The sequence below is a fragment of the Schistocerca gregaria genome, chromosome 6 (genome assembly GCF_023897955.1).
Source record: "Schistocerca gregaria isolate iqSchGreg1 chromosome 6, iqSchGreg1.2, whole genome shotgun sequence".
In the NCBI taxonomy this organism is placed as follows: Eukaryota; Metazoa; Arthropoda; class Insecta; order Orthoptera; family Acrididae; genus Schistocerca; species Schistocerca gregaria.
The window spans coordinates 459,972,007-460,116,185 of NC_064925.1; positions in this window are offsets into that span (position 1 = coordinate 459,972,007).

Below are 144,179 nucleotides of genomic sequence, written 5' to 3' on the forward strand. Positions count from 1 at the left end.
TACTCAATGGATTATTCCTACTTCCCTTTTTGGGTATTGGTATGACTTAAGCAATTTTCCAGTCTTTAGGTATGGATCTTTCTGTGAGTGAGCGGTTGTATATGATTGCTAAATATGGAGCTATTGTATCAGCATACTATGAGAGGAACCTGACTGGTATACAATTTGGACCGGAAGCCTTGCCTTTATTAAGTGATTTAAGCTGTTTTGTGACACCGAAGATATCTATTTCTATGTTTCTCATCTTGGCAGTTGTTCTTGATTGGAATCCAGGAATATTTACTTCATCTTCTTTGGAGAAGGAGTTTCAGAAAATCATGTTGAATAACTCTGCTTTTATGGCACTATCATCAGTGACTTCAACGTTGTTATCACGCAGTGAAGGTATTGATTGTGGGTTGCCACTGGTGTGCTTTATGCATGACCAGAATTTCTTTGGGTTTTCTGCCAGATTTCATTGAGGAAATTATTGAAAGCTTCTCGCATTGAAGTATGTCCTATATTTTGAACTTCTGCAAAACTTTGCTGGTTTTGGGGATTTTGCGTTCTTTTAAATTTGGCATGCTTTTTTCGCTGCTTCTGCAACAGCAATCTGACCCTGTTTTGTGTACCATGGGGGATCAGTACCATCACTTATTAATTTATGTGGTATATCTCTCAACTGCTGTCAATACTATCTCTTTGAAATCATTCCACATCTTTTCTATGATTCCATGATCAGATCGGAAGGAGTGCAGACTGTCTCTTAAAATGGTGTTAAGAGAATTTTTATCAGATTTTTAAATTAGATATAACTTGCATTTCTTTTTGATGGTTGTAGGAGTTATGGTATTCAGCCTAGCAGCTACTGCCTTGTGGTCGCTAATCTCTGTATTCATCAGGATACTCACTATTTGTCCAGGATTATTTGTTGCTGAGAGGTCAAGTATGCTTTCGCAACCATTTACGCTTCAAGTGGACTCATGAACTAATTGTTCAAAATAAAGCATTCAGTTCAATTTCAGATGTTGTTTTATTCCTGCCACCGGATTTAAACATATAATATTTCCAGCATATTGAGGGTAGATTAAAGTCACCATTGACTATAATTGTATGAGTGGGATACCTATTTGAAATGAGACTCAAGTTTTCTTTTAACTGTTCAGCAACTATATTTTCTGAGTTGGGGGGTTGGTAAAAGAACCAATTAATAGTATAGTACAACTGTCAAGTATAGCTTCTACCCATACTATTTCGCAAGAACTTACTTCAAGTTCACTACAAGGCAAACTTCTTATGACAGCAATAAATATTCCACCATAAATTGTATTTAATCTATCCTTTCTGAACACTGTTAGATCGTTTAAAAAACTTTCTGCAGAACTTATTTCCGGCTTTAGCCACCTTTCAGTACCTATAGCTATTTGAGCTTCAGTACTTTCTATTAGGGCTTGGAGCTCCGGCTCTCTGCCAACACAGTTATGACAATTTACAACTATAATATCAATTGTTTCTACAACTAACTTAATGTGTTTTACATGCCCGCTTTTAGACGGATGCCCTTTCTGAGGTTCCCCGAGGCCCTCTAACCTAAAAAACCGCCCAGTCCCTTCCACACAGCCCCAGCTACCCATGTAGCCACTTCCGTGTGTACTGGACTCCTGACCTATTAAGCGGAACCCGGAAACCCACCATCCGATGGCACAAGTCAAGAACTCTGCAGCCTACACAGTCACAGAACCGCCTGAGCCTCTGATTCAGACCTTCTATTCAGCTCTGAACCAAAGGACCACAGTTAGTTCTATTGACAATGCTGCAGATGGTGAGCTCCACCTTAATCTCGCAAGCAAGACTAGCAGTCTTCACCATTTCCACTAGCTGCCCAAAACCAGAGAGAATCTCCTCCGATCCAAACCGACATGCGTTATTGGAACTGACATGAGCCACCACCTGCAGTTGTCTGTACCCTGTACTGTTCATGGCATTCAAAAGCAGCCTTTCCACATACGTAATGACTCTCCCTGGTATGCGCACCGAGGACACACTGGCTTCTGTCCCCTTCTTGGCAGCCAAGTTCCTAAGGGGCCCTACTACGTGCCTGACATTGGAGGTCCCAACTACCAGCAAACCCATTTCTGTGAATGCCCAGACCTTGCGGGCCAAGAAGCATCCTCTGGAACAGGGTGGACGACTGCATCTGGCTCAGAGACATCGTCAGCTACAGATAATGTCCGAAACCTGTTCATCAAACGAACTGCAGAGGCCCTATGAACGGCCGCTCAGAAAGTTTTTCGCTGCCTGACAAACTTTGGAATGATCTTCCACTCGACCACGGGTGAGAAGTGAACCTCAGTGCAAGCAGTACCCGGAGCGGCCACAGCAGAAGACCAAACGGGGGACACGTGGGATGCGCTCAACGTCTCTTGCATCTCCATCACAGTGATGCCCCTTGTCAGCAGCCTCAAGCTGTGTGATGGGTGAGTGAAGGGTTGCCAACGCAGCTCACATCTATATACAGCAATCACAGTTCCTAACCATTACTGCAGTCACTCCCGTTCGAAGCTCATGAAAATATGCAACAAATGAATGGTGTACTTGGTTTGTTAGTAGCAGGAATTCGAACTGCTCTCTCACTAACGGTTTAAATGACACTGAGATACACTAACCAAAACAAACAAAAGTCTGTAGGTTATGAGGGTCGATAGCAATGGCGGTATGGTATGCTACACTGTTATTAAAATAAAAGCTTGTGCCTAGTAAGCACTCAAACAAGCAAGAATTTACAAAAATAATCTGGTAACTACACAGGTATCTGTAAATAAATAAGTTGCTCCTATTGACAGCTCGTAAAAATATACAACAAATGGGTGGTGTACTCATTTTATTAGCAGCAGGAACACGAGGTGCTGTCTCACCGACAGTCATTTGGGAAAATCCTACTGCATTACTACCTCAGAAATGCTGTGTCCCGTCGCTCATTGGCCAATTGTAACATCATGTTCAAACTCACTTAAATATTAATAACCTACTATTTTAGCAACAGTAATTGATCTGACAACTGTGCCAGACTCTTGTTGTCTTATACAGGCACTGTTGACCGCAACGCCATATCCTGCCTCTTTACATATCTGTGTATTTGAGTATGCATGCGTGTACCAGTTTCTTTGGCACTTCAGTGTAGCTGGTGGTGACTTCAATTTACCCTTGACATGGTGGTGAAAATGGATGTTTAAATCCAGAGATATGCATAAAACACCATCTGAAACTGTGCTATATGCAGTCTCTGAAAAACAGATCATGAGCCCACTCAAATGGAAAACAGTTGTGAAAGCAGACTTGCCCTCTTAGCAATAAATAATCCTGACCTAAAAAAGAGCATCAAAATGGACACCCAGATTAGTGAACTCACAGTTGTCATAGTGAGACTGAGTACCGTACCTCCCAAATCCTCCAAAAATAAACAAAAACTAAACCAATTTAAAAAAGCAGGTAGAAAGTCACTTGACACCTTCTTAAGACACAGTTTCCACTCTTTCAAAATTAACAATATAAGTGTAGACCAGGTGTGGCTTGAATTCAAAGAAATAGCATCAACAGCAATTGAGAGACTTATGCCAAAGAAATTAACAAACAACTGAGCTGATGCCCCTTGGCACACAAAACAGTTCAAAACACTATTGCAGGGTACACAAAACAGCTCAAAACACTATTGCAGAAACAAAAAAAAGTATGCCAAATTGAAATGAACACAAAATCCCCAATATTGCAATCTTTTACAGAAGCTCGAAATTTAGTGCTGATACTTATAATAAGGTCCGCAGCTCGTGGTCTCGCGGTAGCGTTCTCGCTTCCCGAGCACGGGGTCCCGGGTTCGATTCCCGGCGGGGTCAGGGATTTTTCACCTGCCTCGTGATGACTGGGTGTTTGTGTCGTCTTCATCATCATCATCAATCATCCCCATTACGGTCGGAGGAAGGCAATGGCAAACCACCTCCACTAGGACCTTGCCTAGTATGGCGGCGCGGGTCTCCCGCGTCGCTCCCCTACGCTCGGTAAACGGAGTATGGGACTCATCATCATCACTTATAATAAGTTTCCACAATGAAAATTTGTCTCCAAATCTGGCACAAAATCCAAAAAGATTATTTTTGTATGTAATTTACGCTAGTGGCAAGACACAATCAATGCCTTCTCTGTGCAATAGCAATGTAAATACTACCAATGACAATACTGCTAAAGCAGAGTTATTAAACACAGCCTTCTGAAATTCCTTCACCAAAGACGGCGAAGCAAAAATTTCAGAATTCAAATCAAGAACAGCTGTCAACTTGAGTAACTTAGAAGCAGCTATCCTCGGAGAAGTGAAGCAACTTAAATCACATAATAAAAGCAAGTCTTCAGGTCCAGTCTGTACACCAATTAGGTTCCTTTCAGAGTTGTTGTTGTTGTTGTCTTCAGTCCTGAGACTGGTTTGATGCAGCTCTCCATGCTACTCTATCCTGTGCAAGCTGCTTCATCTCCCAGTACCTACTGCAACCTACATCCTTCTGAATCTGCTTAGTGTACTCATCTCTAGGTCTCCCTCTACGATTTTTACCCTCCACGCTGCCCTCCAATGCTAAATTTGTGATCCCTTGATGCCTCAAAACATGTCCTACCAACCGATCCCTTCTTCTAGTCAAGTTGTGCCACAAACTTCTCTTCTACCCAATCCTATTCAATACCTCCTCATTAGTTACGTGATCTATCCACCTTATCTTCAGTATTCTTCTGTAGCACCACATTTCGAAAGCTTCTATTCTCTTCTTGTCCAAACTAGTTATTGTCCATGTTTCACTTCCATACATGGCTACACTCCAAACAAATACTTTCAGAAACAACTTCCTGATACATAAATCTATATTCGATGTTAACAAATTTCTCTTCTTCAGAAACGCTTTCCTTGCCATTGCCAGTCTACATTTTATATCCTCTCTACTTCGACCATCATCAGTTATTTTACTTCCTAAATAGCAAAACTCCTTTACTACTTTAAGTGTCTCATTTCCTAATCTAATTCCCTCAGCATCACCCGATTTAATTTGATTACATTCCATTATCCTCGTTTTGCTTTTGTTAATGTTCATCTTATATCCTCCTTTCAAGACACTGTCCATTCCGTTCAACTGCTCTTCCAAGTCCTTTGCCGTCTCTGACAGAATTACAATGTCATCGGCGAACCTCAAAGTTTTTACTTCGTCTCCATGAATTTTAATACCTACTCCAAATTTTTCTTTTGTTTCCTTTACTGCTTGCTCAATATACAGATTGAATAACATCGGGGAGAGGCTACAACCCTGTCTCACTCCTTTCCCAACCACTGCTTCCCTTTCATGCCCCTCGACTCTTATGACTGCCATCTGGTTTCTGTACAAATTATAAATAGCCTTTCGCTCCCTGTATTTTACCCCTGCCCCCTTTAGAATTTGAAAGAGAGTATTCCAGTCAACATTGTCAAAAGCTTTCTCTACAAATGCTAGAAAAGTAGGTTTGCCTTTACTTAATCTCTCTTCTAAGATAAGTCGTAAGGTCAGTATTGCCTCACGTGTTCCAACATTTCGACGGAATCCAAACTGATCCTCCCCGAGGTCTGCATCTACCAGTTTTTCCATTCGTCTGTAAAGAATTCGCGTTAGTATTTTGCAGCCGTGGCTTATTAAACTGATAGTTCGGTAATTTTCACATCTGTCAGCACCTGCTTTCTTTGGGATTGGAATTATTATATTCTTCTTGAAGTCTGAGGGTATTTCGCCTGTCTCATACATCTTGCTCACCAGCTGGTAGAGTTTTCTCAGGACTGGTTGTCCCAAGGCCGTCAGTAGTTCTAATGGAATGTTGTCTACTCCGGGGGCCTTGTTTCGACTCAGGTCTTTCAGTGCTCTGTCAAACTCTTCACGCAGTATCGTATCTCCCATTTCGTCTTCATCTACATCCTCTTCCATTTCCATAATATTGTCCTCAAGTACATCGCCCTTGTATAAACCTTCTATATACTCCTTCCACCTTTCTGCCTTCCCTTCTTTGCTTAGAACTGGGCTGCCATCTGAGCTCTTGATATTCATACACTTGGTTCTCTTCTCTCCAAAGGTCTCTTTAATTTTCCTGTAGGCAGTATCTATCTTACCCCTAGTGAGATAAGCTTCTACATCCTTACATTTGTCCTCTAGCCATCCCTGTTTAGCCATTTTGCACTTCCTGTCGATCTCATTTTTGAGACGTTTGTATTCCTTTTTGCCTGCTTCATTTACTGCATTTTTATATTTTCTCCTTTCATCAATTAAATTCAATATTTCTTCTGTTACCCAAGGATTTCTAGCAGCCCACGTCTTTGTACCTACTTTATCCTCTGCTGCCTTCACTACTACATCCCTCAGAGCTACCCATTCTTCTTCTACTGTATTTCTTTCCCCTATTCCTGTCAATTGTTCCCTTATGCTCTCCCTGAAACTCTGTACAACCTCTGGTTCTTTCAGTTTATCCAGGTCCCATCTCCTTAATTTCCCACATCTACAGTTCAAAACCAACAGATTGTGGTCAGAGTCCACATCTGCCCCTGGAAATGACTAACAATTTAAAACCTGGTTCCTAAATCTCTGTCTTACCATTATATAATCTATCTGAAACCTTATAGTACCTCCAGGGTTCTTCCGTGTATACAACCTTCTTTCATGATTCTTGAACCAAGTGTTAGCTATGAACAAGTTATGCTCTAAGCAAAATTCTACCAGACGGCTTCCTCTTTCATTTCTTAGCCCCAATCCATATTCACCTAATATGTTTCCTTCTCTCCCTTTTCATACACTCGAATTCCAGTCACCCATTACTATTAAATTTTCGTCTCCCTTCACTATCTGAACAATTTCATTTATTTCATCGTACATTTCTTCAATTTCTTCATCATCTGCAGAGCTAGTTGGCATATAAACTTGTACTACTGTAGTAGGTGTGAGCTTCGTATCTATCTTGGCCACAATAATGCGTTCACTATGCTGTTTGTAGTAGCTTACCCGCATTTCTGTTTTCCTATTCATTATTAAACCTACTCCTGCATTACCCCTATTTGATTTTGTGTTTATAACCCTGTAGTCACCTGACCAGAAGTCTTGTTCCTCCTGCCACCGAACTTCACTAATTCCCACTATATCTAACTTTAACCTATCCATTTCCCTTTTTAAATTTTCTAACCTACCTGCCCGATTAAGGGATCTGACATTCCACGCTCCGATCCGTAGAACGCCAGTTTTCTTTCTCCTGATAACGACATCCTCCTGAGTAGTCCCCGCCCGGAGATCCGAATGGGGGACTATTTTACCTCCGGAATATTTTACCCAAGAGGATGCCATCATCATTTAATCATACAGTAAAGCTGCATGTCCTCGGGAAAAATTACGGCTGTAGTTTCCCCTTGCTTTCAGCCGTTCGCAGTACCAGCACAGCAAGGCCGTTTTGGTTAATGTTGCAAGGCCAGATCAGTCAATCATCCAGACTGTTGCCCCTGCAACTACTGAAAAGGCTGCTGCCCCTTTTCAGGAACCACACGTTTATCTGGCCTCTCAACAGATACCCCTCCGTTGTGGTTGCACCTACGGTACGGCCATCTGTATCGCTGAGGCACGCAAGCCTCCCCACCAACGGCAAGGTCCATGGTTCATGGGGGGGCCTTTCAGAGTACGCTGATGCAATAGCTCTATACTTAACAACCATATAAAACTGCTCACTCAATGAAACATCTCTACCCAAAGCTGGCAAGTTGCACACCAATATTCAAGAAAGGAAACAGGAATAATCCACTCAATTACAGGCCCATATCATTAATGATGATATGCAGCAGGATTTTGGAATACATATTGTGTTACAACACTATGAATTAGAGAAAGGTCTATTGACGTACAGATTTAGAAAACATCATTCTTGTGAACACAACTATCTCTTTACTCTCAGGAAATGTTGAGTGCTATCAACAAGGAATTTCAAATTGGTTCTGTACTTCTAGATTTCTTTTGAAACTGTAGTTCACAAGTGGTTTGTAATCAAATTGCGTGCTTATGGAACATCATCTCAGTTATGTGACTGGATACATGATTTCCTGTCAGAGAGGTCACAATTCGCACTAACTGATGGAAAGTCATCGAGTAAAATAGAACTGATTTCTGGCATTCCCCAAGGTAGTGTTGTAGGCCCTCTACTGTTCCTTATCTACATAAACAATTTTAAAAAAAGAAAAAAATTGCACAATGATTTAGAAAAGATGTCTGTATGGTGTGAAAATTGGTGAGTGATCCTAACTAAAGAAAAGTGTGAGGTGATCCACATGAGTGCTAAAAGGAATCTGTTAAACTGCAGTTACTTGATAAAGCAATCAAATCTAAAGGCCGTAAATTCAGCTAGATACCCAGAACTTACAATTATGAACAACATAAATTTGAAAGAACACATAGAAAATGTTACGGGGAAGGCGAACCAAAGCCTGCATTTTGTTGGGAAAACACTTCAAAGCTGCAATATATCTACTAAAGAGACTGCCAACACTATGCTTGTCAGCTCTCTTCTGGAGTACTGCTGCTTGGTGTGGGATCCTTACCAGACAGGGTTAATAGTGTACATCAAGAAAGTTCAAAGAAGGGCAGCATGTTTTGTATTATCGAGGAATACGAGTGAGGGTGTCACAGACGTGATACAGAATTTGTGGTAGGAATAATTAAAACAAAGGCATTTCTCATTGCGGTGAGATCTTCTACACTGAATGCCAAAATATTTTGTTGACACCGATCTAAATAGGGAGAAACAATTGTCGTAATAAAATAAGGCAAAAGAGAGCTCACATTGGAAGATATAGGTGTTTGTTTTTTCCGCACAATGTTCAGAGTGGAATAACAGAGAATTATTGTGAAGGTGGTTTGATGAACCCTCTGCCAAGCACTTAAATGCGATTTGCAGCATATATATGTTGATGTAGCTGTAGATGTGACATTCACATTGGTCCTTCAGCGTGCGCGCACGCGTGCCCTCACACACACACACACACACACACACACACACAAAAGGTCAATATTACCATATACATAACTTCCACACATGGCCTCTGTCATCTCCACTTGCTAAGGCCTGACTGCAGCTTCTTCTATAGTAAACAGTGATCTTTTCTGGGGGGGAGGGAGGGGGGGGAGGGGGAGTGGGCATACAGAGGAGGCAGGGGGAGGGGTAGAGGATAGCAGGGTAAGGGAAAGGGGTGGGGGAAATGCCAGTGCTGCCTTTGTGCAGGGACATATGACAGGGTGGTGGGGAGGATAGTGGGCTGCCACATGCAATATTGGGAGGCTTTTCTGGGAAGGGCAGAAGGGAGGGGAGATAAATTGGAGAGGCAGATGCACTGGTGGGATAGAATGTGGGTGTGTAGGGCAGGAACGAGATCAAAGAAGGGGACAGGTAGGTAGAGCACAGGGACTTGCAAAGGTTGTAGACAAGGGGGTTATAAGAATGAAGTATATGGCACAGGGAAATTCCCACATGTGCAGTTCAGAAAACTTGATGTCGGTGTGAAGAATTCACAGTATGCTCAGCAAGTGTGGAGTAGTTTAGCTGTTTCTTGCCCCCACACTGACAGTGGCCACTAATGCACACAGACTTGGCTAAAAATCCTAAGAAATTTTGGTCTTATGTCAAAGCAGTAGGTGGATCAAAACAAAATGTCCAGACACTCTGTGAGCAAAATGGTACTGAAACAGAGGATGACAGACTAAAGGCTGAAAGACTCAATGTCTTCTTCCAAAGCTGTTTCACAGAGGAAGGCTGCATTGTAGTTCCTTCTCTAGATTGTCGATGACAAAATGGTAGATATCAAAATAGATGACAGAGGGATAGAAAAACAATTAAAATCGCTCAAAAGAGGAAAGGCCGCTGGACCTGATGGGATACCAGTTCCATTTTACACAGAGTACGCGAAGGAACTTGCCCCCCTTCTTGCAGCGGTGTACCGTAGGTCTCTAGAAGAGCGTAGCATTCCAAAGGATTGGAAAAGGGCACAGGTCATCCCCATTTTCAAGAAGGGATGTCGAACAGATGTGCAGAACTATAGACCTATATCTCTAATGTCGATCAGTTGTAGAATTTTGGAACACGTATTATGTTCGAGTATAATGACTTTTCTGGAGACTAGACATCTAGTCCGTAGGAACCAGCATGGGTTTTGAAAAAGACGGTCGTGTGAAACCCAGCTCGCGCTATTCGTCCACAAGACTCAGACAGGTTCACAGGTAGATGCCGTGTTTCTCGATTTCCGCAAGGCGTTCGATACAGTTCCCCACAGTCATTTAATGAATAAAGTAAGAGCATATGGACTATCAGGAGGAGTTCCTAGATAACAGAACGCAGCATGTCATTCTCAATGGAGAGAAGTCTTCCGAAGTAAGAATGATTTCAGGTGTGCCGCAGGGGAGTGTCAAAGGACCGTTGCTATTCACAATATACATAAATGACCTGGTGGATGACATCGGAAGTTCACTGAGGCGTTTCGCGCATGATGCTGTGGTGAATCAAGAGGTTGTAACAATAGAAAATTGTACTGAAATGCAGGAGGATCTGCAGCGAATTGACGCATGGTGCACGGAATGGCAATTGAATCTCAATGTAGACAAGTGTAATGTGCTGCGAATACATAGAAAGATAGATCCCTTATCATTTCGCTACAAAATAGCTGGTCAGCAACTGGAAGCAGTTAATTCCATAAATTATCTGGGAGTAGGCATTAGGAGTGATTTAAAATGGAATGATCATATAAAGTTGATCGTCGGTAAAGCAGATGCCAGACTGAGATTCATTGGAAGAATCCTAAGGATGTGCAATTGGAAAACAAAGGAAGTAGGTTACAGTACGCTTGTTCACCCACTGCTTGAATACTGCTCAGCAGTGTGGGATCCGTACCAGATAGGGTTGATAGAAGAGATAGAGAAGATCCAACGGAGAGCAGCATGCTTCGTTACAGGATCATTTAGTAATTGCGAAAGCGTTACGGAGATGATAGATAAACTCCAGTGAAAGACTCTGCAGGAGAAACGCTCAGTACCTCGGTAAGGACTTTTGTTAAAGTTTCAGGAACATACCTTCACCGAAGAGTCAAGCAGTATATTGCTCCCTCCTACAAACATCTCGCGAAGAGACCATGAGGATAAAATCAAAGAGATTAGAGCCCACACAGAATTATACCGACAATCCTTCTTTCCACAAACAATACGAGACTGGAATAGAAGGGAGAACCAATAGAGGTACTCAGGGTACCCTCCGCCACGCACCGTCAGATGGCTTGCGCATTATGGATGTAGATGTAGATGTAGACAGCTTACTTGTGGATGTTCCATGTAGAATGGGGCACAGAGGTTACAGCTAAGCTGCTAGATCACTTGGATGCTTTCTCAGGTATGTCTACCTTTGATGGCATAGGAGATGTCTCTGACAGGACTGGAGTAGATGGTAGACACGTCTTGCATCTCAGTCTACTGCAGTGATACGAGCCATGGAGCAATGGGGTAGAAGCAGGGGTGGAACAGGAAGGCACAAGAACACTGAGTAGGCTGGGTTGATGGTAATATTTCACTGTGGAAGGGGTTTGGAGGATATTCCTCATTTAAGAGGATGACAAGAGATATTCAAAACTCTGGTGTTTAAATTGATTCAGTTCCTCTAGTCCTGGTTGGCACAGAGACATGAGGGGGTGCTACTTTGAGGCTGGACAGTGGTTGCTATGTGGGGGGATGGTTGGCAGCTGGTGGGATAACGCACGAGAGATTTTTTACTAGAAAGCGTCACAGTGGGAATGACCAGCAACAAACTGTCCATTCGCATGAATGGACACAGGCAGACAGTGTTTGGTGGTAATGAGGATCACCCTGTGGCTAAACATGCTTGGTGCACAGCCACCACATCTTGGTACAGTGTTACACCGTCCGAGTTATCTGGATACTTCCCACCAACACCAACCTATCCGAACTCCGGAGATGGGAACTTGCCCTTCAATATATCCCCTCTTCTCGTTATCCACCAGACCTCAATCTCCGCTACTTTCAAGTTGCCGCCACTCATACCTCACCTGTCATTCAACATCATCTTTGCCTCCACACTTCCGCCTTGACTTATGTCTCTGCCCATACTCTTTGCCTTTAAATATGTCTGCTTGTGTCTGTGTATGTATGGATGGATATGCGTGTGTGTGTGTGTGTGTGTGTGTGTGTGTGTGTGCGCGCGCGCGCGCGCGCGTGTGAGTATATACCTATCCTTTTTTCCCCCTAAGGTAAGTCTTTCCGCTCCCGGGATTGGAATGACTCCTTACCCTCTCCCTTAAAACCCACATCCTTTCATCTTTCCTTTTCCTTCCCTCTTTCCTGACGAAGCAGCCGCCGGTTCCGAAAGCTCGAAATTCTGTGTGTGTGTCTGGGTGTTTTATTCATTGTGCCTATCTACCGGCGCTTTCCCGCTTGGTAAGTCTTGGAATCTTTGTTTTTAAGATATTTTTCCCATGTGGAAGTTTCTTTCTATTTTATTTACATCTCTTTATTTAATGTAAGATCTCAAAGGAAATACCAGAAAAGCAGTTTGACATCAGTTCCCGAAATCAGACTTCCAAATTGTTTGTTGCAGTAACAACAGTTTTATAATGTCATTTATCAAATTAAGATTCTAGGAACATAGCAATAAAAATCATTATGTTATTACAACAGAAAGTATAAATTTTCTTACTTCAGTATTTCACACTTGTTTACTAAATTTTGTATTAAACATATTTGTACAGAAATCTGATTTATATGAAACATGTCAATACTTTCTTATGAACAACAATTTGTATCCAAATTCTTACAGAGTTGTGACCATTAATTTATTGTAAATACATTTATTCAGTCATGTCCCTCCCGACCATGAACCATGGAACTTGCCGTTGGTGGGGAGGTTTGCGTGCCTCAACGATACAGATAGCCATACTGTAGGTGCAACCTCAACAGACGAGTACCTGTTGAGAGGCCAGACAAATGTGTGGTTCCTGAAGACGGGCAACAGCCTTTTCAGTAGTTGCAGGGGCAACAGTCTGGATGATTGACTGATCTGGTCTTGTAACACTAACGAAAACGGACTTAATGTTGTGGTACTAAGAACAGCTGAAAGTGAGGGGAAACTTCAGTTGTAATTTTTCCCGAGGGCATGCAGCTTTAAAGCATGATTAAACGATGATGGCGTCCTCTTGGGTAAAATATTCCGGAGGTAAAATAGTCCCCCATTCGGATCTCCGTGCGGGGACTACTCAAGAGGATGTCATCAGGTCAGGTGGATACAGGGTTATAAATACAAAATCAAATAGGGGTAATGCAGGAGTAGGTTTAATAATGAATAAAAGAAATAGGAGTGCAATTAAGCTACTACAAACGGCATAGTGAACGTATTATAGTGGCCAAGATAGACACGAATCCCATGCCTACTACAGTAGTACAAGTTTATATGCCAACTAGCTCTGCAGATGACGAAGAAACTGAAGAAATGTATAATGAGATAAAAGAAATTATTCAGGTAGTGAAGGGAGACGAAAATTTAATAGTCATGAGTGACTGGAATTCGACAGTAGGAAAAGGGAGAGAAGGAAACATAGTGGGTGAATATGGATTGGGGCTAAGAAATGAAAGAGGAAGCCGTCTGTTAGAATTTTGCACAGAGCATAACTTGATCATAGCTAACACTTGGTTCAAGAATTATAAAAGAACGTTGTATACATGGAAGAATCGTGGAGATACTAAAAGGTATCAGATAGATTATATAATGGTAAGACAGAGATTTAGAAACCAGGTTTTAAATTGTAGGACATTTCCAGGGGCAGATGTGGACTCTGACCACAATCTATTGGTTATGAACTGTAAATTAAAACTGAAGAAATTGCAAAAAGGTGGGAATTTAAGGAGGTGGGAGCTGGATAAACTGACTAAACCAGAGGTTGTACAGAGTTTCAGTGACAGCATAAGGGAACAATTGACAGGAATGGGGAAAAGAAATACAGTAGAAGAAGAGTGGGTAGCTCTGAGGGATGAAGTAGTGAAGGCAGCAGAGGATCAAGTAGGTAAAAAGACGAAGGCTAGTAGAAATCCATGGGTAACAGAAGAAATACTGAATTTAATTGATGAAACGAGAAAATATAAAAATGCAGTAAATGAAGCAGGCAAAAAGGAATACAAATGTCTCAAAAATGAGATCGACAGGGAAGTGCAAAATGGCTAAGCAGGGATGGCTAGGGGACAAATGTAAGGATGTAGAGGCTTCATCTCATTAGGGGTAAGATAGAGACTGCCTACAGGAACATTAAAGAGACCTTTGGAGAAAAGAGAATCACCTGTAGGAATATCAAGAGCTCAGATGGAAACCCAGTTCTAAGCAAAGAGGGGAAAGCAGAAAGGTGGAAGGAGTATATAGAGGATCTATACAAGGGCGATGTACTTGAGGACAATATTATGGAAATGGAAGAGGATGTAGATGAAGATGAAATGGGAGATACGATACTGCGTGAAGAGTTTGATAGAGCACTGAAAGACCTGAGTCGAAAAAATGCCCCGGCAGTAGACAACATTCCATTAGAACTACTGATGGCCTTGGGAGAGCCAGTCCTGACAAGACTTAACCATCTGGTGAGCAAGATGTGCGAGACAGGTGAAATACCCTCAGACCTCAAGAAGAATATAATAATTCAAATCCCAAAGAAAGCAGGTGTTGACAGATGTGAAAATTACCGTACTATCAGTTTAATAAGTCACAGCTGCAAAATACTAATGCGAATTATTTACAGACGAAGGGAAAAACTGGTAGAAGCCGACCTCGGGGAAGATCAGTTTGGATTCCGTAGAAATGTTGGAACACGTGAGGCAATACTGACCTTACGACTTATCTTAGAAGAGAGATTAAGTAAAGGCAAACCTACTTTTCTAGCATTTGTAGAGAAAGCTTTTGACAATGTTGACTGGAATACTCTCTTTCAAAATCTAAAGGTGGCAGGGGTAAAATACAGGAGCGAAAGGCTATTTATAATTTGTACAGAAACCAGATGGCAGTTATAAAAGTCAAGGGGAATGAAAGGGATGCAGCAGTTGGGGAAGGGAGTGAGACAGAGTTGTAGCCTGTCCCTGATGTTATTCAATCTGTATATTGAGCAAGCAGTAAAGGAAACAAAAGAATAATTTAGAATAGGTATTAAAATCCATGGAGAAGATATAAAAGCTTTGAGGTTTGCCGGTGACATTGTAATTCTGTCAGAGACAGCAAAGGACTTGGAAGAGCAGTTGAACGGAATGGACAGTGTCTTGAAAGGAAGGTATAAGATGAACATCAACAAAAGCAAAATGAGGATAATGGAATGTAGTCAAATTAAGTCGGGTGATGCTGAGGGAATTAGATTAGGCAATGAGACACTTAAAGTAGCAAAGGAGTTTTGCTATCTGGGGAGCAAAATAACTGATGATGATCGAAGTAGAGAGGATATAAAATGTAGACTGGCAATGGCAAGGAAAGCGTTTCTGAAGAAGAGAAATTTGTTAACATCGAGTATAGATTTAAATGTCGGGACGTCGTTCCTGAAAGTATTGATATGGAGTGTAGCCATGTTTGGAAGTGAAACATGGACAATAAATAGTTTGGACCAGAAGAGAATAGAAGCCTTCGAAATGTGGTGCTACAGAAGAATGTTGAAGATTAGGTGGGTAGATCACGTAACTAATGAGGAGGTATTGAATAGGATTGGGGAGAAGAGAAGTTTGTGGCACAACCTGACTAGAAGAAGGGATCGGTTGGTAGGACATATCCTGAGGCATTAAGGGATCACAAATTTAGCATTGGAGGGCAGTGTGGAAGGTAAAAATCGTAGAGGGAGACCAAGAGATGAATACACTAAGCAGATTCAGAAGGATGTAGGTTGCAGTAAGTACTGGGAGATGAAGGAGCTTACACAGGATAGATTAGCATGGAGAGCTGCATCAAACCAGTATCAGGACTGAAGACCACAACAACAACAGTCATGTCAGCAATGTTACATAAAATTATCACTGTTGTCTTTTATATGCAGATGGGGATCTTAGCACATGTGCTCAGGTTCAGCTTTGGTGGTGCGGTTTTTGGTTCAGTCTATTACACAGTATATCGCAGATGCAGTTAGTTTTTTATGTGTCAGAATTAATGTATTTTATGAAGATTTATAATACAGGATGAAGAATGATCAACATCTGGTACATTATTTAATTAGAGTCCATAAGTGAGGCACTATGTGCATACAGATCCAAAAATGAATTTGAAATGCAGTGAAGCAAGGTTTTTAGCAATCACCATGACCATTATAAAGGAGATAATTTGAAGTAACACAACATTCTGCTACAAATTATACCAGTATTTTGTAAAATGTTTTGTGAATCATTTAGAAGCCAACTACAAAATCAGTTTTTAGCATCCAAATTTCAAACACTTTTAATAGCAGAATATTACAACCTTAAGAGATCTGTGAGTAAGTCTAATTTCTCATTCAAAACATAGTTCATTAAGAAAAGTCTTAGTGTGACAAATCCAAAGATGCTTAGGCTTTGGTCCCAAATTAAATTACATAAAGTTGACTGGATTACATCCTTTTGTAAGTGGTTGTCAGAGCACTAATTATAGAATCAATAGTTTCTGTAGAGCTAAACTGAAAGCAGATTTTATGTTCTCTTAGGTTTTCAGTGTTAAAAAATAGTTATGGAATGTCCATGCTTTTAAGGAATGTAGTTACTGCTGAGGGAATACTGCTTGCATCGTTTGATATCACCAATCTCTGTATCATTATTATGAAAGGGATAGGCTGCTACTCACCATCCAGAGGAGATGTTGAATCACAGGGACTTGTCCCTAAAATTGAAACTCTTTTTCACCACTGACTCTAGCAATTAGACTCAACCCAAAATCAATACGGAACCCTGTCATCAATTCACTACTCCATCCAACTATGATTCACAGCAACTGCCTCCTAATCATGCCCTATTAACATCTCAGAATTTCTTAATCTCAAACGTTTGCCTCACCATCCCCCCCCCCCCTTCCTCTCCTCCCAACTACACGTGGAAACGAAACTTACATCTCTAAAAATGCAATCCATCACCTAAAAAACTGCTTCTAACCTCATAATCCCACCTGATGACAAAGACTCAACCAATGTGGTTTTCAACCACAGGGATTACCTGGGGATTCATCCCCCTATGAACCCAGTCAAAGTGAGCCTTCAAGAAATCCAACAGGATCTCCAGTACCTCCCCAATTTCTTAGGCCCATTCCGGAACCTCTCCCCCGAGTCTTTCTCTCTCCCTACACTCCCCCCCCCCCCCCCCCCCACCCCCACCCACCCATCCACACACACACACACATACACACACACACACACACACACACACACACACACACACACACACACATACACACACTCCTGCATTCTATATGCTTGTTAAATCCTAAACCCAGCCACCCAGAATGCCCCATTGTGGCAGGTTACTGTCCCCACCCCCAATGAGAGAATCTCTGCTCTTTTGGACCAGTCTCTTCAGCCTACTAGATGCAACCTACCCTTCTATATAAAAGCCACCAACTACAGTATTTTCTCCATCAAGTTTCTACAGTTCATGTACCTTTACTACATGGTGCCCTGATCATTACTGTCAATGTCACCTCCCTACACAATGTCATGGCCTTGCCGCTATTGAACACTATCTTTCACAACACCTGACTGACTATAAACCTACAACCTCCTTCCTGGTCACCATGACCAACTACATCCTCAGCTACAATTAGTTCTCCATTGAAGGCTTAAACTACAAACAAATCCATGGTACAGAAATGGGCATTCACATGCATCCTATGCTAACATATTCATGGGCTATCTAGAAGAACCCTTCCTAACTGCCCAGTATCCTCAACCCTTCATTTGTTTCAGATTCAATGATGACATCTTGTCATCTGGACTGAGGATGAAGATACTCTATCCACATTCCTCTAGAACCTCAACACCTTTCCCCTCATTTGCTCCACCTGGTCCTCCTCAGTTCAACAAGCCAACTTCCTCAGTGCTGACCTCCATCTCAAGGATGGCTACATAAATACCTCCATCCTTATTACATAGGATAGATTTAGTGTTTAGGCTGTGCGGCGGAAAGACACTCTTGGTGGAGTGGGGAGGATCTCATGAAGGATGGATCTCATTTCAGGGCAGGATTTTAGGAAGTCGTATCCCTGCTGGAGAGCCACATTCAGAGTCTGATCCAGTCCCGGGAAGTATCCTGTCACAAGTGGGGCACTTTTAGGGTTCTTCTGTGATAGGTTCTGGGTTTGAGGGGATGAGGAAGTGGCTCTGGTTATTTGCTTCTGTACCAGGTCGGGAGGGTAGTTGCGGGATGCGAAAGCTGTTTTCAGGTTGTGGGTGTAATGGTTGAGGGATTCAGGACTGGAGCAGTTTCGTTTGCCACGAAGGCCTAGGCTGTAGGTAAGGGACCGTTTGATATGCAATGGGTGGCAGCTGTCATAATGGAAGTACTGTTGCTTGTTGGTGGGTTTGATGTGGACGGATGTGTGAAGCTGGCCATTGGACAGATGGAGGTCAATGTCAAGGAAAGTGGCATGGGATTTGGAATAGGACCAGGTGAATCTGATGGAACCAAAGGAGTTGAGGTTGGAGAGGAAATTCAGGAGTTGTTCTTCACTGTGAGTCCAGATCATGAAGATGTCGTCAATAAATCTGTACCAAACTTTGGGTTGGCAGGCTTGGGTAACCAAGAAGGCTTCCTCTAAGCGACCCATAAATAGGTTGGCATACGAGGGGGCCATCCTGGTACCCATGGCTGCTCCCTTTAATTGTTGGTGTGTCTGGCCTTCAAAAGTGAAGAAGTTGTGGGTCAGGATGAAGCTGGCTAAGGTTGCTTCATCGGGAGGGAGGGAGGGAGGAGGACGAAGGGATGTGGGTCTTGGGGGGCTGAGTGTGGGGAGTCGTTCTGGTCCTGGGAGCGGAGGGACTTGCCTCCGCAGGTGTGCGAGCGCATGTGCATGTGCGTGCACGTGCGAGTCTGCATGTGCGGGCACAGGCAGACATTTTCTACTTTAAAGACCTGTTAATGTTAGGAATATTTGAGACATATGTTGTCATGGAGGCATCTCTGGTCCCCTCCCAATAAGAAGTTAAAACAAATGGTAGCAACAAATAGCATGTTGTTGTTGTTGTTGTTGTTGTTGTCTTCAGTACTGAGACTGGTTTGATGGAGCTCTCCATGCTACTCTATCCTGTGCAAGCTTCTTCATCTCCCAGTACCTACTGCAACCTACATCCTTCTGAATCTGCTTAGTGTATTCATCTCTTGGTCTCCCTCCATGATTTTTTCCCTCCACGCTGTCCTCCAATACTAAATTTGTGATCCCTTGATGCCTCAAGACATGTCCTACCAACCGATCCCTTCTTCTAGTCAAGTTGTTCCCAATCCTATTCAATACCTCCTCATTAGTTACGTGGTCTATCCACCTTATCTTAAGCATTCTTCTGTAGCACCACATTTCGAAAGCTTCTGTTCTCTTCTTGTCCAAACTAGTTATCGTCCATGTTTCACTTCCATACATGGCTACACTCCATACAAATACTTTCAGAAAAGACTTCCTGATACATAAATCTATATTCAATGTTAACAAATTTCACTTCTTCAGAAACGCTTTCCTTGCCATTGCCAGTCTACATTTTATATCCTCTCTACTTCGATCATCATCAGTTATTTTACTTCCTAAATAGCAAAACCCCTTTACTACTTTAAGTGTCTCATTTCCTAATCTAATTCCCTCAGCATCACCCGATTTAATTTGACTACAGTCCATTATCCTCATTTTGCTTTTGTTGATGTTCATCTTATATCCTCCTTTCAAGACACTGTCCATTCCGTTCAACTGCTCTTCCAGGTCCTTTGTTGTCTCTGACATAATTACAATGTCATCGGTGAACCTCAAAGTTTTTACTTCTTCTCCATGAATTTTAATACCTACTCTAAATTTTTCTTTTGTCTCCTTTACTGCTTGCTCAATATACAGATTGAATAACATCGGGGAGAGGCTACAACCCTGTCTCACTCCTTGCCCAACCACTGCTTCCCTTTCATGCCCCTCGATTCTTATGACTGCCATCTGGTTTCTGTACAAATTGTAAATAGCCTTACGCTCCCTGTATTTTACCCCTGCCACCTTCAGAATTTGAAAGAGAGTATTCCAGTCAACATTGTCAAAAGCCTTCTCCAAGTCTATAAATGCTAGAAAGGTAGGTTTGCCTTTTCTTAATCTTCCTTCTAAGATAAGTCTTAAGGTCAGTATTGCCTCATGTGTTCCATCATTTCTACGGAATCCAAACTGATCCTCCCCGAGGTCTGCATCTACTAGTTTTTCCATTCGTCTGTAAAGAATTCGTGTTAGTATTTTGCAGCTGTGACTTATTAAACTGATAGTACGGTAATTTTCACATCTATCAGCACATACATTCTTTGGGATTGGAATTATTATATTCTTCTTGAAGTCTGAGGGTATTTTGCCTGGTAAGTCTTGGAATCTGTGTGTGTGTGTGTGTGTGTGTGTGTGTGTGTGTGTGTGTGTTGTCTAGTTTGGAAGAAGGTTTTTTGGCTGAAAGCTTACTTGTTAACAGCCTTTTTGTTGTGCCCATCTATAATTTACTTATGTTTCATTTTTGCAAAACATCCACTTTGTGTTCTCTATGTAATCCTTTATTATATATCATGAATCACTTAACATGTATGTTTAACATATTTTTAAAACTTTCTTGGTAATTTCTTTGATTTTCCATGGTAGAACATGTTGTTTTGTATTTATTCCTTCATGTTAAATGTGATGTTAGTGTAGATCGTGTTCCAAGGTCATGACAAAAACTGTTTACGCAGAAATTATCAAACTTTTTTCTGCTTTACTGGTTGGCATATGTACTCAGATATTGCAGTTACAGTTCTGAAGACATCTTTTAATGAGCCCAGTTACTATTCTTTGTTATTATTTTTATGGTCTGTTTCTGTAGTCTGAAAACTGTATTCACATTTTGTACATTTATTTCTAAGAAAAGAACTGCAGAGGTAAAAAATGAAGAGTAGGTGTGAACAGTATGTGAAAGGAAGGCACAGGCAGTTACAAACTGATGATATGTCTTTAAGGTATAACATTCTAAGGACACTGTTTGCAATGATCTTTATGTTCATAACATTTTAACATAAAATGAATACTTGTCCCTAGAAATGGTTTTGTGTAATTTATAGAGTTATCATCTGCATTTAACTAAACAATGTAATTTTCCATCTTGAAGCTGAAATACATGGCATTTGTTTTCTTTACATACCATGTAAGTTTACTATATACCGATCAAATGTAAACCTCCATTGAGCTTAATTTGTTTACTTTTCAAGTAACTTATTAATCTGTCTTTCACAACAGAGTCTACTTTTTTGTGAGTGGTGGCAGCTGGAAAAACAGGCTGTTCTTTTGTATTTTGTCTGAATTACCTTTCTTTGGTACAGGAATAACTCTTGCCTGTTTTAAATACTCTTTGCAGCTCCCTGGTGTGAATACGTTATTTATTTTGTACGCTCTATAAGCACTGCCAACAGCATTGCTGCAGTGGTAACACTGGTTCCCATCACATCACCAAAGTTAAGCACTGTCACGCTTGGGTAGCACGCGAATGGGTAACCGTCTGTGTCTACCAAGTATTGTTGGCAAATGGAATGCACTCAGCACTTGTGAGACAAGTTGAGGAGTTACTCATTTGAGAAGTGGCAGCTCTGATTACGAACCCTGACAATAGCCAGGAGAGCAGTGTGCTGACCACATTCTCCTCCATAACTGCATTCAGTTAGCTACTGAGGATGACACGGAGGTCAGTCTGCACAAATGAGCCTTCTGAGGTCTGTTAGACAGAGTTCTAAAAGCATTGTTTTAACACTAAGACTGGTACTTTATTTTTTAGGTTTTGTAAGTTGTACTGACTGTGTTCTGTGATTGGCAGTGCATAAATATGTGCAGGTATTAATTCTGTTTATATTTTTGCTGCAAATTCTATACAATACTTGAAAAATGCACAGTCACAAAAATTGCTACCTTGTGTGGATGATTTATTACCTTATCCCTGTCTGTTATTGGCAGGCTATTATGCTTCTGTTTGACTTTATCAGTTCATGGATTGCCTTGTTTTTATTCTCTGCATCATCATCATCATCATTATTATTATTATTATTATTGTTGTTGTTGTTGTTGTTGTTGTTGTTGTTAATATTATTATTTGCTTCAAGACCCTGTAAGAACATGCAAAGCATTCTGCCTCATTTGAGCATCTTTATGCTCTTCCATGATTCTCTTATTTTTTCTCAACGGAGTCTCTTTCAATCTTCAGTCCACTTTGCCCCTGGTTTCTTCGAGACTTCATTTTCAAACCTAACATTCCACTTGGGTATTTTGTCTGTGTATATGTTTCTGTCTTCTGTTTCTATTGGATCAATTTGTGATTTTGGTAGGTCAAGTTTCACTTGTGTGGTCCATGGTACTGCTGACCTGAACTTTTGTGTTTATGTCAGAATTCTGTTGGTGGGTACTGTTGGTGGTAGCCTACTGATATGCTCATATAACTTTAACCTTCTTTTTCTGACATTTGCTGCTAGGTTTGACATCTTCTCCGTGATTTTCCTAGAGTGTAATCTGTATCCCACTTCTGTTAGCTGTGTGCCAAAAATCTTTCTCAGATTTTGCATTCTTCCTTCACTACTGTCATCTCTCGTCATACACCATCTTAACATAACACCATGATGTGTATTGCTGTCAAATTGTATGATCTACAGGACCAATAATAACTCAAGCCAGTATGCTTTTCATTACACTTTTTGTAAGGAGTGTTAGTGTCCCTCTTGCATACAGTATTTGAGGCTGATTACTGTGTTGTAATGTCTGATCTTTGTTTGATGGGATATTATATATGTCTTGTGTTGCACTCTCTCTTCATTTTTGGTAGGCAAGTCTCTCGTGTGATCTTTTCACCTCCTGTAGATACAAGGATTTCACCTAGATATTTTAAATGTGTAAGTCCATTTATCTTGCTTCATGTCATGTCTAACTTTTGCATGTTTAATTTTAAGCAGAAGAATTCAAACTTTTTGAAAGAAATTTGCAGGAAAACTTTTTCTGCATGTTGTTTTAGTACTTTTAGTACTTCTATCTGCCTAGTTCCTGTTGCACTGAAATTTTGTAGGTGACTTGCAGCAGGCAGATTTCTCTGTAGTTGTTTACATGCGCCCCACTTCTTTTCTTGTGCAGCAAAAGGATAAGTGCACATTTCAAGTCATCAGGAAGTTTTTCTGTTTGCCAGATAGTCGTGATTATTTGTGGAAGTTCCTGTAAAGACCTTGGCCCAAGGTGCTTTAGTAGTTCTCCAATGATACCACGTTCACCAGATGTCCTGTTGTTTTTTAATTTAAGTATATGTTTGCACATCTCTTCACATGTTGTTTGGTAGTGATTCAGGATGAGTGGAGCTGCAGTACTGTGTTGGGAACCTTGCTTCTGGTACAGGGTAGTTACGGAGATCAGAGAAATAAAATGACAGTTCCTGACAGTTCTCTTGAGTAGTTAATGCAGGATTTCTACCTTGTTTTCTGAACCATAAGTTCTGGAGTGTGTACCCACAGACCTTCTTTGCAAAAGTCCTGTAGAATTCTTTCATATTGTGGTAGTGGAAGTTTTCCTCTATAGCATCCACTTATTCGTTCATGTACTTTCTCTTCATTTGACTAATGAGTTTTGCAGCGTATTTTCTGGACTCGTTAAAATGATGTAGGGTTTCAGGGGATTTTTTTACTGCTGTATTCCTGAAGGCTTGTTTGCATCTTTCTAGTGCATTTTCACATTCTTGGTCCCACCATGGGTGTTTAGTGTTATTTTTCCATGGTATCAATTCTTTTGTTTTTTGTGTAATCTTTCTATGGAATTCTTCTCATGTGTTTACTTGTAGTGGTCTGAATCAACATTCACACTGCTGCAAACCTGAATGTCATGAATCTCTTTGTGGACTGGGTAGGGAATCACTACAAGGTCTACTTGTAATTTTCCCATCTGTTGTATAGGTGACATCCATGTTTTCTGTTTTCGTGGGGATTTCCTGGGGCTTGTTGACATAATCTACAGGTTGTTCTGCTGGCTGAGTTCAATGAATTTTATGCATTTTTGCAGGTGTATGTGTGTGCAGGAAACTTTCCACAGTTTTTGGTGACTTTCTACTCTGCTGCCTATTTGTGCTCTGAAGCCACCTAGCTAAATTTTTATGTTGTCTTTGGGGATCTTGGCCATCAAAGTCCCTAGAGCTGCCCTGAATTTCTCTGTTGATCCATTTTATATTATTTTAAAATAGGGGGGCACAATTTCTGGCAAGTACTTATCTGCAAGAGGCAAAACATTTAGTACTCCGGATTGAAACATACAATAGTATGTGACACTATCCTAGGTTAGTACTGTCTTTGTTCTCCCACTCTCTTTATTGTTCCCGCTTTCTTTATTGTTTCTTCTAATTCTAACACCTGGTGAGTGTCTCTCATACTGGGGTCTGAGTGATTGCCTTCCCTTTAAATCTCCCTCAAACTACTCCTCTCTAACCCTTAAGGAAATAACTAACAATTCAGAAACCTATGATAAGTCATATAATTATATATGTGTCTATATGCAGTGCTAAATATTACCAGCAAGCAATTCTGTTGAATAATTTTGTAATTTTCACTAGTGAATTAACCTTTTGCTACAATTATATATTATTTTATTATTACATGGCTTTTTTTAAAGCAGCCAGTAGTCTTGTCAAATCACAGAGTTATAGTTGTAATAGAAGAAATGTAAGTAATCAATAAAATGAAGTACACTTTACTGTGGATTAAACAGGCCAACAAAGGAAAAACTATTTTGCTGAAAATACTTTATTCTTATGTTTTTTTAGGATGGGAAATCCAAATATGATACTTAAAAAACTGTATTGCCTATCATTTCTTTACATTTTACAGTTAAATTTATTAAATTAAGCGATTTTTTTAAAGAATTTTACAGCTTTTATATAGTTAAAATAACTTAAAAAGAAGATGTAATGAATGTAGATGACATTGGTAACACTGCTGAAAAACATTTGCTGGCAAAAAAGGTCGATTCTATTTTTATGTTAACAGGTGGTGTTTTGTCTACTGTCAACGTAACCTCACTTTCCTGTTTCCTGTACATGTGCTCAGTACAATGTCTAACCATGGTTGTAAAAACTCTGCTGACTGTTTTTGTTATATTTGTGGTGGATTTGTTATTAAACAGCCAAAAAAGCCAAGAAATCATTCGGATGATTGCTACTTTTGCAGTGTTGATATTACTGGTCATAATTCAAAAAACAAGAAGGTAATAAGCTACACTAACCTTCCGTCCGCCATCCGACCAGTAGGTCATGGTGTAGATCTGACAGTTCCTGAACCACCAGATGATTCTATTCCAACAGAAGTATTTTCTGATATACAGTATGACTCAAATGAACCATATGATGATGAATTCCATTGTAATACAGAAAGTCTAGAGCCCAAATTGTTTACTCAAATCGAGCTTAATGATTTGGTTAGGGATCTGGTCTTAACGAAAGAAGAAGGTTAATTTCTTGGCTCTAGATTAAAAGAAAAGAACTTACTGGCAGTTTGAACCAGCATATACATGTATAGAAAGAGGGAGCAGCATTTTCCAAATTTTTTCAACAAGACATTCTCAGTCTGATGAATGAGTTTGGTACTGAATACAAAAAGGAAGAATGGAGGCTGTTTATTGATGCATCCAAAACTAGTATAAAAGCTGTTTTATTATACAATGGTAACATGTATGCATCTATACCTGTTGGACATTCTGTACATATGAAAGAAAGCTATGAAAATCTAGAAATAGTGCTAAATAAAATAGGCTATTCTGCTCATGGTTGGATGATATGTCACAAACTAAAAGAACATGCATGTTCCTTGGTCAGCAAGGTGGCTTTCCCAAATTTCCATGTTCCTTCTGTGAATGGGCCAGTAGGGCTATGGAACAACACTGGTGTAGAAAGAACTGGCCTGTGAGGGCGTCTTTAAAACCTGGTGAGAAGAACATTCTATGCAAAAACCTTGTAGATCCAAAAAACGTACTCCAACCACCTATACATATAAAGTTGGGAGTAATGAAACAGTTTGCAAAGACTATGCCTACAGATGGACAATGTTTTAAGTACATCTGCCAAAAGTTTCCACACCTTTCAGAAGCTAAACTAAAAGAAGATATCTTTGTCGGAACTGACATTAGAAAATTGATATTTGATGTTAACTTTGAATCCACAATGACCTTAATTGAGAAAGAAGCATAAGTATCATTCAAGCAAGTTGTTACAATGTTCTTAGGACATGAAAAAGACCCAGAATATGTTTCTATTATACACTCCTGGAAATGGAAAAAAGAACACATTGACACCGCTGTGTCAGACCCACCATACTTGCTCCGAACACTGCGAGAGGGCTGTACAAGCAATGATCACATGCACGGCACAGCGGACACACCAGGAACCACGGTGTTGGCCGTCGAATGGCGCTAGCTGCGCAGCATTTGTGCACCGCCGCCGTCAGTGTCAGCCAGTTTGCCGTGGCATACGGAGCTCCATCGCAGTCTTTAACACTGGTAGCATGCCGCGACAGCGTGGATGTGAACCGTATGTGCAGTTGACAGACTTTGAGCGATGGCGTATAGTGGGCATGCGGGAGGCCGGGTGGACGTACTGCCGAATTGCTCAACACGTGGGGGGTGAGGTCTCCACAGTACATCGATGTTGTCGCCAATGGTCGGCGGAAGGTGCACGTGCCTGTCGACCTGGGACCGGACCGCAGCGACGCACGGATGCACGCCAAGGCCGTAGGATCCTACACAGCGCCGTAGGGGACCGCACCGCCACTTCCCAGCAAATTAGGGACACTGTTGCTCCTGGGGTATCGGCGAGGACCATTCGCAACCGCCTCCATGAAGCTGGGCTACAGTCTCGCACACCGTTAGGCCGTCTTCCGCTCACGCCCCAACATCGTGCAGCCCGCCTCCAGTGGTGTCGCGACAGGCGTGAATGGAGGGACGAATGGAGACGTGTCGTCTTCAGCGATGAGAGTCGCTTCTGCCTTGGTGCCAATGATGGTTGTATGCGTGTTTGGCGCCGTGCAGGTGAGCGCCACAATCAGGACTGCATACGACCAAGGCACACAGGGCCAACACCCGGCATCATGGTGTGGGGAGCGATCTCCTACACTGGCCATACACCTCTGGTGATTGTCGAGGGGACACTGAATAGTGCACGGTACATCCAAACCGTCATCGAACCCATCGTTCTACCATTCCTAGACCGGCAAGGGAACTTGCTGTTCCAACAGGACAATGCACATCCGCATGTATCCCGTGCCACCCAACGTGCTCTAGAAGGTGTAAGTCAACTACCCTGGCCAGCAAGATCTACGGATCTGTCCCCCATTGAGCATGTTTGGGACTGGATGAAGCGTCGTCTCACGCGGTCTGCACGTCCAGCATGAACGCTGATCCAACTGAGGCGCCAGGTGGAAATGGCATGGCAAGCTGTTCCACAGGACTACATCCAGCATCTCTACGATCGTCTCCATGGGAGAATAGCAGCCTGCATTGCTGCGAAAGGTGGATATACACTGTACTAGTGCCGACATTGTGCATGCTCTGTTGCCTGTGTCTATGTGCCTGTGGTTTTGTCAGTGTGATCATGTGATGTATCTGACCCCAGGAATGTGTCAATAAAGTTTCCCCTTCCTGGGACAATGAATTCACGGTGTTCTTATTTCAATTTCCAGGAGTATATTTCATTTGTCACCAAACCATATTGTCTTCTGATTTCATTCTTGCAGAGTGTGATTGCTCTTTGACAGTCAAGCCACCACCAAGCCGCAATGCTGAAACATAAAATGAGCTGTCCTTATCATGTGAAGCCATTTATTTTTCACCACCTCTTGCTGTTTTCTCATATTCAACACCTCCTGTTTAATGTCTGCACATAGTGTGTGTGTGTGTGTGTGTGTGTGTGTGTGTGTGTGTGTGTGTGTCATGTTGTGTCGTGTCAACTTACTCATGGTTTTATTTATTTTTTTATTTATTTATTCAACAATGCATTGTCAACTCGAGAGGGTCTTGTATATATACAAAATTAGTTGTCTTTTACTCTTTCTCATGTTATTACTACCTGAGGATTTACTTATGGGTCATATGCCTACCGTTTGGTCTCTAGAGCCAACTCTCAGTACAGTCTTTTGCCAACAGTCATGGAACATTCTTCGTCCAACCATTTTCGTCTCTATTATCAGGTAAGTCTATTCGATTACAGAACTAGTTTGGAGAAAACTTGCATATTGTGACCACTAGTCATCATACACCTTCATACTTCTTTATTCACTGCACTTACACTCCTTCTGAGGGCATTCACTGTGTCAAACCACTATATCATTGTAGATGTGTGCGAACCATTATTTATCTTCTTCTTCTTTTTATTTTTTTTTTTTTTCAAGATACTGTTCATTCCCTCAATGGATAACCCTGACCAAAGTATAGACCATCCCTTCTATGGGTCTGTCTGAACTTACCTCTCTCCTACCTACATTAAATGGTACAGATCATTCCTCCCATGCATTCACCTGAGCAAGATGTAGGGAATTCTTCCTATGGATCTGCCTACCCTTTTCATCTCCTACACCCCTTTTTGCTATCTTTTCACACTCTAAATGATAAGTTTGTACCATATCTGCTTTATGCCGACATTACCTGATTTTTGTCTACATATATATGTGGGTGGTTTGAAAAGTTCTCGGAACGGAATGGAAAAAAGGTACTTATGTCACTAAAACTTTTTTTCTTTTTCAATGTAGTCTCCTTGTAGATTAATCCACTTGGTCCAATGATGTTCCAGTGCCTTGATCCCATCTCAAAAATGAGTTTCCTCCAGGTCTGCAGAATAGTTGTCAACTCTGGCTATCAGTTCTTTGTTTGAGGTGAATCTTCGCCCACCAAGAAATATTTTCTGTTTAGGGAAGAGATGGAAGTCTGGAACGAACCATATCAAGTGAATAGGACAGGTTTGACAACAATTCATACCTTAGTTCATATAATTTTGCCAGGGTGACAGTACGTGTGTGCAGCGTGCATGGTCTTAATGGAAGATGGCTTTCTTCCTTGCTGAACCTGGCCTTTTTTCTGTATCTTTTGTAGCAATTTGTCCAGGAGGTTAGCATAGTATTCTCCAGTAACTGTATGCCCAGTGGAGAGATAATCTACAAACAGAATCCCCTTCGCATCCCAGAACACTGATGCCATGACCTTTCCCCTGAAGGAATCGTCTTGGCTTTCTTTGATGGCAGAGAATCAGCATGTTTCCACTGCTTTTACTGTTTTTTTGTCTCTGGGTTATAGTAGTGCATCCAAGTTTCATCTGTGGTCACAAACTGGCCCATAAAATCTTGTTCGTTTCTTCTAAAAAGGCCAAACATTGTTCTGACATGTCCATTCTCATGTGTTTTTGATCCAGTGTCAAGAGTCACGGCACCCATCTTGCAGATAATTTTTTCATTTCTAATTCTTCAGTTAAAATGTGATATACCATTTCAGATGACATCTGGCAAGTGTGAGCAATTTCACACACTTTCAATCAGCGATCCTCCATGACCAATTTGTGCAATTTTGCAGTGATTTCTGGAGTAGTGACACATCTTGGCCAACCACTGCGTGGATCATCATCTAAGCTCTCCCAGCCAGGTTTAAATTCATTTGTCCACTTGGCAACAGTTGAATAGCAAGGAGCAGAGTCCCCCAGTGTATTCTGGAAATTGGCTTGAATTTTTTTGCTTTCATAGCTTTCTATACGAAGTGCTTAATCACTGCTCAAATCTCAATTTTTCCATCTTTGCAAATCACTATGTGGGAACAACAACAGAGACATATCACCACCACAGCTGTCTTTCAAGACCACCGATGTGGCATGTGTTTACAGGCAACAGTCCAATGAATATCATGTGAACACCTCATTGTGCTAGTGCTGACCTCTTGTGGTGATTTCAATAACTTTTCAAACCACCCTTGAATCTTAAATCCTCTCCTCTAACTTCTTTTTTTTTCTTACTCTTGTTTATAACATATAGAATATCACTATGTACACATACTTCTCACACTTATGTACGACTGGTGCTGCCATCTGGAAAGTAGTAGTAGTAGATCTTTGCACCACTGATGAGTCAGAGTGCCGAGTGGCATTCAGCTGGGAGGACATGTTGCGAGTCCACAGTGATTTCCGTAATACTCTGTGTTTGGTGTGTGGTGATTTTACGATGGATCTGCGAACAGAGCAGTGCGTGTGTATCAAACTGCGTCTGATGATCCGACTTTCAGTTATGACCCAGAGACAAAGCAACAATTGTCCCTGTGGAAGAGCCCGGGCTCTCCAGGACCCAAAAAAGTGAGACAGGTGAAGAGCAAAGTGAAGAGCATGATCGTCGTTCTTTGATACCAAGGGAATTGTGCACAAAGAATTCATCCCACCCAACCAAACAATGAATTCCGCGTACTACTGTGACATTTTGTGACAGATCTGTGAAGTGCGGCGATGACAGCCTGAACTTTGGCATCAAGGGAACTCACTGCTGCATCACAACAATGCATCCTGTCACACGTCCTTGCTCACCAGATTTGGCACCGTGCGACTTCGCGCTATTCCCAAAACTGAAACTCAAGTTGAAAGGCCATTGGTTTGACACTCTAGAGTGGATTCAAGAAGCATCACTGGCGCTGATAAACACCCTCAAAGAACAGGACTTGCAGAAAACATTTGACGAGTGGCAGAAGTGCTAGGACTGGTGTGTACGTGCGGATGGGATCTACTTCGAGGGTGATGGTGACCATTAGTCCAAAGGTAAGGTTTTCAACAGATGGCAGCACCCGTCCTGAAAATTTTGGATAGCACCTCGTGTGTTGCTTCTGCTTACTGATACATAATGCTTATTTTTACTTTCTTTTAATTACTAGATTTAGACAATGCAAAAGATTACTAGGTATCAAACCTTCTCATTCTCTTGTTAACTTTTAAGATCTTGTTTTTTATTTGGCCATGCTTGTCAGCATGCCATCAGTTTGTTTTGTGTTCCATCTCCTACACGGATTCTTCTCCCCTACAACATGTGGCATGACTAACATCTGTGTCTCCCTTGAGTTGTTAATTTATAGTCAAGTTTATTATTTAAGCTCACGGCTATCTTCGTGAACATACCAGTGCAATTATTACTGAATAAACACTAGATGCTATGCATACAGGTGTTAAAGTCGTATTTTTAGTTCTATTTCTGGAAGAAATGGTACTAGGAGGGATAATATTAATAAAAGATAATACAATAGTCAAAGAAGATAGAAACTGTCCTTGAGAAATCTACAGTAGAAAAATGGAAACAATGTAACTCAGATGGCCAGTGGTGGTCAATCCACCGAATTTGCGAAGGGTGCAAACTCTCCTGGGACATTGAAGATTATAATATATTTCATTTGTCACAAAACCATCTTATCTTTTGTTTTCATTCTTGGAGATTGTGGCTGGTCTTTGATGGCCAAGCCGTGTCACCAAAACATAAAAGGCACTACCCACAGCCAGTGAATCCATTTATTTGTTGACACATCTTGCTATTTTCTCTTATTCTACACCTCCCATTTAGTGTCTGCACATACGAAAACAAGCACCTGCGCACAGCATGTTCCACAACTTACTCTCTGCTTAATATTATTCTGTCATGATCATCTTTCCTTTTACTCTAGAAGGAGTGTGAAATGTCGTTTACCTAATTGGCATGTAAAACTTCGCAATGCACAAAATTATAATGCATTCTGTAGATGACTTACATGCAGGAGTCAAACTTTGCTCTTAAAAGCAAAGGTTGTGGTTGGTAGACATTTACAATACAGACTACTTTTGTCTGCATTATAAATTTGGTCTGGTGCGAAAGTCTCTTCCTCCACAAATTTTTGGAGCTCTATGCAGAAGGAATCCGCTGCCACAACATTTTAACTAAAGTTGCTGTCTTTGCACAGTAAGTTTACCAGTCCTGTGATGTTGTTTGAATGTGGTTAGCCATCCAGATGAGGCATTTAATTCCCCCTCTAACCCTGGAGCTTCATGAAAAAAAATTAACTTTTTTGGTACACATCGCACCTGAAACAATAACACCTTCTGATTATTCTTGTCTGAACCATTGCAAAAGAGCAACATCTAATTCATCAAATGTCAACCTCTTCATTATTTTTTGTGCAGTTAGTGTAGAACTAGACTCTTGTTTCCTGACAAAACCTGTATTTTCTGCTTATTCTTTTAAATGTCTGGAACAATCTGCAGTCAAATGGCCACTGTGGCCGAGTGGTTCTGGGCGCTTGAGTCCGGAACCACACTGCTGCTACAGTCGCAGGTTCGAATCCTTCCTTGGGCATGGATGTGTGTGATGTCCTTAGGTTAGTTATGTATAGGTAGTTCTAACTCTAGGGGACTGATAACCTCAGATGTTAAGTCCCATAGTGCTTAGAGCCATTTTTTCCAGTCAAATGCCATAAGCAGCACATATTTTAGCAGCAGTTTTCTCCTTCTCAAATCTTTCAATTAATTACAATTTTTGTTTTGATGTCAAGACACGTTTCTTTCATTTTTCCATCATCTCTTTTAAAAATTTCTTTTAACTTGAGTCAGTGACACTTACACATTTATTGACATCAGAAAACTGAGCAGGACTTCTTTTTATACAGAACAGGCTGGCCGATAGCAGTGGAAATGGTACTCTGTTGTCATGCAGCAGTTGTTTAAACAATCAAAATGGCACTTTTTGTCATGCGGCGGGTTGTTAATTGCTGTTTGCTAGAGAAAAATATTGTACACCCTCGTTTTTTAGTTGCACAAATAGCACTGGCCACCAAAAAAGTTTTTTGAAGAACTTATTTTACTTTGATAGTTGATCTTTATAGATTTTTATGAGCTGAATCCAAATCTAGCCTTAGTTTTTTGTATCACCCATAGTTTTCAAGCAATATGCTTTTTATTACATAGTATAAAAATTCTATGCTGTACGGTAAATGGGGAAATTAATGAAATGCTTTGTTACAACATTGGCATGATTTGTATCTACAATAAGCTATTTAAAACAATGATATGTGTTAATAGAGGTTTCACTTGTCAGCTGGAATTAGTTTGTATTTTCTTTCTCTTTTTTCTTTGAAGCTTGTTGTGTAGCTTTTTCTACGATGAGTCACTTGCTGAACTTTTCCGTGAAGAGACCAACAGTAGTCCCCCATCATGTTGGGGTCCCAGCGGCCTAGTTAGCGTTTTTCCATCACATAAATGTCCTGGTGAAAACACTCTCCTTGCTCCTCACTAACATCTCCCATATTGTCTGGGAAGTAATCAAGGTGACTATTCAGAAAGTGGACTTCCAGGCTCATTAAACATCCTAAAGTTTCAAACTTCTTTAACATTGTAGCTACACTCCTGGAAATTGAAATAAGAACACCGTGAATTCATTGTCCTGTTGGAACAGCAAGTTCCCTTGCCGGTCTAGGAATGGTAGAACGATGGGTTCGATGACGGTTTGGATGTACCGTGCACTATTCAGTGTCCCCTCGACGATCACCAGAGGTGTACGGCCAGTGTAGGAGATCGCTCCCCACACCATGATGCCGGGTGTTGGCCCTGTGTGCCTTGGTCGTATGCAGTCCTGATTGTGGCGCTCACCTGCACGGCGCCAAACACGCATACAACCATCATTGGCACCAAGGCAGAAGCGACTCTCATCGCTGAAGACGACACGTCTCCATTCGTCCCTCCATTCACGCCTGTCGCGACACCACTGGAGGCGGGCTGCACGATGTTGGGGCGTGAGCGGAAGACGGCCTAACGGTGTGTGGGACCGTAGCCCAGCTTCATGAAGACGGTTGCGAATGGTCCTCGCCGATACCCCAGGAGCAACAGTGTCCCTAATTTGCTGGGAAGTGGCGGTGCGGTCCCCTACGGCACTGCGTAGGAACCTACGGTCTTGGTGTGCATCTGTGCGTCGTTGCAGTCCGGTCCCAGGTCGACGGGCACGTGCACCTTCCGCCGACCACTGGCGACAACATCGATGTACTGTGTCGAGACCTCACGCCCCACGTGTTGAGCAATTTGGCGGTACGTCCACCCGCCCTCCCGCATGCCCACTATACGCCCTCGCTCAAAGTCCGTCAACTGCACATACGGTTCACGTCCACGCTTTCGCGGCGTGCTACCAGTGTTAAAGACTGCGATGGAACTCCGTATGCCACAGCAAACTGGCTGACACTGACGGCGGCGGTGCACAAATGCTGCGCAGCTAGCGCCATTCGACGGCCAACACCGCGGTTCCTGGTGTGTCCGCTGTGCCATGCGTGTGATCATTGCTTGTACAGCCCTCTCACAGTGTCCGGAGCAAGTATGGTGAGTCTGGCACACCGGTGTCAATGTGTTCTTTTTTCCATTTCCAGGAGTGTATATCGTAGTCTGGATTCTCATGTTGAACCTTCAAGGCATTTGTCTACAGAAAAGGTGTTTTCTACTCTAACTCAAGAGTCACACTAATGATTTGCACACTCATTCAAGGATATATATGTTTGTAAAAAGGAAAGTAGTGGACATGCAGTTTCTTGATATGAGTAGAAATTATCTTCTTTTGGCCCAGTATCAGCTGTAGAACACGAAGAAGATGAAGGCTTTCCTCAATTAAATACAGGATTTTGGAGGCACTCATCAGCAAGACATCTACTTCAAAAGAATGAAATACGGAGACCGGATTGAAAGAAAAAGGTAAATAAGTGATATAATTCATTGCGTGACAGATCTCATGAAATTTTCTGACTCAGCTTCAACTAGAAGGAGCAAGCCAGCAGCTATATAAAACCTTATGTCAACAAGAAAAACACTTCATTTGGCTCCCAGCATACAGAATGTGGATAAAAGAAAGACCTACAATTTTACAAAATCTTGAAATTCAGCGAGTGATACATTACAGCATCGCTAAGAGTAACAAGGGCTAAACAAAAGGAGAAACTATAAGTGAATGGATGTAAAACTCAGTGACGATCCATTAAGAAGAAAGTGGAAAGAAATATCACGACAATTCATGGAAACTGAAGACAAACGATACTTCTATAACTGTGGTACAAATATTATGGGAACTACAGATAGCAGGTGTGGAGGTGAAGAATGTTTCGGTGGGTTCAGAGAAGAAGATTTCAAATCTTGACATGAACAAGGACGCAGTAATAGCTGAGCAACGCTGCAGGGGTGCTGCTGTATGACACAGTGCGGTAGTCCAACTATCGCAGTATTAGAGACATTAGCTGTACCAGGTGGTGCAAATAATGTAGAGTTGCCACGTACATGCAGTTGCATTCGCTACACAGCGAGAGAGTGCAGTGCATCAGAAAGGGTTAGCTATTCAGAAAATAAAGGAATCCACTTTGAAAAGTGAGGGTACAAAATACAAAATATTTGTGTTGTATGCTAGTCATTACTAGAAGAATGGCCACTGAGATTCCAGAATGGGTTACAGGATTTTTGCAACAAATGTCTGATGAAATGAATTCTCATTTTAAGGAATTATCTGAAAAAGCAGACTCCAATATTAAAGAACTAGAGTACAGTCTAAAAGTAATGAACTATCTGTAAAGGTAAAAACTATGAAACAAGAACTAAAATTAGAGATAACAGAACATGTCCAACAGGGAATATATGCTAAATTAACTAGCACTGCAAGTACTTTGATGCAGTTGCCTAGGGTGTTGAAGGATGAGATCAATAACCAATGTAATTTAATTCATGAAGAAGTAAAAGAGCAAATCTCAGATGCAAACAAGCATGTAACTGCTTCAGAAAAACAGAAATAATTAACAATCCTCAAGAACTATCTAATTTGGAGGAACAATTGCACAAATTTGAAAATTCTGCCATAAAAGAGAAAGCAGAATCGCTTAATACTAACACTCGCCCTAATTAAGGTGCTGAATGTTGCTCAAAGTATGTTAAACTTCATACTATTAAACATGCATGTACCAATACAGTAATGCATTGTTTGCACAAATATTTTGAAGATGTGGATAAACAACGGCATCTATTAATTGATAATGGTCCTCAATTTATTACCTGGACCCAACTAGCACCAGTATTTCATGTAATGCATAATGAATGAGCTCCTGTAGAAATAAAACCTTTGTAGGAGAGCTCTCGTTGTAGTTGTTTACATGGCCAAAATCACTGGCGATTGACTTGGAAAAGTTGAAAGAGAAAGTACAAGATAATCTGATTACACAAGAACAAAAAAAGAGTCAGAACTTTTAATGATAAGGCTACTGTACCAAACTTTCAAATAAATGATTTGGTATTAGTATGAATTTCAAGAAGGAAACATGCCATTTTTTTCTGCGTTACAGTGTACCTTTTAAGTTCAGGACATACTGCATCCCAAAGTATTATATGTAATAGATCCTGATAAAGTCCAAGATAATGGACTATACAATAGAAATATGATTAAATTATTTAAGGCCCAAGAAGAGTCTGCACCCTTTGCAAATTTGGTGGGGTGGCGACCACTGGCTGTCTGAGTTAAATTGTTTTCATATTTGTATCTTAATTATCTCAGGGGGAATTTCTGCCTTCTTTGACTATTCTGTTAACTTTTATGAATCTTTTACCTTCTACTAACCCTTTTTCTAGAAACAGAATCAAAAATACGACCCTAACACCTGTATGTGTAGTATCTACAGTTTATTCAGTAATAACTGCATTGGTAAGTATACAAAGATAGGCATGAGCTTAGTTAATAAGCTTAACTATAAATTAATATTTCAAAGATGTGACATATGTTTGTCACACTACATATTGTAAGGGAGAAGAGATGGAACGCAAGACAAACTGATGGTGATTTAACATTCATAGCCAAATAAGAAGCAATATCTTAAGTGTTAACAAGAGAACTAGAAGGTTTGATAACTAGTAATCTTTTGCAGTGTCTGAATCTAATAATTAAAAGAAAGTAAAAGATAAGCTATATGCATCAGTAAGCAGAAGCAAGATACATAAGCATAAGAAGTACGTGTATGTGGTAATGTTTTATGTGTTATAACCAAGAGTAAGAAAAAGAAAAGGAAGTTAGAAGCGAGGAGTTAAGACATATAGATAGAGAGCAATCAGGTAATGTCAGCAGAAAGCAATTATGGGAAAAACTTATCATTTAAAGTATGAAAAGATAGCAAAAGGAGGCTAGCAACTGTGTTTACTGATGAATTTAACATGGGGCATACCCAAATCGCGGATGAGGTATAGGAGAGAAAAAGGGTAGGCGGATCTGTAAGATGAATGGTTTATACCTTGATCAGGTGAATCTGTGGGAGCAATGATCAGTACCATTTAATGTAGGTAGGAGAAAGGTAAGTTTAGATGGACCCATATAAGGTGTGGTCTATACCTTGGTCAGTGGAATCCACTGAAGGAATGACCTGTATCATATTTCGTTTAGGGAAATAAGGGTACACCCACATCTGTAACGGTATAGATGTTTGGCACAGTCAATTCCCTTTGAAGGAGTGTAAGTGTAGTGAATACAGAAGTATGAAGCTGTATAATGACTAGTGGTCACAATATGAAAGTTTCCCCATAAACTGTTCTATAATTGAATTGACTTACCTGATAGTAGAGACAAAAATGGTTGGAGCAGGAATGTTCCACACTTGTTGACTATAAAGCTTGTACTAAGATTTGACTCTAGAGACCAAATACTAGGTATATCCCCAATGAGCAACTCCTTAGGTAATAATAAACTGAGAAAGGGTACAAAAATGAAGTTTTATTCCTGTTTAATGAAGGAAATAATACCAAGTATTTTTAAGTAATTATATTGTTTATACTTATAAGTCAATAAGAAACCAAATTATTATTATTATTGTTATTGAAATTGTGAGAGGTCCTAACACCTTTCCTTTAAGTGGGGGAATATGAAGTGTTACATGCTGTTTAGGCAAACGACATTTCACACTCCTTGTGTAGTACAAAGAAAGATGATCGTAACAGAATAATATTACATAAAAAATACATCAAAGTATATATACTGTGTGTGTGAGTGTTGGTTTTTGTGTGTACAGACATTAAACAGAAGGTGTGGAATATGAGAAAACAGCAAGAGGTGGTGAAAAATAAACAGCTTCATCTGCTGTCAGAGGTCATTTTACATTTCGGTGTCACAGCTTGACTGTTGAAGAGCAACAGCATCCTCCAAGCATGAAAACAAAACACAAGATGATTTTGTAACAAATGAAATGTATTGAAATTTGGAATGTCTTGTTGAGCCTTTAAGGCATATGTCATATAAATGAATTGTGTTCTACTCACATTCACGAGTCATGAGTCACTCTAATGATCTGTACACCTATTCAACAAAATTTATATTTGTAAAGGGATAGTAGTGGAAGAGCTTTCTCATGATATGGTTAGAAGTTATCTTCTTTTGCTCCAATAGCAGCTGCAGAATATGAAGAAGTAAAACTTTTCCTTGGCTACACACCAGACAACAGGGCATTCATTAGCAGTACCTCAACTATGGCAACCAGATTAAAAGAAAAAGGTAAATACACTTCATATTATGTTGGGTGACAGATTTCATGAAGTGTTCTGACTCACTTCAACTACTAGGAGGAAACCAGCAGCTAACTAAAACCTTAAACCAACAAGCAAATAATTTGAACAGCTAATGCTTTTACAAACAACAAAGTGATACTACTAGTGATTGGAAGAAAAAAACTGAACATTCAAGGATATTGCAGATAAGGATCTCCCTGTGCAGTAATTACAACCAAAAAGGAGCCTGAACGGATATTTAAATTTTCAAAAACTGGTTCCAGGACATTTAGAAGAGGAAGGATTGCCACAGAAGACTGTTCTACTATTTGATAACATACCTTCACATTCCAATGAGAGGATTCTCATATCTGACGATGGACTCTCATTGTACCTGAGTTTTTAAATCCTAATGTGACTGCCATTATATAGCCAATGGACCAAGGTGTAATTGCATACGTAAAACTACATACTGAGCTGGCCAACTGAGAACCCTAGCGGATGAGGGCAATTTAGTAGCATTCTGGAAGAAGTTGACAAATCTAAAAGCCATATACGGCATTTCTGATGCCAGGCAGGAAGTCGAGCCACATACTCCACTTCAATCATGGAGGAAAATTCTTCCATAAATATAGAAGAAGTGATTTTCAAGGTTCCAGTGATGAAGAAATAACAACTGCACAAATAATGAATGTGGCAATGGGTTTAAATAGTTTTGAGGAAGTCGATGAAGGAAACTTGAACGAGTGGCTGAAGATCGACACCTGTAAACTCAGCTTCCAGTGCATGAATGACACCGGAACTATGAATGATACCAGAACTGTGACTGCTATTTCACTCCAAAACAAAGAAGAGAACAGTGAATGTGAAAGTGGGGGTGACAACAGTAGCCTTGTCAGTCATACCACACTGCAATGTGTTGATACTCTTCTAGATTATACTGCCTACACGTGGTTTCAGTACAATGACAAGAAATAAACAGGCCTACAGTACCTATGCACAGAACTTCGATAAACTTTTGAATAAAGAATACATGTTTAAAAAAAAATCTCGATTATTCGTGTTTTTCAATTATTCATCCATATTCTCCGCCACATTACCCCACATAATTGGGAGCATACTGTATATACAATGATTCACAGATAATATCTTAACTGTAAGATTGATTATGGTGTGGCAGATTTAACTGAGGAAGAAGAGATAATAGTGTTAATGTATTATTTCATTAAGTAAACTGTAAAGAGAGAAGTTATGATATTAATTTACTACTTTAAACTTTAGATAAACTGTCATTCAATTAAGAATTATGTGAATTAACAAAATTAAAATCACAATATTTGTCAAGAGGTACAGTTGTGCCAAATGACAACAAATGCAGAAGCAAGTGGAAAGCTGAAACTTAAACAATTAGAGCTAAAACATGAGAATAAATTACTGAGAGTTTTATATGTGGTAAGCTGGCATTTACATAGAATGTGTGTGGAAAGGAAGGCCGCAAAATACCTAAATGATCATGATAAATTGAAGAGCCAACTGGTACACCTGTATAATATTATGTAGAGCCCCCATGAGAACGCAGAAGTGTTGCAACACAACATGGCATGGACTCGACTAATGTCTGAAGTAGTGCTGGAGGAAACTGACGCCATGAATCCTACATGGCTGTCCATAAATCCATAGGAGTATGAGGCGGTGGAGATCTCTTCTGAAAGTGCGTTGCAAGGCATCCCAGATATGCTCAATAATATAAGAGAGCTCCTGGAGCCACTCTGTAGAACTTCTGGATGTGTCAGGTCCTTATGGTATTGCCCAAGTCTGCTGGAATGAACAATGGACGTGAATGGATGCAGATGATAAGACGGGGTGCTTGTCAGAGTTGTATCTAGATGTACCAGGGGCCCCATATCACTCCAACTGCACATGCACCACACCAATTACAAAGCCTCCACTGGCTTGAACAGTCCCCTATTGACATGCACGGTCCATGGATTCATGAGGTTGTTTCCATACCTGTACATGTCCATCCGCTCAATACAATTTGAAATGAGACTGACCAGGCAACATGTTTTCAGTCATCAATAGTCCAATGTCAGTGTTGACTGGCCCAGGCAAGGTGTAAAGCTTTGTGTCATGCAGTTGTCAAGGGTACACAAGTGGGCCTTCAGCCCCAAAAGCACATACTGATGATGTTTCGTTGAATGGCTCACACCCTGACATTTGTTGATGGCCCAGCATTGAAATATGCAGCAATTTGCGGAAGGGTTACAGTTCTATCACACTAAACTATTCTCTTCAGTCATTGTTGGTCCCATTTTCCAGGATCTTTTTCTGGCAGCAGCAATGTCAGAGATTTGATATCTTATCGGATTCCTGATATTTATAGTACACACATGAAACTGTTGTATGGAAAAATTCCCACTTCATCGCTACCTTGGAGATGCTGTGTCCCATCAGTCACATGCCGACTACAGCGCCACGATCAGACTCACTTAAATCTTGATAACCTGCTATTGCAGCAGCAGTAAGTGATCTAACAACTGTGCCAGAGACTTGTTGTCTTATACAGGCACTGCAGACCGCAGTGCCGTATTCTGCCTGTTGACATATCTGTGTATTTGAATTCACATGCATATATCAGTTTCTTTGGCGCTTCAGTGTAGATGCCATAAGTACTTCAAAGTTGATTAATGTCATCAATGTTGGTCACAATGTAAGTATATCAAACTCATTTATACATTCATTCATCCATCCAGCCATCCATCCATCCATCTGTCCATCCATTATGTAGAGCCTATCAAGAAGGAGAATCTTCACAGAAGTGCAGTGAGTCACAGTATACAGTAATAAAGGAGAAACAATTCTTGGAAACTTAATCTGTTGAGTGCATTTACAAAAAACTATCACGTACTTCTTTATTGCAGTTATGGACCACTTAAAACGGTTTTTCTGCATCAGGTGATTAATTTCAGTCCCTAATAGTCGTCTGACCTTGATACAAACTATCTGCTACTAACATAAAGTGGAAATGTAAAAATGGTATGGCAATTGTTCAGATATGTACAAAAACATAAATACCTTCTTGGATCACTGTCAAAACTTTGCTGCAACCATGTTGCAACTTGTAATAAAGGGAAACATTCTCTCCAAAAAAGAAACTAAAGAAAATGACTATGAATTTATGAAGATAACCTTCTACAAGCGCTCATCAAAGTTTTAATTGTCAACACTGTCTTATTATAAGATTGTAGTGTAACTTCTTAACATCTGCAACTATTAATTGCAGGCAAATCATAACATTAAAGCATTTGAAATATGATGCTAACTTTAAGCCACTAATTAGCATTAAGGTATCTTCTAATTGAGAAATATAGAATTTGGCATATGCCTTTTTACAGAAACAGATGTCATGCTGAAATGGAAATAATATAAAAAGAATATGTTCAGGTCAATAAACTGTTCTAGAAGTGGCCTACAGATGTCAGGCATGTTTTCCAAAACAGCTGTCATACTTAAACAAGTGGTTAAAGTACTCTTACACATAATGGAATGATTAATTTAGAAGGACAAAAATAAAAGATCTTTTACTTGAAACAAGCAGTTAAAAAACAATTTGGGAATGTCTAGAAATGAATGACTATAAGAAATAAATACTAACAAAGAGATAGAGGGGCTGGCCAGTACTTACCTCAGCTCAGTACAGCCGATAGATACACTATACTAATATATACTAATATTCATATATACTAATATTCATATACTAATATTCATTACACTATAAGAAATCACATATCTGGACAAAGGTTGTTGAATAGTTGGGTCTGCAAAAGAGCAGAGGAGGAGGAGTTACCTAGGAATATGATATACATAATTTCAAGCTGACTGCAACAAAATTATTTTGATAGTAAATGTAATCAAAAACATGTTTATGTGGGAATAACTTTGTTAGTGTACAAAACACTTGGAACAAAAAAACTTACCTGTTTTCCCTTGTTCTTGTGATAAAGCTATTATGGAGTGTCTGTACTTCACTGTTTCCCTGCTCCTCTTGGAAACAATTTTTTCTTTATGGCAGTATGTTTCTGTATCCTTCCGTTTCTGTACAACACTCCATTTATTCGATTTACTCCTTTTCAATGGAATTAAAACGTCTGAATTCAGATGGCACTCAGTGGAAACTACAAAAATGATTTTAAAAATGGTGTAAAAACAAATGCAAAAAGATATAATGGAATTTATGCTCTTAAGCATAGTCAACATATAAGTCAAAAGTTAGGACTTATTTATCCATTTCTTTACCTTCACTGGTCACTCTCGATGAAAGTGAAGACAAAGATGCAGAATACAGCTCACATTCTTCCACTGAATGATTATTTGACACTTCCGTTTCATTATTGGCCCCATGTACTGCAGAGTTTATAGATTTTTTGTCTTTCTCTCCTACAGTAAGTTTCGTTTCACTGCCTATATGTCTTATTCCAATACAGCTTCGTTTCTCTTCCTGGTCATATTCTGGTACCAGAGGTAGTTCATATCTGTGGTTCTTAGTCAAATGTTTTGGAGGAGGCAGTGATTTTTCTATACACTGGCTGTTTTTTGATTCTATTTCTTCCAGGGGATATTCATTACTATCAGCTGTTAAGCATGTTTCTTGACATTTGGTCTGTGGTTCTGTTTCTTTTTTAGAATAGCTTTCTATTTCTTTACACCTTTTTTCATCAACAGCATCAGACATTTTACTTCTCGTCACACTGGGTAATTTGAGACCACTATTTTCCATGTTATTTTTACTGAAACCATGTTTCATCTGATAACTGACTGTTCCAACTGGTTTGTCCAAAGAATTCTCAATGTCATATTTATCTCTGTTTTTTCTGAATGTGGAATAATTTTTCACACTTTCTATAGGGGAAATTCCAGTTTTACTACTGAAACACACAGAGCCTGGGATACTATAAGGAGTTGAAGTAGTACGGCAGTTTACTTTACTGGAAGATACAACAAGTTTTGTATTGTCTACATCATGTGTATGGCTTGCATGTATATTGGTACTGTTCGCTGTGTTTGTGCTTGAAACAGGTTTTTTAACTTCACAGATGGTATGAAGTTTTGCAGATATACTGGATTCCACAGTGCTTTGTACAGGATCATAATTTCTTGTATTTGTAATGAATGTTCCATTAGAAGGACTACATGTAGTTGAAACTTTCATAATAGAATTATAAGAAGTTTTTGTCTCACAGAGATTGTTCCTGCTTTGATTGTTATATGATTTTGTATTAAGATTATGAGGGATACACTGTCTACCAAAATCACTTGAGCTTTTCCTCTCGGGAATTTGTTTACAAGAGACTTTATTTCTCATAGACACAGGTGGAGAACTATTGCCTTTAATTAAGTCTTGATTTTCATTCTTTTTGAGAATTTGATTATTTGACTTTTTCCTTTTGTATGTATTGCAATGTGCTTTATTGCAATTCTCTTTCCATAAACGCTGCAGTAGTGGTTGGTTACGATGATGATTCTCGTTCTCATCACTTGAATGGGAAATAACCACTCTTCTTTTGGATGTCAAATCTTCACCTTCCAAACTGACATTCGAGTTATTTGAAAAAGCATTATCCGATTCATTATTCCAACTTTTAGTAACATCAAGTTTTGTTCTCGTTGAACAATCATTAACATTGTTAGCTACAGGACACATTTCTCCAAAAGTGTCTTTTGTTTGAGTATCACCAAAATATTTATATGGATCAGTACCTAGTTTCTGTTCTTTTTCCACAACAAGTGACGGAAAATCTTCAAATGAACTTTTATCTTCTTTCTTACCAAAAAACATCTCAGATGCCTCTTTCATTATATCTTTAGAACTGAAGAGATTGTCTTCATCTTCAGAAGAATTGCCTCTCATCCTTTCAGTGTGAATTACCTGCTGTGGCAATAAATACCACTCTGTAACCATGTTATTATTCATCATGTTATTTTGAGAATTTACTGCAGAATCTGTTTTCTGTTTTCGTTCTAGTATTTCAGTGTTAGACTTTGTCAGCTTTTGGTGTTTTGACATTCTGACTTCTGGTGTAGAGATATATTTGAATCTCTTTTTGGAATTAGGGGGAAATATATTTTGCCAACTTGCATCCATATCTGAAAGTTCAGGCACTACTTTATTCTTTCTCCCTCTATTAAAGTTGTGATTATTAGAATTATCTGCTGTTATCTTCTTATTCTTATAAGTCTTATTATTACTTTTGTTCTTGGAGTTGGATTTTGTTTTGTTATTTGCTGGAAATATTTTGTGCCAACTGGAATCAGATTCTGAAATCTCAAAATTCTCGTTACTATTTCGTGAGCTTCTACTACTGAACCCATTTTTACAGATCACATCATGTTTCACAGGTCTTTTTGTTGCTCTATTTGTCTTCTTTGTGGATACAGTTCTTGAGAGCTTTTTTTCTGGTCCTTGTTCATATTTCTTGCTACTAAATAGTACATTTATTATTTCAATGCCACCCTCTGATGAGAAAAGCCTTCGTCGTCCAGAAATCCTATGTTCAGTCTTCCCATTATTTTTTTTGCTTATCTTTTCAAGTGTTACTTTAGTCTCAACACTTTTGGAATTTTTATCAATGTTAAAATACTTGTTCCTAGTTGGTTCTCCAAAACTTACATGTGAATCCCTTTTAATGGGTTGGAAAAGAGGACTAGAATTTGATGAACTTAGAGACATATCATTGCTTTGTATATCTTGCCCAAAAGCATTAGCACACTTATCTTTTAGTCCTAGCATTTCCTTTTGTGATAACTTAATTGTATAACTTCCTAATATGCCTTGACTTTCTTGTACACATCTTTCTGTCATTTGTCCTGCACTAATTCCTGTATTATCACACAACTTTTCACCTGTTGTTTTAGTGTTCAGAGCATCATTATTTGTTTTTATCTTCTCTTTCTTGTTACACTTAGCTGATCCTGGTGGTCCAGCGGCCCCACTAACAGGAATTTTAAAATTGGTGTCCTCTGCATTGTTAAATGGTTCTTCCACAGGTTTTACATAAATATCTTGCACATTTTCAGGCAGAACCTGTTGTACAAGTACATCCTTACATCTTACAGCTGCAGTTTCTCTTTGTGCCACCACAGAAATGTTTCTAATTCCTTCACTTTCTAAATTTTCTTGGGATTTCTGACATGCATTTTTATTGTCTTCTTGGATTTCACGATAAGGGCAGATCAAAGTTATATCTTGTCTTTTTCCAGAGCTATTTGTCACTTTAGCAACATCATCTTCAAGAAATAATTCAGGTTTTGAGTGTGTCTCATTTTCCAATCTGCTACTTTTGATACATTTCTCAGTAACACTTGTTTGACGCCTGATACTAAGTTTACCTCTCTTCAAAGAAGTGCCAACCTTTTTACTTTGTTGTTTTAGTGGTTTGTAGCCTTTCTTAGGTATTGTACTTTTAATATTAGCAGTGTTACCATTATCTCCTGTTGTTTCCTGATTACTGTTTATTTCTACCTTCCCTTGTTTTACAGATGTACACTTCAGCTTGTTCTCATTGTCTATGTCATTGGTACTCATTTCACAAGTTACTGTTTCAGGAAGCATTTTATTGCTTTTGACATCTGCGTCCTGAAGTCTCACATTGTCCAAAATGGGCTCATCTTGTTCTGAAGATATACTGCGAAATGCCAAATGCCCATTTTCACTGCCTTTGACAAATTTGGGAACATCAGAGCCCTTGTTCATAATGTCAGCTTTAAAACTCACAGGAAAAGAATCACAGTCATTCTGAGATGATGCTGGTGTTTCATGTATCTGAGACTTCAAGCCATTTGAGAATACATTGCCTGGACACTCTTTAGTCTCCTGAACACTACCTACAGCCTCTGTCTCCTGAACACTACCTACAGCAACCAGATCTCCAGAACTCTCAAGGCAAAAATTACTTTCTTTATGCAATGACCTCTTTTGTTTATCAGCTACTGCCTGATTTTCTTTACTATTGGTATAATTCTCAACATATTCTGATGTAGACTGTTCATTTACAGTTACAGTCTCTTGCACAGCAGGTAAGGAGACAGAAATTGACTTTTGTGTAAGGCTTTGTTTCCCATTGGATAAAGCCTCACAGATTTGACTTAAGTCTGGCTTTTTAGCACATGGAGACACAGCTGAATATTTTACAAATTTGTGAGCTGCCAATTTGTTATACAGTTCCTGAAATTAAAATACATATTGAGTGCTAATAATTAATATGATGAACAATAAAATTAATAATTGAATACAAAACCAGGCAAGGATTACCTACAAAGTAATGTCTAAATAACAGTATGATACATAGTATACACTGGAGATACAAGAACCTGATAGAAATTGCAATGTGAGGAGGTGTTCACAAAAATACACACACTTGTTTCAGTTTACACTTATACAGTAAAATAATGCACTAAGAACAAGATCAAATGATCAAGCTATATGCATTATGAACAGCATAGCTCTTCCTGAGCCAAGTGATGTCAGCTGCTGTTTACAGGCCTCTACGTAGCCTTTCCACAACTGCAGTTTTCAGAGAAACACATTCGTGTTGCTTCTGCACATTATCAAATGTCATTTACCAATTTGATTAATTGGGGTGAGGGGGGAATATTGTGTTGTCAGTAGAGAAGCTGTAACAGCAGAATTGTTTGGTCAGGGGAGCTCAGCAACTTTGAACATGTAGTAGTCATTGGATGTCACCTTAATAAAAAAATCCATCAGGATTTAAATCCTTCTAAAGCTGGTCAAGTCAGTTGTTGGTGATGTGACTGTAAAGTGGAAATGTGAAGGAAAACCCACTGGGCAGATCTCACATATGATGGACATAGACCATTCAGCATTGCAGATAGTGATTGTAAAACATCATATTAAATCAGTAGAAGGAATGACTCACAAGTTCCAAATGCTACTATCAGTCCAGCTACAATGACTGTGCACGTGGAGTTAGAAAGAATGGGGTATAATGGTCAAGCAGCTCCTCATAAGCCACACATTACATTACCCAGTTCTAAACAATGCTCGAGGTGGTGTAAAGAGGGATGCCACTGGACAGTGGATGACTGGACATGAGTGTGTTGAAGTGATGGATAATGCTATACCCTGTAGCAAAACAGTCAAAGAGACTGGGGTTGAGATGGCTAGAGCACATTAGCTGCCATCATGTGTAGTGCCAACAGAGAGTTTACGAGAGATGATGTTATGGTATGGGGGTGTTTTCGTGGTTAGGGTATGGTCTCTTTATTTGTGCTTAAAACAATGCTACCTGTGGAAGAATATGAACAAATTTTACAGCACTGTGTACCATGTACAGTAGAACAACAGTTCAAAGACGAGGATTGTTTGTATCAGCAAGAGAGTTGTACCTATCGTAAAGCAGCCTCTCTAAGGCAATGGTTTGTGGATAATAACATTCCTGAAATGCACTGACCTATTCAGAGTCCTGACATGAACAAAATGAAACACCTTTGCGATGAGTCTGAACATAGTCTTCACTTCAGACTCCAGCATCCAACACTTCTACTTTCTTTGGTTTTGGTTCTACAGAAAGAATGGGCTTTTATTCATCCACAGACATTTAGACACCTCACTGAGAGGGTTTCCAGCAGAGTTAGAGCTGTCAAAAATCCAAAGGGTGGACACATCCCATATTGGTATCCACTAATACATGTCCAAATACTTTTGACCACTTAGTGTTCATGGCAGTGCAATGTAGTGCAGTGAGCATTTGTCTGAAACCACTGTATATTCTCATCTCTATTAATTAATTTTGCATTACTGTTCTCTCACTAATATAACATTGTGTGTGTGTGTGTGTGTGTGTGTGTGTGTGTGTGTGTGTGTGTGTGTGCGCGCGCGCTTGGAACACTCAAGGGTAAAGTTATTACCTTCTTTGTTAATACCATAAAGGTAAATCTCATTAAAAACCTCTCTGACTATCTTATTTTCACTAAAATATGCTGGAATAATCAGACATAGTCACTTAAGATGATCAATAACACAAAATCTGAATGAGTTGATGTATCTGACAACACATTAAAGACGCCTCTAAATTATTTGGGAAGCAGACAGAAAATTTTATAAATCTTATGAGTAGTACCTATTTGTCTCTTATTCAGCTAAAATAAAAGGCACATTGGTTGGTAAACGAGCCTCTGCCTCCTTTATCTGAATATAAAAGACAATCAGCTAAAATGTGACAAACTAAAATTTGTGTACCACAAACAGTATGCACTAAGACCTTATACATCACCTTACTGAAAAAGAAACCTAAGTGTTAAGGCGAGCATCCAAGCTAGATAGAATTATACTATTAATGAATTTATTACATTTTAGTGGCAGGAAACACTTATGTAATGGCTGTGTGGTTGGCCCCATCAGCTGCACCTTCTTGTTCCCCAACTTAGGAAAATCTTCATTGTTACAATACATAGGTCTGTGTTTCAACGATTAGGTCATCGAATGTAGGGGAGCTTTGTGTCACAGCTGGAAATGTGCTGGCTTCCTTAACTGTTACATTCATTAATACACTGTCACAAATGCTCTCATTTCCTGGTGACCATCAGAAATCACCTCCTATCCTAGATGTAGAAGTCAAAGGATCGTATCCTAGAAGTAGTGGGATGCTTTCTCTTCTGAGAAACTCCAATGGATGGCTTGTAATAAACTGAGGAATGACTGTCTCCATAACACTTTACAATTTATTAAATGAACCTCTAATAAAATGTCTTGCTCTTCCTTGGACCTTCCCAGTTTCCTGCATCTAATCCTATCTTGTACCATTGAATCTCAGTGTGGCGTCAGCATTACCTGTAATTAGTTTTATGTGGTTGTTCCATTTTAAATTGCTCCATTACGCATACATCTAGTTATTTAATAGCAGTGACTGCTTCCCGTGATTGTTCTGCAATCATATAATCATATAAAATGGAGCAGTGACTGCTTCCCGTGATTGTTCTGCAATCATATAATCATATAAAATGGGTCTTCTTGCCTATTTATGTGCAGTATGCTACATGTGTTTACAATGGGTGTCAACAGCTAATCCAATGCACCAAGCATTGATACTTGCACGTCTTTCTGCAAATCGAAGATAACAAATATTGTAGCTCAAATATGTCCCATTTGTTCCACTACCCTCAAGATAGTTTGCATCTCTGCATCAATGATACCAAATGCATTTGGTAAGTGTATCTTCCAGACACAATTAGGACAATGGATATACTAGACTTGTCCTGCACCTAAGTATGACAGGAAAAAACAGGCTGGGAATGCCGCTGATCTTACAAGCACATGTGTTATCATGGTAGATAGCCTCCCTGATAAGTAGGCATGTAGGTCTTATTGATCTGCACATATGGCTTCCATATTCCAGTCAGAACTACCCAAAAGCCTTTTAAAACCAAAACATACATTCTCTATGTAGTACCACATCACCACTGATGGGAACAGAACTCTTTTCATTCACTTTCATGGAGTTAACAAACTATTTTTCACTCTCTGAATGTCTGATCTACAATAAGTTCTGCTTATTATGGGCAGAGATCTTTGCTAAGACATACACATTTATTTGTCAAGATATGTAGATAAAGGAGAAAATTTGAGTCTCATTTCAAGCAGGTACCCACTCATACAATTTTAGTTGGTGGTGACTTCAATGTGCCCTGGATATGTTGGGGAAATACATGTTTAAAGCTGGTGGTAGGCATAAAACATTATCTGAAATTGTAGTGAATGGTTTCTCAAAAAAATATTTTGAACAATTAGTTCAGGAACACACTCAAAGTGTAAATGGTTGCAAAAATGTACTTGACCTATTAGCAACAAATAAAACTGAGCAAATAGAGAGCATCATGATGGATACAGGGATTAGTGACCATTAGGTGGTTGTACCGAGACTGAATACTGGAACATCCAAACCTACCAAATATAAACACAAAGTACATCTATTTAAAAAAGCAGATAAAAATTCGCTAGACGCCTATCTACGAGACAGTCTCCACTCCTCCTGATCTGCCTATGTAAGCACAGACCAGATGTGGTTTCAATTCAAAGAAATTGTATCGGTGGCAATTGAGAGATATATACCACATAAATTAATAATGGATGGTTCTGATACCACCTTGTACACTATACAGGTCAGAACAGTGTTGCAGAAGCAACCAAAAAAAAGCAACTCAAATTTAAAAGCATGCACAATTCACTAGTAAGGCGAAATTTTACAAAAAGTTGAAATTTAGTATGAACTTGAATGCAAGACACTTTTAATATTTTCCAATATGAAACCCTGTCTCAAAAGTGCCTCCTAATAAAATTGTGTGCCTATGGAATGTCGTCTCAGTTGTGCAACAGGATTCATGAGCTCCTGTCAGGTAGGTCACAGTTCATAGTAACTGACAGAAAGTCATTGAGTAAAACACAAGAAACATCTGGCATTTCCCAGAGAAGTTTTATAGGCCTTCAGCTGTTCCTGATCTGCATAAACAACATAGGAGACAATCCAAGCTGCCCTCTTAGATTGTTTGCAGATGATGCTGTCATTTACCATCATGTTAAATCATCAGATAATCAAAACCAACTGCATAGTACAAAAAAATGGCAATTGACTCTAAATGATTAAACGTATGAAGATTCCATGTGAGTACTAAAAGAAAACTGCTAAATATTCATTACATGATAAATTACACAACTCTAAAGGCTGTAAATTCAACTAAATACTTAGGGATAACTATTATGACTAGCTTGAATACAATTACAAATAACTTGATTCTAAATCACGAGAAGTTTGAAGTTTCCACATGAGTACCAAAAGAAAACCGCTTAATTTTGGTCACACAATAAATCACGCAAATCTAAAGGCTATAAATTCAACTAAATACTTAGAGATAACAATTACAAATAACTTCAATTGGAACAATCATGTAGATGATGTTGTCGGTAAAGCAAACCAAAGACTGCTATTTATTGGTAGAATACTTAGAAAATGCTACAGATTGATTAAAGAGACTGCGTACACCATATTTGTCTGCCCTCTTCTGGAGTATCACTGTGCAGAGTGGGATCTGCATCAGATGGGGTTGACTGAGGTCATTGAAAAAGTTCAAAGAAGGGTAGCTTGTTTGGTATTATCGTGAAGTACAGGAGAATGTGGAGCGGACATGATGTGTGAATTAGGATGACAGTAATTAAAACAAAGGCATATTTCATTGCAGCAGAATCTTCTCATGAAATTTCAATCAGCAACTTTCTCCTCTCTGACTTTGAAAATATTCTGTTGACTCCCACTTACGTAGCGAGAAACAATCATCACGATAAAATAAGAGAAATCAGAGCTCGGACAGAAAGATTTAAGTGGTCATTTTTCCTGCAGACTGTAAGTGTGTGGAACCGCAGAGAAATAGCTTGAAAGTGGTTCGGTGAATCCTCTGCCACATGCTTAACTGTGAATTGCAGAATAATCATGTAGCTGTAGATAAACAAAAAATTGGACTATTTGAGTCCAAACGTGATGCAGTTCGAACATACACGGAGTCATACCAAAAATATTTAAAAAATTATTGTAAGTGATTATAAAGACTGTGGACTGAAAAAAACACCTGTCTGCTCCTCAAGACATTTTATGATGAATAATCTCTTCAGGAATTGTATTTTTAAGCATGCTTAACATAGCAGTTTGCAATCGAATTTGAGGTCCACCATTAAAGCAATAATAATGATTTTGAAACTAAAAAAATATGAATTTCTAAAGAAATAAATTAGGTTTCTAGGTCACAGTATTTCCAGGGGGGAGGGAAAGGGGGGGGGGGGGAACCCTAGAAACATTTAGAATGGATCCAACTAAAACTACAGCTATTAAAAATTGCTTCTAAAGTTAAATAAATTTTTGCATATATGTGGATGTTCTATAGAGACAGACACTTAATGATCCGAATACAAAAAAAAACCTGTTCAAAAAGAATAATTATTCATATGGATGAAAGCATGCCAATTCATGCTTGAAAAACTTAAAGGATGGCTATCACCGTCCACCGTTTGTGACTGGGACAGGGTTGGGTTAGGTTGGGTTGTTTGGGGAAGGAGACCAGACAGCGAGGTCATCGGTCTCATTGGATTAGGGAAGGACGGGGAAGAAAGTTGGCCATGTGCTTTGAAAGGAACCACTCTGGCATTCGCCTGGAGCGATTTAGGGAAATCACGGGAAACCTAAATCAGGATGGCCGGACGCGGGATTGAACCGTCGTCCTCGCGAATGCGAGAAATGATGGCTATCAACCAAAAACATTTTGTGCCACCCAAATTTACATAAACCTTTTCACAACAGGAGATTATTGCATTTGTAAATAGAACATTAATGAAATATTAGAAGCAGCATGCTATTTCAGAGAAAGAAACTTGGGGCTCAAATTATTTGTGGGAACACAGAACAATACTATGTACTAACCATTGTGCACTAATGTTTTTGAGAGATTGTAGAGTGCTTCATGGACATATAACAATATGGCCATTATTTTTGCAAAAATCTAATTTTGAAACTGAATTTGTAAATAGATCTGACAATTGTGTTGCTGGCCATCTCTGACTACTAATCCTGCCTTCCCAGTGCTCATCACTGGTGAGTCTCCTCAAGCATCATGCAGCAGCTGCCAGATGCCTGCACAGGACATCAGCCATCCACTCTACTGTGTCCCTGATGGCAACAAGATGCTACACGCCACCATTTGCAGTGGTGAGGCTCGTATTTCTTACAAGAACTCCAGTTTCCTTCCATCCACACCACTAGCTCCTCACACAGACAGTGAAACATTTTGTGTCTGTTGATACTGGGGGCTGCAGCTCAACACAGTCGAGGGAAGGGAACAGCAACTTCTCACCGCACGCTACCGAACTATCCACTCCAACGTAAGAAAAGTGTAGTCACTGAGCAACAAGCGCCACATCTGTAGTTCCATGAGTTACAATAAAATGCGTTAATCTTTGCACTTGCTTATTTGAGCTGCGAACAACTCACTGCCTCATCACATCTGTCACCACTACCCAGTTCAGCAATGAAGTGGGCCCTGCAATCCGGTCCACTTCACAGTAACGATAGGTCGTGGCAGAAGTATGTTTCAAAGTGTGGAGACATAATGAATGTATTTAACTATGAAAGTACTGGATTTACACTGGCAGAAATATTGTTCTGCAAAAAGATTAAAAATTTAATGAAAGCAACATTTTATTTTCCACCTAGAAAGGGGTGTATTTTAGACAAAAATCAGGCAATTTTAAAAGAAAAAACTCACAAGCAAGCAGAAGCACGAATCCTAAGACCTGATAAAAATTTTGAGTTACTAAATTTAAAACAGGAAATATATAAAGTTGTGAAGACACATGAAAAGTCAAGTGAAATTAATTATAATATACGTAAGTTCAAATTTATTTACAATGGTCCTTTCAGAATTAACAGTGTACCTCGTTCAAGTGCTTATTTTTTGGGATAACCAAAATCTGGTAAACGACTTGGATTAAGAAATATCTGTGAACCAAAGGAATACATTACTAGAATTGACAAAGAAAATGTATAATTCAAAAACTGTATTATTTTCACTCATTTATAAATTGTGGATGACTTTTCACATCAGTGCTACCTGTAACTAAAAATTATGCAATATTAAATGAAATTAATGTTTTCACTTGATGAACTACCTGAGGGCTTTTGTGTATAAACATGTTGTACTCTAAATATATGTGAATACCTAGCAAGTTAATACTAGTTTTCCAGTTTCAGGTAAAGTAGATAACATAAAATGTTTTGTTACTAATCCTGAGCAGAAATCCTGTTCTTCCTACCACTGCACTTCATTAACTCTTACTATACCTAATTTCAACCTATCCATTACTTTTTTAAATTCTCTAACCTACCTACCAACCTGATTAAGGGATCTAGCGTTCCACACACTGACCCATTTAACAGTGGCATATGTGGACTTCTACAATAATTTATTGGTTAGGAACTGCAGACTAAAACTAAGGAAATTATAAAAGATAGTAAACTAAGGACGTGGAACCTGAATAAATTGTAAGAATCAGAGGTGGTTGAGGGTTTCTGAGAGACCAATAGGCAGCTTTGGAATGAGAAGCGGGAAATGAATATAATATGAGACAAGTGGATAGAGTTAAGAGATGGAATTGGGAAGGCAGCAGAGGAGCAGATAGGCAAAAACAAGGCCTAGTAGAAATCCTTGAATAACTCAGAAGACATTGAATTTATCTGATGAAAAGAGAAAATATAAAAATAGTGAGGGGGAGGGTGAAAAGGAATACAGATGTTTAAAAAGTGTGATTGACACTAAGTACAGAATGGATAAGCAGGAATGGCTAGAGGACAAATACGAGGCCTCAGAAGCATGCATAAATAGGGGAAAAACAAATTACATCTACAGAAAAATTAAAGAGACCTTTCGAAGAATGAGAAGCAACAGTACGAATATCACGAGCTCTGAAGGCAGGCCATACTAACCAAAGAAGGGAAAGCTTAAAGGTGGAAGGAATGGTGTCTATAAGAGGGACTAACACGAGGACAATATTACAGAAAGAAAAGAGGACATGGGTAAAGATATAATAATGCTAGACTCAAGGGGAAATGAGAGCCTGGGAATATACAACATTCCCTCAGAGATATCCTTGGGAGAGTCAGCCTTGATAACATTATTCCATCTGATGTGGAAGCTACATGAGACAAGCAAAATACTGCCACACTTTAGGAAGAATGCAATAACTCCAATGCCAAAGAATGTAGGTGCTGACATGTGTGAATACTACTGAACCATCAGTTTAATAAGTCATGGGTGCAAAAAATTGGCATGTCTTACTTACAAAAGAATGGAAAAGCTGGTAGAAGCCAACCTTGGGGAAGATCAGTTTGAATTCCAGAAAAATATAGAAACACACGAGGCAATACTGACCCTAGGACTTACCTTAGAAGAAAGGTTGAATAAAGGGAAAATTATGTTTACAGCGTTTGTAGATTTAGAGAAAGCTTTTGACAGTCTGGAGTGAACTAAAACTATAAAATTCCGAAAGCAGCTGGGATAAAATGCAGGGAGCAAACTGTCACTTACAATTTTTAGAGAAACATTACTGCAGTTATAGGAGTTGAATTACATGAAAGGGAATCAGTGGTTGAGGGAGTGAGACTGAGTTATAGCCTTTCCTTGGTGTTATTCACTCTGTACATTGTCCAAGCAGTTCAGTAAACTAAAGAAAAATTTCAAGATGAAATTAAAATTTCAGGGAGAAGAAATAAAATTTCGAGATTTGCTGATGAAATTGTAATCTTGTCAGAGACGTATAAGGACTTGGAAGAACAGTTGAATGGAATAAAAAGTGTCCTGAAAACAGATTATAAGATGAACATCAATAAAAGTAAAACAAGGTAATGGAATATAATCAATTAAATCAAATGACGGCATTAGATTAGGAAACGAAACACTAAATTTAGTAGAGGAGTTTTGCAACTTCAAGAATGGAAAGCGAATCTAAAAATAAAATTACTGACCATTTTCATTACCAAAAACTGACTTTACTGATTTAGGCATAAAAAAATGGACTAAATATTGACACAAATTTTTCATTATGAAACAACAGACAGAAGCAATTTATTCATTTATTTTATCTGGCCACCTCATAGTCAACTGACTCATACCTATTTGTCATTTTCACTGTAATCAACATATAAAACTACTACCAATTTACATATAATAATAATAAAAAAATATAATAATAATAATAATAATAATAATAATAATAATAATAAATAATCAGGAAAAATCACTGCACTTTATTGTTATTGATATTTATTTTATGTTCTTCATTGGACAACTCCTCCCCCATGAACCATGGACCTTGCCGTTGGTGGGGAGGCTTGCGTGCCTCAGCGATACAGATGGCCGTACCGTAGGTGCAACCACAATGGAGGGGTATCTGTTGAGAGGCCAGACAAACGTGTGGTCCCTGAAGAGGGGCAGCAGCCTTTTCAGTAGTTGCAGGGGCAACAGTCTGGATGATTGACTGATCTGGCCTTGTAACATTAACCAAAACAGCCTTGCTGTGCTGGTACTGCGAACGGCTGAAAGCAAGGGGAAACTACAGCTGTAATCTTTCCCGAGGGCATGCAGCTTTACTGTATGATTAAATGATGATGTCGTCCTCTTGGGTAAAATATTCCGGAGGTAAAATAGTCCCCCATTCGGATCTCCGGGCAGGGACTACCCAAGAGGACGTCGTTATCAGGAAAAAGAAAACTGGCATTCTACGGATCGGGGCGTGGAATGTCAGATCCCTTAATCGGGCAGGTAGGCTAGAAAATTTAAAAAGTGAAATGGATAGGTTAAAGTTAGATATAGTGGGAATTAGTGAAGTTCGGTAGCAGGAGGAACAAGACTTTTGGTCAGGTGAATACAGGGTTATAAATACAAAATCAAATAGGGGTCATGCAGGAGTAGGTTTAATAATGAATAAACAAATAGGAGTGCGGGTAAGCTACTACAAACAGCATAGTGAACGCATTATTGTGGCCAAGATAGACACAAAGCCCACGCCTACTACAGTAGTACAAGTTTATATGCCAACTAGCTCTGCAGACGATGAAGAAATTGAGGAAATCTATGATGAGATAAAAGAAATTATTCAGGTAGTGAAGGCAGACGAAAATTTAATAGTCGTGGGTGACTGGAATTCGTCGGTAGGAAAAGGGAGAGAAGGAAACACAGTAGGTGAATATGGATTGGGGGCAAGAAATGAAAGAGGAAGCCGTTTGGTAGAATTTTGCACAGAGCATAACTTAATCATAGCTAATACTTGGTTGAAGAATCATAAAAGAAGGTTGTATACATGGAAGAATCCTGGAGATACTAAAAGGTATCAGATAGATTATATAATGGTAAGACAGAGATTTAGGAATCAGGTTTTAAATTGTAAGACATTTCCAGGGGCAGATGTGGACTCTGACCACAATCTATTGGTTATGAACTGTAGATTAAAACTGAAGAAACTACAAAAAGGTGCTAACTGAAGGAGATGGGACCTGGATAAACAGAAAGAACCAGAGGTTGTAGAGAGTTTCAGGGAGAGCATAAGGGAACAACTGACAGGAATGGAGGAAAGAAATACAGTAGAAGAAGAATGGATAGCTCTGAGGGATGAAGTAGTGAAGGCAGCAGAAAATCAAGTAGGTAAAAAGACAAGGGCTAATAGAAATCCTTGGCTAACAGAAGAAATATTGAATTTAATTGATGAAAGGAGAAAATATAAAAATGCAGTAAATGAAGCAGGCAAAAAGGAATATAAACATCTAAAAAATGAGATCGACAGGAACTGAAAAATGGCTAAGCAGGGTTGGCTAGGGGACAAATGTAAGGATGTAGAGGCTTATCTCACTAGGGGTAAGATAGATACTGCCTACAGGAAAATTAAAGAGACCTTTGGAGAAAAGAGAGCCACTTGTATGAATATCAAGAGCTCAGATGGAAACCCAGCTTTAAGCAAAGAAGGGAAGGCGGAAGGGTGGAAGGAGTACATAGAAGGTTTATACAAGGGCGATGTACTGGAAATGGAAGAGGATGCAGATGAAGATGAAATGGGAGATACAATATTGCGGGAAGAGTTTGACAGAGCACTGAAAGACCTGAGTCGAAACAAGGCCCTGGGAGTAGACAACATTCCATTAGAACTACTGACGGCCTTGGGAGAGCCAGTCATGACAAAACTCTACCATCTGGTGAGCAAGATTTATGAGACAGGCGAAATACCCTCAAACTTCAAGAAGAATATAATAATTCCAATCCCAAGAAACCAGGTGTTGACAGATGTGAAAAATACCAAACTATCAGTTTAATAAGTCACAGCTGCAAAATACTAACACGAATACTTAACAGACGAATGGAAAAACTGGTAGAAGCAGACCTTGCTGAAGATCAGTTTGGATTCCGCAGAAATGTTGGAACACGTGAGGCAATACTAACCTTACGACTTATCTTAGAAGAAAGATTAAGAAAAGGCAAACCTACGTTTCTAGCATTTGTAGACTTAGAGAAAGCTTTTGACAATGTTGACTGGAATACTCTCTTTCAAATTCTAAAGGTGGCAGGGGTAAAATACAGGGAGCGTAAGGCTATTTACAGTTTGTACAGAAACCAGATGGCAGTTATAAGAGTCAAGGGACATGAAAGGGAAGCAGTGGTTAGGAAGGGAGTGAGATGTTATTCAATCTGTATATTGAGCAAGCAGTAAAGGAAACAAAAGAAAAATTTGGAGTAGGTATTAAAATTCACGAAGAAGAAATAAAAACTTTGAGGTTCGCCGATGACATTGTAATTCTGTCAGAGACAGCAAAGGACTTGGAAGAGCAGTTGAACAGAATGGACAGTGTCTTAAAAGGAGGATATAAGATGAACATCAACAAAAGCAAAACGAGGATAATGGGATGTAGTCAAATTAAATCGGGTGATGCTGAGGGAATTAGATTAGGAAATGACACACTTAAAGTAGTAAAGGAATTTTGCTATTTAGGGAGTAAAATAACTGATGATGGTCGAAGTAGAGAGGATATAAAATGTAGACTGGCAATGGCAAGGAAAACATTTCTGAAGAAGAGAAATTTGTTAACATCGAGTATAGATTTAATGGTCAGGAAGTCGTTTCTGAAAGTATTTGTATGGAGTGTAGCCATGTATGGAAGTGAAACATGGACAATAACTAGTTTGGAGAAGAAGAGAATAGAAGCTTTCGAAATGTGGTGCTACAGAAGAATGCTGAAGATCAGATGGGTAGATCACATAACTAATGAGGGGGTATTGAATAGAATTGGGGAGAAGAGGAGTTTGTGGCACAACTTGACAAAAAGAAGGGACCGGTTGGTAGGACATGTTTTGAGGCATCAAGGGATCACAAATTTAGCATTGGAGGGCAGCGTGGAGGGTAAAAATTGTAGAGGGAGACCAAGAGATGAATACACTAAGCAGATTCTGAAGGATGTAGGTTGCAGCAAGTACTGGGAGATGAAGAAGCTTGCACAGGATAGAGTAGCATGGAGAGCTGCATCAAACCAGTCTCAGGACTGAAGACCACAACAACAACAACAACATTGGACAACTCTAGTCAGATATACAAAGATTTATACAAGATGTTGTCATTCAAACAATACAATTCAGTTCAATAATAATTCAATAAGACAATTCAATAATATAGCAGTTAGACAAAGATTATTATAATTTATTATTATACGAAGCATGTTTTGCTCTTCTGTCTGCTCAATACTTCTTCATTTTTTCAGATATTTTCTTTCTTTCATCTGAGATCACTCTTCCTGTAGTCCCATTAATGACCTTTATTTGCAGTCTGGTTTGTGTCTTGCAGTATTCTGCAGAATGATACTTGTTTATTTTTGATCATGCTAAATTACTGGTTCTATTTTCTTGTTTATTATTTCATTTGAAGCTATTCTCCAATGCCCACTTAATTAATATTGTTTATTTATCCATATCCTAATTCCGCTTTCTAACTTTAGTATTTTGTCAATTATCAGTTGTTTTGAAGATGGTTTGAGCTGCATATGTTATTTCTGGATGTATAAATGTTTTATGTTTTAATTTTGAGGCTATAGGTATGCTTTTCTTCTTGTATGTGTTTCTGATAGTGCAGTTTGCTTTTTCAGTAAGTTTATTCTATTTTGCTATATTGGTTTCTTATTTAGATAGCATGTTGTGGTTTCACCTAAATATTTAAATCTATAACAATGATATGAGAAGAAAAGCTGCTACTAACCATGTAGCGAAGATGCCGAGTCGCAGATAGGCACAGCAAAAAGACTTTCACACTTGAAGCTTTCAGCCAATGGCCTTCGTCAACAATAGACACAATAGACACATGTAAGCACGCACGCACGCAAGTGCGCGCGCGCGCCCTCACACACACACACACACACACACACACACACACACACACACACACACACACACGCGCGCACGCGCGCACGCGCGCGACTGCAGTCTCAGGCAACTGAAACCACACTGTGAGCAGCAGCACCAGTGCATGATGGGAGCAATGACTGGGTGGGGTTAAGGATGAGGCTGAGACAGAGAGGTGGAGGTATAGTATGGTGGGGATGGTGGACAGTGAAGTGCTTCAGGTTAGGCGGAGGGCGGGGAAGAGGTGGGGAGGTGGGGGATAGTGGAAAAGAATAGAAATAAATTACAAAATAAATAAAAATAAACAGACTGGGTGTGGTGGTGGAATGACGGCTGTGTAGTGCTGGAATGGGAGCATGGAAGGAACTAGATGGGTGCGGACGGCGATTAACGAAGACTGGGCCCAGGAGGGTTACGGGAACATAGGATGTATTGCAGGGAAAGTTCCCACCTGCACAATTCAGAAAAACTGGTGTTGGTGGGAAGGATCCATATGGCAGAGGGTGTGAAGCAGTCATTGAAATGAAGGGTATCGTGTTTGGCAGCATGTTCAGCAACAGGGTGGTCCACTTGTTTCTTCACAACAGTTTGTCAGTGGCCATTCATGCGGACAGACAGCTTGATGGTTTTCATGCCTACATAGAATGCAACACAGTGATTGCAGCATAACTTATAGACCACATGACTGGTTTTACAGGTAGCCATGCCCTTGATGGGATAGGTAATGTTTGTGACCAGACTGGAGTGGGTGGCGGTGGGAGGATGTATGGGACAGGTCTTACATCTAGGTCTTTTACAGGGGTATGAGCCATAAGGTAAGGGATTGAGAGCAGGGGTTGTGTAAGGATGGACGAATATATAGTGTAGGTTCGGGTGACAGCAGAATACCACTGTGGAAGGGTGAGAAGGATAGTGGGTTCTTATTTCAGAGCGTGACAAGAGGTAACAAAAACCCTGGCAGCGTATGCAATTGAGTTGCTCCAGTCCTGGGTGGTACTGAGTTATGAGGGGACTTCTCCTCTGTAGCTGCACAGTGGGACTTTGGGAGGTGGTGGGAGAGAGAAGTAATTGTGGGTGAGGATATATTTGGTAATTGTGACTAGGAAGGAGGTTGTTGGTTTGGAATGTGTTGGTCGTTGAGATGGGTATGTTCAGTAGCTTTTATGCCATGGACATTAGGAATATTAGTGTACAGGGAGGTGGCATCAATAGTGAAAGGCAAGGCATTGTGTGGTAAAGGGACAGGAACTGTGGAGAGTCAGTGTAAGAAATGGTTGAGCAGAGATTCTCTCAGTGCAGGCACAGTAACCGGCCACAATGGGGCGTCCTGGGTGGTTAGGTTTATGAACTTTAGAAAGAATTTATAAGGTAGGAGTGTGGGGAATGGCAGGAGTGAGTAAAGAGTTGGACTCTGAAGAGAGGTTCTGGGATGGGCCTAAGGATTTGAGCAGTGACTGGAGATCCTGCTAGATTACTGGAATGGGGTCACTGCAGAAAAGTTTGTAGGTGGAAGTATCTGACAGCTGGCAGAGTCCTTCCACCAGGTAATCCTTGCAGTTCAGAACAACAGTGGTGGAGCCTTTGTCCACAGGTAGGATTATAAAGTCAGGATCAGTTTTTAGATGGTGGACTGTGGTTCTTTCTGTGGATGTAAAGTTGGTCTGCATGTTGAAGGATTTAGGAAATTATGGTAAGACAAGGTTTGAGGTTAAGAAATTCTAAAAAATGATCAAGCAGTGGTTTCGGGGAAGTGGGGGTGGATCACGGTAGGATGGAGGAGTGAACTGAGTTAGACGAAGTTCAATATTCGTCTTAGGTTGAGTCTGATTGGTAGGGTTCATGGTGAAAAAGTATTTCCACTGTAGGGACCAGGAGAAGGAGAGAAGGTCTTTAACAAGTCTTGCATGAGTGAATTTGGGAGTGGGGCAAAAGGTGTGGCTTTTGGAAATGAGGGAATGAGGGGATGTGGGGAAGGTTTGGAGGTTGTTGTAAAGGTGGTGGACAGTGGTAATCCAAGGCGCGAGTAGGAAGTAAGCGGGATGGAGAGCTTTATGAAGTGGTGTTGTGCATGTTGTTCAAGTTCCTGCACGGCAAGAGTTTCGATATTTTCCACTATCCCTCCCACAGTAATATTCTGCTGTCACCGGAACCTACACAATATACTCGACCATCCTTACACAACCCCTGCTCCCAATTCCCATACCTCATGGCTCATACCCCTTTAATAGATCTAGGTGCAAGACCTGTCCCATACATCCTCCCACCACCACCTACTCCACTCGGTCACTAACATCAGCTATCCCATCAAGGGCAGGGCTACCTGTGAAACCAGTCATGTGGTCTACAAACTAAGCTGCAACCACTGTGCTGCATGTAGGCATGACAACCAACAAGCTGTCTCTCCATGTGAATGGCCAACAACAAACTGTGGCCAAAAAACAAGTGGCCCACCCTGTTGCTGAACACACTGCCAAACATGGCATCCCTCATCTCAATGACTGCTTCACAGCGTGTGCCATATGGATCCTTCCCACCAACACCAGCTTTTCTGAATTGTGTAGGTGGGAACTTTCCCTGCAATACATCCTACATTCCTGTAACCCTCCTGGCCTCAACTTTTGTTAGTCACTGTCCTCACCCTTCCAGCCCCCTCCCTGTTCCCATTCCAGCACCACACAGCCATCATTTCACCGCCACACCCAGTCTTAATTCCTTTTATTTCTCTCCTTTCCACTACTTGCCCCCCCCCCCCCCCCCCCACCTTCTCTTCTGCCCTCCATATAAACTTCAACACTTCACTGTCTGCCACTCCCACCATACTATCCCTCCCTCTCCCCACCCCAGCCTCCACCTTACCCCCCACCCAGTCGCCACTCCCATTATGCACTGGTGCTGTTGCTCGCACTGTAGTTTCAGCTCTCTGAGGCTGCAGACACGCGCGTGTGTGTGTGTGTGTGTGTGTGTGTGTGTGTGTGTGTGTGTGTGTGAGAGAGTGAGTGAGAGTGAGAGTGAGAGTGAGAGTGAGAGTGAGAGTGAGAGTGAGAGAGAGAGAGAGAGAGACTACTGCTGACAACGGCCTTAAAGGCCAAAAGCTTTGACTGTGTGAATCTTTTTGTTGTGCCTATTGCGACTCAGCATCTGTGAAAGAGTAGCAACTTTCCTTCTCTGGTATTGTTGCATTCCATCCTGCATTTACCATTGTTTGATTTTTGAATTTGAACTACATCTGGTTGACAGTTACACAAAGTGTTCAAATGAAGAGGTACTAAATGTTGTCATCACATATCCCCCCCCCCCCCCAAAAAAAAAAAAAAACACGAAGCTTTGACCTTGGTAGGTAAGAAGATGCTCACCATCTTTTTCGACATGCTAGGTACGATACTCATGGAATTCCTCAAGCACACAAAAGCCATTAACAGTGACATGGACTGTGAAACAGTCCACTGCCTATTTAGGTCCATCAAGAGCAAATGGACTGGGCTGTTTACATAGGCAGTAATTCTGCTCCATGATAACGCACATCCACACATCTCCAAGGTCAAAGTAACAGTAATGGCCAGGTTCAAATTGGGACTCAGTTATCTGTCTGAGTGTAAAAGCTGATCAACAGTTGCTTTGTTCCTTGTGAAATCACACTGATAGTCTCCTATAATTCAATCTGCAACTGGAATCACCCTCTTCAGTAGACATGCTTACATTACAGAGTGCACCCTCACATACCAGATGAACATTCTGTTTTAGTATAGCACAGACTATGGCTATTTTCCAGTTGTCATGCAATCTCTCATATTCCTAAACATTTTTTAGTAATTTTGTAATTATTTTAACCAGTACCAGTCATCCATTCTTTATTATCTCTCCGGTAATTTGACCTACTCTGAAAGCTTTCTTTTATATTTTTGATTATTTCCTCTATTTCTTCTTCATTAGGGGTCTCTACTTCACTGTGTGGTGTCACACAGAAAAGACTGAATATGGCCACCACAGTTTAGAAATTCTTTGAAGTACTCTGCCCACTGTCATTCTACTTCAGTGTCAATCATGAGGATCTTCCCCCGTGTGGCTTTAACAAATGTTTCCTTTTCCTTATATTTCTATGTTACTTTCTTTACTACTCTTCGGCTAGCTCCTTGTAATATTTCCAATTCTCCTAACTTAGTATAGTTGCACTTTCCTTTCTTATTAGGGTCACCTGCCTTTTGAGTCCTGATATGTTTTCTAACCACCACTTCCTAGCCAAGCTTATACCTTCTTTTTTTCTGACACACTTGATTGAAGCACACTTTATCCAGACTCTTGTGTGCCCAGAACTTACGATGCTACCTTATTTACTGTTTCCTTAATTTAAGACCAGCTGTGGTTGATATCAGCGTCTCTCATTTTTCCGTCACATTTATGTAGGTTTTCTGCTAGTGTTTAACCTCTTTATATCGTAACTAGCTGAGAAACATTGTGTTACCCAGGTATTTATCTATTAATCCATCTCCTTCTCCCTTCTGTCTCTTCCCATCCACTTCTTCCCTTTCCCTTTGTCCATGTCGTCTTGCCCGTTCTTCCTATACACCTCCTCCTCCTACCTCATTCTACTTGACCTGTCTGTCTCTCTATCCATCTCTCCTCCTTCCTCTCTTCATCCATCACCCTTGCCCCATTTCACATCATCTTCACTGCTCCCTCCCTCTATCCATCACCATTGTCCATCACCTCCAACCCTCCCTCACTATCCATCACCCCTATCTATCCAACCCCCCCCCCCACCCCACCCCACTGCTGCCATCTATCACCTCCACTCCTCCCTCTCTCTATCCACTTCCTCTACCCTCCCATTCTCTGTCCTCCTCTTCCTGCTTATCTGCTCTACCCCTCTCTGGCCATCTCCTGCTCATCCCTCTCACTGACCACCACCTCCTCTTCCTTTCCTCTGTTCATTTCACTCTCCACCGCTGTCTGTTCATTTCCTTCTCCCTCATCTTTCTGCCTGTCTCTATCTGCTCCTCTTCCCTCTCTTGTCCCATTACCCCCCACCCACTATCTCTGTCTATCTCCTCCTCCTATTTGTGTCTATCTCCTCTTTCCCCATCACTGTCTGTCCATCTGCTTGTCCTCCCTTCTCTCTCTCCATATTCTATCACTCAACACAATAGGAAGATGGTGGTTCTTACCCCTACAGTATTTCTTTCCATACTGTATATAATGTGTGTAGCAAATTTGATTGAAATAATTCCAGGAGTTTAGGCTGAGCTTTTTACCTGCGGCTTTGCTTGTATATATACATATCACATATATATCACACACATATTTAACACACTTCATGTGTACTTTCACAAATATTTCACCTGTCTAGCAAATTTTGCCCTGGAGTTTCATTTTCAGGTATCTTAATGTTTAGCATGTCATATCTCCTGAACTATGAGCTGTACATTCTTATAATTTTGCAGGTACATCTAGTGGTGTAAAATTTGTTGTGAATAGAATGACATTTTTTCTCGCATTTCAGTAAGTGATGTAACGTCTCCTGAACTATGTGTAATACAATGACATATTTTTGTAGGTAAATTCAGCATCAAATGTGGATAATCCTGCAAAAAGGACTGCAAATAGATTTAATAACACTGAAGTAATAAATTTAACAGCTTGCATGATGCAGTAGTTATTCACACATTGAGTGTCTATGATGACGTATCTCCTGAACTGTCAAACAGTGATGTTATCTTTTTGGTACATTCAGAAGTATGTGTGAATACTGTCTGCATGATCTGTCATGATTACAGTTAGTAGTAAAGAAGTAATAAATTACATCATGCATCATGTGCACAGTTTTACACAAGAACAGCAAAAATGTAATAAATGACAACCTTTTTCCGTTCATCATTTTGTGGGGTTGGTCAGCTAGAAAACATTTTTTTTAAACTTTGAAATTATGTGTGGAGTTTGCAGCAAGTTTCTAAGTGCCCTCATTCTCAAGTGGAGATTCATTGGAAGAATCCTAAGGAAATGCAGTCTGTAAACAAAGGAAGTAGGTTACAGTACTCTTGTTCACCCACCGCTTGTATACTGCTCACCAGTGTGGGATCCATACAAGATAGGGCTGATAGAAGAGATACAGAAGATCCAACTGAGAGCAGCACGCTTCATTACAGGATCATTTAGTAATCGTGAAAGTGCTACGGAGATGACAGATAAACTCCAGTGGAAGCCTCTGCAAGAGAAACACTCAGTAGCTTGTTATGGGCTTTTGTTGAAGTTTCAAGAACATACCTTTACCAAGGAGTCAAGCAGTATATTGCTCCCTCCTACATATATCTCGCAAAGAGACCATTAGGATAAAAGCAGAGAGATTAGAGCCCACACAGAAGCATACTGACAATCTTTCTTTCCATGAACAATACGAGACTGGAATAGAAGGGAGAACCGATAGAGGTACTCAAGGTACCCTCCACCAAACCCCGTCAGATGACTTGCGGAGTATGGAATGTAGATGTAGATGTAGGACCACCCTGTTGCTGAACATGCTGCCAAACACGATATCTTTCATTTCAATGACTGCTTCATGGCCTGTGCCATATGGATACTTCCCACCAACACCAGCTTTTCTGAATTGTACAGGTGGGAAATTTCCCTGCAATATACCCTACGTTCCCGTAACCCTTGTGGCCTCAACCTTTGTTAGTCACTGTCCTCGCCCATCCAGCCCCTTCCCTGCTCACATTCCAGCACTATACAGCCGTTACTCCACCAACACGCCCAGTATTTTTATTTTGATTTATTCATTTTTTAATTTATTTCTCTCCTTTTCCGCTACTTCCTCCCACCCTCGCCTTCTCCCCACCTCTCACCTGTGCTCCACCTAACCTGCAGCACTTCACTGTCCACCATCCTTACCATACTATCCCTCTCCCTCCCTGCCCCAGCCTTCTCCTTCCCCCACCCAGTCACCACTCCCATTTTGCACTGGTGGTGCTGCTGCTCGCTGTGTGGTTTCAGTTGTCTGAGACTGCAGTTGTGTGCGTGTGTGTGTGTGTGTGTGTGTGTGTGTGTGTGTGTCTGTGTGTGTGTGTGTGTGTGTGTGTGTGTGTGTGTGTGTGTGTGTGTGTTGTTGAAGGCCATTGGCTGAAAGCTTTAAGTGTGAAAGTCTTTGTGTTGTGCCTACCTGCAACTCAGCATCTCTGCTCTACATGGTGAGTAGCAACTTTCCTTCTAATAACATTGCTACATCCCATCCTGAATTTTCCATTGTTTGTTATTTAAACTCATAAACAATTTTTCTTCCCTTCTCTGCTCTTGTAATTGTGTTTGCAAGTGGTGAGTCAGTGTGCAGCAGTTCTCTTATTTCAAATGACTTTCTAAGGCCATTTTTCTGTGTTATTTCTTGTAGTTTCTTGAACACTATTGGCAAGAAGAGCAAGATCAGCAGCAAATCCCAAGCAGTTCAAAATTAAATAATTTTTTACGCTCCAATTATTATGTTCTTTGGATTATCCTTGTACCATTATCTCATCACGTATTACGGTACTCAGTGTACACAGAATTTTTTACTTCTTGGAAAGTGGGAGGGTATATTTTTTTAGGTTTAGTTTTTATTGGAGTGTTTACATTGATTTATACAAGTTATTTGGGTTCAACTGTGATTCAAAAGTTTATTACATGCTTTTGCAGTGATTTCAGGATTTTCTTTGTTACTGTGTGCCATTCTTCCACCTTAATCTCTCAGTATTAGCATAGGGGGGCTCATAATGTTGTCGTTGTTTATTATAATAATACTAACATTCTCCTATTCAGGACAAATATATCTAAAACTAGAAAAACAGCAATATGGAAAGCTTAGATTGCCGCTCACCACAGAGGAGGCATTGAGTCGCAGACAGGCACTATGCACACGTCTGCTAAAATATTTAAGCTTTTGGACAAAGTCCAAAGAATTACAGAAGACAACTCATTCATACAAGCACCAGTCACATACACGTAGCCACTGTCTCCGGGAACTGGGCCCACCTGAGACTGTGTCTGACATGAACAGCAATCTGCCCGAGTGAGTGGCGAGGTAAGAAGGAGGCATGGGACAGAGAGAGGAGGCACATCTGGGGAGTGGTGGGGGAAGGTGCTGTGCTGCCTAGACTAGAAAGTGCGTTGGTGGGATAGAAGGCATAGTGTAGTGCTGGAGCGGGAGCTGGGAAGGGGTAGGTAAGTGGCAAATAGGAACTAGTACGGGTTGAGACTGGTGGGCTTACAGTGACAAACAAATCCTGAGACATGTAGAGAAGATCTGGTTTTTGATTAAATGTACAGAAAGCAGTTGATAAGCAAAAAATCCATATTATTACAACATTTTATCAAAGAAGCCAAGGCAAAGTGAGACTTGTAACCTACTTTTGTAAAGAAAGCTAGATGATTTTCCACATTAAATTTAAAACTTGAAAAATAGCAATTTTTTTTAATTACTCTGAAAATGGTACTATACAGCTGCACTTTAAAGCTTTTTCTAGTTTTAAGCTATGGAATGTCCAGGACAGAACAACAATATAGAGAGGATAATTGATACTCAATAAATAGAGGAGGTGTTGAGCAGCAGACAGGTACAATTAAACAGACTGCTAAATTATTTAAGATTTCAGACAAAGGCCTTTTTCAGAAAGCACCCACACATTCAAACAAGCAGAACTCATACACAAATGACCACTGTCTCCAGGTGCTGGGCCAGGCTATGACTGCATATGACATGAGTAGCAATATGCTTAGGTGTGTGAAGTTTCAATTTGTCAGCATGCTGCTTCACATATACCTTGTAAAAGTTGTGATACAAATGCATGTTGAACACAGTAAAATCGGCTTTATATGTGTGTAGTAGAATATGAAGACTGACTTAGTACTGCACAGTCTTCAACCTGAAGCCTTTGATATGTTTTGCTATAGGCAGATGCTTTTGTGTGCACCATATTTTGTTGCAGTAAATGGTGCATTTTCTTTGCAACTAAAGTCTTATTTCGGTGTTATTCTCCCTGTTATGTTTTACTGCTGCAGTATTGTTCTGCAGTAATGGGCTAAAGTAAAATTCTTTCTTAAAATATTGGTTCTTACCAGCCAAAATTATAAACTGTTAACTGAGAACTAAACCAATGAAAAAGTACCAGAATTCTAAATAATTCACAGGTTTTTCTTGGATGAAAAAATTTCCATGTTTTTCCTGTACTCCCAGGTGTCCCAGAGCATATACACCCTGTTCATTACTCTACAAAGAAATCTTCATCATCATTTAAAAACTCCATGAGTGAATAACAACAACATTTTTGCACTAAGATGACTTGTAATTCTGTCTTCAGTAAACCTAGTTTCATACTGCAAAGGTTTTTCATTTTTAATTTATTATAAATTTTCATAGCCTTGGACTGAACAGTCAGGAAGTAGAGTTTGTCTATGATACGTCATCATAAATGAAAAAAAATTCTACGAATTGGAGCATGGAATGTTAGCTCCCTTAACTGGGCAGGTAGGTTAAGAAATTTGAAAAGGGAGATGAATAGGTGGAAGATAGATACAGTGGGAATTAGTGGAGTTTGATGGCAGCATGAACAAGACTTCTGGTCAGGTGCATTCAGGATTACAAATACAAAATCAAATATGGCAAAGGTAGGAGTAGCTTTTAGTAATGATTAACTGATTGATTAATTGAGAGGGGTTATGGGACCAAAGGGTGAGGTCAACAGTCCCGCGATTCGGAAGTGAGGCACAGATGAAAGAGGGTTTGCTAAAAGTGGACAAACCCAGTCAAGAGAGTGAAATTATAAAATAATGTTCATTATAACACTCACAGCAAAGGCACAAATGGTGAGACCAAATCTAAAAAACTGGTAAAAAGGGGGACAATCTTGGGGTCACAGACCGAGAAGACGTAAAAGAAGTCCCAACCACAACCAACCTGCCGCTGCTCGAAGGCTAAAGTAAAACCTTTTATCTGAAAATAAAAACCACTTTCACAAAGGAAACTGAGGACCAGTTCAACCATCCATGGATTGTCTGCTAATATTAAATTTAAGGAATCAGGAAGCCTATACTTACCATGAAGGGGACATTTCACCAATATGTGAGATACCGTCAGTCTAGCTCCACAATCACATTGTGGGGTGAGTCATTGCATAGGTGGAAACAATGGGTGAGCCGAGTATGACCAATGTGTGAACGACACAAAAAGTAGAATCCTTCCAAGAGGAGCAGAAGGAAGAGCACCAAACTGCAGTTGAATGTGTGGAGTTTATTACTATGAGAAGTAGTGCTCCAGATGGCATTCCACTTTTGGGCAAAGAGAGATTTGACATATATCTGCAGCTGGAATTATGGAAGGAAATGGAAGGGGGGGGGGGGGGGTAAGTATCATCTGCTTCTCTAGCCAAACCATCAGCCAGTTCATTCCCTGGGATGCCCACATGACTTGGGACCCTGAGGAAGACGACTGAACAGGCTACAAGCTCAAGGGCACAGAGAAGGTCACGCATAGTAGAAACCAAAGGGTGATGAGAGTAGCATCAGTCGATATCCTGCAGGCAGCTCATGGAGTCTGAACAAATTAAAACACTGTGGAGGGATGCCTGAAAAACAAAAAGGAGGGCTCTGTGAATGGCTAGAAGCTCTGCTGTAAACACACTACATGATCCTGGCAATAAATGGTGTTCGAAGCCAGTAGGAGACCCCCCTTATCGATTGTCTTAAAGCCATCAGTGCAAAATATGATGGCACCCTGGAACTCTGCAAGGATGGCACATACAAGATACCGGTAAACCACAGGAGCGACAGAGAACTTAGGACCCTGAAATAGATCAGTCCTAATCTGTGGTCTAGGCACCATCAAGGCGGGGCGGGGGAGGGAGAGGGGGGGTTATGGGAGGAAAGACACGGAGGTGCAGTCCAGAGAGAGGAGGTGGAGATCCCAACACAGGAAAGTGAGATACATGCCAACCAGAAATCCCACCCATGGGCAGGTGTTACGAGGGAGACATCCCTTATCGGCAAAGAGCACAAAGTACACAGGATAGTGAGGGAAGTGGCGAAAGGCAATTGCATAAGAAACAAGGAGTTGGCTCTGTCGCATGTGTAGATGGGGAATCCCCACTTCTGTGAGGAGACTATCAACAGGACTGGTGCAAAAGGCACCAATAGCCAGATGCACCCCACAGTGATGGACAGGATCAAGAAATTTCAAACCATAAACCTGACTACCATAATCTAGTCTGGCCAAGACCAGAGCACAGTAAAGATGGAGAAGAGTAGAATGGTCTGCACCCTAAGATGTGTGGACCAGGAGGCAGGGAGCATTAATCTTCTGCATACATGTAGTTTTGAGGTGGCAAATGTTGGGCAGCCATGTCAACTTGTTATCAAAAATAAGGCCCCAGGAATGGGACTGTGCTACAACATCGAGGAGCTGGTTGCCTAAATAAAGTTCTGGGTCAGGGTGTACTGTGGGTCAATGACAAAAATGCATAACCTGTGTTTTGGAGGGAGAAAACTGGAAGCTATGGGCGGTGGCCCATGCAGAGGCCCATTGGATGGCACCTTCGAGCTGGCACTTAGCAGATGCTACCGAGTGGGAGCTGAACCAGGTGCAAAAATTGTTGATGTACAATGTCGGGGTAACCAGATGCCCAACAAAGGTCACAAGCCCACTGATGGCATTGAGGAAGTGTGTGAAACTTTGCACAGAACCCTGCTTAATACTACTCTCCTGAATCTGAGGAATGCTGAGAGAAGTGCCAACTCGAACCTGGAAGAGCTGGTGAGATAAAAACTCATGGATAAAAATCAGAAGGGGATCATGGAAGCCCCAGTCATGGAGAGTAACTCAAATGTGATGGCGACAAGCTTGTCATAAGCCTTATGTAGGTCAAAGAAGACCATGACAAGGTGCTGGCGGTGAATAAAAGATTGTCGGATGGCTGATTCCGATCGGAGTAACCAGTCAGTTGGAGATCACCCTGCCCGGAAGCCACAGTGATACGGGGACAAAAGGCCTCGAGATTCGAGAACTCAACATAATCTGAAGCTTTCGAGCAGTTTACAAAGTACATGTGTCAGGCATATTGGGCGATAGCTATCTAGAGACATTTGTTTTTTCCCACACTTAAGGGGATAAATATGTTGTTTCTCCATTGTGAGACAAAAGCAACCATGAGCCAAATGAGGTTGAAGACCCTGAGGAGCTGTTGCCTCTGGGGAACATCCAAAATCTGGATCATCTGGTTGTGGATGAAATAATCCCGGCCTGGGGCTGTGTCTCGTGAAGAGCTAAGAGCCTGCATCAATTCCCATTCACTGAATGGCGCATTGTAGGGCTCAACGTGGTGCAGGCTGAAACAGAGGGTGATTGGGGGGGGGGGGGGGGGGGGGGGTTTGTTCAACTCTGTGTTTCTACCGGAGCAATGTAACAGGGTAGGAAGAGGATGACGATGCCATCGCAAAGTGTATTGCAAGATGTTCTGCAAGGACCAATGGATCAGTGCACAGAGCACCTTGGAGGTTCAGACCATGGACAGTTGACTGTTGCTGGCAGCCCAGAAGGCTATGGAGCTTGGACCAAACCTGCAATGAATAGGCATACATCCCCAGGGAGGAAACATAGCACTCTCAGCATTCCTTTTTATTCTGCTTAGTAAGATAACGAACCTTAGTACAGAGAAGCTTAAAAGTGAGGAGGTTGGTCTGTGAAGGGTGAGGAGGTTGGTCTGTGAAGGGTGTCACTTAAATTGCTGCAGCACCCATTAGCGGTCCTGGACAGCGATTACGACATCCTTGGTCCACCATGGTACTGGCTGATGAATAGGGGGAGCTGTGGATAGGAGGGGAGCAGTGCCAGGATAATGAAGAATAGTGGCAGAGATGCCTCGCATGACTACATCAATGGAATTCAAGAGGGAGGTGCCAAAGTTCACAGCAGATGTATACAAAGGCCATTTGGCCTTTTGGCCAGATGCCCAACGAGGGGGCCTGTCTGCCTGGCAGCAGCAGGGGATCGAGACAATTATGGGGAAGTGGTCACTGTCACAAAGGTCATCATGGGGTGACTAATGTAGGGAAGCCAGGAGGGTAGGGGAGGAGATCGTGAGATCAATAGCAGAGAAGATGCCTTGAGTGATACTGAAGTGGATTGAGGAGACACAAATCGAAGTCTGTGATAATTTGGTCAATTAGGATACCCCTACCCACTGAAGTGACACTCCCCCACAATGGATGGTGGGCCCTCACGTCCCCAAGGAGGAGAAACGGGTATGGGAGTTGCTGGATTAAGGTAGACAGTTAAACGCAAGGAAGTGGCCTACCTGGAGGGAGGTCGAGATTGCAAATGGTGATTGCTGGAGTCGTTTGCACTTGAATCACTATCACTTACAAGTTGGTATGTAGGGGGATCCAGTCAATATTGACATCGGAGCGAACCAAGGTGCAGACCCCACCAGATGTTACCCCAGGGCCAGCACAGTTCCCACAGAATGCCTGATAAGCACGAAATATTGGAGAATGGTCATCACGGAAATGCGTTTCTTGAAGAACAAGACAGAACTTAGAATAGGAGGAGACAATTCATTGCATTTCCAGTAGGTGACGATTGTATCCATTGTAATTCTACTGGATGATCAAGTGGCGAGATTCAAAGGTAAACATGAAGAAGCTGATGAGGAGGTCAGGTCACTTGGTCAGTAGTCGTCATTGACAAGGATGGGGTGACATCCATAAATAAGATGTCAGACTCAGATTGCGAGGGATGAGATGGTATCTCCAAGGGCACCAGGGGTGCCTTGTCATGAGATTTATGTTTCTTCTTCTTCTTCTTCTTCTTCTTCTCTTTCTGAGGTGGAGGAGGGCAGGGCACAGGGGGATTACAGGCTTCTGCAAGATCTGGAACCGAAAGAGAGTGGGCGACCTTGGGGCGCACAGATGGTACATCTCATGGCCGAATGGTGGTAACAGTCTACTGGCCTGAGAGAAGCTGAGGAGAGGAGTCTTGGGAAGGAGCCCGATCAGCGGCAGATGCCAAAGAAGGGGGGCCCTTCTTTGGCCGGGAAGGGAGGGTGGCTCCCTGATGGGTGGTCATGGGAACTGTAGGGGAAGAAGAGGGGAGAGAGGGTCAAGGCTGGCGCAAGGACGAGCGAGGAGGAGGAGTAAATGAAGTAACAGATAAAAAATTTGAAGATAGTGACACTGGATGGAGTCTCTCATATTTCTGGCGAGCCTCAGCATAAGACAGGTGATCCACGTGATTCTTGGATCTTGTTTTCTCTCAAAAGCCGGGCAATCCGGCGGTCAGAAAAATTGACACACGCAGGTGGCAGAACACAGGAGCTTCCCTCATGGAGTGGGTGGTCACAGTCACCACATAAAGGGTCCACCATACAGTGGAATGACATATGCCCAAAACGCAAGCACCAAAATCACCACATAGATGGAGGGACGTACGGCTTCGGAGGGACATATGGCTTCACGTCACATCTGTGTGACCTTGTCCTTCTCTAGGAGGGTATCCCACTCAAAAGCCAGAATGAAGGCGCCAGTATTGGTGCCATTCTCTTTGCGACCCTTCTGCATCCATCGAACAAAATGAACTCCACACCGCTCCAGATTAGCCCAGAGCTCCTCACCAGTTTGCATGATAAGGTCCCTATGAAAAATTACTCCTTGGACCATATTCAGAGATTGGTGAGAAGTGATAGACATCAGGACATCACCAAGACAATCATAGGCATAAAGAGCTGCAGATTGGGTGGCAGAAGAAGCTTTGATAAACAGGGAGCCCAGCCGCATCTTACTAAGATAATCCACTTCACCTGACTTGCCCTCGATATTTTCAACAAAAAACAACGGCTTTAGGTGGTGAACGTATCCCCATCTGTCCTAGTACAGATGAGACAATGGGGAAAAGGTTTTATCCCAAGAAGGCGAGCCTGGCCCTTCTCCAATGGTGTAGCCAGGGAAGGGAAGGTTGCAGGGTCATACAAAGCAGCATTCAATGATCCTTGACCATTCGAAGAGACAGTAGCTTGAGAACAGCCAGATTTTTGGAGCTTGATATGCTTCATGCACCAAGCATCTGGCCTGATACCACCCACTGCAACCCATGGGCACCCCCCAGCCACAGCAAGTGCCATCTGTCTCGACAGCCGTTGCTGAGAGTTCCAATGCTGAAAGAAGATAACGAACCATTCCTTGGCATACATGGGGAGGGAACAGTGGTTTGCAGAGCATAGATGTAGATGCCTATGCTGAAAGCCAGATACATTTCAATTTGTCCACAAGTTGACCAGTATCATTGCCAGCATTGATCTATATGCATCTACATCTACAGATAATCGATTGTAAGTGACAGAATGCATTTTGATGATGATAATTTATCATGAAAATGTCATACAATTTTGGCTATATGTTCCTGTAATATAGTTTAAGTGAGTCTGTTAGTCTCTTGGCAGCGGTTGTTCCGATTCTGTAGTTTTAGGTGGAATTACTTTTAAAACTACATCTTTTCCTCCAGATGCTTTTGGTAGCACTTATTCCTCCTTGTGTCCAGAACAGAAGTCACAAAGAGCTAGTGACTTTATTGGCGTATGTGGATTCAGAACTGACAGAAAAATCCTTCAGATGTTTTTTCATCAGACACACTTGCATCTATGAAGACATTTGGAGGGCACTGTTTTTCTATTTCCTTTGACATACAGGCTCTGAATTTTCCATTTGGTCTTGGATGCATACACAGAGTTTGTCTGTTGATCATCCATCCACATGTAGTGTTAGCCCTGTTAAGAAACTGTGGTCAGTGAAGTCGAGTCATAAGCTCTATGCATCAAGAAAGTAGAGACAAATTACTAAAGGTATGGATGAATAAACTACAGCAAAGCTGACCACACTCTTCAAATCAGAAATTCCATCTTCAGAAGGAAATGAACCATGCTGAATATTGAGCATCATACAGTGAAAAGGTGCAAGTTTTAAGCCGGCCGCGGTGGTCTAGAGGTTCTAGGCACTCAGTTCGGAACCGAGCGACTGCTACGGTCGCAGGTTCGAATCCTGCCTCGGGCATGGATGTGTGTGATGTCCTTAGGTTAGTTAGGTTTAAGTAGTTCTAAGTTCTAGGGGACTGATGACCACAGATGTTAAGTCCCATAGTGCTCAGAGCCATTTTCTTGCAAGTTTTAACTATTATCCCAGAGACATTTTCAAAGAAAACAATTTTGAACTATGTTCCAGCAGCATCAAAGTACATGGTAGACAAATCAAGAAATGTGAGATGTGTAAAAGGAGTTTTTGGAAAACCAGATCCCTATTATGGTCATCCTATGGAAGCAGCTCAAGTTCAAATAGTGCAGTCATTTTATCTGGAAGATAAATGGAACTGTTCTCACCAGAGTACCAACAGAAAAAAACACAATAACTAAAGAAACTTTTGCAATTTATATGAGCAACTATACAACTTCACATATCGGAAGATCAAAACTTTATGCACTACAACCTAACTGGGTAGTTCCACACACACCTAGAACTAGCTTTTTATGTGTGTACTGTGCGAATTTTGAATTTGGTGTGGTAACTTTGAAGAACTTACTGGAGCACGGATCGGAGCATAGAATGTCAGATCCCTTAATCGAGCAGGTAGGTTAGAAAATTTAAAAAGGGAAATGGATAGGTTAAAGTTAGATATAGTGGGAATTAGTGAAGTTCGGTGGCAGGAGGAACAAGACTTTTGGTCAGGTGAATACAGGGTTATAAATACAAAATCAAATAGGGGTAATGAATAAAAAAAATAGGAGTGTGGGTAAGCTACTACAAACAGCATAGTGAAAGCATTATTGTGGCCAAGATAGACACAAAGTCCATGCCTACTACAATAGTACAAGTTTATATGCCAACTAGCTCTGCAGATGATGAAGAAATTGAAGAAGTGTATGATGAGATAAAACAAATTATTCAGGTAGTGAAGGCAGATGAAAATTTAATAGTCATGGGTGACTGGAATTTGTCAGTAGGAAAAGGGAGAGAAGGAAACATAGTAGGTGAATATGGATTGGGGGGAAGAAATGAAAGAGGAAGCCTTCTGGTAGAATTTTGCACAGAGCTTAACTTAATCATAGCTAATACTTGGTTCAAGAATCATAAAAGAAGGTTGTATACATGGAAGAATGCTGGAGATACTAAAAGGTATCAGATAGATTATATAATGGTAAGACAGTGATTTAGGAATCAAGTTTTAAATTGTAAGACATTACCAGGGGCAGATGTGGACTCTGACCACAATCTATTGGTTATGAACTGTAGATTAAAACTGAAGAAACTACAAAAAGGTGCTAACTGAAGGAGATGGGACCTGGATAAACAGAAAGAACCAGAGGTTGTAGAGAGTTTCAGGGAGAGCATAAGGGAACAACTGACAGGAATGGAGGAAAGAAATACAGTAGAAGAAGAATGGATAGCTCTGAGGGATGAAGTAGTGAAGGCAGCAGAAAATCAAGTAGGTAAAAAGACAAGGGCTAATAGAAATCCTTGGCTAACAGAAGAAATATTGAATTTAATTGATGAAAGGAGAAAATATAAAAATGCAGTAAATGAAGCAGGCAAAAAGGAATATAAACATCTAAAAAATGAGATCGACAGGAACTGCAAAATGGCTAAGCAGGGATGGCTAGAGGACAAATGTAAGGATGTAGAGGCTTATCTCACTAGGGGTAAGATAGATACTGCCTACAGGAAAATTAAAGAGACCTTTGGAGAAAAGAGAGCCACTTGTATGAATATCAAGAGCTCAGATGGAAACCCAGCTCTAAGCAAAGAAGGGAAGGCGGAAAGGTGGAAGGAGTATATAGAGGGTTTATACAAGGGCGATGTACTTGAGGACAATATTATGGAAATGGAAGGCCCCGGGAGTAGACAACATTCCATTAGAACTACTGACGGCCTTGGGAGAGCCAGTCATGACAAAACTCTACCATCTGGTGAGCAAGATGTATGAGACAAGCGAAATACCCTCAAACTTCAAGACGAATATAATAATTCCAATCCCAAAGAAAGCAGGTGTTGACAGATGTGAAAATTACCGAACTATCAGTTTAATAAGTCACAGCTGCAAAATACTAACACGAATTCTTTACAGACGAATGGAAAAACTGATAGAAGGGGACCTTGGGGAAGATCAGTTTGGATTCTGCAGAAATGTTGGAACACGTGAGGCAATACTAACCTTACGACTTATCTTAGAAGAAAGATTAAGGAAAGGCAAACCTACATTTCTAGCATTTGTAGACTTAGAGAAAGCTTTTGACAATGTTAACTGGAATACTCTCTTTCAAATTCTGAAGGTGGCAGGGCTACAATACAGGGAGTGTAAGGCTATTTACAATTTGTACAGAAACCAGATGGCAGTTATAAGAATCGAGGGGCATGAAAGGGAAGCAGTAGTTGGGAAGGGAGTGAGACAGGGTTTGTAGCCTCTCTCCAATGTTATTCAATCTGTATATTCAGCAAGCAGTAAAGGAAACAAAAGAAAAATTCAGAGTAGGTATTAAAATTCATGGAGAAGAAATAAAAACTTTGAGGTTCGCCGATGACATTGTAATTCTGTCAGGGACAGCAAAGGACTTGGAAGAGCAATTGAACGGAATGGACAGTATCTTGAAAGGAGGATATAAGATGAACATCAACAAAAGCAAAACAAGGATAATGGAATGTAGTCAAATTAAATCGGGTAATGCTGAGGGAATTAGATTAGGAAAAGATACACTTAAAGTAGCAAAGGAGTTTTGCTATTTGGGGAGTAAAATAACTGATGATGATCGAAGTAGAGAGCATATAAAATGTAGACTGGCAGTAGCAAGGAAAACATTTCTGAAGAAGAGAAATTTGTTAACATCGAGCGTAGATTTAAGTGTCAGGAAGTCGTTTCTGAAAGTATTTGTATGAAGTGTAGCCATGTATGGAAGTGAATTATGGATGATAAATAGTTTGGACAAGAAGAGAATAGAAGCTTTTGAAATGTGGTGATACAGAAGATTGCTGAAGATTAGATGGGTAGATCACATAACTAATGAGGAGGTATTGAATAGAATTGGGGAGAAGAGGAGTTTGTGGCACAACTTGACAAAAAGAAGGGATCGGTTGGTAGGACATGTTTTGAGGCATCAAGGGATCACAAATTTAGCATTGGAGGGCAGCGTGGAGGGTAAAAATCGTAGAGGGAGACCAAGAGATGAATACGCTAAGCAGATTCAGAAGGATGTAAGTTGCAGTAAGTACTGGGAGATGAAGAAGCTTGCACAGGATAGAGTAGCATGGAGAGCTGCATCAAACCAGTCTCAGGACTGAAGACCACAACAACAACAACAACTGGAGCATGTGACATATGACACCTTGGCTGGGAGTGTGTGATGTAAAGTGAGAGACTTGTTTGTTTCAAGAATGTGGTGACTGCCCTGGAAAGAGAGGACTGTCTTTACAGACACTTGGCCTGGAAGATGTAGGAGATAACTCTGCAGAAATTGCATAAGTGACATGGGAGGAAAATAAACTAATTAAGAAAACTCTTGCCTTTGACAGTTTCATTGATGGATTTGGTAAACGGTCAGTGAAAGGAGTGCCACACCAGCATCTGAAGAAATTGCAACAACAACACATTGCAGATGTGAAAGGATGTGTACAGGCTCAAGAACTATGTTTAGTGCTTCACTGTGATTTTGCTGGGAACTGGTCTCTAAATCTCCAACAAGATGCACAAGGGTATCATTGGAGTAATGACAAGGTTTCATTTTTTACAGGAGTGACGTATTTTCAAAACAAGACCGCAAGTGTTGCAGTTATAAGTGATGACACACGGACAAGACTCAGCACATGCTTTGCTAGCAATGTGCAAAATTTTTCAACTGCAAACAGAGGCAGAGAAGATCATCATTATTTCTGATGGTGCTCCTAGTCATTTTAAAAATAGTTACCAGCTGTTTAAATTGAGTAGGTCGTACCAATTGGCTGGGTACACAGTGCTACTGGTCATGGAAAGGAGTCTGGTGATTGTGCAGGAGACCTGCTGAAGCACCATGCTACAAAACATATTCGTTCCAGACCAGATACAGCTGTGATTCAGAATGCTGAGGATTTTACAAGAGTCATGAAATCTTATGATCCACAGCCCTCATTCTTTTGTCCAAAGAGGAAATTGAAGAATTCCGTGAGCAGAGGAAAGAAGAATGGTCCAAAAAAACTACTCCTATGAAAGGGATTCAGAAGACACATGTTTTGGACTCAAAGTGATGGGCGGACTCGTATTACACGCACTTTAAAGAAAAAGAAAGAAGAAATTTTGTTCATTCAGCCAACACCTCAGAAAATGCAGGATAATATTCAGATTCACAACCTGTGACTGATGGACAGCAGAGATTACAGACACCAGTTATGAGTTAAACGAAATTGTAGTGAACTTTATGCTACCACTTGGACCAGCTGCTGGATATAGGTTTCCAGCTGAAGGACAGCAACAACAACACCAGTGCTCACTTCCTGTTCACAATGTTTTGAAGGTTGTAACTGCTCCAGTTCCTATTGGTTGAACAGGAAGGGGTCACTCTATATCAAAGTAAGATACTGGAACAGTGAAACACATTTTTAGTTCACTGATTGGTTAATTTCAGTACAAAACAGAGTGCACAAAGCTGTATAAATTGAAACCTTTAAATCTTTGGACTTTCACATACATTTTGGAACCATTTAAAATGCTTGAAAAAATGAGTCGCTTACTCATATTTCAAAACTAAAATTATGTTAAATAAGGCTAGGTTTTGATTTATATGAGCCTATTATGTGACAATAAAACAGGTTTTATCTATGGCAAAAATTTCAATTGTTTATAAAACCTGTTCAACCTAAAAGGGAAAGCTCTCCTTTTCAGGAAATGTGGAACTATATGGTGCTGATCAACAGGGGGGAAAAAAAAAAAAAAAAAAAAAAAAAAAAAAAAAAAAAAAAAAAAAAAAAAAAAAAAAAAAAGACTGGCATAAAAAAAACTTAAATCATAAAAACATTCAGAATGTTATATTAAAAGAACTTTGACAGTTTAGTCCAAATGGAGGATTTCTTTGAAGTCATAAAGCAATTATCTTTCTACTAAAAAAAAAAAACAACAAAATCTCTAGAACTGTTCCAGAGATTTTAAAATTTTTCCAAAATTTGCATCTTCAAATTGGTATTTGCAGTATCATCTTTGGAAGGCTGTATCTCAGAGCAGAAATTTTTTGGAGGGAAAAAAAATCACATGTCCTTCCTTATTCCTCCATTTTACCATATGCTAAATTCAATAACATCCGAAGTCTGCCGGATCATTAATATACAACACGAACAGCAAGGCCCCCAACACACTTCCCTGGAGTAAGTAACTGGATGTTACTTCTACGTCTGAAGATGACCCTCCCTCCAGGATAACATGCTGTGTCCTCTCTACCAACAAGTCTTCATTAGAGTCACAAATTTCACTTTATACCCCACATTATCATAGTTTTGACAATAAATTCTTTTCAGAAATCAAGAAATAGTGCACTTACCTGACTACCTCAATCTAAAAAATGCAAAGCTTTCAGTTTTTGTTTTCACCTGGTTTTTTTTTTGGGGGGGGGGGGGGGGGGGGGGTAGGGGTAGGGGGGTCATGACAGCTGGCATTGAGGAGGTCATTCTCTTCAAGATACCTCATTATGTTTGAGCTCCGAAAATGTTCTAAGATTCTACAACTAATCGATATCAAGAATATTGGATGCTTGGATGCTAGTTTGGTGAATCACTTCTATTCTTCCTGTAGACTGGTGTGATCCATGCTTTTTTCCAAGAAATGGGCATGGTTTTTTGTCTGAGAGATCTACAATAGGTTATAATCAGAAGAAGGGCTAACTCAGCTACAAACTCAGTAGAGAATCTGACAGCGATTCCATGGAGCTTTGTACAGATTTAACAATTTCAGCTGTTTCTCAACACCACTTATCTCACTCATCTTTTCAGTGGTATGAGGATTAAATTGAGGCAATTCTCCTGGGGTTTCCTTTGTAAAGGAACATTTGAAAATGGAGTTAAGCATTTCAGCTTTTGCTTTGCTACCCTCAATTCACTATAGACTGGACACTAACTTTGGTGCCACTAACAGCCTTTACGTAAGTCCACAATTTTTTTGGATTTTGTGAAATGTCATTTGACGATATTCTGCTACAGTATTTATTGAAAGCATCATGCATTGCTCTCTTGACAGCTAAACATGTTTCATTCAGCATCTCTCTATTCACGGCCCATTTTGTTTTACACCTATTATGCACTACTCTCTGCTTCTTTAGAAGTTACTTTAGAGTGACTGTATACCATGGAGGTCCCTTCCCACTACGAACTGTTCTACTGGGTACATATCTATCCAGTATGCGGTCAACTATTCTTTTAAACTTGAGCCACAGTTCCTCTACATGTTCCTGACCTGTGATGAAAGTTTTAAATTCCTCATTGAGATACGACACTACTGAGCTTTTTGTCTATGTTACTGAACATATATGTATTTCCGCTTGTTTTGGTTGTCCTGTTTACTTTGGTAATCATTATTGCCACAACTGCATGATGGTCACTGATACTAGTTTTGATGTGGGCATCCTCAAAGCCATCAAGTCTATTTGTTGCCATTAGATCCAATATATTTTCATCATGAGTGGGGTTCCAAACTATCTGTTCTAGACAGTTTTCAGAGAACACATTTAGTAATGTTTTACAGGATGTCTTATCACATCCACCACTAACAAAACTGTATTTTTTTTTTTTTAAATTAATTGTTGCGTGATTGAAGTCTACGGTGAGGATTACTGTCGGATTTGGAAACTTACTTGCAAGGGAATTGAGGTTCTCTCTAAAGTTTCTTGTTACATCAGGCATCTGGAGGGCAATAGAAGGATCCAATTATCATTTTATGCCCAACCCTGATTGTGAGTCTTACTCAAACAATCTTCCATAAAATTTCAATTTCTATCTTGGAGGATTTGAGTTTCCTGTCTACTGCAACAAACACAACACCACCTTTTCCAGTTTTTCTATCCTTTTGATATTCACTTAAATATTCCCTCAAAATCTCACTGCTATCAATTTCAGGTTTCAACCAGCTTTCTGTACCCAGTATTATGTGAGGTTCACTGCTTTTCATTAATGCTTCGAACTCTGGTACTTTGTTGTGAATGCTTCGGCAGTTTATCAGTATGATTTTAATACTCTCGCCTATGGGAGGATTTCGATCTTACAGTGATACTTCTGGGATGCCTAAAGTTATCATTATCTGGATTGGAAGACGAGTTGCATAATCTAAAAAGCCCTTGTATGCACCCCACATACAGTCAGATACTTGAGTAGCAGCCTCTGATGTGTAGAGCATACCTGACGTATTTAGGGAGACCATGATGTTATAGCCTGAAGATCCAAAGAAACTGGTACACCTGCCTAATAATATGTAGGTTCCCCATGAGCATGCATAAGCGCCACAATACGACATGGTATGGACTCGAAAATGGCTGAAGTATTGTTGGTGGGAATTGACACCATGAGTCCTGCAGGGCTGTCCATAAATCTGTAAGAGTACGAAGGGATAGAGACCCGTCCTGAAGAGCACGTAGCAATGCATCCCAGATATGCTCAATAATGTTGATGTCTGAGGAGTTTGGTGCCTAGAGGAAGTGTTTAACCTCAGAAGAGTGTTCCTGGAGCCACTCTGTAGCAATTCTTGATGTGTGAGGTGTCGAACTGTCCTGCTCAAATTGCCCAACGCGAGCAGAATGCACAATGGACATGAATGGATGCAAGTGATGAGACAAGATGCTTATGTACGTGTCACCTGTCACAGCCATATCTACATGTATCAGGGGTCCCATATCACTCCAACTGCACATGCCCCACACTATTACAGAGCCTCCATCAACTTGAATAGTCCCTTGCTGACAGCAGAGTGTATGGATTCATAAGGTTGTCTTCAAATCCTTACATATCCATCCACTCCACACAGTTTGAAACTAGACTCGTCTGACCAGGCAAAATGTTTTCAGTCATCCAGTGTTTATGGGGGCCACGCGAGGCATAAAGCTGTGTTATGTAGTCATCAAGGGTACATGAGTGGCCTTTCAGTTCCGAAAGTCCATACTGATGATGTTTTGTTAAATGGTTTACGCTCTGACACTTCTTGATGGCCCAGCATTGAAATCTACAGAAATTTGTGGAAGGGTTGCACTCCTGTCACATTGAATGATTCTCTTCAGTTGCTGTTGGCCCCATTCTCGCAGGATCTTTTTCAGGCGATGTCAGAGATTTGATGTTTTACCGGATTCCTGATATTCACAGTACACTTGTGAAATGGTTGTATGGGAAAATCCCCATTTCTTTACTACCTTGGATATGCTGTGTCCCATCGCTTGTGTGCTGACTATAACACCATGTTCCACCTCAATTAAATCCTGATAACCTGCCCTCGTAGCAAAAGTAACCAATTTAACAACGGTGCCTGACACCTGTTGTCTTATATAGGTTATGCCGACTACAGTGCCGTATTCTGCCTGTTTACATATCTCTGTATTTGAATATGCATGCCTGTACCAGTTTCTTTGGCACTTCAGTGTAGAATGTACAGAATGACACATGATCAGTTTGCTTTTCTTCTCTGTGTGTTTTGTGGTCATTCATATTGACTTGAGCATTTTACTGGATGTCCTCACTTACATTTATAGTTAAGATATTTGAGCAATAGCACACAGAACATGTTTGCAGAGTCTTACAGAAAAAGACACTCACTAGCACACTCAAGGGTATTAATGGTCCTGTAACTAAAATTTCTTACAGATATGTTCGTTCAAATGCAAGTATTTTCCTTGTTAAGTAAGATTCCAGATCAAGATCTGGTGCATTTGATTGTTAACAAAGTATAGCTCAGAGCGTTCTAAGTGGAATTTTTTAATTTTTCAATCCATTTGCCACATAAAACATTACTTTACCCGCTACAAACTTTTTTATATAGCATAAATCTTTTTTAAAACAAACTTTGATACAGAATTGTCTTAACAGACCTCAACTGCGAAATAAAGACTAAAACTAACCAACATGAAAAAAGACTGATTTTTTACTGATTTTACTGACCACTCTCCAGTCCTGGTATTTGGACAGTAAAATAATTGATGAAGCAAAGTAGGCATGATATAAAATGCAGCTGGCAACAGCAAGAAAAGCACTTCTGAAAAAGAGGAATTTTTTAACACCTCACATAAATCTAAATTTTAGGAGGTATTTGTCTGGAGTGTAGCCTTTGGAAGTGAAATGTGAACAACCAGCAATTCAGACAAGAAGAGTACAGAAGCTTTTGAAATGTAATGGTGCTGAAGAATGCTGAAGATTAGATGGGGAGGTAGAATAACAAATGAGGAGGTGCTGATTCAAATTGAGGAAAAATGAAATGTATGGCATAACTTGGTTTAAAGAAAGTGTTAACTGCCAGGACACATTCTGGGGCATCAAGGTATTGTCAGTTTGGTGATCAAATGAAATGTGTTATGTGTGTGGGGAGGGGAGGGGAGGGGGGGGGGGGGGGAGCAAGTTGTAGAGAGAGGCCACAGCTTGAATGAAGTAAGCAGATTCAATGGCATGTAGGCTGCACTAGTTCTGCAGAGGTGAAGAGGCTTTCACAAGATAGACTAGCCTGGAGAGCTGCATCAGAACAGTCTTCAGACTTAAGAGCCAAATAACAATAAAATGTTCTGAATAAAAGTGGACATGCGAAGATAAAGCCAGTGTTACACTGAATAATCCCAACTTATTTGATGTAAAAACTGAAAAGAGCATGCATGAATACTAAGAGGGTTAATTACAGACAGCAAAATAACTCAAAATTTTCCATAAACAAGGCACACTTGAATGGCTTCCATGTTCTGTATGTTACAGTGCTAATGGCAATAGAAAAGACCAAGATACTTAGGACTCTTTCTTTTTGGCTACAGTTTTCCTGTTTAAACTGATCTGGTATGACTGTCCTGATTTGGTGTACAAAATGGCTGTATCAAGATGTTCCCAACAGTCTCAACTAGGATATTAGATTTCTGACAGGTATCAAACGCCTCCTCAAGATTAAAAACAATGCACACTAGGAAGGAAAGGAGTGGTGGAGGAGACTGAGACTTAATGTCTCATGATGACATGGTCATTATAGACTGAGCAGGTCATTACAGACTGAGCATAGGTTTGGTACGGCAAGGACACAGCTTCTCAAGACCACGTGCCTTGTCAAAGGCTGTACAAAGTGCTGAATCAAGCATTCCCATGTAGAAGCGGAAGTTACAAATTTCTTCAGTGCTGGAACTTTCAACCACAATACTGTGATAGTAGAAGGCAGGGACCTATATGGCATTTGTATATTGACTGCTATAAAATGCTCTGTCCTGTCTGAGGAATGTCTTTTGATCTTGTCTGCACACTGTACTTGTAATCAGGCATCTCACGACTTATCCCGTAATACTGTGACAATCACTTATACTAATGTTGACTTTATGGATTCACTGATAGTACTCAAAAATTCATGCAGTCATCTGTCTTCTCCTCCTTACAATTTGGAAGCACTTTTGCCCAGCCTGCCTGAAAGACTGTGAAGTTCTACGCTTTCAGGCAAAAAACTAATTTTAAAATTTATCTTTTCAGTAGCCTCTTGATGACAGCTTATGAATGTATTTAGTCTTGAGCAAACAGTTTCAAAAGTATGAGTACAACAGGTTGTCTTTTGGTGTGGCTAGTGCCTAGCCCCTAGCCATATTCCAGAGGTATTTTGAATAGCTTATTACAGGGATTTCATACTGTGTGAATTATATCAATGATCTTCTGGTCACACAACTGAAGAACATGTGGTTTTTGCAGCCCTTTCTCAAAGAGGTCTTAAGTGTAACTTTTCAAATTTCTAGGAAAACTGATATACTGTGCTCTATTTATTCCACAAGCAGCATTCATAGCCCAGCTGCTAAACTGTCTCCATAGAAAAAGCATCCTCTTTCAGTGGTCAGAAGAACACCATCTGCCTTTTCATAAGTTAAAACTGGCCCTCCTATCATCCATTGGTGCTGCCAACAGAAGCATCCCCACACAGCACCAGGGCTGTTCTCTGTCACAAGTAATGGGTGGTACAGAGAGCTCAATGTGTTTATGTGAAAGACACTTATTCCAGCTCAATAACATTATTAAAAGATTGAAAAGCAACCACTAGCCATCATCTCTAGTGCTGTGTTGTTGTTGCTGATGTGTTCCCCCCCCCTCCCTCCCAAATCTCATCTTATCAATCATAAAGTTTGTTAGTTGCTTTTTGGACATAAGGTGAGATTGACTAGGTGTACAGCACATTGCCCTCAATTTCACAATATGTCAGTACTCCTTTCTCTATCACACTAGTGCTGATCACTCTAATGTGGATGCACTTTCTCACTTTCAGGCAGTTCCAGATCCTGAATTTGTCCATCAGGGGATAGTTTGTTTTTAGTTAGACAGCCAAGTGAAGCAATCACTTGACTAGTTAGTTCCCTATGAATTCCTGGGACATTGCTACAGTGTCTAAGCATGACCCACTTCTTCAACATGTCTTCCAATTTGTCCTGTCAGGTTGGTCTACCAAGCACTCCAGTGCAGATCCACCTGGCCTTCATTGCTTTTTTCATTAGTGGCTCCAACCTCAGGTACAGAAAAGTGTGGTGCTTCTTAAAGAAGGTGACTACGGGCTCCAGGTTATGATGCCATTCTCCCTGAAACATAAGGTGCTCCAACTACTGCATCAGTTTCACTGAGGCATTTCCAGCATGAAGCAAACTGGTACACTGCTGTATCTACTGGCCACGTACGAACAACGAAGTTGCATGGGTGGTTTGACAGTGTGTTGTCTGCAAGGCACACTGGCTGGCTCAACCCCAGTTGTTCTTACTGTGGCCCAGCATCAATAAAGCTGTGGACCCGAGTCCACGCTGACTTAGCAGTTCCTTTCTTGGGATCCATGTGGTTAATAATCATGGCATCATGGACTCATTCTGCTACTTCCATGTGTCATCTGATTCCAGAGGACAACAGTGCCAACCATGATGAGAGCCTAGGAACAGATCTTCACAGTAAATGTTGTAATCCACACGGTGGTGACCTGCAAAGGTCCCCAATTCACAGTGACCAATTTCAGAACATTTTGCACCTGCAGTGAAATTAATCAGCTTACCACACACCCTCTTTCCATCCAGCCTCAATTGGATCGGCAGAATAGTTTGTTCATAAATTCAAAGTTCAAATGCTAAAACCTTTAGGGTCTCTCTACATCTATTCCAGTACAAAATGTCTTCCTGTCTTCTCACAAGTCCACATCTTACAGCATCATTGCCACTGGAAGTCCGATACATCTCTTAGGAGCCTTCCATCATAACAATGCCCAGCACTCAGCCTCCTCCACCATGTACTTCTTCCTCACACCAATTGGGGAGGAGGGGTGGGGGGCATTTGGTAATCGAGCCAGACGTGCAAATGAAAGATACAGATTTATCAATGTCCTTAACATCGTCCATGTTCAGCAAGGGCATGTGCAGTGGAAACATCACCAATATTTCTGGGCAGTTATGTGAACTTTTGTAGCAAGCAAGTATAAGGTCACCCAGTGGTGGACTCCCTCTCAGTTGCTATTATCCACGTCATCACTATCAGTGAACTACGAGTGCCTCTGCTGTTTACCTGGACTGCTTTAGACTAGTGCTATACACTGCTCAATTATGACCACTGCTCATCATGATGTTGGATGCCGCCTCATGGCATTACGGGCAACTGATATGGCAACAAAGTGATGTAATTGGAGCAGACATAAATGGGGGATCACTCTAGTGAAGATATGAGCTGCAAATGGGGAAATCTATTGAGATAAGTGACTCTGACTAAGGGCAGATTACAATTACGCACAGCCTGTGAACAAGTATCTTAAAAACAACAATGCTGGTCAAGTGTTCACATGCTACTGTCATGATCATTAACTGAAAGAAGTAAAACAACAATGAAACTACCGCTAAGTGCTAAATGGTTGGATGTCCACGACTCACAGAACATGGGGTACGGAGGATTGTCTGCTCTGTACAGTAGGATAGACAGTGATCTGTAGCATCTCTGCCAAAAGAGCACAAGGCTGGTGCACACATTCCTTGTACATTGTTGAACATGGAACTCCACAGCAAACCATCCCTACGTTTTCACATGTCAACCCAACAACATCATCAATTACAACTGCGGTGGGTTCAGGACAATCAGGATTCAACTGTTGATCAATGGAAATATGTTGGCTCTTTGAGTGAATCACATTTTTGCTAAACTAGATCAATGGTCATCTCAACAAATGCCATCAACTGAGGTGAATAACAGCTTGAAACATGCAGCACACCACAGTCACAGACTTGTGAGAGAACTGTTATGATATGGGAGACATTCTCCTGCACTTGCATGGGACCTGTGGTAGTAATCGAAGACATGCTGACAGCTGCAAACCACCTGTATCCCTTTATGCTTGATATCTTCCCTGACAGTGGTATCACCTTTCAGGAGAATAACTGTCTCTGTCTTGGAGCCAGAATCATGCTACAGAGATTTGAGGAGCATTGCAGTGAACTCACATTGATGTCTCAGGGGCCAAATTCACCTGATGTAAATTCTATGTAACCCATCTAGGTTTGCTTAACAAAGTAGTGCTGTTTTGAATTATATCCATTTCAATCAATCAGGAGCAACTGTATAATGGTTTCTATATGAAACTATGGCTGATATTAATTGTTATCAAGGGCTATTACTGTTTGGTTTCCGGGACTAATAGACAATATTAATACACTGTTACAGAATGTGTATTATATCATAAGACACAAACAACAGTACGGCCACAATGAACCGAAGTTTATTCTTTTTCCACATACAAGCGAACAACAGTCAAGAAGGTAGACACAGACATAGAAACAGCCCAGGTACTGATACAAGCAGTTGCTGACAATAAGAATGAACACAACACTAATGTGAGTGTTGTTGCATGCCACTTATAAAGAGGAGAGCTCTGGTAGACAGTGCGGCAGACACCACACCATGTGCAAAAGTCATGTGGCCCATCACAGTTTACCTCTGGTGGCCAGCCACAGATGCCACTGGTGGAATATTCAGAGGGTAGCATGTCAGCAGCCTGATACCATGGTGCATACCCAAGAATTACATGCAGGTTGTACTTGCGAGTGCCACTGTTGGGGAGAGTTAAGCATTTTTGATGCATAAGCTGTTGGACATTCTGAACTATTTGTGTATCGATGTGCGAAAACATCCCCAAGTCCACATGGAGCGGCATCCTCAGTCAAAACCAGGTGGTAGCCAGGATGGAAAGTAGCCAAACAAGGAGCAGAATGTAATTTAGATTTCAAAAGCGTGAAAATGTGCTCACAGACCCGTGTCCAAGACCTATGTCCACTGAATAGGAAAATTCATGCGGAGTAGCTCGTGGAGGGGATGAGCCAATACAGTTGCAACCAAAATAAATTTGTGATACTAAGTAAGTTTAGCTAAAAATGCTCGGAGTTCTGACATTTGTAGGGGGAGGGAGAGTGGTGGCCACAGCAATTTGATGACGTACGGGCTTACCACCATCAAGAGAAACCCCAAACCCCAAATACACAATAGATGGCTGAAAAAAGTAGGGCTTGGCCAATTTGCATTTCAACACCGCAGTGTGTAAGACAGTGAACAAGGTGCATCAGGTACGTAAATGCGCTTCATTGGATGCACCCGACAATGTGATCGAGATAGTTGATGCACCTCACAACAGACGTAATCAATTGTTCCAAAAATGTTGACACATTGCTGGAGCACTAGCCACACTGAACAGGAAGTGCTGATACTGATATAACCTAAAAGGTGTGTTAAACACGATTAGCTGTTTAGGATCCTCATCCAACAGAACCTGTAAATAGGCTTCAGATAAATCAACTTTGGAGAAAGATTGACCCCTGTCAAGTTTAGCCAATAACTCGTATGAACAGAGCAAATGATAGGTGTCAATAATTGATTGAGCATTAACTGAAACACTCAAGACACTACTGAGGGAAATCTGAGCAGTCGGTTTTTTAACAATCACGAGGGAGGTAGAGTACTCCCCAGTACAATAGGCAGTATGACCCCCAACAACATGAACCTGTCCAATTCTAATTCCAGTCTATCACACAAAGCCACACGAATATGGTGCGCATGGAAAAAAAAGTGATAGTGCTGTAGGTTTCAGGGTAATGTGGGCCACAAAATTAATGGCACAAACTAACCCATCCAAGAAAATAGACGATAATGCAGAACACCGAGAATCTAACTGCTGGTCAGAAGTAAGGTGCACTATATCTGAAATGGAAAAATGAAAAGCACTGAAAGCATCCAGACTGAACAAATTTGCAGTGCCAGCATCATCCACTGACACAAAAGTCAAAGAACAAACCACAAATTTATAAACAGTGAGAGCCATAAATTTTCCCAAAATTGGAATATGCTGCTTGTTGTAACTCATCAAATGCTGAATAACTGGAGACAATGACAGAGCTCCACATAAGTCTGCGCATTCTGTAAAGTCACAGCTTCACCTATGTCTATTTGTAGTCTAAGCATTTTGTCCATTGCTCGCATATCAATAAACAGTTTGTTACGATTTGTAAGCACTGGACACAAGTAATTAACATCCATGTCCATGTCTGCAGGAGAGGGCTGGGAACGAAATATAGACACTATATGTCCTTTATTCCTACAGCTGTTGCAAGTCATCCAGCAATTATCGCATGTGGCACTGTGCTGTCATGTTCCACGAAACAGTGTGGACAGGATGGGAGTGCAGAGTGCTGTCATTGCTGTGGTTGTTTTTCACATCATTGTACAGTACAGAAACAACATTTGTACTGCTGCTACATCATCCTACCCTAGAGAACTGACTGATTTCCAACAACCCGGAACAGGAGCTACCATAGCGATGTCACGTTGAGCCTCAATCTAATCACTGGTGTTGACAAACAAAGCTCCAGGGCCCAATTCAATTCCTATTGGATTATATACTGATTTTGCGACTTCTAACTACAATCTGTTGCAGATTCCTCAAACAAAAACAAAACCATCCCCAGATCTTGCAAAAAGGCACAGGTCACGCCCATCTAGAAGAGGAGTAGTAGAAGTGTTCCACAAAACTACTGTCCAATATCGTTGACAACAATTTGTTGTATAATCTTAGAAAATATCCTGAGCTTAAACATAATGAGGTATCTTGAACAGAATGATCACCTCAATGCCAACCAGCACGGATTTCAAAAACATCACTCATGTGAAATACAACTCACACTTTTCTCTCATGACATACTGAAAGCTTTGGAGCAAGGCAGCCAGGTATATGCAGTGTTTCTTGACTTCCGAAAAGCATTTGACTTGGTACTGCACTTATGCTTATGGTCAAAGTGTAATCATATGGCGTATCTAATGAAATTTGTGATTGGATTGAGTACTTTTTGGCAGGGAGGACACAGTATGTTATCTTGGCTGGAGAGTCAACATCAGATGTAGAAGAAACTTTGGGTGTGCCCCAGGGAAGTGTGTTGGGATCCTTCTATTTATATTGTATATTAATGACCCTGCAGACAATATTAACAGTAAAATCAGCCTTTTCGTAGATGATGCAGTTATCCATAATGAAGTACTATCTGTGAGAAGCTGTATAAATATTCAGTCAGATCTTGATAGGATTTCAAAATGGTGCAGAGATTGGAAACTTGCTCTAAATATTTGAAATTTAAAATTCTGCACTTCATGAAATGAAAAAAATGTAGTATCCTATGAGCATAATATCAATCAGTCACTGTAGGAATCGGCCAATTCATACAAATGGCTAAGTGTAACACTTTGTAGGGATGTGAAATGGAATGATCACATAGGTTCAGTCATGGATAAAGCAGGTGGTAGAATTTGATTTATTTGTAGCATACTGGGGAAGTGCAATCAAAGGTTGCACTCATGTGACCCATCCTAGAATCTTGCTCAAGTGTGTGAGACCAGTACCAGATAGAACTAACAGGGGATACATTCAGAAGGGCACCACAAATAGTCATATGTTTGTTTAATCCAAGGGAGCGTGTCATACAGATACTGAAGGAACTAAACTGGCAGACTCTTGAAGACAGAAGTAAACTATCTATTAACAAAGTTTCAGGAACTGTTTTTAAATGATTACTCTGGGGATATGCTACAACCCCCTGTGTTTTGCTCACACAGGAATCATGAGGACAAGATTAGAATAATTACTGCATGTACAGAGGCATTCAAACAATCATTCTTCCCGTGCTCCATATGTGACTGGAACAGGAAGAAACCCTAATAACTGGTACAACGGGATGTACCCTCTGCCATGCACCTCATGCTTGTTTGCAGTGGGTAGATGTGCTGCAATTTCTTTTCTGTTACTCTTGCTAATCAACCATGTTTTTTGTATCTTTCTTAACATTCATTGTAACACATTTAGTCACTGATATTAAAACCATCTTATAGTCAATTATTCCTTCTTCAGTTAATTGTTTTGAAGTTTATGGTGCTAGCTACTAGAAGGTCTCACGAGTCAGATCTCTAACTGCTCAAAGTTTCTTAGAAAATATTTTTCATACTTTTTTGTTTGCTTTGAAGCTCATCTAAATAGATGGTATTAATCAACATAAAGTGCACTGGAAAATCAATATCTGAAATCTAATGACATTCTTAGAACCTTTTCCTGTACAAAACTCTACAAAAATCTACAAAGAACTCACTACAGATTGCTTATTTTCGTCTAACAGGTGAACAGCAAAGAATGAAGGTGCCCGACAACAGCTGAATGCATAACAAATATAAAAAGAACAGCATGTGCTTCTATGTGACAGTCTTTGCCAAATTCATTAGCTTCAATTTTTATAAATTGTAATCTGTGTTTATTTAACTGAATAGATTAAAAAATCAACTAACCAAGCAGCGTCAGAACACACACAGCGTCAGAACACACACATAAAAGGCTGTTTTGATTGGCAAGTTTTCAGAACCAGTGGCTCCTTCTTCAGGCATAAGGGTTGAAGGGGAAGGAAAAAGGGTGAAGGAAAAGAAATGGAGAGGTCTAGGAAAAGGGGTAGATTTTGGAAAAGTCACCCACACCTGTGGGTCAGGGGAGACTTACCATCTAAATTTATATCGAGTAGCATTATGTCAGGCTTTCAATACAGGTGAATATTTATATCGAGCAGTTAATAAGTGTTAGTTAATTTCCACATGATGAGTCTGCAGAATTCAGTCACAATTACCTAATGAAATTTTATGAATATTTTAACCAAACACTTCTTGAAGAGGCTCCAATAATATCTTACTGAAGAATACCGCTGAACAATTATTGCTACCTTTGGATGTCAGATCAGGCCTTTCTTTTTGTTTAAAAAACCGAATGAATACAAAGGGAATAAGACAATCTTCTAGGACCCACTAGACACACTGTTTGTGTGTGTGTGTGTGTGTGTGTGTGTGTGTGTGTGTGTGTGTGGTGGTGGGGGGGGGGGGGGGGGGGCACTCTGGCACGCACATTTCTTTTCAAGCAGTCTCCGCAATTTCTAAATCTTAATATAATAAAACATACAAAAACAGGCAATTGTCAAATAACAAAAAGAACTGCAATGAACATACTCAGTGGCCAGAGACAGTGGTCATGTGCGTACCAGTTGTGCCTGTGTCTGTGTTTTCTACTTTAGAAGAATGCATTTTGGCCAAAAATCCAAAGATATTTTTGTTGTGCCTGTCTGCAACTCAGTGTCTCCTCTACATGATTAGTAGACTATCATTTTCATAGCATTGTTATTATTCCATCCTGGATTCTCTACTGTTTGATTAAAAAAATCCTAGATTGATACATTTGCTTGAAGTGGGTCACTACAGTAGGGCCACAGCCACAGAACTCATTTTGCAGAGGAAGGAAACCCATGAAGCAGACAATTTTTAAGAAATTTATTAACAGACCAGTTTCAAAGCTTATAGCTATCCATTTTCAATGCTGCACAAGTGAAAGAAAATAAGTTATGTCAAATCTAAAACAAAAAAATATATAAATTAAATGATTTAAAACAATATTTTCTTTACAGTTTTGTAGTAAGATAAATGATACAGTATATATCTTCCAATACTACAAATCTTCCAAAATCTTTTTTATTATCATTTTTATTCATTACATTTTATCTGCATGGAGCCATCACAACAATACCAGAAATAATAGTACAACAATAATTACACAAACAAAATGGGTTATATATTGGAGTTGTTGCATCTTATATCTATTTTATACATTTATTACATTACAGATGATGTTCTATTGGTTCATATTCCAATTAGTTTCCTAGAATTTACTGAATGGATACAAACAGTTTCCGTTCAGAAAAAGACTTAATTTAAGTCGTTTGCCGTACACATTCTTAGAAACTTTGGTAGTACATCAAACCAAATCAAACTGCTGATGTATAGACTTCTATCTGTCATTTTTGATGTTACTCTTTTCTGGAAATAATTAAATCTTTGTCCTAATGTGATCATGTACATTACTGCACTTGAAAACTTTTGTTAGTTGACTCGTAAAGAATGTAATCAATTTAAATTAAGTATAAAAAATATATTTTCAAGTATTTGTGCTGCACACACAAACACACTTCATGATATGAATCTTTATGGCCTATCTCATGCAGAGGTCTTATTGCTGTTTTAGGTAACAGAAGTATTCTTTTTAAGTGGATATCAACTGCACAGTCCCATAGTCCAATCCCATAATTAAGAAAGGAGCCAATTGTTCCATAATATACTATTTTCAGTGTTTGGCTAGGATTTACCTTTACAAACTGTATTTTACTCATACAAAATTAATGTGGTTTCTCCACCGTAAATTTTCATTAACATTGACACCCAAAACCTTGCACCTCCCACTTTCTGTTGCTGAGATGTTACATACATTAGTTACATTTTTGTGGTGACAATTTCCCACTTTAAATGATAGTAATTGAGATCTGATGACATTCACTTCGAGGACCTGATCACTGAAGTACTTCATTACGCACGTTACATGACTATAGTCGAGACGATATAGGAAGAACTCCGACAGCTCGCATAACTGTTGCCAGCTTTCAACTGCAAAGTGCAAATGGCTGCAGGCTGAAACAACAGCTACCTATAGAACTGTGACAGCACTGTGGTACTGCCACAGGGATGTTTACCGAATCACGTTACAGTACTGATCATAATAGGCATGTGAAACTGCCACACACACACCATTGCAGCTGTCAGGGTTCAACTTATGTTGACTCAACCATAGTAGCAAATGATTCTAAAGGCTTACATTCTCTACCACAGAAAAAGGTTGTAGTGTCATTTGCTAAGCTTGGTATATGGGAGTGATTGGGTTTGTAACGTCATTAATATGATGAATAGTAAAGAACCATGGACTGAACCCTGAGGCACACCTTGTATTACTGTTTCACTTGTGTAGCACATGTTTATAACTTCATCATCTAGTCTGTATGCCACTTTGGTGGACTGCTTATAAGTTAACAGGTATGTGGCTAACCTCCGCCACACACCGTCAGGTGGCTTGCGGAGTATGGATGTAGATGTAGATGGTTGACTGTGTCAAGTGCGGTCTGCATCCTCTGGTCCAACAGACAGTAAACGGCATGGAAGAACTGTATAACTGCTGTGGTTGTGCTTAGCTCTTTTCTGGAGCCATGATGAGAATCTGCAAGCAGTTTATGTCTTGTGAAAAAGGTACTCAGTTGGGACAGGATAATACTTGCAAGTATCTTGCCAAAGGTGGGAATTAATGATACAGGTCTATAGTTGGAGGTATCTTCTTTTCTTCCTTCCTTTTCCATGCACTAGTTTCACAAAACTCATTTTTAGAACAGTTGGGTATCTATTTTGTCTAATGCTTCAATCAATCAAATAGGTAAAAGGTTTTTGAGATTTATTTTAAGCACTCCTTAGTAGTTGCACTGGATATGCAATCCCATCCAGATGAATATTTCTTCTTTAGCATCCATATAGTCTTCCATTCTTCCTGCTCATTCACTTCCACAAATTCAGTACAATGAGTGAGATGATCTGGGGTCTCTACCTGTGCATGTATAATATGGGTTGCTTGGTCAATATAAGTGAAATAGTTGTTAAAAATATCACCTATGATATTTGGGTTTTTCGCAGTCTTAAAGTCATGTCTAATGCTGAATGGTTTTAAAGTCATGTCTAACGCTGAATGATTCCCTGTCCACCTTCTTGGGACCTTTATAGTAGTTAATAATTATCGTCCAACATGTTCTGTCATGTTGTCAAAGTGTCCTATTGCTTTACTGTTAATTTGCTTCCTTGCATTAGAAATTTCATACCTAAAAGATTTCTTTACCTGATTGCATCTGTCCTTAAAATATGCAAGGCAGCGACTTAATGAAGCAGATTTAGGTTGTGTATACTCTGCCTAAGCCTTGTCAGATTTGGTGGGAGTTTCAGTTTAGGATTACCTATATTTTGCAAAAGTTTAACTACTTTCTGGAGTTTTATGAATGGGCATCAATAATCAACAGAGCTGAATAGAACTCATTCCATTTGTCATCATACCCTTTCACCTCATACACAGAATCCCATTCCTCACTTGCTAGTTTGTTTTTAAGGGCATTAATGTTTGATATATTCATAGTTTGTTTCTGCAGAAAACTTTTGTTATTTTTGACACAACTGAATTTATATGCTCTATCAGCTGACAAATACGATCAGAATAATGAAATTCTACGCTACTGTAATTTACCTGATTATTGTGTTGTTGCATTGTTTTGATGAAGTTTAAGTCTTAATTGTATCTGCATAGTAATTTGCTAACCAAAATGTACTGATCTTGCCTAAGACACAATTATAAATAAATAAGAGGTGAAACAAGTTACATATTAATGTGTATTAGATGTATACTATCAGTATGGTGAAGGACATTGCAGAATTTGCAAGAAACATTGAAAAACAAATTACTACGAGAAAAAGAATCTAGGACCACCTGTTGAAAAACTCAAGTAGTGTCCCATCCTAAGGTAGGTCGATGGATCTACATTACACTTTGGAATAAGTTTCATATAGTTGAAAGTGTAGCAGTATAGTGCACCAGTTTCATTTATTTGTGACTGCATCATAGTAAAAACAGCAATATATTCTAATATGTACATATACAAACTTGAACACAGAAATACTTCAATATCACACAGAGCTTTTCAGAGCACCTGTATTATGGGAAATTATATATTATTACTTTTATCGTACTGTAAAAAATTAAACAAAATATTCTTGTAAATCATTTACCAAAGGCTTACTATAGTTTATTATTACACTCCTATTAAAATTACTTCCAACTGTAGTTCTTTCTCTAGTGCCACAATCTCACTGTGTTTCCTGTTTAGTAGATATGTGCAGCATCTATGAAGCATGGCTGGCTGTGTCTCAGTAACACTGCCCCCAACACTGCATTTCTAAATCACAAACTAATTAAACAATGGAAAATCCAAGATGGGATGAAACAATATTAGAGAAGGAAATTTGTTAGTCACCATGCAGCAGAGATGCTGAGCCACGGTAGGCACAACAAAAAGATTCATACAATTATAGCTTTCGGCCATTAAGGCATTTGTCAGCAATACACACACACACACACACACACACACACACACACACACACACACACACACACACACTCGCAAACGCAATTGCACACAGGTCTGCAGTCTCAGACAACTGGAACCACATTGCAAGCAGCAGCACCAGTGCATGATGGGAGTAGCGGGTGGGTGGGGCTAAGGAGAAGGCTAGGGCGGGAAGGGGGAAGGATAGTATGGTGGAGATGGCAGACAGTCAAGTGCTGCAGTTTAGATGGAGGGCAGGAGAGCAGGTGAGGGCACCCAATTCACATTCCTCCAGAACCTCAACAACTTCTCCCCCATTTGCTTCACCTGGTCCTACTAAACCCAACAAGCCACCTTCCAAGATGTTGATCTCCACCTCAGAGATGGCTACAACAATACCTCCGTCCATATCAAACCTACTAACCACCACCAATACCTCCACTTTGACAGCTGCCACCCATTCCATACCAAGAAGCCCCTTCCATACAGGCTAGCCACCCAGGGTCGTTGCACCTGCAGTGATGAGCAGTCCCTCTCGAAATATACCTAGGGTGTCACTGAAACCTTCACTGACCGTAATTATCCTTCCAACCTTGTACAAAAACAAATCTCCCGTGCCTTTCCAGTCTCCCACCATCTCCCGAAGTCCCACACTCCAGCCAACTGAATTACATCCTCTGCCAAGAATTTGACTAGCCCTCGTTGTGCCCTTAAATGAGGAATGTCCTACCCACTATCCTTCCCACTCCTCCTACAGTGGTATAGTGGTATTCTGCCGCCCACCAAATCTACACAATATACTTGTCCATCCTTGCATAACCCCTTTTCCCAATCCCTTACCTAATGGCTAGTACCCCTGTAATAGAACTAGATGCAAGACCTATCCCATATATCCTCCTACCACCACCTACTCCAGTCCACTCACTAACATCACCTATCCCACCAAAGGCAGGGCCACCTGTGAAACCAGTCATGTGATTTACAAGCTAAGCTGCAAACACTGTGCTGCATTCTATGCTGGCATGACAACCAACAAGCTGTCTGTCCGTATGAATGGCCACTGACAAACAGTGGCCAAAAAACAAGTGGACCATTCTGTTGCTGAACACACTGCCAAACATGATATCCCTCATCTCAATGAATGCTTCACAGCCTGTGCCATATGGATCCTTCCCACCAACACCAGCTTTTCTGAATTGTGCAGGTGGAAAATTTCCCTGCAATACATCCTAAGTTCCCATAACACTCCTGGCCTCAACCTTCGTTAGTCACTGTCCTCACCCATCCTGCTCCCTCCCTGTTCCCATTCCAGCACTACAAAGCCGTCATTTCACCACCACACCCAGTCTTTTAATTTCTTTTTATTTCTCTCCTTCCCCTACCCACCTTCTCTCCTGCCCTCCGTCTAAACTGCAGCACTTCACTGTACGCCTTCCTCACCATACTATCCCTCCCCCTCCCCGTCCCAGCCTCCTCCTTACCCTCACCCAGCAACACTCTCGCTGGTGCTGCTGCTCGCAGTGTGGTTTCAGTTGGCTGAGAGTGCAGACGTGTGTGAAAGTTGCGTTTGTGTGAGTGTGTGACTTTGCATGTGTGTATGTGTGTCTATTGCTGACAAAGGCCTTAATGGAAGAAAGCTATAATAGTGTGAATCATTTTGTTGTGCCTATCGCGACTGAGCATCTCCGCTATATGGTGAGTAGCAGCTTTCCTTCTCTAATATTGTCACAAAGTAATTATATATAAAGGGATTTTCCCCTTCTGTCTGCCCAATACTGTATTTCTTCATTCTTTCAGATTTTTTCCTTTCTTTGTTCGATATCATCCTTCCTGTACTCCTTTTTTCTATCTTCAATTGTGTCCGATTCATGTGTCTTGCAATATTTTGTGTTTCCTGTTTTGTTTTTTGAGTCACCTACTATAGTTGGTGTTCTCTTATATCTTACTTAATTTCAGTAAGTCATTTAATGTTGCTCTTACCATTCTACACTTTTTCAACTATCCTCTCACTAATTCCGTTTTCTGCTGCTCTGATCAGATGCCCAAGGAACGAGATGCATTTCTTCTTGATTGTGCTCATTACTAGTTCTATATTATTGTTTACTGTTTCATTTGAAGCTGACCTCCATCATCAGTTTACTTAATGTTATTTACTTATGCATGGCCTCTTTATTATTCTTTCCATCTTGATTATTCTGTCAATTATTTCTGTATTCATAGTTTCCAAGATGGTTTCATCTGCATATGTTATTTCTGGCTGTGTATCTGTTTCATAATGTGTTTGGTTTTGCAGCAGTCAATAGGATTTTAGGATGTAGGCATTTCTGGTAACGCAGTTTGCTTTGTTCATCTTTTTTATTCTATTTTGTCATGCTGGTTTCTCATTTTGGTTGTAAGTTATGACTTCCCCTAAGTAATTTATCAACAATTTTGATTTCCTGTTTTTCTATTTAATTTTGTTTTCAAATGGTGGATAATTAGCACAATATCTGTGGTTGTACTGCCCCCCCCCCCCCCCCCCCCCTCCCTCCAAATGACACTCCAAGATTGACTTTCAGCTACATTTCTTGTAGCAGTTTAACTTGTTGTCTGGTGTCTTGAACATTGTTGGCTAGGAGAACAAGATCATCAGCAAATACCAAGCAATATCTTTTTGCACTTCCAATTCGTATGTTCTTCAGGTTACCCTTGTAGCATTTCCTCACTCTATATTCCAGTGCACAACTGAATAGTAATGGTGGTAGGCAATCATCTGGTCTTAAGCCTATTTTCGTGACTAACAGTTCAAAAATTTCTCCACTAAACTCACCTTTTTATTTAGTTGATTAGAGTGAGTTCTATTAGTTTAATTAGCTTTGGATTAACTCCTACAGTCCTTAGAATTTGTAACAGTTAAGATCTATGGAGACAATCATATGCCTTGTTAAAGTCTATAAATGATACTGCCAGAGATTTGTTCCATTTCCTTCAGTATGCCTTAAGTCATTTTCAACTAATGATCAGCTCTGCACACTTCTCCATGGTCTGAGACCTCTCTGGTATTCCTGTAACTCCTGTTCTAATTTATACTCGAGTCTTCCATAAAAGATCTTTAAAACCTTGTGTGTGCAGTGTAAGAGAGAGATTCCCCTGCAGTTGTATTTGTTGCTCTTATCTCCTTTCTTGAGTATTGCGTGGATGATGGCTGCAAATCAACACTCAGGGAACTGTTCAGTTATCCAAATTTTTGGCCGAACTTATGTGTAAGAGACTTTTACTGGGTTACTTGAATATTCCCATATTTGTACAATAACCTGATCTTCTCCACATGCCTTTTTTTGTCCTTTGACTGCTTTTTCAACTTCTTGGAAATTTGGAGGGCCTAATTTGTTGGATTTGGCTTTTATTTGGATATTTATGTTGAGTTTTAAGAATTCTTTGGGTTCATAGCAATTTAAAAGTTTATTAAATTCTTTAGCCATGATTTCATTTTCTTTGTTATTGTATGTCATTCTTCCATCTTCATCTTTCAGTGTTAGTGTAGTAGATTCAATCATATTGTTGTAGTTGCTTCACAAAAGTTTTGTAGTAGTTCCCTCAATTGGTTACGTGACAATTATATTCTACAGAGTTTATTATGTCCTTATGAAATCTTATTTCTCATAATATTTTGGGTGATTTTTTTTTTCCTTTTGCTTTTGAGATTCATGTCATTTTCTTCTGTTTTGTAAGTTTCAAATTGTTCACGGAATCTGTCCCATTCTAGTATCCACCATACATTTTCTTCATTGATTCATGAGAGACAGATTCTTGTTTCTTGAGACAGGGTATCAGTATTATCTGTTAATTTGATGGTTTTTGTTATTTTTTGATATTTGTAAATTTTAATTAGCTGATATAGATCATAGATCCAATTTGTGACACTGATTTTGCCATTGTTTTTCTTTAACAGAATGAATGTGATTTTAATTTTAACTATGTTTTGGTCTGAGCCTATGGCTACTCCTCTCAATACTTAGCACTGAAAATTTACTTACGAAAATTTTTATCTATACAGACATTGTCTAGGTGCCACTCTCCATTCACCAGTCTGAGTGTTTCCATGTTTTAGGCTTATTTGGCTTCCTCTTGAAGAATGTTAATTTAGATACAAGGTTGCATTCCCTGCAACTGGAAGTCTTTGAGCATCCTTGTCTGTAAAATCATGTAAACTCCATCTTCCTATTGGATATAGCACTATATAAAAACAAGTCATCGTTTAAAGTTGTTACAAAAAATCTCAAAACGTTCTTGACCAATTTTCTTCAAATTACTATAGATACTCTACTAAACATTTGGACTGACATAGATTATATATAGCTTATTATTTATAATGTACAAATACATATATGTAACAGGGAAACATTAGCAAAAAATCTCAAAATGCTCTTCATGCAACTTATCCCACATATTTAGCAAGTACAAAGCATTGCCAGTTTCACTAGTATCTCTATATTTCCTTTCTTTTCCAAACTGGGCATTGAAGTCTTCCAGTATGGGCATTCTGGCCAGAGTGGCTGAAGATAGCAGTCTTGTGTGCACTGAGGTGTGCTTGGTGTTAATGGGAGTGAGTGTGTGTGTGTGTGTGTGTGTGTGTGTGTGTGTGTGTTTTCTTTTCTTTTCTGAAGAAGGCTATGGCTGAAAGCACAATGTGTAAGTGTCTTTTCAGTGAGCTTGACAACAATTCAGTGTGTCATCTTTATGGTGAATAGCAATCTGTCCTTTTCATAATATTGTCTATATTTCTTTTATTTATTCTGATCACACTTTATTTGAGTAGGTTCCAAAATTTATCTACTTGCTTCTTTGTTTTTATTAGAAAATTATGTTTTGTCTATATGAGAATTAGCATTTATTATTATGTAAGTCTTATTCACTGTTTTAAAAGTTAGAGTTGCATACTTGATGATATTTCTTGAAAATCAATTGCTGAAATTATTATTTTTATATTTACTACATATCCAGTGGAGATGCGCCATGTAGGATTATCACCTCTCTTCCTGCTCTAGAGTACAATCAATGCTAACTTACATCTATATTACATGTATTGTTTTTACAATTAATTTTTAATATATCAAATTATTTTCTTTGACTTGTGGAACACTGATATTGGAGCTATAAGCTTTGAAATTGCTCTGGTAATTAATTTCATAAAAATTACAATTAGTCCATGGATTTCCTACAAATTAAAAATATAAAAATATAAATGATTTAAACTGGTTGCTACACATTTACAAGAATGTCCTAATGAGTCAATCTTCAGGCAAAAAAAGATCATACATTTTGGATACTTTTACGTCATGCTTTGTATTATGGAAGGATACATGCCACAAAAATTAATGTTTTATATGATTGTGGCAGGGGAATGGGGTCCAAAATGTCGTTTCTGGCTGAACCAATACAAGTGACTGATTATTTTGTAAAGTGCTACGATTGTGTTTTGGCATAATAAAGGAATATAATAAATCAATCACAATCTCTGAAGAAAGAATGTGCTTTTTTTCCAATATAAGATAACCGGTCAGTGTCCACTGAAGTGGCAGAACATCTCCTGATTCATCACACGCACTACGTTAGGGGCAGTTAAGTATGGTATTCTCCAATTTTCACTATCAATCACTTCAGTGTTGCTTAAGAGTATGTTTGCTTTAGTTTCTGAAATTAAAAGTATCAAAGGGTTCCTTGCTCAGTACATAAAATGACTAAAATATTTCAGAACACGTATTAACTTAGGATGAATCTTCCGGGTTGTATGGTTACAGCTTTTTAATGTGATCCAATTGAAAGAATCTCAGCTCTTATTGACCAACAGATCCAACCAGTTTCCCATACCCTCTGCCATCCCATATCTAACACACAAAGCACTTCCTTCGCCAATTATGAATATCCCCACACCTTTATCACCTGAATCACTGTTTGTGACTATTTACGCAGCCTCCCGATACACTAAAATCCCTCATGTCACAACACTTTTCCTGTCGAGCACTACCTGTTGCTGTGTACAAACGGACCACATCATTCCTTAGACATCTAACAAACAAAATTTTTCTTTGAAGAAAAGGTACACACACAAATATGTGGCACAGCCACATTCCACTGCCCTATACCAGCCTGTTCATGGGATGTATAGAGAAATCGAACCTAGCCACCCAAACTCCAAATCTGGTTCAGGTTCACTGTTATGGATCAGCTACATGATCTGGATCTTGGGCCATGATACTCTGTCCTCGTTCCTCCACAGCCTCAACACTGCCTCCCCACTTGTTTCACCAGGTTTCTCTCCCAGCCCAAAATGTCCCCTTCATGGATACAGATCTTCACCTCTCTGATGAGTCCACCCAAACTTCTGCCCATATCAAGACCAGTAGCTATCAACAGTACCTGCATTTAAATAGTTGTCATCACTGGCTGTTGATATACTTTTCGGGATGTGAGGTCGTGGTCCAAGAACTTTTCTGCTCCTTACGTTTCGCCCAGAACTGCGCTGGACTTCCTCAGAGGTGCCTCTGAGGAAGTCCAGCGCAGTCCTGGACGAAACGTAAGGAGCAGAAAAGTTCTTGGACCACGACCTCACATCCCGAAAAGTATATCAACAGCCATGTCACCCAGTCGTGAAAGCCTTCATTCTACAGTTGTCATCACTATCACACCAAAACGTCTCTTTCGTGTAATCTGGCCACACACAGACATCACATCTCCAGTTTTGAGCAATTGCTTGCTCAGTGCTCATCAGCCAACACCATAATGAAATGCACCATATCCTTCACCAGGGCCCTGACTATTGACCACTGTGCCTGGAAATGGGCAACATCCTATCCACATTCCCTCTCCCAAAATGATAGTCTGCAGCCTATCAAATCTACGCAATATTCTAGCCCAGCCTTATGCCACATCTACTCCCAACTCCTCACCACATGGGCCATACTGTTGTGGATGATCTGAGTACAATACCTGTCTAGCACACCCACTCATCACAACCTACTGCAGTCACATCACTCATCACAACCTATTGCAGTCCCATCAAAGGTTTATCCTATTACAAGCTGCAGTGTAATAATGCTGTATACAAGTTCTGCAGTAATTTCTGCACATGTTGATATTACCACCAACCAGCTTTTCACCCAAATGAATGGCTACCACCAATCTGTGGCCAGGAACAGAGTTGACCATCCTGTGGGGGAATATGCTCGTGAGTACAACATGCTTGATTTTAATGGCTTCACAACCAGTGCCAACTGGGTCTCTCACCTTAACACCAGTTCCTCTGAGTTACATAGATGGGAGTTCTCCTCGCAACACATCCTTCAATATGATAATCCTCCTGGCTTCAATACCTGCTAGCCTCTGCCCCATACGCACCACACTCTTGCCCCAGGATTCTCATTTAACCCTTCCTGCACCCACACCATCTTTCCTGGAGTCATCCCTTCCTCTGTCCTATCTCCCCCTCTACATCCACACCTCCAGGTCACTGTGCGTGTACAGACGTCTTCCTACTCGCAAGTACTCCACCCTACACAGCCCCTTACCCTGGTCGAGATTCACTGATAGTCATACAGGCGTGTGTGTGTGTGTGTGTGTGTGTGTGTGTGTGTGTGTGTGTGTGTGTGTGGATGTGGGGGGGGGGGGGGGGGGGGAGAGAGAGAGAGAGAGAGAGAGAGAGAGAGAGAGATAAGTGTACTCTGTGGCTCTAAAAAATGAGTCAGCTAAAAGCAAGCAAAGTTCTCAGTCTTGTTCATGTGCCTTTTAATAACACAAAGCCTCTCCTATTTGGTGAGCTTTCCTTCCTAAACTTTTTATATTCCATCAGGAGTTTCCATTACCATGTTATGAAATGCTTATTTATGTTGTTGCATTAATAATGGTGTATTTTATAATGTTAGTGGGATGTTAACTACTGGTGTTAATAAAAATTATGAAAACCAAAATATTTTCATCCTCTGAGGATGGAATTCTTAGCATTATATAACGAGTCACCTCAGAAAGCAACATGCCATATGGAAACCCAATGGCTATAGTACTAATATCACATGCATGCCAAGGAAGAATCATGACCTGTATCATCACTTCAACGAACACACAGGACACTGGATAATTTTCAGGGATAATGCAACAAATGTCACATAGGAATCCATTCTGCAAAAAATTACAATAATAATAATATATGGAGTTGTTTATACCTAGCAGATGCTTCTTCAAAGAACTTTGCAGTGATATTCTCACTATGCAGTATATTGTATCTTTAATAATATTCAAGGTTTGTTGCAAAAGATGACTTCAGAGAAACTGTAATATACACTGGTGTAATACAACAGGCAGATTTTTCTAACAATCTTGAGTTTAGTTCTGTATCATGGTACAAAATATTTAACACACTACCTAAAGATTAAAGGCTGAGCACCGGGTATCACCAGAGCTCAACTACAAGAATTTTGTATCTGCCACTGCTACAAACAATTTTTAATAGCAAGGTCCTGTGACTGTCAATTCTTGTTGGTTCTGTAGCAGCTAAAGTCAGAAAAATAAGTGTCCACTTTTACAGTATTGGCTAACTGATGAACTGAACTACACATCAATTCCAAAGCTTCACCTTTTCTGTTAATTAATACATTTATCGGAAACTATTTAACAGCTACAAATTATATTTTTTACTATTATATATGAATACAGTTTGTACTAATGTACTTTTGAATAGTCTCATTCCCTTGAGGTTTTTCAAATTTGTATATGGGATAAATGATCACATTGTTTTACTTTCCATGTAACAAGTTGACAGGCCATTTCGATTTATTGAGAATTGTCAAATTTGGATGCTGTATACAACTGCTACTTTCAGTTCCTGCTATGATCCTCCAGTCTCTTAATCAATAGTTGTCAATTAGCATTTATTTTCTTTGCTATATTTACCATCCGATACTGACTACTTCTTTTGGACTGTGATGAATGATTTTACAGTCGGAAAATACTGACATAAGTCATGCATGAAGGAAACAGTTATTGGTCCTGCTCCATTTTCAGTTATCACAGTAAAAACGTTTCTTTTAGTTTCCAAGTGACATTAATAAATTATACAAACAAACAAATTATTTGGGTGAAAACTTTTGTGCAGTGGTACACATATACATACAATTATGTTATGAATGCATTTGTAGAAACTGGTACGAACCTTCAAAGAACCATCTGGAGAATTTGTTATTTGAGTATGCTTAATTCCTTCCATTTTACTCTCCTGCATAATTTCTTTGAGTAGTTCAGCATGTAGACTTTCCAGTTGTTTTTCAGGATCATCTGAAATCAAGAATGATACGGATAATTTCTCCCATCGCTCAGGCGGCAGCTTTTCAGTGGTGTGCAGCAGCATTTTTGTTATACTCGTATTCTTAATTTTAAGGACAGAATGTTGTAATGAGAAATTAGAGAAACTGTTAAGTATACATAATATTACTGAATTTACAGTCCAGATCACTTCCTCTTAAATTTGCAACAAAAACGTACAGTTCCCTACATGTTCTTATTTGAATTAAGGACTTGATTAACACAATAATATGTTACACACTTAGAAATAGTACTGACATTTGCAATAGCACCTCCACAAACATACGGATCATGGTAAATTGTGCTACTATCTATCCCATGAACGTCCAGAAGAAACCCACAGAAAAGTGCAAAGGTTGTCAACAGCAATATGGTAAGACATCCAAGTAAACAGTTCAAATAAACAGTATATGTATAATCAACTGATCCAGGCTGAGACAAGTGCAGCAACAAATTCAAAAGAGAAGCAAGTGGTCAGCACCGCTTCACTTTATGTGCAAAATACAGACCAGAGTCTGCCTATCACACCTGAAAATATCACCACCAACAGATTTGCTGCACCTTCAGTACTGATAGTGTTCCCATCAGTGCTCTCATGTTCTCAGTGTCTGTTTTGCTTGCCAAGGGCACCTACACCCAGAGCTGTGTACAAGAGTAAATTCTTTTTTTGTTAAATCAAACACTTTGCATAAGAAAAAACCACACAAATCATTAAATGTAAATCATTCTTGCATCCATTAATGTCCATTCATAAAGGACAGCTTTCTTTGGCCAGTAATTTGAAGTACGAATAAGCCAAATAAAGTTTTTCGAAAGATACACAGGTTAAAAGTCTCTCAAGCTTACGTGGGAGGCTTTCTAAGAATGCCTTGTAGCCCTTGTTCTCTAAAACTAGTCTCTCAAGCTTATGTGGGAGGCTTTCTAAGTATGCCTTGTAGCCCTTGTTCTCTAAAACTACATTGCAGTAGTTGCAGAATCTATTCAAAGGCAAGCAATTCTCACCCTTACGAGAAGAAAGAAGAAAAGGCCCGGGAAAATCCTTGGATAATGCCGGAGATATTAAGTATGAGAAAATATTTAAAAATACAGAAAATACATTACGAAAAAAGGCATACAGATAGCTAAATAAGACTGACAAGAAGTGCCAAGTAACAAAGCAGGAATAGCTAGAGGAGAAATGCAAATCTCTAGTATGTATGACTATCGGAAAGACGGATGTTGCTTATAGGAAAATTACGGAAAACCTTAAAGAAGAAGCTGTATGAATAACAAGAGCTCTGATGATAAGCCACTACAAAGCACAAACAGGGCTGAAAGGTGGGAAGAATATAAGAATGGCCATAGGAAGTAAATAATTTCCAAACAACATTTGAGAAAGCGAAGAAAAACTAGATGAAGTTGAGACAAGTGATACAATACTCACAGAATAATTTGACAGGGCACTGAAAAACCTAATTTGTAACAATGCACATAAAGAAGGCAGCATTCCTTCAGAATTATTAAAATCCTCTGGAGAACCAACCTTGACCTAACTGTGTCACATGGTATGCAGGATATATGCCATAGGAAAATGCCCTCAGATTTTAAAAAGAATTTGATAAACCCAATACCAAAGAAGGCAGGGTCTGCAAGATGTGGTCATTTCCAAACTACCAGCTTAATAATTTGTGTTTGCAAAGGACTAACATCCATCATTTAAAGAAGAATGGAAAACCTGGAGAAGCTGACTATGGAAGATCACTTTTGGTTCAGGAGAAATGTAGCAACATGCAAAGTAATACTGACCCTATCACTTATCTTAGAAGATGGTTCAACAAGTAAGGTAAGTAGAGCCCTGATATGTGTATGAGAAAATATTTAAAAATATAGAAAATACATTATGAAAAAGGGAATACAGATAGCCAAATAAGACTGACAAGAAGTGCCAAGTAACAAAGCAGGAATAGCTAGAGGAAAAATGCAAATCTCTAGTATGCATGACTATCGGAAACCATGTCTATGCAGAAGATATAGTAAAAGTTTACAAATTCAAGTTAGACAGAAATTACTCTGCCCCTGTGGCTCAAAATATAGCTGCAAAATGGGAGACATATTTAGCAATTTGGGTGTGAAGTGTAACATGATTTCTGCATTTAGTGAAAATGTCTCCAACTGCAGTTCACCACAACTTAGTGGAAGTTCATGAAGCAAGCAAGTATAATGTCATGAAAACAGGTGTGGTCTTCATGCAAGGAATTTATTAAGGGCAGGACAGATGTTTGAGACAAGCAAATGTCAGTGTGGCCAGTCATGTCCACCTAATGTGACAATGAGTACCATATCTAACAATTGATCATTACACTCATATGAGGCAGTGTAGTTGATATCATGCACAACAGAGTGAACTATCACAAGACATTCTCACAGGGTACTGTGGAAAATCTCAGATGAAAACAAAGCCAACTGGATTGTACCGTCTCTCCAGCACTTAATGCAGTGTGAGGCAAAGGTGTTCCATATCTGAACCACATCATCATAAGTGACGATATGATGGCGCATGAGACAAAAAACGTTACTGATGTCATGGAGGCATCTCTGGTCCACTCCCAATAAGAAGTTAAAACAAATGGTAGCAACAAAGAACATGTTGTTGTTGTTGAGACTGGTTAGATGCAGCTCTCCATGCTACTCTATCCTGTGCAAGCTTCTTCATCTCCCAGTACTTACTGCAACTTACATCCTTCTGAATCTGTTTAGTGTATTCATCTCTTGGTCTCCCTCTATGATTTTTACCCTCCACACTGCCCTCCAATGCTAAATTTGTGATCCCTTGATGCCTCAGAACATGTCCTACCAACCGGTCCCTTCTTCTTGTCAAGTTGTGCCACAAACTTCTCTTCTCCCCAATTCTATTCAATACCTCCTCATTAGTTATGTGATCTACCCATCTAATCTTCAGCATTCTTCTGTAGCACCACATTTAGAAAGCTTCTATTCTCTTCTTGTCTAAACTATTTATCGTCCACATTTCACTTCCATGCATGGCTACACTCCATACAAATACTTTCAGAAACGACTTCCTGACATTTAAATCTATACTCGATGTTAACAAATTTCTCTTCTTCAGAAATGCTTTCCTTGCCATTGCCAGTCTATGTTTTATATCCTCTCTACTTCGACCATCATCGGTTATTTTGCTCCCCAAATAGCAAAACTCCTTTACTACTTTAAGTGTCTCATTTCCTAATCTAATTCCCTCAGCATCACCCGACTTAATTCAACTACATTCCATTATCCTCGTTTTGCTTCTGTTGATGTTCATCTTATATCATCCTTTCAAGACACTGTCCATTCTGTTCAACTGCTCTTCCAAGTCCTTTGCTGTCTCTGACAGAATTACAATGTCTTCGGCAAACCTCAAAGTTTTTATTTCTTCCCCATGGATTTTAATACCTACTCCAATTTTTTATTTTGTTTCCTTCACTGCTTGCTCAATATACAGATTGAATAACATTGGGGAGAGGGTACAACCCTCTCTCACTCCCTTCCCAACCACTGCTTCCCTTTCATACCCCTCGATCCTTATAACTGCCATCTGGTTTCTATACAAATTGTAAATAGCCTTTTGCTCACTGTATTTTACCCCTGCCACCTTTAGAATTTAAAAGAGAGTATTCCAATCAACATTGTCAAAAGCTTTCTCTAAGTCTACAAATGCTAGAAATGTAGGTTTCCCTTTCCTTAATCCACGTGGCAAGTGGTGACAATTATTTTCCACTTTTGTGGAGGGCAATTGATTATCAGAAGTCAGGGCAAAAGATAATTTAATAGGAACTTACCATAGAGGTCACCTCTGAACTGTTAATAGTGCCATTTAGGATAGAGAGACTTATTATTTGTATTAACATAATGAAGATTACGATGTGGTACATGTGAAACTTTACCAACTATATCTATCAATCAGAATTCAAAATTTCATTTATAATCATGGTCCTGATCCCGCTGAGCAAATAGAGAATAGAAACATTTCTTTCAGTGGGCTGGACAAGAATGTGGACTTGCAGACTGGGAACTATGGTCAGTATGTTCTCCATCGCTTTCTGACTGCTTTCCAGGCTCTCGTAAAAGACGGCAAACAAATTTCTAATATTCCAATATTTTTCATACGACTGATTACATCATATAATAATAATAATAATAATAATAATAATAATAATAAAACATGTAGTCTTCTCTGGTGAGAACTGAAAACCAGCTATACTCACCCAGGTTTGCAGCCTCTTTAATGCCAGCTATAGTTGCCTTGTCGTCATTGTAAGATCAGAGAAAGAGTAGAAGATTGCAAAACAAAGAGCATCTGACAGGGCTCTTGACTGCAGAGGAAATGCCTTTGATAGCAATGGCAAACAATGCGACAGTGAGTACACTGCCCTGGGGGACCCCATTTTCGAACATAGCAGTCAGCAAGGCATTGATATCAAAAACACTGGCCCTCAATAAAGGATTGGATAAGAAGTAGCAGATGTCCACGAAATTCTCATTCATGAAGTTGGCAAAGAATGCTGTACCTCCAAGTAGTGTCATATGCTTTTTCGAGGACAAAAAACTCACAAACCAAATGGTTTCCCCAGTAGAATTAACTTGTCAAGGGTGAAACGATAGTGCCTGAAACTGCACCGGAAGCAGCTCTGACAACCTTGGGATTCGAGCAGCAAAACAAGGCATCAGTTGACCATGCATTCAAGAGTCTTACCCATACATCTGGTAATAGCTACACCCCCTTAATAGATAGGGGTGCTACGGTCCTTGCCTGGTTTCAGTAATGGAATTAATATTGTCTCCTTCAAAGTCAAGGCGTACTGCCCATCAAACCAGATCCGACTGAAACAAGAGAGAAGCTCTCCTTTCTTTTCAAGACACAGATGAAGAAGCATGGTCCTGGAGCAGTGTCTCTGGATGCAGACAGAGCTGAGTCCAGTTCCCACATGGAGAATGGAAGGTTGTAGACTTTCTCATTAAGTGAGAAGAAGTGGAGCTTTCTCATCCCCGCAGTCTTGCAGAACACCTGAAATGCAGGGGCTAGTCTGAATGATGCAGTGACTGTAAAAAGTGTTCAATTAAAACCTGAGCCATGTCTTCAGGAGCATCCACCAAGATGCCATTTCTTGACAAGGTTGTAAGGGGACTTGTACTGCCCTTGCTTGAAATACACCTTACTGACTCCCAAACTTGTGCAGTGAAAGTGGACTGATGAATGAAAGTCATGATTTCCTTCCACGAATCCCTCTTATGTTATTTTATTACTCACCTCGCATGTGCTCTTGCAGATGTGAAAGGTATGAAGTTTTCCTGTAGTTGGGTGGCGTTTGAAGTTACGCAGAGTTGTTCGTCTGGTTCTCATTGCCAAGTGACAGATGTCATTCCACTAATGTACAGGCCATTGTCTGAGGTCGTTACTACACCGGGAGATGGACTCTGCAGCAGCCCATTGGATCTCACAAGTGATATGGGCCACCATCTCCTGTGCACAATCATTTTGCTCAAATATAGCCTGTCAACTATACTGCAACCAAAAAATAAAATAAAACCCGAAAAAGACCCTGTAGCTGTGGAAGAATGTCATCTGATCCAAGTTCAAATGGCAGACATTCTCAGAATGGACAAGTCATGATCATTTGACCCCTGGATCAAGTAGTAGCTGAGCCTCACAACACACTGTGTGCACTGAAATCCCCCACAAGGAGGAATAGGTGTGGGAGTGCCCGAAAGAGTTCTGTCAGTTCATCTGCATCCAAAACATCATGAGGTGGAAGATATAAAGCAAACATTCCGATGTTAAATGGTGCTAGAACTTTCACAGCAATTGCTTGTATGGCCGTGGTAACAGGAACTGGACAGGAGTGGCATCTGTCACCAATGAAAAAACACTCAATGGCATCTGTCACCAATGAAAACACACTTTCCACGTTTAGCCCTGTCTTCAGTAATGTCGTCCTTCCCATAGGGGTGATGACCCGGTAAAACATGTGTTGGTGACTTTAAAATGAGTTTTGTAAGCAGATGCTGAATGGTTTCTCCTGGTCAAGGAGCTGTAATTCTTCCAAATGTGATCGATATTCATTTAAATTCTACTGCAGCACAGAAGTCCCTGTGAGAGCCATTGATTAGGGATGGCTGGTCTTGTCTTTCTTCCTTGGGGACAGCGATTTACCTGGAAGGTCAGGGGGAACACTAGCTGGTTCATCGCTCTCCAGATCCTCCAACTGGAAGTTCATATCCTCAAGGAGCATAGTCCCCATTTGAGAGGGCGAGAGCTCGCCGATTCAAAGGTTTAACTGCCACTTTCTTTTTGAAGGACATTTTTCCTAGTTTGTGAGAGGAGATGGTTGCTTGGGTTGAACGGTCTTCTGATGGGGGCAACTGGTATGTGGCTTAGGTGGTAAACCCATCGCTGATGGCTTCTGAATGATTTATGCTTCAAGTGTACTCTTTCCTCCATAGATGCACTGACAAATGCTTGAGCTCGTACTTGAATCTGTGGTCTAAGTATATGTGGAGGCATTGCACTTGGTGATGGGCTTCTTAAGAGCCAATGCAAAAAAAATTGCAAAAACCAGAGGTTGCATAGCTTCGGAAGCTTTTTTACTTCACTGTAGATATGCATTTCGTGATTTTCAACTCCTGAATTTTCCTTTCCTAGTTGTAAACCTCACACTGGGTGATCCCCGGAGCAGTTTATACATTTACGAGGAAGTGTACAAGAATTGCCCATATGTGAGCTGAGCCTCCACAATTTCCACATGTAACCCTCCTATTATATCCCATGGTGCTATGGTCAAATCTTTGACATTTGAAGAATTACATTGGGTTAAGAACAAATGGGCAAACGTAAGATGGACATAGCCTGCAAGGATGTGTTCAGATAATTCTGGAGTACTAAACATTAGAATAAATGTTGCAGATTTTGCCAATGCGCCACTGACTCTCTTCATACACGTCTGCATTTCTGTGGCACCCATATTTTCCCATTCTTCATTTAACTCTGTGGGGTCCACCTCCATTACATTGGGGCAGGTAACCATGCCTTTACTAAAGTTAAGGATGTTGTGCAATTCGGCCTCAGCTGGGTGGTCACCTAAGGGCTTACATCCCAAAAGCTTTAGATACTTGTATTGAATTAGCAGTTTCAACTAGAAGTGTTCCATTATGAAGTCGTTTGACTTTTTTAGGAACCCAGCAATAGTCTCCAATGCCTTGTGAATACAGGAAGGGGAGACCTTCTCAAATGTTCCCCTTGTTCTGTTGATTACAATGAAAGTGTTATGGCACACTAATGCCCTGTTACAATCGTTCCGCGACTACTTGTCGGGAGGACTGGCCAACTGAGCTCTCTCTGATGAGTGGGTGCAGGTGCCCCATCAGGAGTAGTAGTTTGATGAGACTGTTCCATAGGGATCCCACAAGATGCTAGGGAAACAAATATTGAGCCAGGCAAAGCCCTGCATGAATGAGCATGCCTTACACAACTGGAGGGTAACAAGTGCCCTAGAGATTGCCCATTGGAGACTGTTTTACCTCCACTAGAGACTGTTTTACCTCAACAGCCGTTCATCCCATCAGCACACAGCACACTTTGAGGTTGAAGGTTTTTTACAGAGGTGAGTACTTTCCTTGCGACCAACACCCCTATTCTCCAAAACATACAACACTCCACTGCCGCACTTCACAGTGGTCACTGAAGCATGCCCGGACTGGCGGTGCTTACCAGTCCTTAGCTCAGGAACCCGGGGTTGACAAACCCATACCCAGCAAACAAATGCTGAGACCCTTGGAGGGGGGGGGGGGGGGGGGGGGGGATTTTCAAATGAGGAAGTCACTTTATCAATGAATGCTTTGTATTTTCCATTTGAGTCAGAAGTATTGTAAACATCTATCCGGTTTAAGTCTTTGAGCAATCTCCTAAAAGTCTCCATTTTTGGCTGATTTATTATGCTCCTGTACTCGAATTTCATAGATTTTATATCCTGACAAGTTTCAACATTTAACCTGAGATGCTGCATGTTATGATTAGATAGCCTATGAACTATTGCTTTTATTGTATGACGTTTCCCCGTAGATTTGTCTATAAAGATATTATCAATAGCAGTCTCAGAGCATTTATATACCGTAGTTGCAAAGTTCACAGTAGGAATTTAATTAAATGATAGTGTTACTGCATCCAAAGAGGCATTTAAACAATCATTCTTCCCATGCCCCAGACGTGAATGGAACGAGTAGAAACCCTAGTAACTGGTGCAATGGGATGTACCATCTGCCATGTACTCATGGTGGTTTGCAGATTACAGCTGTAAATGATGAGCCATCCAGAGGACAATGGGCTTCGTCACTCATTAATATTGGACATCTGCATTTTTTGTAAGAATAGCACCCATTATGGCGAAAAATTCCCTGCACGGCACACAATCAATTTCACTTACCTGCTGGACAATCATTATTATGTATGGGTGACATCTGAGCTCATCATGTAATATGTGATGAAGCCAACAACATGACACATCAAGTGATACAGCCTCTTGCCTAGCAGATCATTTCAGATTAGCAAGAACTGACGTTCTCACTCCGTCTATGTTTCCTAGGGTATGAACTGAAAAGGCAAGACCCGATGGTTTCTTTTCAATCACAGATCCAGTACTTCTAAACATTGCAAGCCATCAGCGACACCATCTCACCATCCAACATTAAACTTTCAACAGAGAAGATGTTGAACCGTGACCAAAGAATCATTGTTTATAAAGAACTGCTTGACTGCAAATACCCGATGCTCTATGCACCAACAATCCATAGCGATTGAAACTGCATTTTCTGAGTTGTCTTCCAACGGTCGCTCAAGGTCAGTACCCCCACTCGTCGCTGAGTACTAGCAGTTTAAAAAAACATTTAAAGTCGGTAATCTCAAAGTCAACAGGCAAGACTTTCATTATTTGTTGCTAATATACATGAGAAAATCAGACGAATAGCTAAAGAAACAGATTTATAAAAAAATTGTAATGAAATAACATAATATGTTGAAGTACATAGTCAAGTTAATGTTGTCATTACCTAAAATATTATTACAGTTTCCCCAGAAGCGTTTCTGAGTTGAGTGGAATGCAGGTCTTGGTTGCTCACTGTCTGGAGCCAAAGTTTTGCCATTAATGTTTGAAAGATGTAACAACATAATTATAGAAAAATCAAATATTTATATTTTTCATTGAGAATTTATATTCATATTTTTCCACTATTTTTGTTTAAACTTACTGAGGATAAGACCCACTGGCTATGATATCAGAGCTCTTAAATGTTTGCTGAATAGAGACCATGTACACTTGAAGAACAAAGATCTTAGCAGATGCAATCGATTTTGAATCACCAATTTGTGACTGACTGCTATAGGTCTTACCACAGTGCAGTTAAACTCCAAAAACATATTGGTGAACTGTTTCTACACTTTCTTTTATTTTCAGCTGAATATTCATTAACAAATTTATATCGTTGTGCACAAATAAGTAGATGTATTTAATTGGCTTTACTTTCATGCCATACTAATATCTAGAGGTATATAAGGAAAAAAAGTGCAAAGTATATGCAATACTAGCTTACATACCTTCTAATTTTTCTGAAGCACCAATAACACTCTTTCCTTCTGAACATGAATTAACCTTGTAGCCTTCAATATTTTTCCTGTTTCTGAGCGACACTGAAATAAATGGAGGAATTTCATTTTATTCTTTAAGTAAGGACATGATATAGCAAATCATTATAGCTCCAGATACTTAAAATATTCACCTTCATTTGATTCTTGGTCATTTTTAGCCAAATGTCCTGACTTTCCTCTTGTATTCTGTTCTAAGATCTGCAAAGCAATGGTATTTGTTAAAGCACTCCTCAAACACTGCAATACATACAAATTATTTTCACATGTATGCAAAATTTTGTATGAAACAGTCTAGGAAGCTTTTATACAGCAGTACTGTTGTTCAACCCAACATCACTGAAAATATGGCTATTTGGCAAATACTGTTTTCTTGCGATAACAATGCTTTGATCATTATATATATATATATATATATATATATATATATATATATATATATATATATATATATATATATATATATGTGTGTGTGTGTGTGTGTGTGTGTGTGTGTGTGTGTGTGTGTGTGCAGCACATGGGTATTTCTATGAGACTTCTTCAGCATGTAAGAAAAATATTACTGAGGTGACTAGAGTTTCATCAAAAGTTCGAAATATACAGATTTTATGAAATGTACAATTTCAACATAGAACAAGATCTATTATCACAAAGGAATAATTGCATAATGTAGCTTCTCAATTACATCATATACAAAACATTTAGACATAATTAGGAAACAATTTCTATAACAAATTTTGAATTGTGACACAATCAGTAAAAAACAAGATATTTTGAGGATTGCACATAGCTAGTAACTCCCTAAACTAGAATTTATGTTCAGTCACTGAATGTTACAATGTAAATGAGAAATGGAATAAATGAATACACTTACTTCTATTATTTGTTTGTTCACCAATGTTTCACGGATTTTGTTCTCTCATTTTTTGGTGAAATCATGTTGCTACATTGCTGACTCCTGGATCATTTTATGTTCAAGACATTTATGCACGATGTAGCATATTTGTCACATTATGCCACAGCACACAGTATTTATCATGACTAATGCCTCCCACGAAACCAGGAGCTTGTCAAGATGGGGTGGCTTGTGTGCCTCTATGAGACAGATAGTATTATCGTAGTTGCAACCACATCAAAGTGATACCTGTAGAGAGGCCAGACAAACATATAATTTCTGAAGAGGAGCAGCAACCTTTACAGTACTTGCAGGGCCACCAATCCGGCTGACTGACTAATCAGACCTTGTAACATTAGCCAACATGGCCTTGACCTCTCTTCAGTGCCAAGATGGTTACTTTGTCAAGATGTTTTGCCATATTTTTACTGAGATGAGCTATTCGATGGGTTGCTGTGGTCATTTAAACCCATTACCAGTTTAAAAGTGAGAGGACTAGAGACAGGAAGAGATTGCAATCACATAAACTGCAGGCACTGAATTCAGTTCACGTTCTGTGTACCGTATTCTTTTATTAACAAGTGCTACATTAGTCTTTTGTAAACACTTGTTTACTCCATCAGAACACCCCCCTGACCTGTGGTTCTGGGTGACTTTCCCAAAACCTACCCTTTTTCTTAGACCTCTCCAGTCCTTTTCCTTCACTCTTCTTCCTCCCCCTTCAACCCTTCTGCCTTCACTCTTCTTTCTTCCCCTTCAACCCTTCTGCCTTCACTCTTCTTCCTTCCTCTTCAACCCTTCTGCCTGAAGAAGGAGCCACTGTCTCTGAAAGCTTACCAATAACAACATTCTTTTATGTGTGTGTTCTCCCACTGCTTAATGAGTAGATTTTTTATCTGTCCAATTAAATAATTTCATCAATAGTAGAATATAAATAATGTCTGATCACAGCAAACTTGGACACTACTCCAGTGTCTCTACAATATTGGAGTAATGCCAAATTGCTCCGTAGTTGTGATTCAGTCACAAGTAGCTTTTCTAGATGATGTTACAGCATTATGACAATCTATGAGGGCATGCTAAAAACTAATGCCTCCAATTTTTTTTATTCTGTTCTCAAGATTGGTTGAGGTATTACATGTCATTCATACTACTCGGTCAACTTCACCACTTTGCTGATGGAAGTTGCAACCTTCTGCACTAGAGGGGTTCAAATTGTAATGTGTAACATGGTGGTGTGTAATGTAATTATGTTGATGTATGAGAAACAGTGTGCTGTAATCGAGTTTTGAATTTAGGATTTCGTCCACACATGGAGCACGCTCTCCTTCAGCATGACAATGTTAGGCGACACACAGGTACTGTAACATCTGCAACAATCCGACACCTTCGATTCACTTTCATCAATCACCCTTCATACCATCTCCACTTGGCCCCAACCAAGCATTCTTCAGTGATGGTATCGACAAACTGGTCTCTCATTGGGAGAATGTGTTCATTGTCAGGGTGACTATGCCAAGAATTAAATATGTAGTTATGAAGAATACAAGTGTAGGATGTTAATAATGTTTGTTTTATTTATTTATCCCTACCCTCCTATCCCTCCCCATCTCTACCCCAGCCTCCTCATTACCCCCCATCTTCCACAGAGTGCTTCTCCCATTAGGCAAAGTTGCTGTACACAGTCACCTCAGAGGCCAGAGACAACGATTGTGTGTGTGTGTGTGTGTGTGTGTGTGTGTGTGTGTGTGTGTGTGTGTGTGTGTGCGTGTGTGTGTGTGTGTGTGTGTGTGTGTGTGTGTTAATGCGCATGTGTCATGTGTATGTGTTCTCTACTTTAGAAGGTCATTTGGAAAAAGAGTTCAAATGTATTGCAGTTTTTTTTGCTGTGTCTGTCTGTGACTCAACATCTCTTCTATATTTTGTATAGTAATCTACCCTTTTCATAATACTGTCATTATTTCAGCCTGGATTTTCCATTGATTGATTTGTTTAATATAAAAATATTTAAGAGTTTTCACAAACAAGATTCAGAGGCATTGCTTTTCAGCAAGCTCTTGCATTTTTTTGCAGCAAAGTGCTTGACGGAGTACTTGCTCTATCGATTTGTATTCAGCCTCAAGTTTTCAATGAGCTCCATCTTCATCATCATCATCATCATCAGATTTCCGTACCTTGTTAGGTACTTTATATAGCTGGCCAAATTATGTCACAGAGACATCAAAAAGTCACGGAATTTCCATATTCTGCAAGGGGTTATGTAAATGCCTATGACTGAAGCACATTGGTAGCAATGCTGATTTCATTGGATGGTGGATGACTCAGGTAATTTCTTCTTTGCCTTTCAGTGTCAAGCACCCACTAAGGTTGTAGCCACAATTCTGGTTAAAGGTGTTGTTACACATTCTGATCTCAATGGCTTTGTTGATGACAGATCCCTGTAGGCAGATGTATGGGTAATATTACTATTTCATAAAACATAATCATATGTTTGTTCTTGAGGCTGTGTTCAATAACCGCAGATTTGTCAAAATAGTGACATTTCATGTGGTGTCAGTGCTGTATCTAGGATTCTGAACTCATTCATACTTCTTAACCAATGTAAACTGCTATCACATTCCTGTAACTGCTATCTCATTCAAAGGGTGTTTTATAAATTCCAGGAACACCAAGACAAAAATACTTTTACTAGGCGCAGCAATTTTCTTGGGATGGCTGAAGGAAGAACTGTGTACATTGTCTGCCCAAGACCTTGCCTAATTTATTTGCTGTACCTCCGAAGAACAGAAGGATTGCAATAGGCTGATCGCCTTCTGATGATTGTGTATCAGGTCTTTTTGTTTCTTACAGATGGCTAACTTAATATCTTGATCGTTATAACCGTTCTTCGTTTCCTGATACCTGATCGCAGAATGAAGTTATTCCTTGTCATAGACACTTATCAGAGACATAGGTCGGTATGTGTTAGCTTCTGGTAAATAAAGTACCACTGCCACCCATCTGATTTTCATTTGAGTAGAACATCTAAAAACTAATTTTTCTTCTCTCTTTGCCTCAGTAGTGTACTTGATGTTAGAGTGTTGTTGTTGTTGTTGTTGTTGTCTTCAGTCCTGAGACTGGTTTGATGCAGCTCTCCATGCTACTCTATCCTGTGAAAGCTTCTTCATCTCCCAGTACCTACTGCAACCTACATCCTTCTGAATTTGCTTAGTGTATTCATCTCTTGGTCTCCCTCTACGATTTTTATTCTCCATGCTGCCCTCCAATACTAAATTGGTGATCCCTTACCCATAAGTCCATATGATCACTGAAAAAGTAAAGAGCTTCAATTCCTTGTGGCCAGATCATGAAGATGTTGCCAACACAGCAAAAGAAGCAAGATGGATGAGGATGAACTGAATTCAATGTGTTTTCTCCAAAGCATTCCATAATGAAATTAGCCATTTCCATGCACAGTGGCAGTCATTTAATGTCAGTTATTCAATGAAATTTACCACCATATGAAAAGTAACTCTGTCAAATTATGGCAAATTAGTGATAGTCTTGGGAGGGAAGCAGTTACTTACTTATTGGTCAAGTCCTTCTAGAATCAGCCCATATGTGACCTGACTCCATTTTCCTCTATACGCCGCTTTTCTTCTCCAATTTCTGACTACCATTGATTTAAGGTACTCTTCCAAATCTTCAAGCCACTGTTTCCTCAGTCTTCTGTTCTCCTTCTTCCCTTCCTACAAACACATCCTTAACACTCCGAGTTTTTGGCATTCTCTATACAAGACTAGCCAATATTATTCCTCTTTACTTGGTTTTCACTACAGTATTCATATGTTCAAAAAATGTCTGTAGTTATGAGTTTTTTCTCATTCTCTGGCTTTCTTCCTCTCTCACTGTCCCAAATCTCCTTCTCAAAATTTTCCTTTCCCACCTCAATAACCAACCTTCTTCCTTTGTAGTCATCACTCACCCTTCTGATTCATACATTACTATAGGTCTTAACATAGTCCAATATATTTCGATTATCAAACAATGGAAAATCCAGGATGGAATGTAACAATGTTATAAAACAATGAAAAGACTGTCAGAAAGCGAGCTTCCAACCAACAAGACCTTCGTCAGAATGTGCCATCGTCAGAAACACACACACACACACACACACACACACACACACACACACACACACACACACAAACACAAACACACACACACACACACACACACACACACACGTATTGCTTTCGCAACCAACAGTTGCTTCTTCAGGAAAGAGGGGAAGAGGGGGAAAGAAGAAACGATGTGGGTTTTAAAGGAGAGGGTAAGGAGTCATTCCAATCCCGGGAGCGGAAAGACTTACCTTAGGGGAAAAAAGGATAGGTATATACTCGCGCGCGCGCGCACGAACACGCACACACACACACACACACACATATATATATATAAAATAGAAAGAAACTTTCCCGCTTGGTAAGTCTTGGAATCTTTGTTTATAATATATTTTTCCCATGTGGAAGTTTCCTTCAAATAGAAAGAAACTTCCACATGGGAAAAATATAATAAAAACAAAGATTCGAAGACTTACCAAGCGGGAAAGCGCCGGCAGACAGGCACATGAACAAGACACACAAACACACACACAGAATTGCTATCTTTTGCAACCGATGGTTGCTTCTTCAGGAAGGAGAGGGAAAGACGAAAGGATGTGGGTTTTAAGGGAGAGGGTAAGGACTCATTCCAATCCCGGGAGCGGAAAGACTTCCCTTAGGGGAAAAAAAGGACAGGTGTACACTCGCACACACACACACACACACACACACACACACACACACACACACACACACACACACACACACACATATCCATCCGCACATACACAGACACAAGCAGATATATTTAAAGGCAAAGAGTAAGGGCAGAGATGTCAGTCGAGGCGGAAGTACAGAGGCAAAAAAAGTTGTTGAAAGACAGGTGAGGTATGAGTGGCGGCAAATTGAAATTAGCGGAGGTTGAGGCCTGGCGGATATCGAGAAGAGAGGATATACTGAAGGGCGAGTTCCCATCTCCGGAGTTCGGATAGGTTGGTGTTGGTGGGAAGTATCCAGATAACTCGGACGGTGTAACATTGTGCCAAGATGTGCTGGCCGTGCATCAAGGCATGTTTAGCCACAGGGTGATCCTCATTACCAACAAACACTGTCTGCCTGTGTCCATTCATGCGAATGGACAGTTTGTTGCTGGTCATTCCCACATAGAAAGCGTCACAGTGCAGGCAGGTGAGTTGGTAAATCACGTGGGTGCTTTCACACGTGGCTCTCCCTTTGATCGTGTACACCTTCCGGGTTACAGGACTGGAGTAGGTGGTGGTGGGAGGGTGCATGGGACAGGTTTTACACCGGGGGCGGTTGCAAGGGTAGGAGCCAGAGGGTAGGGAAGGTGGTTTGGGGATTTCATAGGGATGAACCAAGAGGTTACAAAGGTTAGGTGGACGGCGGAAAGACACTCTTGGTGGAGTGGGGAGGATTTCATGAAGGATGGATCTCATTTCGGGGCAGGATTTTAGGAATTCGTATCCCTGCTGGAGAGCCACATTCAAGGTCTGATCCAGTCCCGGGAAGTATTCTGTCACAAGTGGGGCACTTTTGGGGTTCTTCTGTGAGAGGTTCTGGGTTTGAGGGGATGAGGAAGTGGCTCTGGTTATCTGCTTCTGTACCAGATTGGGAAGGTAGTTGCGGGATGCGAAAGCTGTTTTCAGGTTGTTGGTGTAATGGTCGAGGGATTCAGGACTGGAGCAGATTCGTTTGCCACAAAGGCCTAGGCTGTAGGGAAGGGACCGTTTGATATGGAATGGGTGGCAGCTGTCATAATGGAGGTACTGTTGCTTGTTGGTGGGTTTGATGTGGACGGATGTGTGGAGCTGGCCATTGGACAGATGGAGGTCAACGTCAAGGAAAGTGGCATGGGATTTGGAGTAGGACCAGGTGAATGTGATGGAACCAAAGGAGTTGAGGTTGGAGAGGAAATTCTGGAGTTGTTCTTCACTGTGAGTACAGATCATGAAGATATCATCAATAAATCTGTACCAAACTTTGGGTTGGCAGGCTTGGGTAACCAAGAAGGCTTCCTCTAAGCTACCCATAAATAGGTTGGCATACGAGGGGGCCATCCTGGTACCCATGGCTGTTCCCTTCAATTGTTGGTATGTCTGGCCTTCAAAAGTGAAGAAGTTGTGGGTCAGGATGAAGCTGGCTAAGGTGACGAGGAAAGAGGTTTTAGGTAGGGTGGCAGGTGATCGGCGTGAAAGGAAGTGCTCCATTGCAGCGAGGCCCTGGACGTGCGGGATATTTGTGTATAGGGAAGTGGCATCAATGGTTACAAGGATGGTTTCCGGAGGTAACAGACTGGGTACGGATTCCAGGCGTTCGAGAAAGTGGTTGGTGCCTTTGATGAAGGATGGGAGACTGCATGTAATGGGTTGAAGGTGTTGATCTACGTAGGCAGAGATACGTTCTGTGGGGGCTTGGTAACCAGCTACAATGAGGCGGCCAGGATGTTTGGGTTTGTGAATTTTAGGAAGTAGGTAGAAGGTAGGAGTGCGAGGTGTCGGTGGGGTCAGGAGTTTGATGGAGTAAGGTGAAAGGTTTTGTAGGGGGCCTAAGGTTCTGAGGATTCCTTGAAGCTCCGCCTGGACATCTGGAATGGGATTACCTTGGCAAACTTTGTATGTAGAGTTGTCTGAAAGCTGACGCAGTCCCTCAGCCACATACTCCCGACGATCAAGCACCACGGTCGTGGAAACCTTGTCAGCCGGAAGAATGATGATGGGAACTCACCCTTCAGTATGTCCTCTCTTCTCGATATCCGCCAGGCCTCAACCTCCGCTAATTTCAAGTTGCCGCCACTCATACCTCACCTGTCTTTCAACAACTTCTTTGCCTCTGTACTTCCGCCTCGACTGACATCTCTGCCCTTACTCTTTGCCTTTAAATATGTCTGCTTGTGTCTGTGTATGTGCGGATGGATAAGTGTGTGTGTGTGTGTGTGTGTGTGTGTGTGTGCGAGTGTACACCTGTCCTTTTTTTCCCCTAAGGGAAGTCTTTCCGCTCCCGGGATTGGAACGACTCCTTACCCTCTCCCTTAAAACCCACATCCTTTCGTCTTTCCCTCTCCTTCCTGAAGAAGCAACCATCGGTTGCGAAAGATAGCAATTCTGTGTGTGTGTTTGTGTGTCTTGTTCATGTGCCTGTCTGCCGGCAGTTTCCCGCTTGGTAAGTCTTCGAATCTTTGTTTTTATTATATTTTTCCCATGTGGAAGTTTCTTTCTATTTTATTTACATCATCATTAATTTGAACCCAACAATTACGTTTGTTATTGTCTCTGTTGCATTTCGAAATCTTCTCTATCGACTTACTTTCTCTTTTCGTTTGTACAAGAAGTTTCACTTTGTATTCATCTTCCATTTTTCCGTAATCTACCATACATTTTATCCCACCTAATTATACTCAATAATACGTAACTTTCTTCCAAACCATAACCTAAAATTTTCAACGCTTTCAACGTAACCGCTGCTATAAAATCCATTGTTCCAGGTTTACAAACATTTCGTGTAAACTCGTGAATACTTTTTTACAGCTTCAGTTCCTTTCACCCATTACACAACCATCTCAGTTTTTTCCAACAACTTTCGTTTTATTTCCATTCCCGTTTTTCCCACATAACCGATCATTTTTTAGCAGATTCCCGCAGGTTTACACGTTATTATTTCTTCATCAAACAATTGTTAGCCTCATTCTCATAACCTGCCAGTACATAACCAGTCCTTTGAATACATTTACACACACATTCTTCGAGTTTTTATTCGAAATTTTTTTTTTCGAATATTATTTTTTCGGAAATTATTTTTTCGGAAATTATTTTTTCGAAACTTTTTTCGATTTTTTTTTCGAAATTTTATTGAATTTCGGCACCTTTTAACGTGATCTGGAGACAACATAACTACCCAACCTTTGCACCCATTGTTGATCACCAACCTAAGTTCAGCACAGGATCAACATAGCTCATCTCAAACCAACACTTTTTCGACTTTTTTCACACCTTTATCTATCCCTATATAAATCTCTATTTACTTTCACTTTAACCTCATATTACCCTTTCCACCTTCTAATACCATGTCAACCTCACAACATCCCTACAACGACCCCATTAAATTTTATTTATGTTCCCTCCGCAGACATGCCTTCACCCTAGCCAGATTACGCTCCCATATTTTATTTACTCAGGCTTGTCTGACATTTGGCATTACCCCCAAAGGCCTCACACTTAAAGTTCCCATCTCTGGCTGCAATCCTTCTTTCCATCAGTCCTTATACCAGATCCAAACAGCACAATCCATAGCCCTCACCCGCCTAATCCTTCACCTATACATCGACTCGGCCAATGAACACACCCGTCAACTCCTATCCCAAATCAAAGTCCTCAATCTTTCCTCTCCCACATCCACACCGGCTGTACATAGCATCCTCCTTCAGGCCAACCGCAAATTAGAACAGCATGCCACACTCCACCTCAAAAAACTATCCAATCTCCTGGTTTCCCAGCTCTGGAAGGCAACTCACTACCCTCCACAACCTTCCCAACAAACCCCAACCTCCTATCATTGCACACAGACCCAGTCTCTCCCATCTACTCAATATCCCACTTCCAGCTCCACTCCCCCCAACACCTCAAAATTCTAGTCAACACAATCTGGAACCACAACACCCCAATTCAGTAGTTAACCTTTCCTCCAAACCCCTCTCCCAATCCGAAACCTCTGTCCTATCCAAAGGCCTCACCTTCAGCCCCACTCCCAGGTTCAACCAAACTGCCCTTGTCAAAGATTTACTGTCCTACACTCGTAGTCTCTGCTGGAAATATCACTTTTCCTCGAAGAAAAACAATCCTGATCCCACTCCTAATGATCCAACTCCCCAAGACACTATCCAAATTGAACCCTGCCTGCAACAGTTCCGTCCTCCATCACAGCGGGACCCACCTCCTCTTCCTCAAAATCACCCTCTCCAAACCTTCCAGGAATTTCTCACTTCCAGCCTTGCCTCTCAATCTTTCCTGAAAAACCTTAATCCTACTCCCAACATCACCACAGCCGAAGCCCAGGCTATCTGTGATCTGAAAGCTGACCGATCCATCATCATTCTTCCGGCTGACAAGGGTTCCACGACCGTGGTACTTGATCGTCGGCAGTATGTGGCTGAGGGACTGCGTCAGCTTTCAGACAACTCTACATACAAAGTTTGCCAAAGTAATCCCATTCCAGATGTCCAGGCGGAGCTTCAAGGAATCCTCAGAACCTTAGGCCCCCTACAAAACCTTTCACCTGACTCCATCAAACTCCTGACCCCACCGACACCTCACACTCCTACCTTCTACCTACTTCCTAAAATTCACAAACCCAAACATCCTGGCCGCCCCATTGTAGCTGGTTACCAAGCCCCCACAGAACGTTTCTCTGCCTAAATAGATCAACACCTTCAACCCATTACATGCAGTCTCCCATCCTTCATCAAAGGCACCAACCACTTTCTCGATCGCCTGGAATCCGTACCCAGTCTGTTACCCCCGGAAACCATCCTTGTAACCATTGATGCCACTTCCCTATACACGAATATCCCGCACGTCCAGGGCCTCGCTGCAATGGAGCACTTCCTTTCACGCCGATCACCTGCCACCCTACCTAAAACCTCTTTCGTCATCACTTTCGTCATCACCTTAGCCAGCTTCATCCTGACCCACAACTTCTTCACTTTTGAAGGCCAGACATACCAACAATTAAAGGGAACAGCCATGGGTACCAGGATGGCCCCCTCGTATGCCAACCTATTTATGGGTCGCTTAGAGGAAGCCTTCTTGGTTACCCAAGCCTGCCAACCCAAAGTTTGGTACAGATTTATTGATGATATCTTCATGATCTGGACTCACAGTGAAGAACAACTCCAGAATTTCCTCTCCAACCTCAACTCCTTTGGTTCCATCACATTCACCTGGTCCTACTCCAAATCCCATGCCACTTTCCTTGACGTTGACCACCATCTGTCCAATGGCCAGCTCCACACATCCGTCCACATCAAACCCACCAACAAGCAACAGTACCTCCATTATGACAGCTGCCACCCATTCCATATCAAACGGTCCCTTCCCTACAGCCTAGGCCTTCGTGGCAAACGAATCTGCTCCAGTCCTGAATCCCTCGACCATTACACCAACAACCTGAAAACAGCTTTCGCATCACGCAACTACCCTCCCAACCTGGTACAGAAGCAGATAACCAGAGCCACTTCCTCATCCCCTCAAACCCAGAACCTCTCACAGAAGAACCCCAAAAGTGCCCCACTTGTGACAGAATACTTCCCGGGGCTGGATCAGACCTTGAATGTGGCTCTCCAGCAGGGATACGACTTCCTAAAATCCTGCCCCGAAATGAGATCCATCCTTTATGAGATCCTCCCCACTCCACAAAGAGTGTCTTTCCGCCTTCCACCTAACCTTCGTAACCTCTTGGTTCATCCCTATGAAATCCCCAAACCACCTTCCCTACCCTCTGGCTCCTACCCTTGTAAACACCCCCGATGTAAAACCTGTCCTATGCACCCTCTCACCACAACCTACTCCAGTCCTGTAACCCGGAAGGTGTACACGATCAAAGGGAGAGCCACGTGTGAAAGCACCCACGTGATTTACCAACTCACCTGCCTGCACTGTGACGCTTTCTATGTGGGAATGACCAGCAACAAACTGTCCATTCGCATGAATGGACACAGGCAGACAGTGTTTGTTGGTAATGAGGATCACCCTGTGGCTAAACATGCCTCGATGCACATCTAGCACATCTTGGCACAATGTTACACCGTCAAAGTTATCTGGGTACTTCCCACCAACACCAACCTATCCGAACTCCGGAGATGGGAACTCGCCCTTCAGTATATCCTCTCTTCTCGATATCCGCCAGGCCTCAACCTCCGCTAATTTCAAGTTGCCGCCGCTCATACCTCACCTGTCTTTCAACAACTTCTTTGCCTCTGTACTTCCGCCTCGACTGACATCTCTGCCCTTACTCTTTGCCTTTAAATATGTCTGCTTGTGTCTGTGTATGTGCGGATGGATATGTGTGTGTGTGTGTGTGTGCGCGAGTGTACACCTGTCCTTTTTTTCCCCTAAGGGAAGTCTTTCCGCTCCCGGGATTGGAATGACTCCTTACCATCTCCCTTAAAACACACATCCTTTTGTCTTTCCCTCTCCTTCCTGAAGAAGCAACCATCGGTTGCGAAAGCTAGTAAATCTGTGTGTGTGTTTGTGTGTTTTGCTCATTGTGCCTGTCTGCCGGCGCTTTCCCACTTGGTAAGTCTTGGAATCTTTGTTTTTTATATATTTTTCCCATGTGGAAGTTTCTTTCTATTTTATATATATAACAAAGATTCCAAGACTTACCATGCGGGATAGCACTGGTGGACAGCAGCAATAAAAAAAACACACAAACACACACACAAAATTTTGAGCTTTCGCAACCGGCGGTTGCTTCGTCAGGAAAGAGGGAAGGAGAAGGAAAGATGAAAGAATGTGGGTTTTAAGGGAGAGGGTAAGGAGTCATTCCAATCCCGGGAGCGGAAAGACTTACCTTAGGGGGGAAAAAGGATAGGTATATACTCGCGAGCGTGCACACACACACACACACACACACACACACACACACACACACATATCCATCCATACATATACATACATAAGCAGACATATTTAAAGAGAAAGAGTTTGGGCAGAGATGTCAGTCGAGGCGGAAGTGCAGAGGCAAAGATGATGTTGAATGACAGGTGAGGTATGAGTGGTGCCAACTTGAAATTAACGGAGATTAAGGCCTGGTGGATAACAAGAAGAGAGGATATACTGAAGGGCAAGTTCCCATCTCCGGAGTTCGGGTAGGTTGGTGTTGGTGGGAAGTATCCAGATAACCGGGACGGTGTAACACTGTACCAAGACATGCTGGCCGTGCACCAAAGCATGTTTAGCCACAGGGTGATTCTCATTACCAACAAACACTGTCTGCCTATGTCCACTCATGCGAATGGACAGTTTGTTGCTGGTCATTCCCATATAGAAAGCATCACAGTGTAGGCAGGTCAGTTGGTAAATCACGTGGGTGCTTTCACACGTCGCTCTGCCCTTGATCATGTACGCCTTCCGGGTTACAGGACTGGAGTAGGTGGTGGTGGGAGGGTGCATAGGACAGGTTTTACATCGGGGGCGTTTACAAGGGTAGGAGCCAGAGGGTAGGGAAGGTGGTTTGGGGATTTCATAGGGATGAACCAAGAGGTTACGAAGATTAGGTGGACGGCGGAAAGACACTCTTGGTGGAGTGGGGAGGATCTCATAAAGGATGGATCTCATTTTGGGGCAGGATTTTAGGAAGTCGGTTCCCTGCTGGAGAGGCACATTCAGAGTCTGATCCAGTTCCGGGAAGTATCCTGTCACAAGTGGAGCACTTTTGGGGTTCTTCTGTGAGAGGTACTGGGTTTGAGGGGATGAGGAAGTGGCTCTGGTTATTTGCTTCTGTACCAGGTTCGGGAGGGTAGTTGCGGGATGCGAAAGCTGTTTTCAGGTTGTTGGTGTAATGGTTTAGGGATTCAGGACTGGAGCAGATTCGTTTGCCACGAAGGCCTAGGCTGTAGGGAAGGGACCGTTTGATATGGAATGGGTGGCAGCTGTCATAATGGAGGTACTATTGCTTGTTGGTGGGATTGATGTGGACGGACGTGTGAAGCTGGCCATTGGACAGATGGAGGTCAACGTCAAGGAAAGTGGCATGGGATTTGGAGTAGGACCAGGTGAATGTGATGGAACCAAAGGAGTTGAGGTTGGAGAGGAAATTCTGGAGTTGTTCTTCACTGTGAGTCCAGACCATGAAGATGTCATCAATAAATCTGTACCAAACTTTGGGTTGGCAGGCTTGGGTAACCAAGAAGGCTTCCTCTAAGCGACCCATAAATAGGTTGGCATACGAGGGGGCCATCCTGGTACCCATGGCTGTTCCCTTTAATTGTTGGTATGTCTGGCCTTCAAAAGTGAAGAAGTTGTGGGTCAGGATGAAGCTGGCTAAGGTGATGAGGAAAGAGGTTTTAGGTAGGGTGGCATGTGATCGGCGTGAAAGGAAGTGCTCCATTGCAGCGAGGCCGTGGATGTGCGGGATATTTGTGTATGGGGAAGTGGCATCAATGAATACAAGGATGGTTTCCGGGGGTAACAGACTGGGTAAGGATTCCAGGTGTTCGAGAAAGTGGTTAGTGCCTTTGATGAAGGATGGGAGACTGCATGTAATGGGTTGAAGGTGTTGATCTACGTAGGCAGAGATACGTTCTGCGGGGGCTTGGTAACAAGCTACAATGGGGCGGTCGGGATGTTTGGGTTTGTGAATTTTAGGAAGTAGGTTGAAGGTAGGAGTGCAAGGTGTCAGTGGGGTCAGGAGTTTGATGGAGTCATGCGAAAGGTTTTGTAGTGGGCCTAAGGTTCTGAGGATTCCTTGAAGCTCCGCCTGGACATCAGGAATGGGATTACCTTGGGAAACGTTGTATGTAGAGTTGTCTGAAAGCTATGAAATCCCCAAACCACCTTCCCTACCCTCTGGCTCCTACCCTTGCAACCGCCCCCGGTGTAAAACCTGTCCCATGCACCCTCCCACCACCACCTACTCCAGTCCTGTAACCCGGAAGGTGTACACGATCAAAGGGAGAGCCACGTGTGAAAGCACCCACGTGATTTACCAACTCACCTGCCTACACTGTGACGCTTTCTATGTGGGAATGACCAGCAACAAACTGTCCATTTGCATGAATGGACATAGGCAGACAGTGTTTGTTGGTAATGAGGATCATCCTGTGGCTAAACATGCCTTGGTGCACGGCCAGCACATCTTGGCACAGTGTTACACCGTCCGGGTTATCTGGATACTTCCCACCAACACCAACCTATCTAACTCTGGAGATGGGAACTTGCCCTTCAATATATCCTCTCTTCCCGTTATCCACCAGGCCTCAATCTCCGCTAATTTCAAGTTGGCACCACTCATATCGCACCTGTCATTCAACATCATCTTTGCCTCTGCACTTCCGCCTCGACTGACATCTCTGCCCAAGCTCTTTCTCTTTAAATATGTCTGCTTGTGTCTGTATATGTATGGATGTGTGTGTGTGTGTGTGTGTGTGTGTGTGTGTGTGTGTGTGTGTGTGTGTGTGTGTGTGTGCGCGCGCGCTCGCGAGTATATACCTATCCTTCAATATATCCTCTCTTCTCATTATCCACCAGGCCTCAATCTCCGCTAAATTCCTGTTAACATTTCTGGACTTGAATATATTCTGCATGGAATAACAGCAACAGTTTCCACTTGTTGTACCTTCTTCAATTTCTCCTGCTGTTCTCTTACCTTTTGTTGCTAATGAACCAAGATATTTAAACTCTTCCACTCTTTGATATTGTTTCCCATTTATTTTTATTTAAGACTCTCCTGCATCCCTACTGGGACCTTCCATTCACCATAATTTTGTTTTGCCTATATTCATTTCCAGTCATAACATCTGTGCCTTACATCTAATGCAATATAATTATCCCTCAAAGCTTCGACATTCCTTGCAATTAATGCTACATCATCAGAATATGCCACTATCTGGACCTGCCTGTTGAATACTATTTCCACTGAGTTTGTTGCTGGCATTTCACAAATTATCTTCTTTAGTGCTAAGTGACAGAGTAGCACAGAGATCACATCTGCCAGCCACAACCCTCCCTGCAAGGTTGGTTGGTTGTTGTGGAGGACGCCAGACTGTGACGTCATCAGTATCATCGGATTAGGAAAGGACGGGGAAGGAAGTCGGCCGTGCCCTTTCAAAGGAACCATCCAGGTATTTGCCTGGAGCGATTTAGGGAAATCACGGAAAACCTAAATCAGGATGGCCAGACGCGGGATTGAACCGTCGTCCTCCCGAATGCGAGTCCAGTCTGCTAACCACTGTCCCTGCAAGAAACACTCCTGATAACTCCTGTTCAATTCTGACCCTGCAAAATGTTGCTTTCAATGTCATCTCCATCAACCTCACTAATTTTAGCAGGATTCTAAAATCTTTCATACTTTGGAGAATCTTATTTCTGTCTAGACATATGCTTGTTTAAAATCAATGTACAACTGAGGCAGCTGCTTGTCATATACATAAAATTTCTCTAGCACTTTTCCCCATAAAAATACCTCACCCACTGTGGTTCTATTTCTCCTAAATCCAAACTGATAATCTTCCAGTATCTTTCTCACCCAGCATTTTTGTGAGAGGCTAAAATGTTACTAAACAACTTTCACCTAATATCCAAAAGAGTGATACTACTGCACTTTTGCTTATCATCTTTCTTATGTAGTGAACAGATTATTTCCATGCTCCAATCCTTAGGCATTTCTTCCTTCATACATATTTCCCTTGTTAATTAATTTTCTTCACCCCATTTTTTTTATAATTCAGCCTGTATGCCGTCTTCTTGTGCTGCCTTAATATTCTCATAAGTTTTTAATTGCATACTTTGCTTCTTCTAAGACTGGTAGTTTGACTTCCTGCTCCTGCTTCTAATTCTAATTCCAATTCTGAATCCAGTTCCTCCTCTTTCTCATAGTAGCTCCTCTAGATGGCATTCACTGTGTACAATGTTCCCACAAAGAGGAAAGTTGTATGACAGTCTAGTGTTTTATAGAAATATTCTTGAATTAATGCTTCACAGATTTCTTTTCACATCACATTTGTATTCAGTCCCAAGCTTTCGATGAATTCCTCTGCCATCATCATCATCATTATCACCACCACCACCACCACCACCACCACCACCACAAGATTCCAGTAGGCTGTTAGGTAATTTATATAGCTGGCCAAATTATGTCACAAAGATTTCATAAAGTCACGGAACTTCCTTGTGTCAATGCTTATGACTGCAGAACATTGGTAGCAATGCTGATTTCATTAGATGGTGGATGACTCAACTGATTTTTCATTTGCCTTTCAGCATCAAGCACCCATTACCACGTTCCATTAATGACGTGACCACAATCACAGTTAAAGCTGTTACACATTCTTTGATGACAGAATCCCCGTAGATGGAAGTGTGGGATAATATTACTGTTTGAACAAATGTTTGTTCAGAGTCTGTGTCAAAATTGTGACATTTGAATGTGGCATCAGTGCTCTGTTCAGTGTTCTGAAATTATTTATATTGACTGACAATGACACATACACTGGTTGTCTTTGAGAATATTGTTTATTCTACTTTAAAGTGGCACTGCAAGTGAGCAAATTAAATTGTTTTTGCAGGTATGTATTTAATTTAGACAATAGGCATTTACGTGATGTGGAAAAACACAGGTAACAAAGGCCAACAAAGAAAATGTTTTGGGCTCAAAAGTACTTAATAATTATGTATTTCCATCCTCTGAATTAAAAAATCAACATAAAAATGACAGATTAGCTCTTGCTTTGGAGATAAGAGTGACATTTCCTTATTATAGTCAACATTTTCAGTTTGGGGCGAAGTTTGTTTTCGAAGTTGGCACACTTGTCCAATAACAAAACACAAACGCTCTTACACTGTTTGTATGTCATAAACATAGATACTGTTGCTGTGACTCTGAGTTTTATATAGTTTTTGCTGCAATTAAAGATGAATTACTGGTTTGAAAGTGATTTTGTAGGGAAAAATTCATAAAAATGCCACAAAAAGGTATAAATAAGGCTAATAATTATTGTTACATTTCTGGTGAAATAACATTTTCCTCACAGAAACACAATCTGACAACTATTGTGAAGGCTGCATATCAGCATTATTTCAGCATGAAAGTAGGAGCCATGATAAGTCTTGCGCTCCACATATATGTTGCAATGCATGTTCGGTTACACTGCGAGAATGGCTGAAAAATAAGAAACAATCTATGGCTTTTGCTGTGCCTATGGTTTGGCAGGAGCCTACAAACTGTACAGGTGACTGCTATTTCTGCTTGACTCCACATATAAAGGATTGTCTATGAAGAAAAGAAGAGCATTTCAGTACCGGAATCTTCAATCTGTTAATCGACCGATTCCACATTCAGATAGTTTACCAGTTCCTACTCTACCCAAAAATTGTGTGTTTGAAGTAGAAAATGAAAACAGTGTGGAACAAGAAGACGAAGAACCAAACAAGCCTTCCACATCCCGTGACCCTGATTTTGAGGGAAAAGATACTGCACAGACTAAGTCAAGAGGATTTGAGTGATCTTATTAAAGACCTTGACCTGTCAAAGGAGAAGGCAGAAATTCATAGGTCTCAACTAAACGAATGGAATCTTCTCGAAAGTAATTTCACAGTCTCACAGTATGGGAAACATCACATGGAACTGCTTCCCTTTTTGGAGAAGAAAAACAATCTTGTTGTTTGCTGTGACATTAATGACTTAATGAAATCTTTGAATTTGAACCATGATCCAACTGTATGGAGGTTATTCATAGACTCCTCCACACTTACTGTGAAAGCTGTGTTACTTCAGGATGACAACCATCTTCTTTCTATTCCTATTGGTCATGCATTTCACATGAAGGAGACTCATGCAAATATTACAGCCCTCTTGGACTCAATCAAATATCATGAGAACAAATGGGAGATCTATGGTGATCTAAAAATAATTTCCATACTCTTAGGAATGCAAATGAGGTAAACAAAACATTGTTGCTTCTTATTTATGTGGGACAGTAGGGCTAGGAAATCACATTATACTAAAGCAGACTGGCCTGCAAGAAATCTTAACCCCAGCAAGAAAAATGTCATGGACCCAAAAGATTTTCTTCTTCCACCCCTGCATAACAAGATGGTTTTAATGAGAAATTGTGCCAAAGGTATGAACCAAGAAGGATGGCCCTTTAAGTACAAAAGAGAGAAAATTCCAAAATTAAGGTATGCAAAAGTAAGGAAGGTATTTTTATCGGGTCACAAATTCGAGAACTTGTAAAGGATCTAGCATTCGATCAGATTTTGGAGGGGAAAGTAAAGAACGCTTGGGAAGACTTCAACGGAGTTGCTCACGGATTTTTAGGCAGCAAAAGCAATGATAACTACACTCAGTTGGTCACAGCGCTCCTGCAAAAATACCATAACCTTGGATGCAGCAAGTCCCTTAAAATCCATTTTCTGCACTCCCACCCAGACTTTTCCCCCCTAGTTGTGGAGCTGTCAGTGATGAACATGGAGAAAGATTCTTCCAGGACATTTCTGTTACGGAACAACGATATCAGAGCCATTGGAATTGACCATTGCTTGCAGATTACTGTTGGTGTTTGTATAGGGATGTTCTGGAACTCAGTTAGAAGAGACAAGGTAAAGACGATGACCTCATGTAGCCACCACGATTCTCTTCCGACCCAACAATCTGCGAGGCATTCTTCTGGCAATTTAAAACTCTTAAAATGTAAATACCATTTTAAAAAAATTCAAACACACTTTCAGTGTTGTTAGTATATGTAAATAAATGTATTTTTTTCTCTTAATCTGTTACTATGAAATACTTCCACCTAATGTGGAACCATGAACCATGGACCTTGTCGTTGGTGGGGAGGCTTGCGTGCCTCAGTGATACAGATGGCCGTACCGTAGGTGCCACCACAACGGAGGGGTATCTGTTGAGAGGCCAGACAAACGTGTGGTTCCTGAAGAGGGGCAGCAGCCTTTTCAGTAGTTGCAGGGGCAACAGTCTGGATGATTGACTGATCTGACCTTGTAACACTAACCAAAACGGTCTTGCTGTGCTGGTACTGCGAACGGCTGAAAGCAAGGGGAAACTACAGCCGTAATTTTTCCCGAGGGCATGCAGCTTTATTGTATGGTTTAATGATGATAGTTTATATAATGGTAAGGCAGAGATTTAGGAACCAGGTTTTAAGTTGTAAGACATTTCCAGGGGCACATGTGGACTCTGACCACATTCTATTGGTTATGACATGTAGATTAAAACTGAAGAAACTGCAAAAAGGTGGGAATTTAAGCAGATGGGACCTGGATAAACTGACTAACCCAGAAGTTGTACAGACTTACAGGGAGACCATAAGGGAACAATTGACAGGAAAGAGGAAAAAAATACATTAGAAGATGAATGGGTTGCTCTGAGGGATGAAGTAGTGAAGGCAGCAGAGGATCAAGTAGGTAAAAAGATGAGGGCTAATAGAAATCCTTGAGTAACAGAATAAATATTGAATTTAATTGATAAAAGGAGAAAATATAAAATGCAGTAAATGAAGCAGGCAAAAAGGAATATAAACATCTAAAAAATGAGATCGACAGGAACTGAAAAATGGCTAAGCAGGGATGGCTAGGGGACAAATGTAAGGATGTAGAGGCTTATCTCACTAGGGGTAAGATAGATACTGCCTACAGGAAAATTAAAGAGCCCTTTGGAGAAAAGAGAGCCACTTGTATGAACATCAAGAGCTCAAATGGAAACCCAGTTCTTAGCAAAGAAGGGAAAGCACAAAGGTGGAAGGAGTATATAGAGGGTCTATACAAGGGCGATATACTTGAGGACAAAATTATGGAAATGGAAGAGGATGTAGATGAAGATGACATGGGAGATACGATATTGCGTGAAGAGTTTAACAGAGCACTGAAAGACCTGAGTCGAAACAAGGCCCCGGGAGTAGACAACATTCCATTGGAACTACTGACGGCCTTGGGAGAGCCAGTCCTGACAAGACTTAACCATCTGGTGAGCAAGATGTATGAGACAGGTGAAATACCCCCAGACTTCAAGAAGAATATAATAATTCCAATCCCAAAGAAAGCAGGTGTTGACAGACGTGAAAATTAGCAAACTATCAGTTTAATAAGCCACGGCTGCAAAATACTAACGCAAATTCTTTACAGACGAATGGAAAATCTGGTAAAAGCCGACCTCGGGGAAGATCAGTTTGAATTCCGCAGAAATGTTGGAACACGTGAGGCAATACTGACCCTACGACTGATCTTAGAAAATAGATTAAGGAAAGGCAAACCTATGTTTCTAGCATTTGTAGACTTAGAGAAAGCTTTTGACAATGTTGACTGGAATACTCTCTTTCAAATTCTAAAGGTGGCAGGGGTAAAATACAGGGAGCGTAAGGCTATTTACAATTTGTACAGAAACCAGATGGCAGTTTTAAGAGTCAAGGGACATGAAAGGGAAGCAGTGGTTGGGAAGGGAGTGAGACAGAGTTGTACCCTCTCTCCAATGTTATTCAATCTGTATATTGAGCAAGCAGTGAAGGAAACAAAAGAAAAATTTGGAGGAGGTATTAAAATCCATGGAGAAGAAATAAAAACTTTGAGGTTTGCCGATGACATTGTAATTGTGCCAGAGACAGCAAACGACTTGGAAGAATGGATAGAGTCTTGAAAGAAGGATATAAGATGAACATCAACAAAAGCAAAACAAGGATGATGGAATGTGGTCAAATTAAGTCGGGTGATGCTGAGGGAATTAGATTAGGACATGAGACACTTAAAGTAGTAAAGGAGTTTTGCTATTTGGGAAGCAAAATAGTTGATGATGGTCGAAGTAGAGAGGATATAAAATGTAGACTGGCAATGGCAATAAAGCGTTTCTGAAGAAGAGAAATTTTTTAACATCGAGTATAGATTTAAGTGTCAGGAAGTCGTTTCTGAAAGTATTTGTATGGAGTGTAGCCATGTATGGAAGTGAAACATGGGCGATAAATAGATTGGACAAGAAGAGAATAGGAGCTTTCAAAATGTGGTGCTACAGAAGAATGCTGAAGATTAGTTGGGTAGATCACATAACTAATGAGGAGGTATTGAATAGAATTGGGGAGGAGTTTGTGGCACAGCTTGACAAGAAGAAGGGATCAGTTGGTAGGACATGTTCTGAGGCATCAAGGGATCACAAATTTAGCATTGGAGGGCAGCGTGGAGGGTAAAAATTGTAGAGGGTGGCCAAGAGATGAACACAATAAACAGATTCAGAAGGATGTAGGTTGCAGTAAGTACTGGGAGATGAAGAAACTTGCACAGGATAGAGTAGCATGGAGAGCTGCATCAAACCAGTCTCAGGACTGAAGACCACAACAACAACAGCAACAACAGTGTGTATCACAGAAACTAGAGCTGTGGAAAATTCTTCATCGTCACATTCATTTTTCACAACCCAAAATTAGTAAGAATTGACTCACGAAGTGCAGGAAACGTTCAAAAATTTTTTTGTTGCATGTGTAATTAACTTTAGAGTGATTTTCATAAAATGATAATACATTTCCTCAAATTTAACAAACCAGTTTCAATTTATTAAGAGATTAAATTATTGATCTTGGCATAAATATGCAAATCAACAAAATGTTGCTAATTTATTCATTAATTTTTGCTGCATTTTGCCAGTGGTACACAATGAACTGTTCACTTTAAATATTAAATGGAAAAAATCACAGTGGAACACATGAGGTACTTTCGTAATTCATGCCCTGCAACTTTCATTTGCCAACACACTATAGAATCCAGTAATGCAGTATGTTAGGTGGTACACTCATTTACACAAATATCCTGACGAAGGTACAGTAATAAGGGAATGGAGACAACTGAAACACATTTAAGAATAGCCAGAGTATCAAATCTACTGAGAAGAATTGTACCAAAAGTGGTGTTGTCATTTACATTCCATGGCAAGAAACACTGGTGAAGAGTAATAACAGATAAAAAGCAGTCCCCAGAGATTAGGAACACTAAATAATAACAAGATTTGCAAAGCAGAAATTCAGGGTTGACACAAGTTTCCCCAAGTGAAATTCCCTGATTTCCAGACAAGTTTTAAAACTTTTCCCTGACAAATTCTGAGATCTCAAGGGTAAGTAAAGACGTAACTTGACAAGAAAAGTAAGGACTTCTGTATATACCCTGTGTGAGTGTAAATCTTAAGTACTAACATCAACATCTTTTGTAATGAACTGTTTTTAAGTGTAGAAAGCAAGCCAGATGGTATGAGTGTTTCATTAACACCACTGTTTTTATTTTATTTCAATAAAATGAAACGTGTTTGGTAACAAAAATGCACATTCCCTTGGAGTCACAAGACAGATGTAAAATACCTTCACTGTTTTCAGAAATAACCTCAGAAAAAATTAAGCCTCTTGAAAGAAGTGTATAAGGCAGGAAAGAGTTGTGTAAGCCAACACTGTAGGTGACCACCAATAAAATGTTGGTTCTACCAGGTTTGTTACTATCGGTTATTAGTCACTGTGTTATGTCTATTACTTTACAGATATTGCGCATTTTTTCTTTCAAGAAATATATGAGTACATAGCGTATAAACTGCCAGCACCTGAAAAAATTTTCTTCTTCTTATCATCCATACTTTCTAATACATAATTTTTTTTAAAGTGTCAAAATGTACTAGAATAAATAAAATATATATAAAACACTGCATCGTACAATGTACTTGTGGTGAGACAGTCACAGTTCCTGAAATCCATCGCCCGTGGCCTCAGACCTGTCAAGGAGCATCGCAGTCCTGGGTCATTGGATAAACCACGAAAATCTATCGCATTATGCCACATACAAACAGACCCAGCCTGCAGGCAGATCAGTGAAACTTGATCCAATGGGCAGAGCTTGTACATTAGTAGGAAATGAAGGGCTTCAGATAGGCAGGCCCAATCCATTAGAGATACCCGCAGGAATGGCCTTGGTTTTAGCCCATCATGGAAATCCATTCATGTGACTGGCTATTCACGTTTTACAGAAACCATGCTGATGAAATGAGACTGTGGTGATCAATCTTTGCAACATATAACTTGCACAAATACTCTGAGAATCAGTAGTAATGAAGATAGGTAGCAGCTCACAATAAAGATGACTGCTGAGCCACAGACAGAAAAGACAATCACACTCTCACAGCTAAATTTTCGGCCATAGCCTTTGTCAGAAAACAAGAGTGCACAGACATTCACACAGTCACTCAGGCACAGCACATGCATACATGACCGCTGTCTACGGCTGCATTGTCAACAATCTCTGAGAATCAGGTCCAAACTACTACTCATGGCTCCCTGCCCTACTAGGCTAGAGACAAGAAATGGTGACAGCACTGACTGCAAGCTGAGGGGAATGGCAAGAAGGGGAGAAGCAGTACGAATGAGGGAGTACGGAATCGGTGCACATACTCAGCTGTGCCCAGCCAGCGACAATTCATGACTTCTCAGTAAACAAACTATTTCATCTACTGAGACAAAAATGGGAATTTTCTAGCATTTTTTTTTAATTTCTGTGATAGTTCCCTGATTTCCCTGACATGTTTGAAATTCCCTTATTTCCACGACTTGTGACAACACTGAAAATCATATATTTAAGGTTACATGTGCCGAAGACTATATCCCAACACAATTTGTTCAATACATCTTTATACATAGATCAAGAATCAAACAACTTGCAGAAAGCACAGTAATTCAAGACTCAAATTCTCACTTCTCTTCACCTCTCTGTACTTTATATAATGCTGTACTTCGCTCTGAAATTATAGAGACAGATCTACATGAGAAAATACAAAACAGGATAAAGCTGATTACAATTCATAATGCACAGCATTCATTCAGTAGCACATTGTTATGCCAAGACTTTCTTACCTGGCAGGAATTTAGACTTATCTCAAGCTGAGGTGTCACTGAAAGTGGTTTTTCCTGCTGTCTACCCTGAAAAAAGTAGAAAAAAATCATGATTAAAAATGACAGCAACACATCACTTTAATTGCAGAGAAGACCTCTTACTGTTCCATTTACTAAATACTCAAAGTACTCTCAGAAGCATTACACAACATTAATAAGTGAGTGCTACACATGATATTACCATATTGAAATATGCATCTACACCAAATTATATAATTTTATTTTCCTTTGTTTGATTGTAAGGTGGTTATAGTGCTTCTGGCAGTGATGGTGATGTGGTGGTGGAGTTGATAATACTAATAATGTTGACGGTGTTAGTGATTATTTGTATATAAGACCATAAGAGTTTATTGGACAATAGCTCAAACTATTTCTTGTTTATTTAAGCAATTTGTTTTGTTGTAGCTCCTTCTGTTACTTTTTGGCACCAGAGGAGTCAAAATAAAACAAATTACCCATATCACACATGCTGTACACGATGAGCCACAGTGGTGCATGACTTACATTAAACACCGTCAACAAGGCCACAAAACTTTGTACACATGACCAAGTAACATGAACAGTCACTTCTCTTATAAAATCTGGTCAAAAGAAATAAACAGATAAATTAAATAAAGGTCTACAACAACAGAACTACAATTCCAGATACAGTATTCTGGTGCAGATTTCCATTTACATTACACTACACTACATTACTGTGACATACACAGTGCACTTTCATTTAATAATTCCCATCCAAGTAACATTAATTTTTGCAATATAAACGGAAATTACTACTTTAAAATATTCAAGAATAACTACCTGATATATCAAAAGCAACCTGTTACAATCTGACACACAGACAGCGTTAAATGCACTTGTTTGTGAATAATGGGACAAGGTTCTACACAAATTTCGTACAACAACTTCCTCCCATCAGTTTGACTTGAAAAAGCACTACCATTCTCTGATTTAAGTAATCTGGTTTCATACAGACTCATCATTTACCTCAACAGTTACAAGTGCCAGAGTATAGTATGACAACATTTAACCTAAATGCCTTTGCTAATACACTGTTAAATGGTTTCCCTTTGATCC